Raw genomic sequence first — 144,179 nt, forward strand, 5'->3', positions numbered from 1 at the left:
ATGTTCGACTTGGCCTATGTACGGATGGATTTGCTCCACATGGTCAGTTTGGGGGACAGTATTCATGTTGGCCTGTCATTTTGACCCCTTATAACTTGCCTCCGTCAATGTGTATGAAAAGACAGTTCATGTTTCTTTCATTACTCGTTCCTGGTCCTAAAAACCCTAAGGGCAACTTGGATGTTTACATGCAGCCGCTCATACACGAGTTGAAACAGTTGTGGGAAGTTGGGGAAAATACTTACGATATTTCGAGAAAACAAAATTTCAATCTTCGAGCAGCCATCCTATGGACCGTTAGTGACTTCCTGGCTTATGGTATGTTATCTGGTTGGACCACAGCCGGTAAGAAGGCTTGTCCATATTGCATGGAGAAAAGCAAAGCATTTTGGCTCGAAAATGGTGGTAAGGTTTCTTGGTTTGATTGTCATCGTCAATTCCTTCCGACAAATCATCCTTTTCGAAATAGTAAAAATGCATTTTGTAAAAACAAAGTCGAAAAAGGTTCACCACCTTACATCATGTCAGGAGAGGAACTTTGGAATGTGTGAAAAACCTCCCGAAAGCAACAGATGGCCCCGAGGCACTGAAACGTCTCAAGTAGTGGCGGAGGGAGAGGGGTACAAGGGGGACAGCTGTCCCCCCCACTTTGGAAAAAAAAAATCAGTTTTTTATTATTAAAAAAAAAAAAAAAAGCCTTGCAAATCACGCACAAGGTACAAGTTGTACTGATCCACAAACAAAAAGAGAGCAAAAGTAAGGAAGTTAAGTCACATCACATATAAGACAAAAAAAATAAAGAATAAAAAATACTAAAAGACAAACATAAAAAGTTAAAAAAAAAAATATTAAGACTTTTACAATTCCTCTAGACCAAAATTGTACTCCACGGACCAGTGGACCACGAGGCTCGAGGCACGAGACACGAGTGACGTCACTGACTGACGAAGTGACGAGACCACGTCTGAGTGTCTGACGCCGACGACGCTGATTGCGACGGCACACCAACAATTAATTTGTCTTTGATTTTTCCCCAAATTCAAAGTAAGTAACTTCTAATTATAAATTAACCCTCTAAACCCTAAATCTTATTATTTTTTTAATTGTTTAAGTGCCAATTTTTTTAAAGTGTTAATTGTTTAAATCCTAATTTTCTAATAGTTAATTGTTTGAATTCCAATGTTTAGTTAGGGTTGTCAAATAGTTCACTTTATAACTTGTTATTTGTGTTTAATTGTTTGGTTATTTGGATTGTATGATATGAAATTATGAATATACGATGGTAATTGAATTATTATTGATTCATTGTTTACATTCTTATTGATTAAATTAGGCCATGTCAAAACAACCCGATCTTTGACAATTTATGTTTAAAAGAATGAAATCTCAAGGAAATGAACCCACTTCATTTACTTCCCCCGAAACTCAAGAAAATGTTGTAGAAAATGGTGGTGGTACAAGTACTAGTAATGTACCACTGGAGGAGGAAGAATTGATATATGATGCTGAACTACTTCCCCATGATTCGGGAAAAAGAATGAATATAATGGATTATCCCCCAAATCAAAGAAATGCGGTAAGGAGAGCTTATATTCTAAAAAAACCTTGTCAACCAAAAAATCACAACTTCCCTCAAAGACAAGTAGGAGGTTTGCGTCGTTTTAGTGTGAATTGGTTCAACAAATGGGATTGGCTTGAGTATAGCATTGAAAAAGATGCCGCATTTTGTTTTGTATGTTATTTGTTCAAAGGTGAAGTTGAAAATAATATGGGAGGTGATGCATTTGTTGATGGAGGGTTTAGGAAATGGAATAAACCGGAATGATTTGAGAAGCATGTTGGTGGAATTAAGAGTGCTCATAATCTTGCGTATGAGAAGTATGTGAATTTAAAAGATGGGAAAAATAAATCAATTGTGAATATTTTTGTAAAGGCAAGTGAGGTAATTAAAAATGAATATTATATTCGTTTGAATGCATCTTTAACTTGTTTAAGGTTTCTTTTGGGACAAGGTTTGGCATTTCGTGGCCATGATGAAAGTGATGAGTCTCATAATAGGGGTAATTTCATTGAGCTATTGAAATGGTTAGGAGAAAAGGTTAAGGAAGTAGGTGATCATACTCTTGAAAATGCACCCGGAAATTGTCAAATGACTTCTCCCCCCGATCCAAAAAGACATTATTAATTGTTGTGCAAAAGAAACGACTAAGTGCATAATTGAAGAGCTTGGTGATGATTACTTTGCTATATTGGCCGATGAGTCAAGTGACGTGTCCCAAAAAGAGAAAATAGCTCTTGTTTTGCGCTTTGTTGATAGAAATAGTGGAAAGGTAATGGAGAGATTTTTAGGCATTGTTCATGTTGGTGATACTACCGCTTTATCTCTTAAAGATGCAATTATGTCACTACTTGTGGAATATTCATTGAGCCCATCTATGATTAGAGGGCAAGGGTATGATGGGGCTAGTAATATGAAGGGTGAAATAAATGGCCTTAAGACTTTGATTATGAATGATACTCCAAGAGCCTACTATATACATTGTTTTGCTCATCAACTTCAACTAACACTAGTTGCCGTTACTAAAAGAAATGATAGTTGTGGTTGGCTTTTTGAAATACTTGCAAACTTGTTGAATGTTGTTGGAGTTTCTTGCAAAAGAAGAGAAATGATTCGTAATAGTCAAGCTCAAGAAGTTGCTCAAGCATTGGAAGTGGGGGAAATTTTGAGTGGATCGGGTTTGAATCAAGAGCTTGGTTTGAAGAGGCCCGGAGATACTCGTTGGGGATCCCATAACAAGTGTCTTGTAAATGTCATCCGCTTGTTTTCTACAATTGTTAAGGTACTTGTTCACATTGGGAAACATGGTGCATCGGAAGATAAGTTTAAAGCTCAAATTGTTTTAGGACAATTAGAGTCATTTGATTTTATTTTTGTTGCTTACTTGATGTTGACTATTTTTAGTTACACTAATGATTTGTGTATTGCTTTGCAAAGAAAGGAGCAAGATATTGTAAATGCCATGTGTAGGGAATAATTTCAAGCGTTAATCCCACTAGCTTGAACCCCACTGTGATCATACACTAAAGTACGGTGGCGTCCAAAAGGGAAGAAGATAGAGCAAAAGAGTCGCCAACAAGTTTTTTAGGAACTTGTAAACCGTTCACGAGGTGAAGGTTACACCCCTTAACGATCCAAGAGATCGTCAACTCCATAAGGTCTAGAACCAAATAAGGGTTCGGGGATGATGGTACAAATTCAACCTAAAAGAGATTGAACCTGCCCTAATAATAGGCCTCTACTTTGTTCTGCTCGTATTCATGTGCGCTTCTTAATTAACATGCAATCATTAGGATTAACCCTAAACCTGTTTATCTATGTTGGTTGAATATAATGCACAAATAAATCTATTATTGGTGATCACTTGAATTATAATCATATTAACCCTAACAAGATTATTAATTATCTTATTAAGCGTGATTACAAGTATAGATTCCCTTTAAACATGCATAAAGGATGTGATCAAGCAATAAATAATAAATATCAAGCAACAATAATAAATAATCATCATAATAATAATTATAAATAAAATAATCATCATCAAAATAATAATAATAATATTCATAATCATCATAATCATAAATTATAATAATTATAATAATAATCATGTTCATGTTAATATTAAAGCATAATAAACATAGCAAGATCCTAGGCTTGATACTAACAAGATTAATAACAAACCCTAGCATGTCACTAAGTAATAAAAATCAAATCTTTAACCCTAACATGATACTAACAATCATAAATATTAGGAAGAGAATAGGAAGCATCATAACAATCATATTTAATATTAAAATCACCCTAGACATGATACTAGGAACATCATAACAACAATATAAACATGATTTCTACATCATAACATCAATTAAAACCATAAAGTACTTACTTTGATGCCTCGTACCTCTTTCTAATAACAAAATACACGCGTTAATAACTTCAAGGAAAATAATAAACAAACAATTAAATTATATAATTGAAAGAGAGATTTGGGACCAAACCCTCAGAAATTAAACCTTTCACGTCTAGGGCGAAGGCAACTTCGAATATGGCTAGGTGTTTCTAGATCTTGTGAATGCGGAATTTTGTATGTAAAAAGCAAAGTAAGAAAGAATTGAATGTTTAAGAGAGATGAATGAAATCAATTGGTGAATGAATGTAGATGATGATAATTGGTGAATGTTGGTGAAGAAAACGGAGTTTTTAATACGATATTTATAGAGAAAATCAGCCAAAAACATAAATTAAACAAAACAGAGTCTGACGCTCAGAAAACAGGGCTGGCGCCAACCCTGGCTAGCTGGCGCCAAGCACCACCACTAGCGCCAGGCCTGGTTCCAGGCGCCAAGGCCTGGGGTTAGGCGCCAAGCCTGATTCCAACGCGTTTTCGAAAATCCGATAAGTTTACCGTACTGGAGGATAAAATAATATAATTTCCTCAAAAATGCTATTTGATTTTGATTAAAACTCTGAAAAGTCAACAAAAGTCAATTTATCAATGCTAATTGAATTAGGAATGAAAAGAACCTTCTAGAAGAATCTAGAAGACTAAAATCATTCCTAATTGCATTAGGAATGATAAATCATATTAGGCCCTCCCCTAGATCATTGGGCCGTACATAAAGCTCAAATCGGGCTCAGTTTGGTAAATTGGCCATAACTTCCTCAATATTTATCGGAATTGGGCCTATAATATATCGTTGGAAAGGTCTTTGCAAGCCCCATCCAACTACACTACTATTGGACCCATATCATGGACCAACCAAACTGGATTGGCTGTTTTCTTAAAATAAGTTTTCAAAAACAGAGAGAAGAGAAAAGAAATAAAAACTATCCGCAACACTAGACCTTTCCACACTTTCGTTTCATTCGATTATGATTCGACGTGAAAGGTACTCATCACTAGGTTTGGTTTTGGGGAGACACAAATGGGTGTCTACACCATGGAACTAGTTACTTTCACAAAAAGTGTGTTGCAAAAAATGAGGGAACAAGGGTGGGAGACTCTCTTAGACAAGGTTACTTTATTTTGCACTAAACATGGCATTGATGTTCCCACTATGGATGCTCTTTATGTTCCTCAAGGAAGATCACGACGCTTTGTCGAAAAAGCAACAAATCTACATCATTTTCGAGTTGAAATATTTTTGGGGGTAATCGATTTGCATCTTCAAGAGCTTGATAATCGATTCAGTGAGAGAAGCATGGAGTTACTTACTTGTATGGCTTGCTTAAGTCCTAAAGATAACTTCTCATCGTTTGACAAAGAAAAGGTACTCAAACTTGCCTCTTTTTATCCCGAAGAATTTTCAAGTTTTGATTTGATAACACTTGAAGGTCAACTTGATATATTCATGGAAAATATGCACAATGATGAGAGATTTCAAAATTTGCGTGATCTTAACTCTCTTTCCATGATGCTTGTTAATACCAAGAAGGATAAGACATATCCTCTTGTATATTTGCTTATCAAGTTGATGTTGATTTTCCCCGTTGCTACGGCAAGTGTTGAAAGAGTATTCTCCGCAATGACATATGTCAAAAGTAAGTTGCGAAATAGCATGGGTGACCAATTTATGAATGATTGTTTGGTCACTTTTATTGAGAAGCAAGTGTTCTTACAAGTTCCTGATGAATAAATCATTGATCGTTTTCAAAATATGAAGACTCGAAGGATGCAATTATAATTTAATAATAAACTTTATGTACTTTTTTCATCTTTTTTTTTTGAATTGTAGGACTAATTATAAGTTGTCGTTTTTTTATTTGTAAAATTTTAACTATAAACCTATCGTTGTGTTTAATTTTTTTTTTTAATATATTTTTGTCAAATGATGCGACGTTTAGTTGTCGTCCCCCTGGTTGTATATTCCTGGCTCCGCCACTGGTCTCAAGAATGCAAAAAAAGGGTGGTTCAAGCAAAGCACTCTATGGGACCTTCCATATTGGATACATCTTCTTGTTCGTCACAACTTAGATGTCATGCACGTTGAAAAAAACTTTTTTGATCAGTTGATTCACACTATAATGGACGTGAAAAAGCTATCTTGTGACACGCCATCAGCTCGGAATGACATTGCTAAATACTGTAAACGGCCCCAGCTACATCTTCAAGAGGATGATAGAGGAAAAGAATTCATGCCAAAGGCTCCATTTGCTCTTGACAAAGCTCAGAGAAAGGTTTTGTGTGAGTGGGTCAAACAGCTGCGGTTTCCTGATGGTTACGCTTCCAATTTGAGCCGATGCGTTGATTTGCAATCAGGTAAGTTACATGGAATGAAAAGTCATGATTGTCACGTGTTCATGGAGAGGTTGTTGCCCACTGCTTTGAGAGAATTGCTCCCTACCCATATATGGAATGCAATTACAGAGATAAGCCAATTCTTTCGCGATTTATGTTGCTACACAATTACAGTTAGCGACATGGAGCGATTGGAAAAAAACATAGCTGAGATCCTGTGCAAGCTTGAGAAGGTTTTCCCCCCATCTTTCTTCAACTCCATGGAGCATTTACCAATTCATTTGCCATATGAGGGCAAGTTATGTGGACCTGTTCAATATTGGTGGATGTATCCTTTCGAAAGGTAAATCAAAGGTCCTTTCTCAACTCTTACTTTCATCTCTTTCATTGCTTTTCGTTACTTATACTTCTACGGCTACATAAACATAATTACAGGTTCCTCAATCACCTGAAACGAAAAATTGGTAATAAGGCTCGTGTTGAAGGTTCCATATGCAACGCTTGTCTCACTGAAGAGATATCAAACTTCTGCTCCAATTACTTTCAGCCCTCAGTTGACACAAAAACACGAGATCTAGGTCGAAATGTGAATGTTGATGTGGAATCCCCGGCTGACAACGATGAAATCCCAGAGCTGTTCACGGTGGATAAGGGTCGTGTGTCAAATTTGGGTAAAACTCGGTATTTAGATGACAAGGAACTCGAACGTGCTCATTTGTTCGTTTTAAGAAATACCGGCATTCTTGGTGAATACGAAAGGTATATATGTTTAGGATAAACTTTTGAAAATCCCTTAAATTTAATATAATTGCTGCAATGATTAACCATGTGTCATTAATCTATTAGGCAGTTTGAGGACTACATTCTTAGTACTCGAACTTATTTACGTCGAGAAGATGTCATGGAAAAATGTGAAACTGAATTCCCTGATTGGTTTCATCACAAGGTGATAATACTTTTCGAACATTGCATATCGATTAATTTGTGATAATATAATATAATATATTTCATTTCAATTAGTGTGACATTTTTATTCGTAACGGTTATAGGTGAGAGAACAAAAACCAAGTTCCGATGTGTTGCGAGCATTGTCTATGAGGCCTTTCAAGCGTGTTCGAACTTGGAACCAGATATTTATCGGTGGCTTTAATTTCCACACACAGTCCTATGGCAAACACAAATCTACGATGAATTACGGGGTGTGTGTCTCAAGTGAGGACGGTGGAGAGTACTTTGGCATTTTAAACGACATAATTGAACTTGTCTACACCGGTCCCGAAAAAGAGTACAAGACTATTTTGTTTAGTTGTAGTTGGATGGATTGTGGTAAAGGAATGAACATTCATGAACAATACAAGCTTGTCGAAGTAAATCATACTAAGAAGTATCCCAAGTATGATCCATTTGTCTTATCTTACCAAGTGTCTCAAGTGTATTATGCATCTTACCCTAGCCTTAAACGTGATCGGGTTCAATGGTGGGCTGTATTTAGTTTCAAGCACGGTCGGTGATTGATGCTCCGGTGGATTTAGAGTTTTTGCAGGGTCCTTCACCACAAGTACATGCAACGCTTTGTCCACCAAATGACATTCCAGACTATGAACTTGATAGTGATGATGATGATGACGATGGCTTTATTATCTCAAGCGATGAAGAAGAAGAAGAAAGCATTGGCTCCAGTGATAGTGACGAAGAAGAGGGCATCGATGTATTTTTAGATGACACTAGTGATAGTAATAATGATAGTGATAATGATAGTGGTAGTAGTGATAAGAGTAATGAAGAGGAGAATATGTAGTTACTCCTTTAACTATTGTCTTCGAATGTTTAGTTTTTAATGACTACTCGGACTTGTAATATTGCATTACATTTTTGGTCTCATTTTATTATTTTAATGTCTTATGGATCTAATTTATGAATTTACAATGTGCGATCATGGTACTAACAACTTTTTCAGGTGGTCATCATGGGAGGAGGAAATAAAGGAGAAACGTCCAAGAGGAGAAAGACTAAGGGGAAATCTCAGGTTGTACGTGTTGACGAGGATGAGTCAATGGAGGAAGAGGAGGCACATGATTTGGGGGCCTCTCAAGAAATCGTCAATCAGAGACAGATTCCTAGGCATGTACAAGGGCAACAGGAGCAACAGGAACAGGAGCTACAGGACCCGCATCCTAATGACTTGCTAGAGTTGGACCCTTCCACACTTTAGTGCGTATGTATTTGTATAATGAAATATCCTTAAATTCGTATTTACTTTGATAAAGTGAATTTGTATTACTTTAACCATGTTTTGTTCACTTTTTGTTGATTATCTACTTACATGAATGTCTATCTTTTATTATAGGTTTGATGATATCCCGGTGAAGAATGTGCTCTCCGACTCGCTAACCGGCTACTATGTTGAGCCTTGGAGGAATTATGGAGAGGTTGATGAAGATTCGAGAGAGCACTTTTGGAACTTGTTCAGCGTATGATAACTTTAACCTAACATAATACATGTTTTATAAAGTATATTGATGGAGTTGAATTTTGTAATAAAGACATTTTCTTGATTTGCAGAAAAAATTCAAGTGGGCACCTGAGTTAAACAACCAAGTGAAGGACACTTTCGAAGAAAAGTTTGCAAATCGCCTACGTGACACGTTCTACAACATCACACAGGCTGAATGGTCGCAAACCAAGATGGCTTAATAAGGATGTCCACGAACGCATGATGCGAATTGTTGCCACCGATCCAGATTATAAGAAGCGGTCGGAACAAAACAAGAAGAACCGAAGAGGCGGATCCATGGAAAATGTCGTTGAACCGACCCACTTTCAAGGTTCAATGTCATCTTTACAACATGATAAAAGGATGGTAAGGTTCCTACAATATGTCCAGTAACAATTAAGTCATTTGTCTATTAATGAATTTTGGTGGGCTAACATGTTTTCATTGATTTTCTGCATGTATATATAAAGGCTGCAAAAAAACTAAGGCCAATTACCAAATGCCCATGATCTTTTCTTGAAGACACACTTCAAGGAAGTGCCTGGAAAAGGCCAAGTGGCTGCCAACAACAAAGCAAAAAGGATTGCGGTAAACACTTATTATATGAGTTGATATATGGCAAATTAGCAAAGTAGAACTCATTATATGCTTATTTGGATGATTTTGGATGAGTTAGGGTCGAAAATTGACATATGTGCTTATTTCTCTTAATTTCTATCCTTATGCACCTAAAAGTATGTGATATTGGAATGTTAGAAGAAAGAACGAGACCATTTGCTTGAAAACTTAGAAAATAGGCATGGTTTTAGCCATATAGCCCAAATTTGGATGATTTTGGATGAGTTAGGGTCGATATTTGACATATGTGCTTATTTCTCTTAATTTATATCCTTACGCACATACAAGTATGTGATATTGGAATGTTAGAAGAAAGAACGAGTCCATTTGATTGAAAACATAGAAAATAGGCATGGTTTTAGCCATATAGCCCAAATTTGGATGATTTTGGATGAGTTAGGGTCGATATTTGACATACGTGCTTATTTCTCTTAATTTCTATCCTTAGGCACTTAAAAGCAATTGATATTGGAATGTCAGAAGAAATAACGAGTCCATTTGCTTGAAAACTTAGAAAATAGGCATGGTTTTAGCCATATAGCCCAAATTTGGATGATTTTGGATGAGTTAGGGTCGATATTTGACATATGTGCTTATTTTTCTTTATTTCTATCCTTATGCACCTAAAAGTATGTGATATTGGAATGTTAGAAGAAAGAAACCTTACCTTATATTGTTGGTTGTTTTTTTAACAATATTTTTTATTATCTTTAATATTTTGTAGGAGACCTACCATAAGAAGCTCGAAGAAACAAGGAGTCAGGGGATTCAGAAGAGTCCCAATGAGTTGTACTGGGAGACGGTGGGTGGGCGCAATAAGAAGGGGCGTGTGAAGGGACTTGGCCAAGGTGCAGAGCTCTACTATGGCAAACAGATGGGTCGAGGTTCCCGTTCTTCACAGCAATACACGTCGTCTGTCATTTCTCAAATGCAAGACCAGATGGAACACAGGGTGCAAGCTCTCCAAACTCAAATGGAAGCCGAGATGGAAAGACGAATTGACTCCCGAATGGCTGAAATGGAGAGGAGATACTAGGAGAGTATGGATGAGATGATGAGTCGTTTGACCAACAACGACTCATGTTCCACCATTCATCCTCAGCATCGAGACACAAGGAACGACCCGGGTAGTGGTGGAGCAGGCCAGGGTTTCCAGGCGATTGCGTAGCTTAGCTTTAGTCTAACATAGAATCACTTTAACCTAGCTTTTGTTTGGTATAGATACCAAAATGTGGACTATCTTTTGTACTAGGACATAATTATTATATATATATATATGTACATAAATATAATTTCGTAGGTCAATAATTAATTTTTTTAAAACAACAATTTCAGGACTCAATATTTAGTTTTTTTTTTTTGTCGATTTATCATAAAAAAAATTCAGGTTTGAAATTGCAGAAAATTACAGAAATTTGTTTTGGGCTGGAACTATAATTTACGACGGAAAAAGCGTCGCAACCTATAATTTACGACGGAATTTTCTGTCGCAATTTATAATTTGCGACGGAAAATTCTGTCGGAAATATATAGGTTGCGACGGAATTTTCTGTCGCAAACTCTAATTTACGACGGAAAATTCCATCGCAACTTATAAATTTCCGACAGAATTTTCCGTCGCAAATTATAGGTTGCGGCGCTATTTTCCGTCGTAATATATAGTTTACGACGCTTTTTTCCATCGCAAATTATAGTTTGCGAGGCTTTTTTCCGTCGTAAATTATAACTTACGACAGAAAATTCCGTCGTAAATTATAAATTACGACAAAAAATTCCGTCGTAAATTATAGGTTGCGACGGATCTGTTTCTGTCGGAAGTTTGCGACGGATCTTCAATAAAGGCCAAATTCAAGTCCGACGATATTATTTCCGTCGTAAATTCTGTCGTAAAGTAGGTTTACGACGGAAATTCCGTCGGAATATGGCCATTTTCCTACAAAGGGTTTTTCGACGACCAGTTACGACGGAATTCCGTCGTAACCCTACTTTACGACGGAATTGACATATTTTACGACGAACTTTTTCCGTCGCAATTTCGCTGTTTTCTTGTAGTGAATATGCAATTAAGTTTGCTATCATGGGAGATCAATCCAATCTAAAACAAACAACATGTCATCATCAATTCAATCAATTTAATCACATAATTATCATCAAATTTATCTCAAATAACTCAATTAACCATTACAAAGCTTCACTCAACACCTAGTAGAAGGAAACCTACTCAAACATGATTAACAAAGCAATTAAAGAAAGCATAAAGAGAAAAGAGAGTAAGAATGCTCATTGATATAAGATGGCCTGGAGATCTTCAAATCATCAAATTCCTCCTTTGATTATCCAAAATCCATGAAAACCATTGTGTTTCTCACTTTCTCTCTCTTAAATTTGAGAGTTTCTCTCTCTAAAAACCTAAAACTAATCTAAAAACTACTGAAGAAATGAATTCCTCCCTCTAAAATGAGCAAAAAATCTATTTATACCCCTTACTAAATTGCCTAGGAAGCTCCGCAAAAAGTCGAGCAACGCGCAGAGGAGCGGGCGCTCCAATTTCGTGCACGGGCGCTCCTAGCTGCAGAAAAATATGGCAGAATCGTTCCAGAAAGTTTGGAGCAGGCGCTCCTCATAGGGTGCGCGCCCGCTCCTATCGGACTGGGCAAACCGCTCAGCTTCAAATGAGTATATCTCCCACGTTTTACAACGAAATTAGGCATATGACCTGTCGTTGGAAATCTCTCGAGATAAGCTTTCATCTCCAATTAGAATCGCCCCAAAATGTTTTGTAGATCAAAAGATACAGGCGTTTGAAGTTTGATCATTGCAAATCAAGTGCACATTTCTTCATTACTTGTTCTTTTATGTTTTATATTTCTTCAATCTTGAGCAATGAACTTATCCAAGTGTTCCTAAACCTAATAATAAACCAATAAAGTTTAATCTAATGCCATAAGCAACCAAAATAGGCAAGAAAAGCCAAAATTGAGCAATAACGACATTTCACACGCAATCGTGACAAATGTAGTAAAACGTTATTAAAACCAAGTAAAAAGATATAAAAACTATGAAAAACTAACTAGAAAACTCTTAAAAATAGCGACATAAATGACACTTATCACCTGCGGATAATATTATTAAACGAGGTCAATTTCCGCCAAAGTTAGAAGCCTTTGGGGGAAAGGACCTAAGCAAACAAGTTCATTACAACCTTTCGAGTCCCATCTAGCAACATGGTGTGCTAGAGTATTACCCGCACGTTTAACATGAGAAATAGAGAAGCTACTAAAAGATCAAGATAGGTTACAAATATCATCAATCAATAAGGAAAAGGGCGTAAAGCTGGCAGCAGAATTTTTCACTCCTTGCACCACGTTAGACGCATCACTCTCAAGCACAAGCAAGGAGAAGCCAAGCATGTTGGCTACCTGAAGCCCGTAGCGACAAGCAGTAGCTTCAGCCGTATCTGCAGCTAATCCAGCCTTCTCCTGCTACTAAAAAAACTGGAAAAAAGGGACAGTTCGAAACAAGTTTCTCACTCTCACAGCAGCAGCTAATACCCTCCCTGCAGCATCCCTAAACACGACCCCAAGCCCATTCACCCCTCCCACATGAGCATCACAGTTTACTTTCACCATTCCCTCGGCAAGCCGCATCCAATAAGTACCATATTGCAACCTTAGCACCCCCTGCCCCATGAACACTCTCTTAGCATACTCTTCATGGTCAACAACAAATTTTGACAGATTTGCAGCAATACTAACAGGGCAGAAGCTTGCATTTTCAAAGATAGACAGGTTCCTACACCACCAAGCAGCCCATGATAGCGTTGCAAATGATTTCAGCTCATTAGTATTAATCTGGGAAGCCACCCAGACCAATCTGTCAGCAAAGCTAGAGGATGGCGCTTGTGCTATAAGATGGGAAAAACTACTAGCAGCCCAAATTTCCCTTGCAGCCTTACAATCAAAGGTAGCATGGATCACTGATTCATCTCCATTCCCACAGATCAAATAAGACATATCATCAATCAAATGGCGATAGTGCAATCTTTCCCTCACGGCAAGGAAGCCCTTACAAGCTTTCCATAAAAAATGAGAGAGTTTTGGTGGCCCCTTGAGCCCCCACACAAGCCTCCAGACATTTGTATTTGGCTGTAATCGCCTCGAAGCAAGGCTCTGCTTCCCGAACCAGTACCCGGATCGCACAGAGTACATCCCATTCTTATTCGGCCACCAATACATAATGTCGTTTGTTGTTCGACAAGACAATGGAATTGACATAATTAATGCTCGATCAGAGGCATTAAAATTGTCATTAATTATCACTACTAAAATTCGGTCGAATTGCGACCGTTTTTCTAAGACCGTCATGAAAACGGTCGCAAAAATTGATATTTGTGACCGTTTTCTAAGCGGTCGCAAATTTACGACCGTTTTTGGGCTATAAAACGGTCACAAAGGTACTTAAATATATTTTTAAAATAAAATTCATGTGAAAATTTATTCAAAATTAAATTAATTCTGTTACGACTGTTAGTAGCGGTCGCAATATGTGTTAATTACGACCGTTTGAGAAATGGTCGCAAAATTACGACCGGCATACCGGTCGCAAAATGCGTAAATTACGACTGTTTGAGAAACGGTCGCAAAAGTGTTTTTTAAAATTTTTAAAAAAAAGGTATATAAAGAGATCACCCAAACCCTAGTATTAGAACAACTGTCTCACGCATCCTCTATCCTCTCTCTCTCTCCTCACGCATCCTCTTCTCCTCTCTCTTTTCTCTCATCCTTCTTCTTTCTCTCTCTTCTCTTTCCTCTTTCCACCTCCTTGTGAACGGCACTCATCTCATGCATCCTCTTCTCCTCATCTTTTTCTCCTTCTCTCGCATCTCTTCTCTTCACCAACCCGAAATAGAGCGGCCACCGTCACAAGCAAAGCCCACCGTTAAAAGCAACATGCGAAGTTTGGTGTTTATGGTCAAATTCGGCCTAAAGAGTTTCCAAATCTGGAGTTTTTGGTCAAATTTGACCATATTAACCTAAAGAGGAAGATAGATTATGAAAGGTATGTTTATTTTTTTAAAAATTTGTTTATTTTCAAATTTTGTGGTTGAATTTCGTTTTCCGTTCGAATTTCCATGTTTATTTGATTTTGTTATCGATTTTTGTTTGCGTTTCTGTTCCAATTCCTTTGATTTTGGTTTTATTTTGAGTTTTTGTTAATTCTGTTCGAATTTGTTCTTTATTTGTTCGAATTTCATAGATTTTTGGTTTGATTTTGAGCTCGAACTTTTCGAATTAAGGTTCGAATTTGTGGGTTTAATTGTCAAATTTTGGTTCGATTTATGAGGGTTTTATTTCGTTTTTTGTTTGATTTTTTGTCGAATTTTTTATTTCCTATCTTATGAGCTTAGATTTTGTATAAATACTCAACCTATTGATGAATAATAATCAAGCAAAACAAGCCATTCTATTCTCGTCTTCTATAATTTATCATGCTCGGCTACCTTTCCCTTAAAAATATATATTACTACTTCGTGGTCGGGTGAGATCAAACCTGGATCATCCGAATGACAGGCCCGAATACTTACTACTATACTACAACGACCATGATGAAGCTGTTAAAGACTTCAAAACAACTGTTGATGTATGGAAGTTCAATATTTCTCCAAGTGAAATTGAGAAATTAGTGTATAGTTGACTTTATTTTTTGTGGTAATTAGTTTTCTTACCAAACCATTTTTTATTTTTTATTTATTTAATTTTTTTTTTTTTGGTGCTAATAGTTTTCTTACCAAACCAATTTTTACGAAACTCATGCAAGAAATAAGTAACACCATGTCACCATTAGCAAAACTGAGGTTAAGAATGTCTTCTTTATTTTAAAAAGATTATGCTAAAGTCTGTACAAGCTACACTACGTACTTAAAAATCATTAAGCAAATTTATATGTCACGAGGGCTCATGCAACAATAGTATTTCGTATGTACAAATTAAATTAAAATTAAACTTTCAATAAATAGTTTATAAGTTTGTTAAAGAGTATTTTTATATAATGAAAATTGTTTTAAAAGGTTTTATCCTAGAAATATCAATCAATAATTACATGAAATAGGTGCAACCACTAGTAGAAAATATCAAAAAGGCACCCCCTAATTGGCACCGGTTCAGTCCAAACCGGTGCCAAAAATGGCCTACAAAATTGGTGGGAAGCTGAACCAGAGTAAAAGGCACCGGTTCACTTCAAACCGGTGCCAAAATCATAAAGGCCACCGGTTTGAACCGGTGCCTTAGTGAACCGGGCCTTTAATTATTAAAAAAAAAAAAAAACCGGCCACTTATATAACGCCTAACCCTAAAAGGCTAAAATCAGTCAACCTCTTCTCTCTCCTCTCACTCCGCCTCTCCCTTCTCCTCTGCTCTCCCTTCTCTCTCCTCTAGCTCTCCTTCATTCCCACCAACAACAACATCTCCGCAACAACAACACCAACACCAACACCAACAACAACAACATCTCCGCAACAACAACAACAACACCACCGCAAAGCCGCCGCCACCATCTCTTCTCTTTAATTTTTGTGGGTTTCATCGAAAAAATTTTGGTTTAATCCACCACAAACACATGCATGAGCAAGGTTAGGGTATAATTTCTTGATTTTAATTCGATTTTTTTGTTTTCGATTTCTGGGTTATTTTGTTTCCGAATTCAATTTTGATTTTTTTTTTTTTTCTGATTTTTGTTTCTTGTTTATTCGATTTTAATACATTTTGTTTTCGATTTTGATTTTTTGTTTTTCGATTTTTTGGTTATTTTTTTTCCGATTTCAATTTTGATTTTTTTTTTCGATTTTTGTTAATTCGATTTTAATATATTTTGTTTTCGTTTTTGATTTTTTTATTTTTCGATTTATGGATTATATTTTTTCTTATTTTTTACTTTGAATTTTTTTTCGATTTTTGTTTTTGTTTATTCGGTTTTAATATATTTTGTTTTTGATTTTGATTTTTTGTTTTTCGATTTCTGGGTTTTTTTAATTTATATTTTTTATCTGGGTTTTTTCGATTTCAATTTTTTTTCGAGTTCAATTTTTTTTCGATTTCTAGGTTTTTTTAATTTATATTTTTTATCTGGGTTTTTTTCGATTTCAATTTATTTCGATTTCAATTTATTTCCATTTCAATTTTGATTTTTTTTTCGATTTCAATTTATTTCCATTTCTGGGTATTTTTTATCTGGGTTTTTTTATTTCTGGGTATTTTTCGGTTTAATTTTTTGGCGATTTCAAATTTTTTCTGTGTTTAATTTTTTTGGAAGCTTAATTATATTAATCGTTTTTTTTTTTTTGCTTTAATTGGTGCAGGTATCTTGAGTTAGATCTTAAATGGAAGAATCAAGATGCAAGAATATTGAGTTTATTTTTTTATTTATATTGTAATATTTTTTTTATATGTTGTAATTGAACTACTACTGTATTGATCTATATTGTAAAATTGTTTTGATTATATATTGTAAATTTTTTATTATGTTGATTGAAATTCGATCTGTATTTTGATGTTCTAAATAATTTAAGTCGATTTTTAATTGTTTGATGTTCTTAAAAAAAAAACAAAAAAAAAATTAAAATATTTGGCACTTTTGGCACCGGTTAACCGGTGCCAAAAACAATTCCACATTTTTTTAAATCCATTTTTGGCACCGGTTAACCGGTGCCAATTTTAAGTTTTGGCACCGGTTTGAACCGGTGCCTTTTTAAACCCCTTTTTGGCACCCCCCACATTGGCACCGGTTCAAACCGGTGCCTTAGGCCGGGTTTGAACCGGTGCCAAATTCATTTTTTCACGTAGTGAACTCCAAATTTATTTTTTTGAATTGATTTGACTATGTTGTTGTTTGCGTCTTTTTCAAGAACTACTAAATAAAAATTTTAATCTTAAAATTGATTAAACTACTTATATTTATATTTGGACATAGTAATTAGTAAGTGGACTTCCTTTTTTTTTTCTTTTTTTAAAAGAATTAAGTGGACTTCCTTCAAAACCCCTAAAAGTCATATACAATTACCTCTAAATTTTTTTTCCACCTCTAATAATTTGCTAAACCTTGAAAAATCATAAAAACCACATATAATTACCCTACCGTAAACAAATTACTCGCCCCTAAATAATTTGCCCGCCTTTATAAAACATATACAATTACCTCACTTCAAAAAAAATTGTTCACCGCCCCTTTATGGTTTGCTCTCCCATAAATAATTTGACCACCCCTAAAAATCAGATACAATTACCTCACTAATAAATAATTTGCTCAATCCTAAAAATACTATAGTTTTCGAAATTAACATGATTAGTGACTTTGAATACTTTTCTAATCATATATTTTAAAATCAAAAACTGAAAATTCAAAATGATACCAAATAAGACATAAAATTTAGGACTAAATTGAAAAAAATATTATTGTAGACTTGTAGTCGAATTGAAAATGTGGGATTGTGGGTAATGTGACAAATTAGGGGTGAAAAGAGAATGAATAGCTTGATTATTATTCATCGATAGGCAGAGTATTTATACAAAACCTACGCTCATAAGATATGAAATAATATTCATAAAAGATATACCATATATCCTAATGATATATATTCTCTAAATAATATCTTAACATAAGATAATACTAAATATATTATTCTCATAACAATATCTATACGGAAAATATATCACACATATATTTTCCGATATCTCAAATCTCTAACACCTTCCCGCAATCGTAACGGCAGTAACACAAACGTTGCGATTGGAAATTCTTCAATTTGTTGAAGTCGAGATTCACACTCTTGTGATGTCTCCTTCAATTTTTTTGTTTCTTCTTTTTCAACGATGAGAACGCTCATCTTTTCGAACTCATCAGTCATCAATCAAACAGGAACGTCATTCTTTTCGAACCTGCAAATAACAATTTGGTTTTTCCAGAGCAAAACTGAGCTCCAATCAAAAATTGGTTTTTCCAGAGTAAACCACACTCAAATCTTTTATTGGTCTTTCAGAGTAAACCACACTCATATCCAAATCAGCAAAATCATGCTCGAATCAACTCACAAACCTTGCCTCACGGCACAAGGAGAACCAAATATATCTTGTCTCACGACACAAGAGAGCCGATTTTATTTTTTTTTTTAATATTGCGTCAAGCATAACGCTATTTAATTTCTTCCTCTCCAAAGATGTGTTATAGGAGAGGAAGTCCACTCACATACTCCCAAAAAAAATTCTCCCAAAAAAATTCACATACACATTTATAGAGTATTAATATTGCATAGTGGAAGCAAAATTTTAAACCCACTGATAGGGGGGAAATTTTTGTGAGCGGTCCCAAGAGTTAACGTGCTCTGATACCATGACAAATTAGGGGTGAAAAGAGAATGAATAGCTTGAATATTATTCATCGATAGACAGAGTATTTATACAAAACCTACGCTCATAAGATAGGAAACAATATTCCTAAAAGATATACCATATATCCTAATGATATATATTCTCTAAATAATATCTTAACATAAGATAATACTAAATATATTATTCTCATAACAATATCTATACGAAAAATATATCACACATATATTTTCCGATATCTCAAATCTCTAACATAATGAAACCAAGTATGAATTGCCTAAAGGTAGAAGCCTGCTTGGCATGCAGTTGGCACAATTGGCTTCTTTTAGGGTCGCGCACTCTTTGTCCCCTTGTTCATTTTTATGATTTTGTTGCTGAATTGCTGCATTTTGGTGGGTTTAATTTTATAGATTTTATTGAGTTGATTTGATAGCGATCCTACTGTTAATGCTTTATTAAAGCATTTCGTACTTCGTATATGCAAATTTGCAGTAGTCAAGCTTCAAGACGTTGCTTAGATTCTTGATTTACGAGTAATCTTCTACAAGTATATATACTAAAACAAAGGACGCCTAGATGCAAATTTGAATGCAATAGTAAAGCTTCAAGACGTCGCTTAGATTCTTGATTTACGGAGTAATTTTCATCATAAGAATAGATAAGTTTACAAGTTGTTTGACCAAATTAGGGTCTGTTCTCTTACGTTGAAATTCAGCTCAGTTCGGCTCAGTTCAGTTCGGCTCCTAATTTCTTTCTCTTATAAAATATTCATTTCAGTTCAGTTCAGCTGAGTTTAGTCAATGAGAACAGGCCCTTAGAGGTTAACCATTACCTGATTATCCGAAAGAAATAAAGAGGTATTATACTACAAATACAAATAATTCGGTATATGAACACAAGTTTGATTTTTTTTTTTTTTTTTTTCCTAAGGTAAGAAAAAATTATTGATTTATTTACAATTTTAATGATAAATGGGAACTTCCTTCCTAAATTGACAGTGTAAGCTAAGATACTTTTCCACATACCCATTCAAAATACCAATTGCACAACTAGCTTGACTACTTATGAAGACTTACTGACTTTGCTTAAAAATCACTTCAAAAATAAACATAAAAATATACGTACGTAGAAATTATGTAAATCGTCCAGATTCAATGAACCTGAGCTAGATATGGTAGTTGACCCAGTGGTCTCATGCAAGAGTTGCAACAGGTAATTATGTCAAAGATATTGTGGTACAAAAGCGATTAATTACGCAGATAACGATAGATGCTCCATGTTACCCGAACTAATATAGACACAATCCATGTCTTGGTTCATTCATTCACTAATTATGTACTCCCTCATTCCCCGAAAAAAAATCCATTTGGGTTGATTTTACGGGTATTAAGAAACTTAATTGGTTACTCTTTCCGTCCCTAAATTGCATTATCTAATTATTATTATTTGTCTTATTCTTTCCTCCTTAATTCTCGTGTAAATTTCCAAAGAGGAATGTAATTTAGGGACGGAGGGAGTAGTACAAATGTATGGAAAATATAAATTAGCAATCATTTGCAATTAATATCTAGAGAGAGAAAGTCTTAGATGTAAGACAAAACCCTTGGGTTTTTTTTCTTTATCCTATGCACTAATCCATGTGATACTTTATTAGCTAATAAGATTAAAGTATTGTTTTACAACAACCAATAAAATTAAAATACACAAGATTGTCAAGGTGGCACTTCTAAATGGAAGGTAAATGAAATTAGATTTCCCTCCTTTAATAGATGTTGGGAAAAACAAATAGGTCATTCTTTTTGGGACTAAAATTAGGCCAAATGGGTCGTTCTTTCGGGGATGGAGGGAGTACTTTTTCTAATGATAATGAACAAGTCAAGGTAGTAGAAATACTCCCTAGCATTGTCCTCAATCTGCTCCTTCACTTTTTTCGTCTCTTATTTTATTGTGTCGTTTGTGTACCTAGACTGTAACACACTAATATAGGAAATTACCAAGTTAAATTTGATTTAGTGGTATAGATTGCACGTTTTACTTCTAAGTTTTAACCTTGAGGTTTGAGGATTTAATTCCTACTTAAGATTGATTTTTAATTAAAATTTTACTCCGTATTTAAGATAAAGAGAACTAATTCTAAGTGATTTTCTAATGAAAATTTCTTACATTTGGTGAATAAAAAATATCTCCCTACTTTTAATCATTTGTAAACTAAAGTACTTTGTGGATTGTATATTTACATTCCCCATTTCATTTGGGGATATTTAATAAACTCACACTATCACAATATACTGTATTACAATAATGGCTCGTTTTTATCAAAATTTAATCACAAGTTTCCATTAACATTACATTATTTATTTTGTTGGTATGTGGTGGGAAGAATTTTACGAAATGGATTACCTTGATAAGCAAGAAATGATACACGAAACACCGTAACAATTTTAACGCATAAATTACAAAAATGATCTTGGCGTGATATTCAACAACAAAAATTCACAAGTTGCATGATGATTTTCAAGATGAAGTGAGGCCAATTTAACAAGCTTATGATATGGCACAAAAAGCCAGTCTTAGGGTATGTTCTTATTGACTGAACTCAGTTGAACTGAATTGAACTTATTAATTAGTGATTTTTAACTACGGATTAGTGATCTTTGGTTATTTATTGATTATTTATTATTATACATATGTGTATATACAAATATACATATTAAAAATATTTAAGAAAAATATACTATTATTATTATTATTATTATTATTATTATTATTATTATTATTATTATTATTATTATTATCATTATTATTTATTGATTATTATTGTTATTATTATTATTTATTGATTATTATTATTATTATTATTATTATTATTATTATTATTATTTATTGATTATTATTATTATTATTATTATTATTATTATTATTATTGTTATTATGATTGTTATTATTATTTATTGATTATTATTGTTATTATTATTATTATTTATTGTTATTATTATTATCATTATTATTTATTGATCATTATTATTATTATTATTATTATTATTATTTATTGATTATTATTATTATTATTATTATTATTATTATTATTTATTGATTATTATTATTATTATTATTATTATAAAAATTGCAAAAAACCTACAAAGTCAATCAATTTACAAGAAATTGGTGGGGAGCCGAGATACAATCTGGGCCCCCACCCCTCTAGCTATAGCGAACCTGATCCTGCTGAAGATGTGAGCAACTGCACGAGCACCAATATCTTGAGCCTTAGCGAACGCCTGAACCCACTTCAGCAACGTAATAGCATCCTTCTCTAATTCCCCCAACGAAGAAAATGAGAAAGGGAGAAATTAGAACCATAGCCAATAGCCCTGCAACGCGCCCCATACTTGTCCCGCTTCCGCTGAGCCGCTGCCGACACACACGACCAGGAACGAAGTCAGACAACCCCGATTGCGTTAAAGGTGAAGACCCCGTCAAGTCAACACATACATCAAGGCCTCTATCCCGGGAATAAAACAACACATCTGCTGGTCGAAGAGCCCCGTCGTTCTCTCCAATCAACCCAACGTAATCTCCTTTCGAGCAGAAATCCCAGACCGAAAACATATATCAACCAGGGTGTCACGAACAATGTTGCGCCGATGCTTAATACCCACAATCCCAGCACAAGACATTGCATGATCCCCATAAATATCCCTATCAAAAACCCTTGAGCAAGCAGAGCACGGTCTTGAAACGGAGAACAATGGAACACCCAACCGGTAGCAAAGAACACTGCGGTAAATCTTACCATTCATAGAGCTTAAAATAATGAAATTTGGCTTTATATCATTAGCAATATCATTACACATGAGCTGAACTGAACTGAACTGAACTGAATTTCAACGTATGAGAACATGCCCTTAGTGTTGCTTGGGTTGTTCCCTTGTCACACATCTTTTATATACACGGTTACCCGGGTGTATATAAAAATAAGTGCATCTAAAGGTGGCTTTTTATTTATTTGAATGTATTTTTTATATTAAATGAGCTAAAAAAAAATAGGTACATCTTGTATACAGATGTATATACTGTAATTTTATTTATTTATTTATTTATTTTAATGTCACTCATGTCATCCGTAACCTCTCGTTAATATCCAAGATTCTTGTGTCTTTGAGTTCCTCATTCGTTGGATTCCAAGATATATTCATGTGCCTTTGAGTTCCTCTTTCGTTGGATTGTCTTGGAATATTTCACGTGACAAGCTGCCTAAGAGAAGGTTAGCTTCAAAAACATTGATCCATTTTGGCACTATTTGAACACCCTCCTTTATTAGGGGAAAAAAAAAAAAGTGTCAATGAAGATAAAAAAAATTGTCAATGAAGATAAGATTAAGCCTTTCAATGTATTCTAATCCACGTAGTGTTTTTCGTTTCATACAATAAAATTATTAGTATAATTTGTATTTGGCTTAACGATGCACTAATTGTTGTTTTTGTTGTTAACTTGCAACAAAGTCTATTGCGTTACATACAAGTATATTATAAGAATTGAATAAAAAAGAATGCAAGGACATAATGTTACTTTCAAGAAATAATCAAGTACCAGTACTTTTAGACGTTTTATTAATATTTAGAGGCCGTTTGGTTGGGGTTAATCATCAAAGAGAATGGGAATCAACTGCCTCCATTCCCTTTGTTATTGTTTGTTAGCCCATTTTTCCCATTCTCTTTACCCCCTTCATTCCCCCAAATCCCTCTAACTTCATTCCCCACCCCCACTGGGTATTTCCATTCCATTCCCTACCCACCTTCACATCACCACCTTCACATCACCACCTTCACACCACCACATCACCACCGGAAAACTAGCCCAAACCACCACCACCCTTACCACCGCCGCCCCTCCTCCGACCACCGCCGCCCCTCCTCCGACCCTCCCTGGAGCCTCGCCGCCCTCCCCTCCCCCAAAAAAACCTCCCCAAGCCCCGAAAAACCCTAACCCCGATCTCCCTTGACCCCGAAATCCGCCGCCCAGCCCTCCCACCACCCTCGAAACCCTAGCCGCTAGGGGTTTGAGGGTGGTGGGAGGGCTGGGCGACGGATTTCGGGGTCAAGGGAGATCGGGGTTAGGGTATTTCGGGGCTTGGGGAGGTTTTTTCGGGGAAGGAGAGGTCAAGGTAGTGCGGCGAGGGGTGGTGGTGGTGCGGCGAAGGGGGGGGAGTTGTGGAGGAGGTGCGGCGGTGAGTGGGTGGAGTGGCTGGGTGGTGGCTAAAAATGGTTGAAAGCACTAGTAGAATAAACGTAATGGCAAGCGGTTCAAACCCCCTATTGGCAAGCGGTTTTGAACAGCATGGGCTTAGGGAGCTTGCCATTAGCCATTTAAATGGCAAGCGGTTCAGAACCGCTTGCCATTACTAGAGAAAGGGCAGCGGTTTTGGCGCCAAACCGCTGCCCATTACGGGTATAAAAAATAAAAAAAAATTAAATTTTTTTTTGGTTTTTTTCACATAAATTGATACACAAACCAAACATATGTAAAAACATTAATATTTTTATTAATTATTTGTTGTAATATAACATTTACATCATAAAAAATTAATACAAGTAATAAAATTAATACACCTAATACAAAAAAAATAAAATCAGCTCTATTAAAAAAAAAAAAACATGTTCCATAGTCCACCAGCCACGACCACCAACACCACCGGCCCACCACTACCCCTACGAGCAGCCACCACAACCACACACCACGAGCAACCACCACTACCACACACTGCACCACCACATAATTTATTTTCAAAAAAAAATAAAGAAAATTAACCAACCCGCCACCACCACCACACACACCACACACCACCACATAATTTATTTTTAAAAAAAAATAAAGAAAATTAACCCAACCCTCCACCACCAGCCACCACCACCACACACAACGAGCACCCAGCCAACCCACCCCACCCTTCACTTTCCTCTTCCCTAATTTTCCACGCCGGAAACAGGCCCATCCACCAGAACCGTACCCCTACCCACTGTACCCGAACCCACCCACCACCCCACACCTCCAGCCTCCCTAACCCGAACCCACCTTTTAAAAAAAGGAAAATACCTTGAAATAATCCACCAAAACCTCAATTTGGCTAGAAATTATGGTTTAAAAGGTCAAAATCGACCATGAAAATTGTAGATCTAGAGTTTTCATGGTCGATTTTGACCTAAAAAACCTGAAAACCCAAACACATGCTTGATTTTGGGATTTTTGGTTCCTTTTTTTTGCTCGGTGGTGGTCTAATGTCGCGCGACTAGTGGTCGGTGATAAGAGGAGAGAGGAAAGAAGGGGGGGCTTGAGATGAAAGAGAAGAATACGGTGGGTGGGTAGGAGAATTAATGGAGGGGAGAGGGGAGAGAGGCGAGAGGAGAGATGACAGAGGAGAGAGGCGCGAGAGAGCTAGAGGAGAGAGAGCGTGAAAATGTGAAATAAAAGGATGAAGGAGAGAGGAGTTTTAGGGTTTTTTAAGTAATGACAAACGGTTTGGGGTTGAACCGCCTGCCAATATAACTAATGGCAAGCGGTTCAACCCCAAACCGCTTGTCATTATATATATTGGCAAGCGGTTCGCTCCAAAAATTGCTTGCCAATTAATGGCAAGCGGATTTTTAAAACCGCTTGCCATTTGGGGCTTCCTTTTACGTTTATTCTACTAGTGAAGTGAAGGCGAGTAGTGGTGGTGGTTGGATTGGTGGCCTTCCATTCATTCCATTCCTTTGTTATTCAAAACAAACAACACTCCAAAATTGGGGGATTTATTCCATTCATTGTCTTTCCCTTTGTTCATTCCATTCCATTTCTCTCGTGCGAACCAAACGACCCCTATAATTTGGCCATTTCATTAAAATGTAAGTAGTTCAGAAACTAAAAAGAAAAAGAAAAAGTTAAGGTGGTATTTGAATTGGTAAAAATATTTCACAAAAAAAAAAAAAAAAAAAAATTGGTAAATGCTTATTTGTCTACCTTATAGCTAGGTTGGTGTTTAATACTCCTATATATTTTCATATGAAAATCAAACTTTGATATAAAAAAAGTATTAAAAGTGTTAATTAATATTTATTGAAAAAAGGTTGTCAACATTTTGATGATACGTTAATGAACATGTAACAATGTAATAAACGATAATGTTATAACATTGTACTTTGTTTATAATATTTATAACCACATTATTACATTAGCCGACACACTATTCTACGTTTCTACGTAGTAATATTCTACCCCTTACTTTTTTTTTTTTTTTTTTTTTACAATGGTAAGAAAAAAAAGAAAACATTAGGAAACCCTCCTCACGAGGGGAATTCCTAGTGCGTTGGAAGAAAGGATGGGAAATAAAGAAGAATTATTACAAGGGACTATATCCATACTATCACTAACTAAATGACCAACATTTGCTATCCAGTCCGCTGCTTGATTTGCCTCTCGAAAGATGTGATGAATGTTATAGTTATCGAAATTGCTAAGAAGTGAACAAATGTCTTGAATAATATGATCAATTTGCCATGGTGCTGACCAGATGCCATTAACGGAGTTGACTACTAAAAGATTATCACCTTCAATTATGATGTTTTTGATCCCACGCTCAAGAGCAAGAAGAATGCCTTTATGAAGAGCCATGGCCTCTGTTATGAAAACCTTGGTGGTGCCGAGGTTGAAAGCGCGAGCTCCTGAAACTGCCCCACTACTGTCTCTGATGAGAATCCCTGCTGCTGCTGATTTGTTGAGCACCGAACCATCAAAGTTGAGTTTGTAGAAATTTGTTGGTGGCGCCTCCCAGGAAACCATGATAGTGTTTGTTGGAGAATGAGAAGGAGAAGATGAGGATCTCCGAATAGGAGATCCCGATGAAGAAAAGGTATCGGTGAGAATTCTGTAGTGCCACTCATTGAACGCAAATTGCGCTCGGTGGAAAATTCTAGGAATATCAAAGGATTCTTGGCGGAAAATTATAGAATTTCGTTCTTTCCAAATACTCCAAATAAGGAAGATAAATTTCCTAATAGATAGTTTGTGTTTTTTTAAACCTAAAAGTGCTTCAACTAAATCAGTGTAGGGAACTCTACAATCCAACCAATTCTTAACTAAGGTATGGTTCCAAACATCTTTAGAATGAATGCAAGTGAGAAAAAGATGGTTCACTGTTTCGCTATAAATATTACATAGACCACAATCACTAAAAGGAATTACGTTTCTTTTGTAAAGGGTATCACGAACGCTTAGACTATTATGAAGAATTTGCCACAAGAAGATTTGGATCTTAGGAGGGATATCTAATTTCCATATCCAATGATGTTCCCATTTATCATCAAGGTCAAGATTATGGGCAAGCCATGTGGCGGATTTTACTGTAAATGTGCCAGACGAAGTAAGACCCCACACCGGCATATCTAGCATCGCGCTGCTAGGTAATGGAATTCCTAATATTTGAGAAACGATATTGTCTGGGAGAAAGTAGCATAGCTTCTGTCTATCCCATTGTTTGTTGGGGAGAATGAAGTCTGAAACTTTTGTGTCTAACTCAACTTGATTAGGATCCATACGAAGTAGTTCAATTAAGCTTTGGTTGGTTACCCAATTATCAATCCAAAAGTATATATCCATTCCATTTCCAATCTTCCATCGAATTCCTTTTCTTAAAATTTCCCGTTGGGCAAGGATTTTCCTCCAAATATGAGAATCTTTAACATTTGGAGTGCATTCAAAGAAGGATTTATTACATAGATATTTATCTCTAATGATTTTAACCCATAGACTATTAGGTTCGGAGATAATTTTCCACCCTAACTTTGCAATGAATGCCTTGTTAAGAGGCAGTGTTCGCCGGAGACCTAGCCCACCTGCATCCTTTGGTCTACAAATCTTATCCCAAGCAATAAGGGAGATGCTGTTTTTATCTTTCTCTTGTCTCCAAAAGAACTTTCGGTGGAGGGAGTCTAATTCTTTAGCTACATCATTAGGAAGGAGGGAAGATGAGCATAGGTAACTAGGTAAAGCTTCTAAATTGCTTTGGATAAGCGTATGTCTTCCTGCCTTTGATAAGAAATCGGCTTCCCAATGTTGGATACGTTGTTCAGTTTTTTCCATGACATGTTTATAATCTTTCTTCAGCGGATAATAAGAACTAAAGAGAACGCCTAAATATCTACCAAGTGAGGCTTTAGGGGTCATGTTAAAATGTGCAGCTAAGAATTTTTTTTGGCCATTAGGGATGTTTCTTGAGAAAATAATTGAAGATTTGTGAAAATTTACTAGCTGGCCAGAGATGTCACAAAAAGAATCTAGGATCTTCTTAAGATTAGTACAAGCTGAAGCAGTAGCTTTACAGAAAAGTAAGCTATCATCTGCAAATAGCAAACAAGGAATAGAAAAGGACCTAGGACAAATTTTGAAGCCTATCCCAGATTTGCGGTTAGAACTTTCTAAACAAAGTTTCCTAATTAGAACTTCCATGCAAAGGATGAATAAGTAGGGGGATAATGGGTCCCCTTGTCTAAGACCTCTAGAGGGTTTAAACCATTTGGTTGTTTCCCCATTAATTTTTAAAGAGTATGAAACTTTAGTAACACATTCTTGGATCCAAGAAATCCATTGGGAAGGGAAGCCAAAAGCTTTTAGGCAGTTCCACAAGAAATCCCATTCTATTCTATCATATGCCTTTTCCATGTCAAGTTTAAAGGCGCACCAACCTGTTTTGTTTTTAGATTTCTGGAACGTGTTTAAAATTTCTTGGACAACGAGGATATTATCGTGGATAGAACGGTCCGGAGTAAAAGCGTTTTGTAGCGGACTCACTGTTTTTTGAAGAATAGGGCATAAACGATTGACCAATATCTTGGAAATTGCTTTGTACACCGTGTTCACTAGGCTGATCGGACGAAAGTGGTTAGGATTCTCGGGCATTTTTGTCTTAGGAATAAGAGTAATGATGGTGTGGTTTAATGCTGGTGGAAGACATCCATGTGAAAAGAAACTTTGAATGGGGGCTTTGTCTGGGTTCATGTTAAAAAAAATGTCTTTAATTTCTTCTTTAGAGACCGGAGCAAGAAGAGAGTTGCAATCTTCAGTTGACGTTATAGGGTCTATAAAGGATAAGTCTAATTGTCTTGTAGTATTACGAGTTGACTTAAATCTTGAGCGAAAAGAGTCTAAAAGGAGGGTTTTAATCTCATCACAAGTATCAACCCAATCATTATTTTCATTTTTTAGCCTATGAATAGTCGTTGAAACTATTTTTTTCCTCATTTTGTTATGGAAAAAACGAGTGTTCCTATCTCCTTGAAATAACCATTTCTTTCGATTTAGAGAGCCATAATGTCGCTGTCCAAAAAGGAGGAGTTTTTCACGCTGACGAATCATTCTATTAATATGACTTACTAAAATAGGATTAAAAGGTTGTGATCGAAGGGCATGATGAAGTTCTTTTATTTTTTCTTCATTTGACAATAATTTATTATTATTGTTTCCATACCTTTTACGTGCCCATGTCTTAAGCTCGGTCTTTATTCTAGACATTTTTTGTTGGATACGATAAAATCGCGAACCTTTAATAGGGTGTGGCCATATTTTTTTTACTATAGAATGAGATTCCTCCTCTAGAGTCCAATAATTTTGGAACCGAAACAATCGTGGCACAAAATTAGCATTGTTGAAGCGAGAATCAAAGAAAAGAGGTGCATGGTCCGACACCGTGAAGGTACCATAAGATATCAAGTTATTAGGAAACATATGGTTGAAAGATTGATTGCTTATAGCCCTATCTAATCTTTCATAAATTACTCTATTATTAATACATTGTTTCCAAGAGAAAGTATTTTGAACACAAGGAACATCTACCGCATGAGTGTCTGTAAGGAATTTTGGAAGCCGGCGAAGTTGGTTACTAGCAATTGGCCTTCCTCCAATTTTATCAGAATAAGTCAACATTTCGTTAAAATCACCTAAAACAAGCCAAGGCAAGTGAATATTGTTGCTAAATGAAGTTAAGTAATCCCAAAAAGGGTCTTTATCTACCTCTTGTGCTGGGCAATACACCCCAGTTATAGCCATATCTTTATTTAAAGGTTTGAAATTTACAAAGAGATGGGCACATCTATCTTTAAGGTCCATGCTTTTCACAATAACATTATCACTATTCCAACAGATCCATAACTCACCCGAATGATTTACAAGATCAATTACAAGTTTATTCTCAAAGTGTAAGGCCTTTAAGATTTTTTTGCTATTAATAGTATTAGTCATAGTTTCTAAGACAAAAATTATATCAGGGTTATGCTTATACTTTAAGTGAATCAATTCAGCAAGAGCCTCGGGCTTTTTCCCCCCTTGAATATTCCAACATAGAATTCTCATCTTAATATGGCGTAACCATTTTGATTTGACAATGTCACATAGTAGTCATAGCGAGTGTCAAGCACTCGGTTCCAGGAGGGTTCGAGGACCCTTTTTACTTTTGAATAAATGATATGCAAACTACAAAAAAAAAACCCTTGAAAAAAAGAATCACTGAAAACAGAGGGACTACAAGAAACCCAAAAAGAGTAACCAATGACCCCCTTGTTTCCCTTCTCAACATCAAGTAATGTTCCCGGAATAAGCTAACCACAGAAGGAAAAGAAAAACGAGTTTTCCTGCAGAAATAACGGACAATAATTAAAAAATAGCAACAAACCAAATAAAGGGACCAGGAGCAATTGATACAAGATCGTAAAAACCATCCATATAACTACCGGAAGTATAACACAACCAGACCATAACAAAGGGAAATAAAGGCTGCATGCATTCAATATGGAAGCTAACCTGAGTACATAAGGTACAATTCAAAGAAAAAAGAAAAATGGAGGGTGAGGAATAGTAGGTTAAAACAGCAAGCCGCCAACAGAAGCACAAAGAAAACAACATATTAATTAGTTCATTAGCATGGTAGTGATTACAAAAGTAAGGAGTATTACAAAATAAGCCCGTTGACAAAAGATTACTCCTTAAAAGGTGCCATATTAAAATCAAAAGTAATAAGAAAGCATAAGCAAAATAAAAACAACTGAATCTCAGACAAAAAATATGGCACACTAGATAGGGAAAACTAATCATGGATAGTGAGCAGAGTTAGGGGAGCTTGAGTCTCCCTCTTCCCTTCTCCTGCGCTTGAGACCATCAGAAATACCAGAGCTAGACATCTCAGCATCCAAATTAATGTTAGGATCATGATGAATCACACCCAATGCACTTAGAAAAGCATCATCCAGATCATCTGTATCCATGTTTAAACCATAAGGATCTCCTAGCTCATTACTGCCAGGAGGGTTAAGAGTGATAGTATCACCCGACATTACTTGATAATCACTAAGGGTAGCAAAAGCATTAGACACAGGAACAACAGCAAAGTCATGGATCTCATTGATGGTGGGAGAATGAACAACAGTATGGATAGGAGAAAAATACTCAGTAGCACCAGCATTAGGCACTGCAAGAGTAGAAACAGTAGTTGAACGAGGGGCAGGTCTGTAGAAAGAACCCCTTCTCCCTCTAAACCCTCTTCCCATGACCCTAGGTCTACCCCTACGCTCAGGTTTAACTCTAACCCAATCCAAACCGGCAGAAGAAAGTTCAGCACAGTTGGTTTATAAGTTACTAGCCTCAAGTTGAGCAACCACAAGATCAATGCATGGTTTAGGTTTGCTAGGACAGGAACTTAGGGTATGATCTTTTTTTCCACACAAAGGACACACCTCATGCACACCCTCATAGGATAAATAAAAAACAATAGAATCCTCCTCATTTCTCATAGTAATGGTACAAGGCACAGGTTTTGAGATATTAATATTGATGCAAGCTCTAGCAAACTGAGCCTTATCCTTATTTTGCAAGGTGTAGTTATCTAGCTTAATCAGGGTCCCAATGCAAGAAGTGAGAGAGGCAATATGATCCCAAGACCAGTATTCGTTAGGAAGGAAAGGGATTTTAACCCATTGATCAACATGGGTAATTTCATTAGAAAAAGGTCTAAAATTAGGTTTCCAAGGAGTGAGAACAAGATTAAGGCCTTGGACAAACCAGGGTCTACGGTTCCAAATATCTTCTCTATCCATAGGATTGGAAAACTTAATAATGAACCACCCATTTGCTAGATATCTAATAGACACCTCACCATGGATAAACTCCCAGTCCCTTCTAAGCCTAGATATGACAGCAGATGAAGGAACAAACTCACCCCAAATTTTAGCAAATAATATAATAAGACAATACCCCTTAGTTCAGACTTAATGGTTTCAGAGAGAGGAGGGGCTTGAACATATTGGCGTGAATTGGATCTGGAATTGATGAAGAAGAAGGACATGCACTGACTGAATGGGAGGGAGGGGCAGGATGAGTATCACCGTCACTTCCCAAAGGGAGTTCGGGTTCAGCAATTGGGTTTGAACTGGTTCCACTCGAATGATTATCCATAGGGGTAATTCCACACTTAGAAGGTCTAGATTGGGTAGGAGGAAGGGAAGACGAAGCATGCATGCTTGTAAGAGCAGATGCATAACTAGGAGGAGGGGGAATATAAGACATTACTTGATATTTGATTATAGCAAAGTGTATTGTCTTGTTACTCTCTTGTAGTCTTCTAGATAGTTTAAGATGGTTTATTGGACCTTTTTTTTTTTTTATTTTTTTTTTTTATTTTTTTTTCAGACCATCAATCATCTAGACTAAATATAAGTGCTCAATATTATTTGCATGCTTTAATTAAAATTACATAATCGTTCTATATTATAATGTAATTTGGTAGTATGGTGACTATTTTTATCTATTATTATTATTATTACTAATTTGATTTGGTATGAAAGATTGTTTTTTTTTTTTGGTACATAAACTTAGGGTCTGTTCTCTCTTCAGCTTAATTTCAGTCCAACAATTCATTTAAGCTCAGTTCATTTCAATTCAGTGAATCAGAACAGGCCCTTAGTTGATTAATTCACACGATCACAATGGCATGGCCAAAAAATTCTAACTTTTACATGAATATGTGTTCGATATATATTTTATTGAGTGTATATTTTTTTTTTTATTGATTGTATATTATACATGAGAGTGTATAAAATTCTAATACACATCAAACACTAACAAAAACGATTAACATTACATTAATATTTTTTTTTTAAAAATTTCCCAATTCACAAATTTGTACTCCGTAATACAAACTAATTAATTACAATAATGCAGTTGAATAAAATAAATTTGACATGTAGAGAATTGATTTTCATATAAATGCCAAGCTATATATATTTTTCCATTCAACTAATTGAAGAAAAAAAACTTTATTTTACAATTTTTTCCTCTAACAATACGCACATTACAATGTATCTGGATTGATTTAACATCTAAGTACATCATAGTTCACACCTATTAACCCTAGATCAATCAAGATCTTTTTCCTATTTTATCATAACAACCCAAGATTCAATGCAAGAACAACATTAAGAAAATACAAAGAAAATGAACCTAGACATCTACAATAAAAAAATCTCATATCATCCAAATCAAAATCGATAATTTTCCCATTTACCCCCATAACTACACCCATGCCATGACTACTTCTTTATTTATTCCTAATTTCCTATAGACAAACTTCATTAAAATTATATAATCAAACCTTATATTATACTCCGTACATAAATAAATACTGGTATATTCGATTTATTCAATATTAATTAACTAATTAAGTAACGTAATTTGACATATTAGACCTGCCTTACCAAATACGTGTGCACGTGGCACAAACAATTAAAACCTCCTTTATTTTTTTTTTTGTATGTTTTCTAGTAATATAAATACTTGACCACCCCTGCAATATTTCCTCCCTCACAAAAAAAAACCATTGCAGCGTAGAGAGAGAAAGAGGGTGAAAATCACCATTTTTAGAGAGAGAAACTTCAAGGGAAACCTATTTATTCGCTGAAATACGAACAAATTAGGGTTTTCCGTTTCTCTCACTCACAAATCCACTCTCTTTCTTTCTCTCTCTTCATCTCTTAATCTGTTGCCCTAATTTACCGCTGATCAGATTTCAACTTTGTTCGAATTTGATCGCATTGTGTTTCTCTGCTCATTTTCAGGTAATTTTTTTGAATTAATTTGAAATTTCGATCCGTTTTGTTTTTGATTTACATCTTATTTCCTTTTTCGATTGCTTTGATTTAGGCATTTAGCTAGGTTTCTTCAGAAATTGGTTTTGTTAGTGTGATTATGATCGAATCTTTGTAGTTTTGTAATTGCACCAACTATTGTTTAGTGTTATGATCATCATCGTGTTTAATAGATACCAAATCACGTCGATCAGTGTTATTAATGTTTTCGCTATTAGCGACGAAATCTCACTCAAACAACCGTTATAAACTTATAATACCGGTGATTTGGTGGTGGTTAAAGGTATTGTATTGTGTGTGCTTGTAAGTTTTGAACCTTGGATTTCATGTGTATACTATATGTTATTGGTTTTGGATTTTCTGGAATTTTCCCCTTTTCTTTGTACTATTGTCTTATTATTAATATTGCTCCGTATAATTTAATGCTAGACAAACGGTGTTGGGAGGTGAAATTTGTAATTAGGTGAATTGTTTTTCTATTTGGAGTCACGTGACAAGCTGTTGCTGGTTTTTAATTTTACATTAATTAAAGAATTTTGTGTGGATATGCTAGTTGCAATTCTTGCAAAACCAAATTTATGTGAGTTGTTGTGGGGTTGATAGTTTTAGGGATAAGATTGCTTAGGTTGTGTTTGACTCAGATTTACTCCACCTTTTGTGCGAAGTTCATGTGCACCAACTTCATAATTAGACGTTTCTATCAAAAAGTAAATTTTCACATTTTTGTTTGGTGAAATTTACTAGTGTAAACGCTAGTGGTTTCAAATTTAAGGAATGTGATAGTGAAGTAGTACTTCCTCGACGCGTTTGATTTAGGCATATATATTAAGGAAAGGAGAGAAAGTGAGAGAGGATGAAAAAGTAAGTGGGGTACCTTGTAAAGGTAAAAAATTTACACCAAAAGGAAACGTGTCAACTAAAAAAAACTTCCAAAAAGGGGAATTCGTGTCTTTTTGGAATTCGTGTCAACTAAAAAGAAACAGGGGTTGTATATTATAAGAGTTTCACTCTTTGGTTTGGTGAAATTGATGAGTGTAAATGTTAGTGGGTTCAAATGTAGCAAATGTGATGGTAAAGTGTGGACTATTATGAAGTTGTGATCGATTATTGTATGAGAAAAATTCATATGGTTTACTCAAATAGTATGAGTATCCTAGGGCCAATTGGTAGGAGATGTGTGGAGAATTGTTCACCAAAATATAATGACAGAATATGGTCTTAAAAGTATTGGTTCATGGCTATTTATAAGTGCTAGATATTTGTTTAGATAGTGTAATTAGATTGTTGTAAGGTAATATGATGACATTCTACATATTGAGATAAAGGGTTTACAATCTTTAGATTAGATATAGATTGTTTTGTTTCAATGAATAGATTAGAGTTGTAGTCATTGTAAAACTTTGTGATACTGAAAAGTCTACTTGTCTTCCCAATTATGGAGGCAAATTTTGTACAACTCTAATTGTGAACAATTAATTCAACGTGTGTGTTTGCACCTGTGAAAAATTATTAAGAAGTTGAAAGGATAGAGTAAAAATTTCTTTTGAGTATAAGAAAAACATGGGGATTTTATTTTTGTTTTGAGCATATTCTATTATTTTGAGGATGATACATGGAAAGATTCCTCTCTTTTTGTCCTTTTTAAGGACTGTTATAAATCAAAAATGGGGTAACCACTCTTTAGTCTTTAATGTAGAAATTTTCATTTGAGTGTATGACAGAATTATAGACCTAAGGAATGTATCTTCATTTGAGTGTATGACAGAATTATAGGCATAAGGAATGTATCAAGTTAACAACTTAACAAGCCATAGAATTTGACATGTTATAGAATATTGATACAGTTCTTGCAAATACTATTAAAAATGGTCACCAAGCATGTGGAAAATGAGATGTCCAATGGGCCACATTAGTGGTCCACTTGACTCTTGAAAACTGTGTTGGTCATATTTGAACTATTCTTGTTGACACGCAAGGCCGGCCATTTTGACACCTTTATACAACTGTTTGCTTATAAAATGTTTTCAATTTTTCTTTTTTTAAAAGTTGGATTTGAAATTGTTTGCAATTCCTCTATCCTTCATTGCACCTTCTCTTTGCCACCCTTCCCTGTTAACCTCAAAAGGAATTGAAATTTAATATCCCACAATCATTTTGATTGACTTCTGTTTGTTATTAAGTTACATTTACCTTTTGTCAGATTATCAGCCATGGTGTTCTGGATTTTTGGCTATGGTTCATTGGTGTGGAACCCAGGTTTTCAATACGATGAGAAAGTGATTGGTTATGTAAAGGACTACAAGCGGGTATTTGATCTTGGTAAGTTATCTGTTGCACTCTAGTATTTTTGAGGTATAGACTATGATTCTGATTTTGCTTACATGGTTGCTAATATCTTGCAGCATGCATTGATCACCGGGGTACACCTGAACACCCAGCCAGAACTTGTACATTGGAATACAGTGAAGGAACTTTATGTGTAAGTGATAGCCGAAATTATCATCTTAATCAATTTTAATGTTTCTATATTCTCTAGGGCGCTATTAGTATGTATCTAGGACATTGTCTAAAATTTTGCTGCCCGTCTCAACTGCTGTAATGAGTCAAAATACTTGCTTTCGTCTGAATCATTGAACCACTATGTTCCTTTTGATGTAGTCAAGTTTTGGGTTCATAGCTGTATTAAACTGTAGTGTGAAATGTAGTGCTATTTTATTTGTATTTTGATGTGCAGCATCATTGATTTTAAATTTTATTCTGTGTTCCAGTGGGGGGCTGCTTATTGTGTAAGAGGTGGTCCTGAAATAGAAGCTGCTGCAATGCAGGTACTGTTTCCTCCTTATGGCTACAATATCTCTGTAGCTTAATGATTTCTTTTATCAATTTTGATTATGATATATTTTTGTCCTGATCAATGTGCTGTTGCTATATGCAGTATTTGGAGCGTAGGGAGTGTGAATATGATCACAAGATAACTGTGGATTTTTACAAGGTAAGAGAATGTTTTGGTGGATTTCTTCTATAATCTACATACATTTGTGGATTTATTCTGATGTGGAATTTTTCGGAGTTCAGGAAGGAGAGGATCTCGAGCCTCTAGTTACTGGAGTGATTGTGTAAGTTGCTTATTTATTCAAGTGAATTGAGCATGTCTTCTTGAATCCATACTGCAGAGTAATTATTTTGTATTTTTGAATCCTCATTCTTTTCTTATGTAATGCAGTTTCATGTCCACTCCTGATCCAATATCTAATAAATACTATCTGGGGCCAGCTCCACTGGATAAGATGGCTTGGTAAGGAACCTTTAATTTTTCTTTATTTCCCATTTACAATACAGTATCTATTTTTGGGTACTTTGGACTTGGAATGATGATGAAGAGGTTAATGTGGTTCACCAATTTAGCGTGTGCTGATCAGCTTGTTTTTATAATATAGGCAAATTGCAACTGCTATTGGGCCATGTGGTAACAACAGAGAGTATCTTTTCTTGCTTGAAAAGGCCATGCGTGAGATTGGTAAGCTCCTTGAGTCTTTTTTGTCTAACTGCTATTTACAATAGGATACTGATTACTTTAGTTGGTTTGGAAATATTTTTCATTTGATTGAATAACTGATGTCTATAAAAGAAAGGGATGACCGGACAAACTTTGGAATTGATATATGTCAACCAACATTTGTAAGAGCAAAATAATGGAGTGGGGTAATTTCTTGTCCAAGGAAAATGGTTTTTTTTGCAAGTAATGCAGCTTCTGCTGAAGTGAAGTTTTTGCTGCAATGGAATTACCTTTTAGGAGATTTTTGATTCATTCCACACTTTGGTGATAGATGAAGAGTACTTGTATGAAATACCAACCCTAATCCTTGAAGAATTTGACTACCAATACTGTTAGTTAAGTCTACTTAAAGTCACCTGGGAAAACAGTAGTAAGATCTTGCATTTAGAGTGATAATATGTGCATATATGAATACTTTTCTTACACGTGCGATTTTATAGTAGACACATGTTTGCATGTCAAACTGCATACAGCATACTTCGGACTCCTTCTCCGACGTCTGCTTATTAGTTTACAGACAGATGGGTGGGTGAATAACATGTGTGACTAAACTTACTTTCGTTCTCTTCATATTGTTTGTTTTTGAAGGAGTTGGACACCATTTTATTCTTTCCTCACATGCAATTCTTATTCTTTTTGTCTGAGATGTCCTGTCCATTTCGTATGTTTGGATGTTGCCAATTGTTTTGTCATGAACCGTAGCTTTCTTATCCATGTAAATATGTAATATGCTCTTTTACTCCAATGTCTAATATCAACTTTTGATTTCCTGGACAGATCATGAGGATGACTATGTAATTGAGCTAGCCAACGAGGTGAGGAAGGTACTTGACATTGTAAAAGGAGCAACCAAAGATACAAAACTCATTGCAGCACCACACGTCACTGTCAAGGATCATATACCATCCCTTCAACTTCTTCCACGCCAAGAAGCTGTAGCAATGGACTCATAATAACGGAAATAAATTGATTGTAGGAACTAAAAGGTGCTCTTAGTCTTCTTCTCTTACTATAGGCAAAGAGTTACTTGAAATCAAACCCTAACATGGAAGAGAGATATATTAGCGGCTCTGTTGTCAGTCTGTTAGAAGTGTTAGTCTTTTGCTTTGACCACAATGAGGCGATTATGTACTACTGTTAGACAATCGACATGGAAGTAATGTTTACCCAGAATTTGGGCTTATGAATTTTACTTGAGTTTAATACAACATCATAGTTTAGTAATATTGCTAACATTCTTTTATCTTCAGAGAAAATTGTGCTAACTTCCAAGTGAGTAAATTTTTATCTTATGATTTCAAAGAACATCCTTGGATTCTTGATTGCCTTTGAAGCTAACTTGTTGAGGGATTTAAATATTTTTATTTAGTTTTTATTCTAATTACAGAAATTATAGCACAATTTGAATCTCCGTAGAACAATATAGCAATTAGTATATGGAAGAAACCTTCATAGAATGCAACTTTTCTCTATAGCCGGAAGTCCCATCTACATAGACCATCATTTTGCCCCTACCACTGATTTAAACTATGCAAGTTTAACGTTATCAACTAACACCATAGCGCCAAAGGAGGGAGAAGAGGAATCAAGGAAGGAGCAAATAGGGATTTAAACAAGTCGAATTGAACAACTTTTTCCTTTATCTTTTCAACCTTGGTTTGTTTAGAAAGTTATGAAAGTTTGCCAGGTTATAATTTTTTTTCTTTCCATAAACGAGGTTTTCTTATAAGTAGATATGCGTTTTTGACATTTGATTATTTGAAAATGTCAAGTTTAAGCATAATACTCAAATCCTAATGTATCCTTATATGAAACCAAAGTAGTTTATGTAATTGTGAATAAATGGAGCTTTGAGCATTTCTTATAAGCGAGCTTGTTCATGAACCCACGTAAACAAGTTATTAATGAACTTATTATATGAATAAATCTATCTATTTTCATTATTCAGTCCATTTATTAAATTAGATTAATTAATTGTTCGATCTCAATTCATTTTTGTAATAACGAACGTATATGGGAACCAACATGTTTGGAGTATTTGGAAAGATCATACACATCGCAATTAGTGAATCAATACACATTCAAACTCGGAACTACCAAGTTCTTCATATATAGCAAAAGTTAAAACTCTCCATAACGATATTCATTGTGCTCTCAAGCATGGAATTAGAAACATTCATATGAGGGTGATAATCTCTTAGCAACCACCTTTGCTAAAGGAATTTGGTCAATCCCATGACAAGTTAAGCATATTATCATCAACATTTACTCTCTTCTCAACGAGTATTTTGAGAGGCAAATTGAACCGCAGACTGAATTGCTAACGTTAGTCACGTAGTTAGTGATAACAAGAAAATTATACCTTGTAATGTAACTCTTTTTTTATTCTCATTTTATTATCGGATGCATTAGAGTTTCCGATCCCCCTCACGAGAATATTTTAAGTATCTAACCTAATTTTTTTTTACTTTAATAAAACAAATTTACCTGGTTTTAAAAAAAAAATATTACCTTTCCTTACCTTTATAAAAAAAAAAAGAAAGAAAAGAAAAAGAAAATTCCATAGGACCTCTTAGAGTATTAAGCAAAGGGGTTACACAAATTCTTGTATATGGCTAGCTAGACCTGACAATCCTGACTCGACCTGATTGACCCGACCCGTAACTCGAAAGCTGACCCGAACTAACCCGACCCGACCCGACCCGAAATAGAGTTGACCCGAAATGACCCGACCCGAAACCCGAACTTGACCCGACCCGAAATGACCCGAAACCCGAAGTGACCCGTCCGGATTTTAACCTAAATTGATTGGCCCGAATTGACCCGACCCGAATTGACCCGAATCCTAAGTGAATAAGGTGAAATAGTGAATTACTTAGTTTAGGGCTTCTTTATTTCCTACGTAATAGGTACTCATGGTTTTTAAAATTTTTTTTTTTTAACGATTTTACTTTATTTTTCCAACTATTTTTTTAAAGTGAATTTATTTTGGTGACCCGACACAAACTTGACCCGAATAGACCCGAACTGAATTGACTCGATCCGAATTTGACCCAACCCAAAATTGACCCGAAAATTAATTTTAAAAATTGACCTGACCCGAATAGACTCGACCTGAATTGACACGACCCAAACTTGACTTGTTCTGAACTAGACCCTACCCGAACTTGACCCAAAGTGCTGACCCGATTTTGACCCAAAACCCGAATCGACCCGAACCCGACCCAAACATTCGTTGACCCGAACTTGACTCGACCTGAATCCGACATGAATGACCTGTTTGGCAGGTCTATGGCTAGCCATATAATGTTACTTCCTCAACAGTATAACGATTACTCGGTTAATGTTAAAGAATTACTCGGTCAATATTATACGGATTACTTTATTATTTTACGATCGGTCATGATGAGGCCAGCCGTACACAAGAGTATCAAACGGGCTGAATTGGACCAATTGGTTATTATGGACTATGGAGTATGTAAAATCAAATTAATTTAGGAAATAAAAAAGTAAAGTTAAAAAGTACTCACATTTGCTTTTTCATACGTCTGTGCCTTGCTCAATAAGTCAGTGTTCTCTGCAATCTCCATCTATACTCTCCTCCTTCCTCACTTCCCCCTTCACAATTCGCAAATTTCACTGCAAATCTTTGTTTTTCTCTCCTCTTCAACCTCAAACAAAAATGGAGGATCTCGGTCTCAACTCCCCTCATTCCATGGGAACCACCATTATTGGTGTCACTTACAAGGACGGTGTTATTCTCGGCGCCGATTCTCGTACTAGCACTGGTAATTACTACGTTTCCGGCGATTATTTTCACAATTTCTCACTTGCCCAAATCTTTATTTTGCATCAATTTAATTGGGTTTATATTTGATTTTGAATTTGGGGTTGTTACAAAATTTGGGGTTATTGATTCTAGGGTTTTAGCTAAATCAATTATGAGCTTGATTTTTTCTGCTGTATTTTGCAGGTGTTTATGTTGCGAATCGTGCATCGGACAAGATCACTCAACTTACTGATAATGTTTATGTTTGTCGTTCTGGATCGGTAATGCCATTTTAATTAAACTTTTTGTTTAAATTTTGATTCTTGTATATAATATTAGCTTGTTTATATTTTCTGTTTGATGTATCATATGCTTTTTTCCTACATCGGAGTTGTTTATTCTTTGCAATTCTTACATTTGGAAGACATTTCTGGGGTTCTAGCGGATAAATGTTTGTCAATTGACCTGATTTTACTGGGGAAGTTTTGTGGCACTGTCGTTTATCCGATGCGGTTTTTGTTAAGACTTATAAGCTCTTGGGTATGCTGCTGATGGTTCTGTACATGGTAACAGGAATATTGGATGTGCTGTTTACTTGTGGGATGATTTTAGATTACATCATACGATAACATTTAAATGGAAATGGTTTGACATTTGAGTATGTATGGTAGGCTTGTTTAATCTGTGTGAGTTTCTAGTATTGGCTTTTGCGGATACTGGACTATTGCTTCAGTTTTATGACTGTAGAGTAATTGGCCTTGCCGTTTAAATTTCCTGTATATTATATTGCTGGTAGAAGGGGGAATCAGGCCAAATTTTGAGATTGTAACTCTTTTTTCCCTCCCACTTCTTCATACCAAACGCGTAGTTATGGTCTCCAAAATCGTCTTGTGAATGTTGAAATGTTGTTGACTATTAGTAAGATGAGTATTAACTTTGTGGATGTTTAGTCAGTTTATTTTTTATTATGCTAGCTAGCTGTGATATTTCCTATGGTAATGTAAACATGTTTGACCATGTGCTGCTGGAAGAGCCTGGAACATGGTGGAGGGTGTATTTTTTTGTCAGAAAGACTTTTGTGTCTTAATCAAGATGTTCAATTTTTCTTATTTTGTTTAGACTGGGGGTGGGGAGGAAGATTTTTGTGGATGACTATATAGAATAATCACTTTTGGTTCATGTAGCCAACTCCACTTATGGGATTAAGGCTTTGATTGATTTATTGATTGTTTAGACTGGGGTGGGTAAGTGACTGCAGGGTAAAAGAAGTGTTCTTGGGGCTACTGTGAACATTTTCTCAGATGTCATTTCTTGGAGTATATCATTTGTGAAATGGTGTTGCTTTCAAACTGGTGGGTGCTGGTTCAAAATGAGTTTTGGATATCCAATACAGTTTAGTTTTAAAAATATAGGGTTAATTAATGTGTAAGGGTGTGGGGGCCTCTCTTTCCATGTTTTGGATGTCCAATACAGTTTATTTTTGTATATCATGTGAGTAAAAGGAATGTGGATGTTCCAAAAGTATGTGTTCGAAACCTGTTTTGGAGTATAAGCTTAGTTTTAAGCCCTTCAAAGAATGAGTGAATATATGTTATAATAGTTTGTGGTGTAGATTTTTATATGGTGTCATCTTTCTGCTTTAGCATTGCACTACTGCAGTAGTTCTCTTTTCTGTTTCCGCTTAGAAGGTATTTTATTAAACTATGACAGAGCCAAGGAGTAAGAATGTTTTAGTACTCACTGTTTAATCAGTCACAGATAAGCAGCGATACCAGAGAATTGTTTTCCTTCTGTGTAGTCTCTTGGAGTTTTAGCTTTAGACTGTTAATGGAGAGTGTGTTGGCTATTCAGTTATAGCTGAATGAACTTTTAAATGCTTTTGTACTCCTGATGTGTAGAGAACTTGAATTGTGTTATTTTCTCTATTCCGTAATAAATTATAAAAAAATATGAAAAGACAATAAGGGGATTTCATTCACTATATGCTAATATATGAGTTTAATTCCAAACTTAGCTATTCCTTGGTTTGTATGAATTGTATCTAGTGTCTAGTATTACTATTATGTATCCTAAAGCAATGAGTGTAGATGGAAGATGCATTGATGTTGCTGACGTGTTAATTCACTGATGTAAGTATGGGCAATTTGCAGGCTGCAGACTCCCAGATTGTATCTGATTATGTACGATATTTTCTTCATCAGCACACGTAAGGCTACTAATACAACTTTTAGCTTTATGCTATTGTTTGTGGTAATTGAGGTCTTGGTAAATAGGAATTTTTGAACTTCATCAATGGTTTCCTTTTCTATTAGCCAGCATATTATGCCAATAATATAATTTTTAAGATTTGTGGATGGTGTTAATATACTATACTTGTGGGATGCTTTTAGAAGTGGAGTATTTGCATTCCCTATTATCATAGTGAAAGTGCTATTATCTCTCTTGCTTGTGACGAGTGATCTTTCAGTTTCCTTTTTCTGCCTATGCCCAAGGCTCCTGACACTTCTGTAAAGGGAGATATCATTTTCTGCAAATATATCATGTTTATGCAAAGGCTCTTGCTCGTGTCCCATTTCTAATTGAGTATCTGCAATTCTGAATTTTAGAATTGCCGTGACTCCAACTGTTGTCAATCATTGCAAGCAATGCTTTAAAATTTTTAAACAAAGTTTTTTAGCTTAGGAAAGGATCTATTTTATGAATCAAATTAAATTCCTATGGTGCTCTGCTGTTAATCATTCTAGTGCACTTGCTATAAGGGTACCTTTAATTTGTGATGACTGGTTTCATATAAGTGATATTGGTGAGATATTGAAGAGTTGAGCTAAATAAGCTCATCTTATTGAGGAAAGTTTTAGACCCCCCCCCTCCCCCCCCAATGATTACGTGGTTTTGACTTTTGAGTCTTTCGACACATGGACCTAAACATGAAGGCCAAATTATGCACTGCAGAAGAGTGAGCCACATATTTGATACTCTCTGTAATGTGCAAATAAAATAATCCCCCCGTGGGATTAAGGCTTCAATTTTTCTGTTGTATAGTAAAATAATCCCTAGTTTTTCAAGTGAGGCTCCCACTTTTGTGGGGTGGGGGTGATGGAAATCTGATGTATGCACCCTTACCTTTAATCTATAGAGGCGTTTTTCTTGATCTTCTTATAATCCATTGCTTAAATATTGTTAATTTTGGCTTTGTTAGCTCTCCTGGAATACGAAAGGAAATAACATGGACAATAATTATAGTATCCTAAAGCCCTTAAGAGTAGTATCTTTGGTTCACCAAATTCCAACTCACGCAACAATTAATCCGCCAATAAAGAGCGTCTGCTTCTTTCCTGTTATATCTCCTAATCTTCCTAAATTCCTATATAATTTTTCTCATTTTGTTTGATGGGGATCAAGGGTAATTAAAACTCTTGTTGAATGATGTAGATTAGAACTTCCATTAGAGTAATAACGAAATTGTTTATCTTAATGGATAAGTAATAATGAAATTAAGGGGGTGTCACGCTGTCACAGATTTAACATAATATTAATATTTAATGTGAGTCCTTTCACCCATCTTTTCCTTTCTTTCTTTTTATCTTATGTTTCTTAAAATTCTGTATTTACAGGATACAGTTGGGACAGCCTGCTACTGTCAAAGTTGCTGCTAATCTTGTCAGACTATTATCATATGGAAATAAGGTTTGTTTTATTTTATAGTTTGTATGATTTGCATGTGTCCTATTCGCATTGTCATACTTTGTATTGAGTATACTCTGACTGGTCATTTCAACTCTTAGTCTACCTTTTTTGAATTTTATTTGAGTCATCAAATCGAGCTTCTCTGCCAATCTTGTCTATGTAGTGACAAGACTGATAACCTTGTGTAAACTGTACACTTTGAGTTCCCTTGAGCATGATATTGGAATGCATTTTCCTTTCCCGCCTTTTCTATTTCACCTGATAAATAATTTATTTTTTCTATTACTTGTACTTTCAGCTGGTGATGTATAAATTATAATGTTAACCAACTAAAATTGGATATCGGTATACATGAGAAATTCATGAAGATATTACCAAATGCTGGATAGGTGGTTCTAATTCGGATGAAAGTAGGTTTTTATTCCTGAGCTGCTGGCTACAATAACCAGAAAGTACACCTTGTTTTAATTTTTTATTTTCTATCTAGTTTTATTCTTGTGTAAATCTCTTAAATCCCCTATGAAAGGAAAAGGATAAAGTGCATAACTGAAAAGGAAACTTCTTCTCTAATAGGTTTATCGTACTATGTATCTAGGCTCTTTGCTTTATCTTCAGTACTTAAGTATGAAAGAGCATATATTGAAATTATAGGGGATATTTTCATATCATCCTCTTCTCTCTCTTTTTTTTTTTAACTTAGATTATATGCAAATTTCATAGTATTCTATATCATTTCTGATTGTTTCTATTTAAAGTTTTAAACCCAGGCAATGGATGTTACTATGCCTTTAATCTGCTTGTGACTTTTTTTGTTTCCTGTCCATAATATTTATCATTTGTCTTATCATGCATCAAAACTTTTAGATTGCTCTTGCTCTGTTGCTCCATGATAAACAAATGTTTTTTGAACTTCTACAGGACATGCTACAAACAGGCATGATTGTTGGAGGATGGGACAAATATGAAGGAGGTAAAATATTTGGAATTCCACTTGGTGGAACAATCATTGAACAACCTTTTTCCATTGGAGGTATGTCTTTTTTGAGTCAACTCTTCCATGCTTGACATTGAGCTTATACTTTTCCAGTTTTTATACTTAATTATTACTTTTGTTGGTGTATCACTTGTCATAATGATTGATTTGCTGCTGCCTGAGACTAGTAATTTATGTTCATGAATTTCTTTTTTATTAATGTTTAAACTGTTTTTTGCATTGACAAATTTTGTGTGTTAAGAATTTGTGGGTGTATAATTGTGGCCATGATCATTATGATATAATTCAAAATTTTGGTCACATGAATCTGGTCTCTCATCCCCATTTTAGTAAGATGATTACAATAAGATTTTGATTTCTGTGTATAAGAGTCAAGTGTTTCGTCATGAATACTGGAACAGTGATAGATCTATTTAGCAGAAGTTGCTATGCTGAAGGATTTGTCATTGTGATTTGTTGGAAGTCTTGGATATTCAAATTGTGTTTGTTGGATGGCTTTAGTATAGTTGAATTACTAAGGGATGGATGATGATGTGATTAATGTAGGTTAATCCTTACTGTAACTTCAGTTTATCGCCCTTAATTAGGTGGCGAGTTTCCCAAGGAAGGTTCTGAGAAAGTTCATCTTATTTTTCTGGCCAAGTATATCAGTCTTCCGACTTTCTATTATTGGTTATAGCTTCTTATGCTCTATAACTAGTGATATTTTTTTTTTTTTTTTTTTTTTTTTTGAGGAAACTAGTGATCTTCAGGTTTTAAAACATGTCAAATATGTCCATGTTCTTATAAGTTTTATGCTGCCTTTAGTCATGCATATGCTTAATTTGCTAAAGCATTCTTTTACAGGGTCTGGCTCCTCGTATTTGTATGGATTCCTTGATCAAGCGTGGAAAGATGGAATGACCAAGGAGGAAGCTGAGGTATTTTTAATAGTTGTATTCTACGTTCATATCTGTGTTACCTGCATTGAGGAAAGTCTTTATCTGTCATCATGAATAAGTTAAAATTTGGCTTTTTACTGATCTGGATATACTTTTGTAGTGCTAATGTTCTTTGAATAATACTTGGATGATAATGTTCTTCGAATAATACTTAGATGATAATTTAGGCTCTGTTTGTTTCAGCTTTTTTTCAAAAGTTATCTTATGTGAACTTGTCTGAAATTATTATGTGTGATAAAAATTTGTTTGTGATTTTGTCAGAATCACTTATTTTATCAGAACTTAATTTTTTTTTTTTTTTTGAAACCTTATCAGAACTTAATTTGTACGTTATGATATTAGTTAAACTTATTTAAACTTATTTTGCCTGGGATAAGTCAATGTAAGTTTTTATAAGATGGAACAAACACACCCTTAGTTGAGTGTCTGGAATAAGTCAATGTAAGTTTAAATAAGAAGGGTTAAGAGAGTAAGAGTACTTTGCCTTCTTCATTCCAAATCCATTTTACATCTCATTGCTTTGGTTGTATATGTACGTACTTCATTTATTCCTTGGAAATTGTCAATGTTTTCATTCCTATTAGTCTAAAAACTGAACGAAACATTTGTGTAAGACTAATTTTGTGAATCATGGTAAGCACTTGACCCTATCCTAATTTCTTTCTCCCCTTGGATAACACACCTACAAGGTTGCTATGACGATTAAACGGTCTTATTTAATAGTTTGTTAAGAACTGATCAATTGCATCATACTAAATGATTTCCCCTTTCTTTATTCTTTAAATCTGAGATGTAGCTAGCAAATGCTGTACTATGAAAAGCCAACTATTTTGTTATTCTTAATATATTCTATCCATCGTTTCAGGATCTAGTGAAGAAAGCAGTCTCCCTTGCCATTGCCCGAGATGGTGCCAGTGGTGGTGTCGTTCGAACTGTCATTGTAAGACCTATTTCCTATTTTCCCCTCTCTTACATTCATTTTCTGCTGGTTGAGTACAGTGTCCCATGTAATCTCATCACAAATTCACAATGCTAATGAAGTTGAACTCTGATTGTATTGTTTCAGATCAATGAAGAGGGAGTGACCAGAAATTTCTACCCAGGCGACCAACTTCCTCTGTGGCACGAAGAATTGGCGCCACAAGATTCCTTGTTGGATATTTGGGGAACTGCTGCAAGCCCTGAGCCAATGACCACCGAATAGGCCTAGCTTTAAACATTCATGCAAACTTAAAATTTCGAATGCCTAAATGTATGGGTTGACAGTTTGAAGTCGTAAAACAACAGTGTTTGTAGTATTCAGCCCTAACAGCTTTAGATTTGTTCAAAGGGTTTGGAAGCAAACATTCATCCTATTTGGTGGCCTTAGCTTTTGGGTATAACCCTTTGTTTTGGAAATGGGAAGCTCTTATATGCATGGATGTCTCTCCCTCTTTAAAGAATTACGTTAACTTTTTACGTCCACTAGGCATGGGGTTAGGCTATGCATACCAAACAATAGACTCTCCTTTTTCTTCCTTTACTAATATCAAACCAGAGTAACAAACATGAAACAATATAGTTTCTTTTCTTTCCTTTTTCTTTAAGGTATTCATACTAGAAATATAATAGGTTTTTTTTTGAAGAAAGATCATATCAAATTAAAGCTTTAAAATGTACTCCCTAAAATTTTATAAATCATCATGTCCAAGTTAATAATATCTTAGGTTTTTTTTTTTTTTTTTTTTTTTTTGAAGAAAGATAATATTAAATCTTCAACATATATGCGGTATTATTCTATAAACCATGTCCAAGATAATATGGATAATAATGGGTGTTGTTATTTGTCGCTCCCATTTTACCGGGTAACGCTCCCTTTTTGTCTTGAAATTCCAATTTTACCCCTAATATATAAATACGGTTTTTTCCTTCCCGACCAACATTTCTCACTTTCTTACTTCTCTCTCTAACTCTCTTACTCTCTAAAACACTCTATTTAAAAAAAAAAAATTCAAAAATTTTTCTTCATTTTTTAAAAAAACAAAAATCATCATAAACACAAAAAAAAAAGGTGATTCGAGGCGGATAAGGCTGAGATTCGGAGGGAGGAGCTTCGGCGGCGCTGGTGGCGGCGGAGGCGGCGGCGGCGAAGAGGTATTTTTTTTTTTTTTTAATTTCGGATTCCAGGAACTTCCGCCCAAAAATTCCGGATGTTCCATGGAGGATCCGAAAATTCCAGGCGGATCCTCCATGGAACTTCCGGAATTTTTGGGCGGAAGTTCCAATTTTTTTTTTTTTTTTTTTTTTTTGCCTGTTAATAAAATTGTTAATTTAAATTTTTTTTTTTTTCGGATTTTGTTTTTTTTTTTTTTTGTTATTTAGAAGTGTTATGGTGATTATTGTTATTATTATTGTTGATATTATTATTATTGTTGTTGTTATTATTATGGTTAGTATATTTTGTAATGTAATTATTTTTAAAATATGATAATTTTTAAAATATAAAATATCAAACCCAATCAACTCCCTTAATCTCTGCAACACTCGCCGATAGCTAGCCGTGCACTCGTCGCGCATGAAAACATATCCAACTAGAAAATTCTGGTTTGTCGGTGTCACGCCTACTATCTCAAAGAAAGACATGTTATATCGATTGGTCTTGTAAGTGGAATCCATACCAATGACATGTGGGTATGTGCGGAGTATGTTGACCATGATCGGGTGCACCATAAATGCATGTTGCAAAACGTTGTGATCATCGTTCGTGACCCAGTAAATGTATTTACTCTCTCTCGCCAGATGAAGAAATTGCTGAACAACTCCCCTTCCTTCGGACATCTCCATCCTGAAGTCATTTCGGCAATTGTAAATGTGTCGGATGTTTGGATGATCATCAGGAAATTGCTCGGCAATGGTGGACATGATGTTACGGGGAGCAACCTTGGACTTTGTCATGTCCCGCACAACCTGTTTTGCACCCGGACTCAATCCGCTCACTTTCCGGTGACCCTTTGGGTACACAATAATTGGGTGGTTATGTGTCCCGGTGTGATCATTTTTCGCAATGATCTTCCAACTTTCGGTGCTCACATCATAATATATCTTGATGTAGAATGGACAACCATTAGCTTTGGTTTTGGTGTCCTTCCGTATCGCGTTCTCCAAATCTCTTGGCTTGCTCCTTCGTGACCGATCACATCGCAAATACCGATACGGCCGACCATCTCTGGTTTTGTTATAAGACGATTTCACCAATATAAATCCCAATTTTATGGAAACACCATCAGCCCATGTAACTGCATCGTCAAATGTAGGAAAAAATGTATCGGTGACAAAATTTCCACTATAATTCACACCGTCACCGCCTTCCTCAGATTCCATATCCTATACAAATTAAACAAAACATGCTTTATGTCAAAATAATAATAATAAAAACAACAATAATAATAATAATAATAATAAAAAAAAACAATACTAATAATAATAATAATAATAATAATAATAATAATAATAATAATAATAATAATAACAAAACTAATAACAATACTAATAATAATAACAACAAATACAAAACAATAACAATATTAATGATAATAAAAAAATATAATAACAACTACAAAACAATTTATAAGACCATAACATTAATTAATTAATAAATAATAATAATAATAATATTAAAATTATATTTCTACTAATTAATAATAACAATATCAACAACAACAACAATAAAAATAACAGCAACAACATCAATAATAATATCAACTACAACAACAACAATAATAATATCAACTACAACAACAACAATAATAATATCAACTACAACAACAACAATAATAATATCAACTACAACAACAACAACAATAATATCAACAACAACAACAACAACTACGATGATAATAATAATAATAATAATAATAATAATAATAATAATAATAATAATAATAATAATAATAATAATAATAATAATAATAATAATAATAATAATAATAATAATAATAATAATAATAATAATAATAATAATAATAATAATAATAATAATAATAATAATAATATTTTCAATAATAATAATAATAATATAAATAATAATAATAATAATGAAACAAAAAATAAACATATTACTAATAATCATATTAATACAACAAAATTACATTAATTATCAAATACTAAATCACAACAATAATCACAAGACCACGAAAAAAAAAATACATAAAAAAAAACTTAATAAACATAAAAAAAAATTAAATAAACGTACTTAACATTTAAAAAAAAAAAAAAAAAAAAAAATTGAATAGGGACATCCGCCTAAAATTGAATAACACCCCATTTTTACCATTACTTTTACTATCACTCTTCTCTTCTCCTCTCTCACACAAATTTCTGCAACTCAATTCAAAAATGGATGTTGGGACAATCCTTTCTGTTGCTCAAACTTTGTTAGCAGCATTGGATTGTGATCAGCTTAATAAGATTTGCTCCACTGCTGACTACAAATCCAAACTCAATGAACTCCGTCTCACTGTCAAAAGAATCGAAGCCGTGCTCAAGGATGCTGAGTCCAAGCAAGAGCTGTCCGAACAAGAACGGCTCTTTATTGAAGAACTCAAGGATGCTGTTTATGAAGCCGATGATCTCTTCGATGAGTTTGTCACTCTTGCTGAGCGCAAGCAGCTCTCCCAGGGTATCAAGGATCGTGTGCTTTCCCTTTTCCCCAAGTTTGATACTGCTTCCAAAATGAGTCAAAGGGTTATGGAGATCAAGAGTAAGCTGGATGCTATTGCTAATGATAAACGCTTCAGCTTGAGCATTGATCCTAAGCCTATTAAGAATCGAAGGCCTGAGACATGTTCTTATGTGTATGAAACTGATGGTATCATTGGAAGAGGGCTTGATTTAGAGAAGATTGTTAATGTGTTGCTTGATTCTAATGTTCAAAAAAATGTTTCCTTTCTTCCTATTGTGGGGATTGGTGGGTTGGGAAAAACAGCGCTTGCCCAACTTGTGTATAACGATGCGAGAGTCACAACTGCATTTCCATTAAAGTTGTGGACTTGTGTTGCTGATGAAAATCAGGAGCTGTTGGATGTAAAAGGGCTTCTTGGTAAGATACTAGCTTCACCTACGGGGCATATCATGGATGAGGGTTATACCATGGAAGGGTTGCAAAACCAACTTCGACAAAAACTTGCTGGAAAAAAATTCTTGCTTGTTCTGGATGATGTATGGACCGAAAATTATGAGCAATGGCAAAATTTGAAGCAATACTTGATGGGAGGTCAGAAAGGAACTTGGATTGTGGTTACAACACGCTCACATCGAACTGCAGAAATCATAGGAGACGGTTTAAAGCATGAATTAGAAGGCTTGTCAAAAGAAGATTCATTGTGTTTGCTTAAAAAAGTAGCATTCGGATCAGAACACTCAAACCCTCCCGAAGACTTGGTCAAAATTGGTGAAGATATTGTAAAGGAATGTGCTTTTGTCCCTCTTGCAATTAGAGTGGTGGGAAGTCTTCTCTTTGGCCAAGAAAAAAATATGTGGATGAAAATTCAAAAGTTGGGATTAGCGCAAATTAATAGAAGCGAAAATAGCATCATATCTACATTGAAGCTGAGTTACTATCAACTTGAATCCCCATTGAGAAGTTGTTTCTGTTATTGTGCAGTGTTTCCTAAAGATTATGTGATGCAGAAGAATACATTGATAAGGCTTTGGATGGCACATGGCTACATCGTCTCATTAAATGATGATCCTCAGAGTCCGGAAGATCTTGGTGAGGATTATTTCTCAATCCTATTGCGGAGATGTTTCTTGCAAGACGTGATGAAAGACGAAGAGGGTAATATTAGATCATGTAAAATACATGATTTAATGCATGATCTTGCTCAACAAGTTGTGGGAAAAGAGATTTGTAGAGTGGAAACCATGAATGGGGATGTAGACAATAAAGTTCGTCATCTCGCTCTTATTAGACATACAAAAAATTTCTCTTTTACTAAAAATAAGAGCCACTTACGTTCATTTTATCATACTGATATTAATTCTCCTATATCAGAAGAATTCAAGATGGATCAGGTTTGTGTGGCTGCATTAGTAGGTAATTGGAAGTATTTAAGGGCATTGGACTTGCGTCAGTCAAGAATCAAGAGTTTGCCGGGCTCAATAGGTGATCTAATACACTTGAGGTATCTAGACCTCTCATCAACTGGTCTAGAAGTTCTTCCGAGTTCTATTACAAAACTATACAATCTCCAGTTTTTAAACTTAAGATATTGTGGAGAATTGAAAGAATTGCCAAAAGATTTGAGCAGACTGGTTAAGTTGAGGGTCTTGGATTTAGGTGGTTGTTTTGATCTGAGGTATATGCCAAGGGGCATGCGTAAGTTGAGCTGCCTCCACACTATTAATAAGTTTGTGTTGGGAGACATGAGTTCAAGTAAGAACAGCTTACTTGAAGGGCTGGAAGATCTAAAAGCTCTAAGTAACCTGAAAGGTTCTCTTTATATCACAGTTCGATATATGAAGACAGTTTATAAAATAAATGGTGGAAAGGAAGGTGGGTGCCTGGTGAACAAGGAACATCTAAAAGAAGTGATCATTGATTTCTGCGAGAATGGAAGAGAGGAGTATGAAGAAGCAGTGATGGAAGAGTTGCAGCCACATCCTTATCTCAAGAAATTTTGTATGAAGGGATATAAAGGTGTGAGAATGCCAAGTTGGGCAAGGGACAATTATAACTTGGCTAATCTTGTTAAAATAAGATTTTATAATTGTGAGAAATTGCAGCATTTGGGACAATTAGGACTTCCTCAATTGAAAATATTAGAGTTGTATAATTGTCCAAACCTAACAGCTAGTTTTGAGTGTCCTGCATTGAAAAAGCTAGAATTAATTTCATTCAATGAAAGATTGAAAATAATAGCTAAATCAGGAGGAGAGGCCTCATCTTATGAAAATGGTCTCAATTTAAGGGAGGTTTTGATAGACAATGTGGCATGGCTTAATTCGCTGCCCATGAATTCTTTTCATGAAGTTGCCAGACTTGTCATAAGTGGGGACAACAAGGTAGAAAGTTTGGGAGAAGCTATGGAGGTGTTTCGTAGCTGCTCGGCTTCCCTGAAAAACTTGGAAATTAGATATTGCGAGAAATTGAAGAGTGTAGTACGTGGAGGTTTAGAGCATCTCTCTGCCTTGGAGGAGTTGGTAATTATCAGTTGCAAAAATTTGAGTGAATCAGAAGAAGTAGAGAGAGTATCCTTTTGTCAATCCCTTCGCACATTGGCATTGAATTATCTTAGAGAGATGGTAGAAGTGCCGAATTGGATACAGTACTTGTCTGCCCTCCAAACCCTTCATATTTGTGGTTGCAAAAAAGTGGAATCAATGCCGAATTGGATGTCCAAACTCACCTCTCTTAGATATCTTGAAATCAGTAATTGTTCAGCACGACTGCGAGAAAGATGCCAAAGATCAACCGGAGAGGACTGGCCCCACATTCAACACATTAGTTGCATTTTATTATGGTGATTGTTAGCTCCTCTGGTTTGATAATGATCAGGTGAACTTTTTCATCTCTGTTGTGAAATTTGTGTAACCAATCAAATAATTAGTGTATTTCTAGACTTAAGGATTGCATTGCTGTTGTAAATGAAGAAGAATTACTAATTCTTGTTTTCTATTATTTTCACAATCCTTTTTGCACACCACCTATTTGATGAAATCACTTATTATACGGAGTACTACAAAACCTCAGCTATTATAGTATTAATTTTTCTAACTCCTACAAAATCACGAATCTATGATGAAATGGGTTCTTGAGATGGATTAATTATATAGCCTTGTGACATACTACTAATTAAACTAACAACATTGTCACCATTTTAAGTGATGTTCTTATTATAATATTTGGGAGTGAATTGAGAATCTTGTTTTTAATTTTTATGTATTGATGCTCTGGTTTTTCTCATGAAGGAAATGGTGTCCAGGAATCTTGTACTTATATCTCAATCAAGGACCCTGACTCGCTATTTTTGAAGACGGAAATGTTGGTGCAATCTTTTCATTTTTCTTCTTTTCCTTGTAGATTGTAATATTGTATGAGATTATGTCATAAAGTTTTTCTCATGCACTCTTGTGTGATTATGAAACAGTTGAGATGCTGATGAATTTACTTTATAATTCTTCACACTAATGAATTCAATCATTGTAGTAATTTGCTTCAATGGGTAAGACTAACCCAACTCATTATTTGCTTGCTGTTATCATTCTTACAACCTGAAGGCTCATGGGGTTCGTTTCGTTTCTGAACCAGTAGACCTCACACTGTTTCTGAAAAAAACCTCATATTGGATATGCAGTTGTGTTGTGTAATGTTTACATTATTAGATATGCTACTAACCAACCAACCTCACTTATCATTCAAGATGTTTTCTTATTCCATTGATGAAACGACTTCTTCTGACGGGTTGATTTTACTGTCTGGTGACTTGAATAAGCTGCTGCTAATAAACCCTTAAGAAGTGATCTTCTATTGTTTTATATCTATATGTTTATAAATTATAATGGTACTTTGAAGAGAGTTGCAAATTACCAATTCATGTAATCATTTCTTGTTCTTTTCGGTCACAAATTTCATTTCCAGGAGCGTTTGGGCTTATATCTCAGTCAAAGGACTCTGCCTCAGCAGTTTTGACCTACTCGTACATGTTTCTTCAAGGCGCAGTTGCTGCTTTTCTCCCACCAAAAACTTATACTATTGTTTTATGACACTATTCAAAGTTCATTGCATTTCTTTTATGATTAAATTGAAATTATAAAACTACGTTAGCTAAGTTTCTCTCATGTACTTTTATGTCATTCTGAAACTATTTGAGATGCCGATGTATTTGCTTTGTTACTCTTCATAGTAATGTTGCTATTCTAGTAATTTGCTTCAAGGGTACGACTAACTCAACTGTTTTTTTACTTCTTGTTGCTTACCTGACCACCAGGTTGGCTGGTTCTGTATCACTTGTTGAATATTGCATATAAATCAACATTGTTAGTGATGCTCTTATGTTTTTTGTTCTTTTAATTTTGTTCTTTTATTATTATTGTTATTGTTATCGTTATTGTTAATGTTATCGTTATTTTTGTACTTGGGAGTGAGTTGAAAATAATCTTCGTTTTTAATTTTTATAGATTGATGCTCTGGTTTTTCTCAAGAAGGAAATGGTGTCCAGAAATCTTGTACCCATATCTAAATCAAGGACCCTGACTCACTATATATTTTGAAGACAGAGTTGCTACTAGCCAGCCATTATTCTCCCATCAGACAATTATAATGTTTTACTTTTGTATTACTAGTAATTAATTAATACACTACTTGACTACTATCCAAATGTTCTTGCAATCTTTTCTTTTTTCTTCTTTTCCGGGTAGATTGTATGAGTATGTCACAATGTTTGCTAAGTTTTCAACATGCACTCTTGTGTGATTATGAAACAGTTGAGATGCTGATGAATTCGCTTTGTTATTATTCATACTAATGCTGTCATTCTAGTACTTTGATTCGATGGGTAGGACTAATTAACCCAACTAGTTAGTTGCATGCTGTTATCATTCTTATGACTACAAGGTCCATGGGTTTCGTTTCGTTTCTGAACCACTAGGCTTCGTACTGTTTCTGAAAAAAAAAAATCATATACTACCTCTGTTAATTTTTATGTGCAACTTTGGATTATTTTATATTCTCACAAATAATATACCAAAGTTGAACATAAAAATTAACAGAGGTAGTATTTGATATGCAGCTGTGTGGTGTAATGTGTACTGTGTACATTATTAGATCCACCAGTGAAATCGAGTCAAATAACACAAACTTTAATCCTAACAATACCTACATGGTATGAGCAGCTTAATACTCAAAGAAACAGAACAAGATCCTGATGTTAAGCAATTTACAAGATTGTATGCGGTAAAAAAAAGATTATGATAGTGATTTCTGATCAAGTTGCATTCTGATCAGGTTAGCTATTTAATTTTTAATTCCCCATATTATATAGTGTAGATAGAATAATTAATGTATTTATGTATTGTATTCTTAATTGTGTTGCTCACTTGCTCTGCTAGTTTGTGATGGCAAAGAATCCCTAAATCTTTGATTCCTGTGATTCTCACTTATTTGACTAATATATGAAATATTTTGCTACTAACCAACCTCACTTTTCATTCAAAATTAGTGTGTGGCCCCGGACTTTGCTCTGGATGACACTTTGAATAATTTCATTTTTATTTTAGATGCATTAAATGACATGTTAATGTTTTTAATTATGGGCATATTAGAATATAATGACAAGACTATTTTCCAAAAAAAAAAAAAAAATGACAAGACTAACTTAATTATTTTGGTTTATTTTTTTATTTTTTATTTTTTTATTTTTTTGTTTATTCTGCAGTATAATACCTATATGTATTTATATATAAATGTGGATAAAAAAATCAAGATTTAAATCTAGCTAAGATGGTAATATGTGTGACTATGTTAGCTAAGTTTCTCTCGTATACTTTTATGTGATTCTGAAACTATTGAGCTGCTGATGAATTTGCTTTGTTACTCTTCATATAAATACGGAGTACTGTTATTTTAGTAATTTGTTTCAAGGGGTACGACTAACTCAACTGTTTATTTGGTTGTTCACTTCTTGTTACTAACCTTACGACCTGAAGGCCATGAGGTTTGTTTGTTTCTGTATTGGCCTACATCAAATCTTAAAGCTAAATGGTCTTATTACTTAATTACTCAAGCCCAAGTGTCTTTGGCTTATGACAAATTATGCCCACTTATAAGAGGATGGACATTTAATCACCATCACTTAACTCTCATTGATAACCTTAGCCGAAAAACAAGACAAGTCAGGCTCTCGGCTAGGCGTAAGGCTTACCTCTCATAATACTATTATCTCAGCCACCTGCAAATCTTCATCTGTCATCATGTTTACCTCTCAGACTATTTCACGATAACTTAGCTTAAGTAGATAGAATATCCTTAACGACATTGCTTGGGACTAGTACCTTGCAAGTCGCTTGGGGCTCCTTTTAGCTCTCGGGTATGCTTGGAGCTCGATTTAGCCCTCAGGTACGCCTAAAAGTCATTTCGGCTCACATGACAACCTCTCAGCTTTTATTACGCTTATACCGCGTGATATCCGAACTTTGTGTGATCTCGTTCACACATCACGCGTGGGGCTAAATGTTTGGGCCCAGTACATGTCCTAAGCCCAATGCATCCAAAATGACGAAAATACCCCTCCATGGTCCAACCCATTATTAATCATGACAAAGTACGGGCTTACCCCTAATCTGTCTACTCAAGTACAAGACTGCCACCTGAAAAGTACATCTATAAATATCTCATCATTCATTAGAGCATGAATATTGGAGAGGATGGTTTTATCCTCTCATTCATTCTCTCTCCTTACCCTATTTTGACACCTCACACTCTCTTTCATCCACCTCATTTTCCACTATCTCTTTCCTCTCTTCCATCCTCTTCCATTTATTTTTCCCACATCAAAGGGTATCCTCTTGGTATATTTTATACTATAAATATGGCCCCACCATATTATTATTCATTTTTTGTTATTGATAAGATCTAATAATAATAATAACATCAACATTATTATTATTATTAATAATAATAATAATAATAATTAGTATTCCGTAATTAGCATACATAACAAAAATTACCATACTTTACCAATATTTTGATACAATAACACATGGAATTAGGAATAAAAACACTAATTGATACACTAAAGTACAACAAATACAAGAAATTAAAGACAAATAAGTAAATATCCTCCTTTTTCCTTACCGATTATAAAAAGAGAGGAAAAAGAGGAAGGAGTGAAAAAAGGTAAAAAAATTAAAGTGCATAAAAAATGGCCAAAATTAGGTTCATTTTATAGAGAAAAAAATAATAAAGCCGTTGGTGAAATCAGTTTTTTTAAAATAAGTTACCGTTTTTCACTAATTACCATTATACATATTTTGAGGTACTAAAATTTTGTTAAAAATAAACAAATAAAATGTTGACACTTGTCAAGCAATTGGAGGCCAAATTGAAATTCTAGCCGTTGCCCTTGTTTTTGCTACTTTGAAGTTTCTCTCATATGTCAGTAAATTTTCAATTTCTTTTTTTTTATCAGCTAAACGTCGTCGTTTGTCCTTTAAAATTGCTCAAATGGTGGGTTTTGGCTGATTTGCTCCATCCTCTTTGGCACAAAGGACGAGGTGAATAATCCTTCACCAGATGAGGATGAATGAGAATCCTCTTCCCCTTGAGGATCCTCTATACTACCTAACATCAAAGAGGATTACTCCAAATCAGCAAAAGTACCATACAAGAGGACATATATCCTCTTTGATATTCATGCTCTTAATGAAGGGAACTTTTTCATAATTCTCTCTCCTTCTCTCTCTACTTTCTCTTTTTAAGTATTCTCTCTCTACTTTCTCTTTTTAAGTATTCTCTCTCTACTTTCTTTTTCTATAAAGTACATTCGTTGACTTAAGCATTTTGGAAGGGCTTTCCCGGGTTACACCCTCGGGGCAGCTAACCTTCCTTGTTTTGGACACCGAGCTCTCGGACCTCAAGACGGAGCCCTCATACTTACTCTAGCCAAGCGGAGCTCAAAAGATACTCAAGCATCCGAACAATAACATTATGACATGTTGATATACCTTGTAATACCCTAACACGCTTATGAGATAGTTAAGATAATTTAAAAAATTAAGATAATTTAAAAAATTAAGATAATTTATAGTAATTTATTTATTCATTTATTTTACACAATTTAAAGTAAATTGCTCAAAACCAAATTTTCCTATATTTTTGTGCCATTATTTTTTCTATTTTTCCCATAATATTTCAATTTACTATCTTTGTTGCAGAGAGTGAAAATTAGAACAATGGAATATGATGCAGGTACTTCTTCATCAACAAAAACAACTTCCAGACGATCTAATTCGCCACCATATTCTTCCAAAACTCCCCATCAAATCCCTGATACAATTCAAACTTGTTTCCAAACAATGGTATTCTACTCTCTCTTCTCATCAATTTGCTCTGTTTTACTCTCAATTATCTCCCCCTTTTCACCCTTCTTCCCCAATTCAATTCCTGTTCATTGAGGAGTGTTGTAACTGATGGAGTTTCTGGATCGTTACCCTATTCATTCCACTCGATGCAAGGAGTTCTGGTTAATGAGACTCTATATTGGATTGTGTCTAAGGTTAATGAATGGGGTATACAAGTAGTTTCATTTGATTTAGTTTGTGAGGAGTTTCGCGTTGTTTTGAACATTAGTGTTGATTCCAATTCTATGTGTGAAGATAGATTTTTATGTGTGATGGGAGGGTGTTTGTCTAAATATGGGGTTAATTTGCGGAATGATGTTTCTGTAATACGTATGCTGAAGTATCCTGGGATGATCGAAACTATTTGTCTCTCCAGCAACTTTAATTTAAAGTTCTGTGAAAACATTGTTGGATTCACAAGGACTGGCAAGTTTTTCTTTGTGCTGAGAAATTCAACATTTGGACTTGTAGACCCAAACTCAAAACCAGTTAAGTACACGCGACTTGCAAGATTTGATAGGCTTGGAGGTTCTCGTATTGCTAGCTATGTTCCAAGCCTAGCATTACCTTACACCACGAATGAGTTGTAAGGTACGTGTCGTTGCTTTGTTTGCTACTTGATATGCTGTGTGTTTGTTTGCTATAAAGCTAATTGCTGTTGTTTTGGACCCTTTTGGTGACTATATGCAATTCTAATGCTGTAGCATTTCTTCAAGCTCTAAGAATGGCTTTCAAAAGAATTTTTGTAAAGGCAATGCATTATGATAAGAAAAAAGTGGAAACTTTCAGCTTCTGTTGATTGTGTACTCAATTCTACTTGTATGAGTTATTAGGTTTAGTGGTTCTTTATATAAGATGCACCTGAACTCCATGTAGAGCGGAACGTTTGTGCCCGAGTTTTGAGTTAAACTCTATTGCTTTTTTTAACTATGATGCTTGTAGCTCAATTATGATGCATCTGTACTGTCATACAATTGGAATTTTTTCGTATAGTATGATATTGATATGAAGTAGGGTGACTGTAAAATTATACAGAGTACTTTGTACTTAAATGGGATAATTGTAGAAATAGGAAGAGGGGAAGGAAGGAGGGTCAGCGAGTTGCTGAGTGAGCGATTCATTTTCTGTTGGTGAAAGAACAATGAAATAGTTCGGCTAAGAGATGATAGGGATTGGATTGGGTTGATCCATTCTTTTGCTCTCTAATAAACTAATTAATTACTCCCTCCGTCCCTAAATTTAAAGCCTCTTTCTTTTTATTGTGTGAGTATTGAATGCTCGAAAGAGGTTTTGTATTAAGGGACCGAGGGAGTAATGTTTATTGCACTCCTGTTTCTTTCCCTCGTCTTTTCCACCCTTCATATATGAGATAAATTTTCTTCTTCATCTCCTCCCTTTCACTCCTTTTCCACTCCCTTCCCCCTTACATTAATATTTATTTAAGCTAACACTGATAATGAGCCAGGATTTGAACCTGTTTGTATCCGGCTTTACCTATTCTCCTTGCCATTAATAGAAGAATAGCGAAATAAACTCTTGTGAATCTAAGTCTAAATCTTAAGAAACTGTAGTTGAAAGACTAAATTTCTACATTATATCATAAAAAGAAAGGAGATGTTTTAGATAAATTCATTGATTTTTTTTTGGTTAACTGTAAATACAAATAACGATTACATATTTTTACAGGAAATCATCTCACATCTCAAGGTGAATCATCTTGAATCAATCTATTACCGACACTGGACATCCTGAAAACGATTAAGTTTGTAATTATATACTGTTAATAATATATCATGGGATGGCATGGACTAAAGCAGGTTATTGTACTCCAAAGGCATTATTCATGGAATACATTGAGAAATGAGAATGAGGTCCAGCAGTGATAATAACGACTACGCGATCATCATTCAGTATTCACTAAAGGTTCGAACATGGAACGACATTTTGCTGCAACAGACTTTCCATGGAGGAGGCCGGACTGAAAATAATGTAGTCTCACTGGAAGATGAAGACTAGACTTAGGCATACAGATTGATCTTTATAATTTCGTAACTAGCATGAGTTTTTTGCAGTTGATGTTAAACTTGTAACATTTCAGAGAAATCTATCTATATCTATATATATATATTAAAACCCAAGACAAGAATTATAAACATGCCACGTGTCATTATTTTTGTCACGTGTTATTATTTTTGCCACGTGTCGTCATGAATTGATAAATGATGTGGGGTCATGTGATTCATGTCATATTAAAACTAATCATCAATTTTCCCTCACAAAAAAAATTAATGTTCATAAACGCTAATTTTTTAATTTTCATTCTTTCGTTTGCTCATCTATACTTTGAAGAAATTTATAATGGTAGATAAAAATTCATTTAACAGATAAATTAAACTAATATGAAGTATAAAGTTAGGTTATTGCATATTTCATAATGAATTTTATTAATGTTCAATAAAATTTATATAAAAAATTAATTTTTTTTTTTTTAAATTATAAAACTATCAATAGATTTCCCTTTAATTTATTAAAGTTATTTTTTAAAACAATTTACTATAGTTTCTTACTCCCTCCATGTTTTTTTAAGTGATACATTTTTCATTTTCGGCCGTGTTTTTTTAAATGATACATTTCCTTTTTTGGCAAAACAATACATTAAAATATTATATTTCTCTCCTCTCATGGCCCCCACCCAAACCCACTACTACTTTTTTATTATATATTTCCTCCCACATTCATTACTTTTCAATAAACTATTAACTCCACTATCTTTCTTTAACAATTTTTTAATACTCCACTACCCCACTTACCTCTTATTTTATTTAAGTCAATTAAATTGCCTAAAACTATGTGCCGGTCAATATGTATCACTTAAAAAAACACGGAGGGAGTATATAAAAAAAAAAAGGGTTTTTCTACATGGTACCCTCTAATTATCGCATTTTCTATGTTGTGCCCTTCTTAATCCAAACTTCTACACGGTGCCCACAAATTTTATGTATTGTTTAATATTTGCCCTTTATAAGCGGTTTTGTTGATGGTAATTAACTAGTAATTAAGTTAACCACCCACCTTAGTTAATTGCTACTTAATTTAAAGGACATAATACAAAATAAAACCTCATTCTGATCAAACCCCTCAAATTCCCTCTCTCGCGCACCCTATTTGATTGAAAACGGCTATATCATTGAATTCCCAATTGTTACAAACCCTAAGATTTTTACTCGGAAATTCGAAGCTAATAAGGATCGATTAATATATACACATATCACTTCATCAAAAATGAGAGGCAAATAATACAAACATAACTACTGTGTTTTTGGATTGCTACTTTCATGTTTTACAAATTTTTTTGGATTACATTTGAGTCGACATGAGAGAATGACGATACGGTGAATATGGGCTTGAATTTGAGGGGTTTACGGGGGAAAATTTTCTGGGTTTTAACGGGGAAGGTTGCGGGTTAGAAATTGGTTGAGGTTGTTTGCTAATTCATTGTTACAGAATTCAGATATTAATTAGTGATGAGTTGATTGAGAAAGTTCAGAGAAAAAGAGTTCTTTTTATCAATGTTCATTTTGGAGAAGAAGAAGAAAGAAGCTCACAATGATGGAAGATCGTGAGTTTGGGGGAAATATAACTAAATTATCTTAAAATAGTTCAAAGTAATTAAGTTAATTAAACTTGTGGGCACCGTGTAGAAATTTGGATTTAGAAGGGCACAACTTAGAAAACGCGATAACTTGAGGGTACCATGTAGAAAAACCCAAAAAAAAAAAAAAAACCTGGGGCATTGCCCGGGCCTCAAACTAGTTTGATAGTATTTGCTCTCAACAAAGGCATACATGTTTACAGATTGATCTTTATTCTTTTTGTGCTTTGGCTTGTACGGTTTCTTTCGCACATTTTTTTTCAAGAAACGTTAGGTAGACATTTTCGGAGCAACTTCCGCACAAGTATTACTTCGAGGAACTCTCCGGACTCAGGAACGAACATTATAATAAATCAGAATCTGCTAAAATTACAAGACTTTGCATGAACGGACCCATACAGACAAACTTTGAACAACCACGAGTATCCCATCTTGCCACAAAATTGGGCTATCATGTTACCCTCCGTTCATGTGAAAAAAATAAAAGCATCAAAAGACTAATAAAAAGTCCCTACCCTATATCCATAAACTATTCCCCAAAAAATAAATAAATAAATAAATAAATAAATAAATAAAAGAAAAAAAAGTCCATAAACTATCTATTTTATTTTATTCTATGAAACCAAAGCAATTTTATTTATTTACTCGTTATTGCTATGTAACTAGAGCAAGGTCAATTGGAATTGCTATTTGAGTTCAATAAGGTGGACTTTTATTAAACTTATTGAAATACCCTTAATTTGAGGGTAATTGTACTCAGTAATAAATTTTACCAGAGTGTACCCGTGCAATGCACGGGATATATATTTATAGAATCATTTTACAAAAAATCTAATAACAAAAATTATATTTCAAATACCGGAAGTTCAGTGTTATAGAGGTAACCCCGTTTGTGTTATAAGGGTTATTTCGTCAGAACATTTTTTAGAAATATTAGTCAATGTGCATACCCGTGCTAATAATGCACGGATTATATTATACGCAAAAGGAAACAACACAAAGTGAAATGTTGGCAATTATTGGAATTCCTTGAAAAAAATAAAAAATAAATAAAATAAAATAAAATTAAAGAATCGAAATTATTGGGAAGGGTAAAAACATGAAGTGTACATTTTTTGTTTCACAAAGTTTCATATGTGCCCGGGTTATTTGTTTAGGTTACTCAAGTGGTCAAGGGTTACTTGGTAAGGGGTCACTCGGTCGAGGGTTACTGATCAATTAGGGGTTACTCTGTAGGGGTTATTCGGTCAATTAGGGGTTAAGTCAATCAAGGGTTAATCAGTCAGGGAATATTCAATCAGTCAGGGGTTGTTACTCAATCAAGAATTACTTTGTCAAGGGTTACTTAGTCAAGAGTTACTTAGTCAAGGATTACTCAGTGGGGCAGAGGTTATTCAGTCAAAAATTACTCCAATTGGGGTTACCTGGTTAGTGTTTAGTGTGTGTCTGTCGATTACACGGTGTGGCCAACCAAATTGAAATCATGCTATTTTGTTTTTGATAATTATTAAAAAAGGTGATTATTTAGTGGTTTATAAAAATATAAAAGAGAAACAATTGTTATTTTTTAAATGACAATAGTGGATCTTATGGTGGTTGGTGTTGTTATTTTATTTTTATTTTTTTTAAATGAAGCACATATAGTTTTAAGATTGATTTTCAAGTGTTAAGTGGAAAAATTAGGAAAAAAATTTGCAATAATAATATAGATTTTTTTTTGTAATATTGATGTTTCAAAAACCAAATTATTGGTTGATATATTAAACTGCATTTTTTATTAGTAAAGTGGAAGTTATTTGGAGATTTATTTGAATTTTTTTTTTTTTTTTTTAAAAAAAGAGTAGTAGTGGAAGTTATTTGGATATTTTTGGAAAAAAAAAAGTGTGCATGAGAATTGAGGAATGAGGTTTTCAAGGCTCCTCATTCATCGACTCTGTAATTATATATTAGATGTTAAGTTTAACCCATTTAAAGATAGCTTTTACGAAGTAATTTGTTATGAGTTTGATTTATCTTCTAATAAATACTTTTTAATTGTATTTCAATGTGTATTTTCTAATGGATACAACTCATACGGGGTCATAATTTCCCTTAATGGTAAATTGGTAAGATACTAATCGAGGATGAGGAGTCTAACTCATGTCACGGACGTTAAAGTACTGCATATGTCATTTACTCAATTGATTAACACTTTGTACACCCCCCAAAAAGGGATACAATCGCAAAAATTTCCTTGAGTGAGAGCTGTTCCACCACCACTTGTTCCGACTTCACCACCACTGCAACTGAGGTTTACAGAAATGGAAGATGAAGATTCTGCCATGGCTGAGCAATTTCTCAAGCTCCCACCCGATATTATTTTCTACCACATTCTCACTAAGCTGCCCATCAAAACCCTAATGCAGTTCAAACTAGTTTCCAAATTATGGTATTCTACTCTCTCTTCTCCCCAATTTGCGCTTGCTTTCGTTCAATCATCTCCCTCTTTTCACCCTTCTTCCCCAATTCAATACTTGTTCATGAAAAATGGGGATAATTATTATCTTTATTCTCATGATGATGCTGTTGAAGATGAAATTAGTACTAACATCAACAAGAATATAGCGAAATTAGGGTTTGATTTTGGTGTTGATTCTGATGAAAACCTGGTTTTGATTGGCACATGTAATGGACTAGTATGTTTAGCTTCTGAATCTGGTAGTTTCTTCATTTTGTGGAATCCTATTATTGGCAAATTTAGAAAATATATAGACTATGATTTTGTAATTGATTGGTCTAACCCTAATCGGGTTTCGTGGGGATTTGGGTATGTTTCTAATGTTGATGATTATAAGGTTATTAGGGTTACTGAATTGGGTGCTACTCTAGAGATTAGGGTGCATGTTTTCTCATTGAAATCCAATAAATGGACAAGAATTGCTGATCAACTTTATCAAGATATCTTTTCATTGCAAAGTATGTCAGATGAAAGATTTGAATTCTGTAGTAATGGAATTTCTCGTTGGTTTCCTTATTCATTCCACTTGACGCGAGGAGTTTTGGTCAATGAAACTCTGTATTGGATCGCGGCTAAGATTAATAGTCACAATGTACAAATTGTTTCCTTTGATTTAGGTCATGAGGTATTTCACAACTATATGGACTTGAATTTGGATCCCGGTCATATTTCCGAAGATTATTGTTTGTGTGTCATGGGAGGGTGTTTGTCTAAGTATGTGGATTATATGGGTGGTAATGGCGCTGCAATACATATATTTAAGTGGCCCGGGATGGTAGAAACTATTCTACTCGACAGAGACAGATCACAAGACATCGACATTGTTGCATTGAGTGGATTCACTAGGACTGGCAAGTTTTTCATTTTGGTGGGAAGTGCAACACTTGGACTTGTTGACCCAAGCTCAAATCCAGTCAAGTACATCCAACTTGCAACACTTGATAGACTGGGGAACTCTTGGATTGCTAGTTATGTTCCAAGCCTAACTTTACCTTACACCACCGACTAGTCGTCAGGTACGTGTTCATACTTTGTTTGCTCTGTACAATTTCTATAAATCTGAATGCTGCTGTTTTGGTAATTATATGCAATGCTAATGCTGTTGCGGTTGAAGATTTTTATTTTTTAAATCACTGGATTGTAGAACAAAAAAGTGGCAAACTTTCGGCTTCTGTTGATGGTGTATACATTTCAATAAGTTTATTGGGTTATAGTGGTTATTATAATATGCCTGTGTTTGAGAACTGTGGTACAATTCAAACTTATTTGCATAGGTAGAAGGGTGACTGTTAAATTATACGAAGTATTGTACTATGTATTTGTATGACAGAATTTCACAAAGAAGAAGAGAGAGTCATTGAATTCCGATTTGCCTCTTCTAATAATTGTTTGTCTTCGGATTTATCTATATTTCTTGCCATCAAGGAGAAGGAAAAAAAAAATATCGTATGTCAATGTAAGCTCCATTCGTAAGACAACTGAAGTTGTAAATTCAAATTAACAGTGATTTTGGCCTAGTTCATATTGAAAATTTGATTTTTGTTCTGAAAAAAGGACTGGAAATGTTTTTATTTTTCAACTTCAAATTTCTTGTAAAACTTCTTTTTTACTATTTCTATGCCTGCATACTAATAAATTACAATGAGTCATGTTTTAACCGGATATCATCTAACCTCTAGGTGAACTATCATGAATAAATTTTCAATCAAAAGTGATTATTTACTAATTGTTGTATCAAGCGACTCCCTATGTCAATTATTGCAGGGATCAGCTGCAGCAGCAACCTAACATAAGCCTGATTTATGAATATTGAAGGAGAAACATTGTAGCAGACATTTTGGCCAAGGAGGCAAGATGCAATCTGGATACCATGTATCAATCATGTAATTTGAGTACCCCTCCTCCGGTCTGTAGTAAAGCTTTTGCTAGTGACTGAAAACTCTTGCCAATTTCTGAGAGTGCACCTGGATTATCTATACCAGGAAACTCTACTACTTCTCTGTACTAATACTAAACTAAGTTAATGTGCTCCTTCGGCTTTTGTAAAAAAAAATTGGTTGTATCAAGCAACGGCATCTTGCTGCAACATACTTTCCTACGGAAGGTCAGAAGGGGAAATAATCTTATTTACTCCGATATATGAGAATTGTTTTGATGCACTCTCACCAATGGTATACAGTTTGATCCCTCTGTGTGCTGTAGCTTGTACTGATTCTTCTGCAATTTATCATCCCTTTGAGCAGATTATTTTTATTTTTATTTTTTATTCTTATGCTTCAACTCCTCCAGTTCTGTCTGTCATACAATATTTGTTTTAGTTTAGCTATCTTCATTCTTCAGCAAAATCAATGTTCGACATTAGAGGCTGATCCTCCATGGATTACTGTGAAATCATTGATGTACTAACAGTAGCCACGAAGAGCTTCCATTCGCCAGAATTTCTAGAGTTAAAATTATCTGCATGGGAGTTACAGAAGTAGAAGTTGTCACTAGCAGTAGCAGCTCTCTATATGCCGGAGTGAGCTATAGAGCAACTTGATCAGAGGCTAAACAGAAAATGTTGGTTTATTTTGAGTGATAACTTTACCGGATGTATTAAAAATTAGGAGGAGAATGACATGTTTGAAGAACTCTTGGCTCTCTATAACCTAGCTTTGTTGGGCTCGTGACAATCTAAAGCAAAGTTCGAATAGTTCGCAAGTTGGCTAAACTACTTGTATCTGGTATCTCCCAAGATACGAGGTTTAAAAATTCTCAAAGAGAGACATTATTGATATCACATATTTCATCCGTTTCTATTTACTAGACTCAGCCTTTTGGCACAATATTTTAGGAGAGAAGAGAGAAATTGTAGTTTGTAGCTCTTTTTCACATGACTCACCTTTTAACCCCTAAAAGTTGTCCCCATGTGCACTTTATGAGGGTAATAATATAGAAAATTTATCTACCAAAGCTTACCAAATATAGTATGGGCCGAGTAATAGAATGATTTATCAAAGTATGGTTACTTGAAAACTTATTTACACTTTTGCATCGGAATTGTCCATGTAAGCTCGGATAAGGTTTTTTTTTTTTTTTCCAGAGTAAAGCCGCTACCTCAAGTAGCAGTTAATGCGGTTTTACCCTTTATAAATTGTTACTTCGTATCCTTACTTGTAATACTAAAGAAAAACCGCTACTTAAAGAAAAAATTGCCTTAAATGTATTCCCGAGGCTACGTGGACTGTATTTTCGTAAATAAGTTTCATTCCAACGCAAAATCGTGAATAAGTTTTTAAAAAGCTATACTTTTGTAAATCATCCAAGTATTATGACATTTCCATTTTAGGAATGTTAGTCAAGTAATTAGAAACGGAGGAAATAGTCTATTCGTTTCATAATGTTAGTCTCATTTGTTATTTTAGGCGTTTCAAAAAAATCTACCCATATTGAATATATTTCATTTATAACTTGATTTTTTTGGAATTAATTGATTGTGGATTGATGACATGACTCTAAGTCTCTAAGTAAGGAAATTTTTACCTTAAATTATTAATAAAAAAAAAAGTTAAATAAGATAAACTAACTATGAATTATGTTGTACTTTAATGTTAAATTCCAAATATATTTGTTTTCTATCCCATATTCCCATTCCAATATTTACTTTAGTGTATCACATTTGATTTTAAATGCATTCCAACTTATCAAACTAACGCACCCTAAGAAGCTGAACAAGTGAGAGGGCATGATGTATTGATAATTTGATATACTCCATTTGTTCGGAAGTACTGGTAAGGTTTTGATTTGAGCTCTTTTAGTATATTTTAAATTTTTATTACAATATTTAATTACTCTGTGATTTATATAATTTCGTTTTTTATACTTACAACAGTTTGACTTTTACATTATTTATTTTGAAAAGAATTATAGTTAGGGATGACAATTTAATCCGAGTTCGATTCGAATCCGATCCGAAGGAAAAAATTCGATTCGAATCCGAATCCGATAAATTAGATCCGAATCCAAATAGGAGGTGGATCGGACTTGGACCCTACGCAAAGTCCGACGGAGTCCGATCCGAGTCCAAACCCGAGAGTATAAGCATATGCTCTATAACTTGGGACAATTATTTGCTTGTTTTGTAGCAAAATTTTGTTATGTAACTTAGGGCAAATTCGTTTCAGTTCAGTTCCGCTCATTTCAGCTCCTAATTTCCTTCTCTAATAAAATATTCAGTTCAGTTCAGTTCAGCTCAATTCAATTCAGTTCAGCTCAGTTCAGCTCAGCTCAGTTCAGTTCAGCTCAGCTCCTAATTTCCTTCTCTAATAAAATATTCAGTTCAGCTCAGTTCAGTTCAGTTCAGCTTAGCTCAATTCAGTTCAGCTGAGTTCAGTCAATGAGAACAAGCCCTTAGTTTATAATTAAAATATGTCATGTTTATCTTTTAATTGGTATGATAATACAAGCAATTATAGGTATATGACATTACAAAAAATAAAAACAAAAAAATTTTCGGATCATTTCGGAGGCCCGTATTAATGGACCGGATTCGGAACCGAAAATTACGAGTCGGATCGGATCCGGACTCGGATTTTTCGTCCTAATCCGATCCGTTGCCATTCCTAATTATAGTCTTGTAAAAATTTTATTAGATCCGGAATGCATAACAAATAGTGACTCAAGTAAGTGGAATATCGCGTGAAAAGAGAAGTGTAACAACAAAAACCTAAGAGCATTCACATTGGTGGAGTAGCTCACTGTTTCTCTCTCCAATTTTAATTCTTCCATATCATATCTCACTTACTTGAGTTACTATTTTTTTTTTTTTAGAATGGTGAGCTAGCTCACTACAATTTTAAAAAAATTGTTTGATACGAAGTCAAATTATTAATTATGGGTAAAAAAATTAAATGAAAAATGCAAAATTTTTTCACATGTCATCTTATTGTATATTACTTGGCTCGGGTGCCGAGCCAGTCAGTGACTTGAAAGAGGGAGGAGCCTCACCCCATGACTCACCTTTTACAAAAGTGAGCTAGCTCAAAATAGTAGAGAGAGTATTGTGGGGAGGGTCTTGAGTCACCCATTGTAATCTGTTCACTTTACTTTGGTCATCCTAGAATCTTTAAAGCACCCGACATTTGACATTTGACATTTGGCATTTGGCAACAACAAATACGCAGTACAACACAGAAGAACATCCTCCATTTCCTCCCAATTTGTTGTTGTGCTCAAAACTGAACCTCCCAATTTGAGGGAGAAGATGGCGATGAGCATGACTACAGGAGGGACTTCTCAAGGATACCACAATGTTTTCGTTTATGGTAGTCTTTTGGCTGATGAAGTCGTTCAAGTCTTACTCAATCGTGTCCCTTCCTCTACTCCTGCTACCCTCCCTGATTTGTCAGTTTCTCTCTCTTCCCCTTTAATTATTCCATTGCTTATTCTTAATTGCATGTTTTATGCTTTCAATTGTATTCTTATTTATGGTTTAATTGCATGTTTTGATGATTTGAACAAATGGGTTTACTTGTTTTTACATTTTGTGATATGGGTATTTGCTTAATTTTATTTTTGTGGACTGTAATTGAATGTCTCTTGATGGATTTGTGATTAAAGATTGGAAATTGACTCCTAATTTTTTACATGTATGTAAGATTGCTGAATTGGATGTAAAGGATTTGATCAAATCATATTTATTGATATTGTTTATAGTTAGCAATTCCTTGATTTACTCTTTCGATTGATAGTCAAAGATATCCCTTATTCTTAGCTAATGTTCCTAGACAAGTACTCCAATGTATCTAGTCGTATTATATTGCTTACTCATTTACTATATATACTCATGGAATCACATCAATATAATTAAGCTTTCCAACATTCTCTTTCCCATAACTCTATCATTGGATAGGTTTAATTTGTGATTAAATGGAAATTGGATGAAAAGAAATGTTATTTCATGTGTAATCTTGTCTGTTATTATACTTTGTTGATTGTATCTTGTTTTCTGGGGTTTTTTTGGTAAATGCTGACATGCCCTTTGTGCAGCCAGCGGTTTAGTATCAAAGGTCGAGTTTATCCAGCAATTTTGCCTGTTGAGAACAAGAAATTGCTTGGCAGGGTATGCTTTTGTTTTTTTTCAAGGTGTCTATCCTATATTCGGGTGTAATTTGCATTTCTTATGTACTTATTCCTGGTAATGATGTTGCTACAGGTTTTGAAGGGCGTCACAAACCTTGAGTTGGATATTCTGGATATATTTGAGGATATTGAGTATGTTAGAGATACAGTAGAAGTCACTCTTGTGGTAAGTTCTTATTCTTCTTCTTTCATATGGATCTTGAGTTTTGAAATGCTTATGATGCTACATTGTTACGTCTAGATTGTTTGATGGGTGTATGATGGAAACTAGGATTTTGTATCTGTTGATACATCTTCTAAGAAATTAATTCATCCTTTGATCTTACATGAAAAGACTTTATATGAGAATTTTTAAAGAGAAGTTCCGATCACAATTCTCCAATTCTCCTGATTGTTTACTGCCCTTAGTGCCCTAAAAACTTAAATATCTTCTTGTTATCAGCTGAGCTGCACCGATTTCCAAATGATAAATTGCTAGATACTTTGATTGCTGATATGTAAAAGTTAGTTCATTTTTGTTAGTTCAACTGTTTAACTTGGACATATGCGTAATGTTTCAAAACTTGTAATATCATCTGAAATATTGAATATATTATAACTGTGTTGCTATGTGTGTATAATTTGACAATCTTACATGTGTGACTGAATGTTTGTTTGTAGGACAACTTGGGGAAGTTGCAGACATATGCATATGTATGGAATAATAAAAACGATCCAGACCTGTATGGAGATTGGGATTTTGAGGTATTCCCCCCCCCCCCCCTTTTTTTTTTCACGTCTGTTATTCATTTATCTATTACTCTGTAGTTATAATTCACCCTTGTTATTCATGAGGTACAGTTCTACATTTTCAATTTTTTCTTTCCGTCAGTGTAGATGTATGCATGTTTGTATATGTGTGTGTGGGTGGGGGGTGGGGAGCTGTGTTATACCTGTATACCTGTTTTTGTTGGTGAAATGTATTCTTGTGGGTTAAGCTCAGGACTCTGGAATTTATAGCTTATCTGTATTGTGTTATCTGATACATCGTATAATTTTGTAGAACTCTTAAAAAGTGATCCTTAAAGGAATCTAAGCAATTTGATCTACTTCAAAGCAACACAATCTTACTAACTTCACTTATCGCATATGCAGATGCATATTTAAATGTAGTACAATCTGGTCTACAATATTGTTCTCTGGTATGGTAAAACATACCGAGGTCTAGCATTGTTTTGTTCTACTTGATGTCTTCCTGGCTTCAGTATAAGCATATGCAAATGAGTTATTTTAATGTAAGTGGGTATTGTAAGTTTACAAGAGAACAAACTTATGCCTCGCTTTCTGGCCTGGAGAGTTGCTTTCCATAATATGACTAAAAGTTGATTACAAGTAGTTTGATCTTAGAATATCCACTGGTTGTAGTATCCAATGAACTTGTTGGCAAATCGTGGAGATCCATGCTCTATTGCCCATATCTGCTGCTGCAGTAAGTTTAGATGTATACTATGTATAACATGGATTGTGTCATCCATCTTACATGAAATTGAACCATGCTGTTGTGCTGGTAATTATTTATTAACATCATTGCTTCTGCCTTACCAAGGATTTGAGTGTTTGATGTATTATGCTAATCCCTATGTTCCTGTAGTTGGAGCCTAATTGGTGGTCCTTTCTTGCTTAACTGTTTTATCAAGAGTTCCTTTCACTCTTTCTTGTTCCTTCTGGTAAAGGTTGTTGGGGGTGGGGGTCATGCAAGGGAAAAATCCTGACCATTTTGCTCTCAGAAAATGATTCCAGGCCCAAAATTATTATCCTAGTCCTTCCATATTCAGCGTTGAACCACAATTACTGTAGTTCTGTAAATTAATCCTAACACTATAACAATGTTTACACCTTAGCAGGACACTTTTCAATGATCAGTAATATACTACCAATAAGGCTTGTTTGGGTTACCTTGGTTGATTCACCAATTGGATTGGATGATTAGAATCATTGGTCAGTGAATTACATCTTGAAACATATATGAGCAAAATCCATGTTACAACTGGTTGTATAATAATTATTAACCCTATCCATATATACTCGAAATCCATAACTATTAAGCCTCTCTTTATAGGATAACTTCCAAATGTCTCATGGTGTTCGCAGAAAGTAGTGTGTATTCAATTAAATGTGTCATTTTTGAAATCTATGATGGTGAACTACTTCTTGTGTTCATTCTTCTCTTTTCTCAAAAATATTGAGCTCTTTTCGATGGTTCGACACCTTGACTTGTGCAATGTCATGGGTACTTGCATAGTGATGTTAGAAATTTAGATAACCTGTAAGGAATATTCTTGCGAAAAGGGGAGAGAGAGAAAGTTCAAGAGCCTCATGCTTCTATTCTGATTTATTTGATCAACATAGCCTACCTTACTCTTTGGATTATATCAGAATATTACGTGTATTAATGGGGTGAGACTACTGTGAGAGGGCAATTTACAAGGTACAATCTGGTATGTGCTTGTACCATAGTGTGTGCTTGTACCTTGTGAACACACAGGCAAATAAAAGTATCCATGGTTGTACCTTGGTACAATTGGTTGTATGGTGTAAATCTTTGGGTTGGGAGGTCTTGGGAGCTGATTAGAAAGGATAATTATTGACAACTTGATCCGCTTTAGAAATAAAAAATGAAATAAAGACAACATTCACCATTAGCCCTGATGTAGGATGTCCAAAATCATCTTGTTTGGTCTAACATCAGACATCTAGAACTTTCAGATGTCATCTTAGCTTGTCTAATTCTCTTCTAGGCTTATGGTCTAATCAGCACAATATGCTTCATAAGTGAAGTTTCCCTGTGAACTCTGCAGAATTTCCAATGCATGTATTCTTATCTTGGCATGTTGTTAATGGAATAATTTTATTAGTGTGCACTTTTGCTCAAAGATGGAGTTATTTACTGTATGATTTTCTTAAACTTTCAATTCTTAGACGATGGTATGTTCTTTTAAAAGGTTTAGGATGTCTCTAATTTTCGTTCCCCTTGCACATTTTCAGAAATGGAAATCTGCTCATATGAAGGATTTTATCGAGATGACTAAGGAATTCGTGGAAGAACTTGAGCTTCCTGAATCAAAATCAAGAGTGGAGACATATAATTCCTTTTACCAATCCGTTGATGGCGGGAAATCATCCATGCCCTGATCTGCCATTGGTTCAAGCCTGTGTTCTGCTTCACAGCTTCGCCATCTTCTCTTAGTATTGCTACTCTGTACAGTAATTATCTTCATGATCCTCTTGTACTGCCATCAGCTCTCCAGTTCTTGTCATTTATCGTCAGAATTCCATCACAGAATGGTAGAGCTATGGTTTCTAATTGAACATGAAACTGCTGGAACTTATTCAATGGTGTAACATTTACTTGGCATTGATGGAATTTGGTTAATTGTAGCAAATGAGCTCATGATCATATATATTATAGCAATGCCAATCAGACTGCAGATATTCCTTATTAGACAGGTCATTCTATCTAATAGAGCTTCTAAGCTGGCTATATTTTGTAGTTGCTATTTTACCATGCTTCCTTTATTCTGTCTTGACTTATGTCAGACAATACAATATAGGCAATTTTAACAGTATCTTCTACATAAGATCATTAGGAAGGCTGACCATGTTTACATCCTAGTTGCTATTCAAATGTTAACAAAAGCAAAGGGTGGAACACCAAAAAAAAAAAAAAAGTTAACAAAAGCGATTTCTACTCTGTAGTAGCAATTTCTGTACATTATCAACAATTTGCTTTTACCTATTAGGCCCCGTTTAGTTTAATGTAAAACATTTTCAATGAAAAATTAGTTTTCATGGAAAACATATTTTCAAGGAAAAACACAATTGCAAATTAGTTTTCCTTTGTTTGGTTGCATACAAGAAAAGTCCAAGAAAAATAAAAAATAAGAGTGGAAATGTAAGGATGAATGAGAGGGAAGTAAAAAAAAAAGGAGGTAAGGAAGAGAGAGGAAAATGTGGCTTCCCTTGTTTTGGGATGAAAATTTTAAGGTGCAGGCGGCTATACCTTGCTTGGTACAACCAAAAAATGCAAAAAGAACATGTAACTATTTTGTAAAGAGCATACAGTTATTTTGTAAAGAACATATAGTTATTTTGTAACGAACATCCAATTTTATATATTATTTTCATATCTAAAGAACATCTGCAGTGTTAATAAAGAACATGATAATATTATGTAATAAATTTTATCTATATATAACCACCCTAATTTGAAGACAAAATTTAATAAACATTTCACATTAAGCAATGATCATTATGTTGCAAATAAAGTACATTACACTGACTGATCAATGAACATAAACATATGTTGTTTTTATTTATTTTTTTGGTGCAAGTATGTTCTTTTCACTCTAGATATATGTTCATTACATTTTAATAGTATGTTATTTTTATTTTAGTTATATGTTCATTACATTTTAATAGTATGTTCTTTTCACTATAACTATATGTTCATTACTTTTATATATCATGTTCTTTCCTACAAAACGACTGTACGTTGCACCGTACAGGCGCCTGTAGGAACCAACTATTGGTTTTGGGAAGGAAAATGTTTCCCATCATAAAGGATGGAATTTTCCACCCTTGGAAAAATTGTTTTCCACCCCTTAACAAACCAAACAAAGGAAAATGGGAAAAAAAAAATGAAAACTCATTTTCCATGAAAACCTTTTACATCAAACCAAACACTGCCTTAATGTCTACCTTCTCCTACCTTTATATGTTTCGTTTATATGCGTTTCGATCAGTTGCTTCCAGAGGTATACAAGAGGAAAAAAGGGTTTAAGTAAATGGAGAAAAAATCAGGAATTGAGTTTTTAAAATTTGAGAGAAAAAGGGACAATGTAATTGCTAGCTTGGTCCAAATTTGTAATTATTAATTTATTAATTTTTTGAGATGCAACCTGACAAATGAGCTACAAGGACAATACAAAACAAAAGAAACGGGATGTAGAAATTAAGACTCTTGATATAAACCATGATATGTTTCAATTCGTGAATACATATCCTTGTACGCGTCCAGATATAGAGACAATGTCTTGTATCTAAAGCTATAATAATAATTTGAGCTATGATGTGTGTGACACCAAGTCACCAATTGTATTAGACACTAGTTCTTCAAACAACCAAATCAGGGAATAAAGCTAAAAGGGTGAGTCCATTGCTAAATTGATGCACTTTTCATGGAAAATTACTTGGAATTTGTTATGCATGCATCTTTTCCATGAAAAATGCATCAATTTAGTATTCGACTCACCCTTTTAGTTTTATTCCTGATTTGGCCGTTTGAAGAATTAGTCTCTAATAATACAGCTGGTCATGCATTCATAACAAATTCCAAGTAATTTTCTCTTTTTAATTATTTTATAGAATTTTTTTCAATATATATATTTTGAAACCTTTTTTCAATATATTATAGATCTATTTAACTTTATTATTTTTGACAGTCTAACCTTTTTTTTTTTTTTTTTTTTTTTTGATAAATATGAAATAATCTGGCTTAAATTTATTTAAACTCATACACACAAATTAAATAAAACAATGGCGTTAAAATATGGTCAACTAAACGTAGCCTTATCTATTCTTTGATAGGAAATTGAGTAGTGCGGGTTTTCCTTACCTTATTAGCTTATAAAACCGTAGAAAACATACATGCATGATTTCCATGACACCACCAACTATATATATGTTAGATATATGTGGTATGTTCTCTCAAGAAATAAAAAAAAAAAGGTTGATATAAAATTATAGAAATGAGGGTTTGTTACAAAAGAAGTTGTTTTTCTGGTGTTATCACATTAATTATGCTGTGTTTTACGGCTAAGGCATGGAACTCATCAATACAAGTAGACATGGAAGTGGATGTACCTTGTATCTTCGTATTTGGGGATTCTTTGGTTGATAATGGTAACAACAATAATATTTTCACTATTGTGAAATCTAATTTTTGGCCTTACGGTATCGATTTCCCTCTAGGGCCTACCGGTCGATTTACCAATGGTCGAACTTTTGTTGATGTTTTGGGTAAGCGGAATGGACTCTCTCAATTTGCATGTACTATGTTATCTATTTTAAAACAGCGAGTTGGATTCTCTCTAATTTTATGCTGAATTTTGTTTTTAGAAGTTTTGTGGTTTAGACGATGTTTAGTACGTTTTATGAGCACCAAATTAGATGTGTATGATGCATTGATGCATAGAAAATGGTCTAAAAAGAATGTTGTTTTCATGACAAATAAGTACTTTTTTTATCATATGTTTATTTGATATTTTTTTTATTAATAATATTTTGTAACTAACTATGTATTTATTAATCGGGTGGTGTTACAGCTGAAATTCTAGGATTTGTGGATTACATTCCTCCATTTTCAGGATCATCAAGTTATGTTGGTGACTTCCTTAAGGGAGCTAATTTTGCATCAGGAGCAGCTGGGATTAGAGATGAGACTGGCAATTATCTGGTACAAAATTTTCAAATTTTGTTTGCAAATTACATCTTTGATCATTTTTTTTTTTGCATGTTATTTTCTCTAAAATTAGGCTCATACTTTTAACTTTTTTTTTTTTTTAAAAAGAAAATACATAGTTTCACTAAAATTCTCAGTTTATAGTTTCACTAAAATTCACAGTTTTATTTATTTATTTATTTTTTGAAAGAAAATTTCAGTTTTAATAAGTTAAAAGTGTTTGTAATCTGTAGAATTCAATATTCATAAATTATTTCTTAGAGTATAATTTTATTTCAGTAACCTCATTTAATAATTTAACTATTAAAAAGATCAAACATTATTAAAAGTTAATTATAGGTCATGTTTAATTCACATGATCTTTACAAAAGTTTAATTTTATTAAATAAACTAATTTTTATTGATTAAAACTTTAATAAAAACTTATACTTACTAAAACTAATTCTTACTAATCCAATTTAGTAAATACTAATAATAATTATTACACTTTACTTAATTTTTGCTGAAGTGAAATTATTTTTACTGAATTTCTGTAATAATTCTTCTTTAAAGTTACTTATTTTTATTGAACTGAAATTATTTTTACTGAACTGAGCTTATTTTTAATGAACTGAACTTATTTTTGCTGAACTGAAATTATTTTTATTGAATGTTATTTTTTAAAGGTGAAATGAACATGGCTAAGGCTCCATTCACTTCACCTTATTATTACTGAACTGAAATTATTTTTGCTGAACTTAAATACATGTAGGCATGTAGCTAGTCTCTATTGGATTTGATTAACATTCGACTAATCATTAGAAATCGATTCTAGCTAGATTAGCGTAAACATAATGCATGTTAATTATATAAATTTAATTACAAATTAGAAAGGTTTATTCTTTTTTTTTTTTTTTTTTGAAGCCTAGAAAGGTTTATTCAATTCTTATATATGCAGGGAATAAATGTACCAATGAATGGACAAATAAGGAACTTCGAAAAGGTGATTGAACAAATAAGGGAGCATTTTAGAAGAGATGAGAAAGCCGTACAAGATTATCTAAGCAAATGTATCATTTATTCTGGAATGGGAAACAATGACTACCTCAACAATTACTTATTGCCTTGGCAATATCCTACTTCTGCTCTTTTCACACCACCTCAGTTTGCTAGATCCCTCCTTCAAGATTACGAGCGTCAGCTTACGGTTTGTTTAATTTCTATTATCGATAACTTTATATTGGTCCGACTTATTTTTGACAAGAATATATATATGACCGATACTAGGTTGAATTTTTAGATCTAAGCTGAACTCTAAATTCAACCATGATCATCTAGTAAAATATGATATAAGTAAGACCTGATGTGTTTTAACGTTTAATACTCTATCTTTCTCAATTTACTTACTTCATGACTATTTGCACAAAAAGTTATGCAAATGGAATAATAGTGGGCCACCGCATATAGGAAAGTAGTGCAAGTAATTAAATTGGGAGCTAGTAAGAATAAGCAACAAGTTTCCAAAATAAGGCGAAAACAACGTAGATTGATCTTATTCCATCAACATATATAGTTAGCATAAGTACTAACCTAGTTTTGCATTAACTATGCATATAACTTGTTTTGCTCAACATATATATTAATCAATTGATATCAAAACATGCAGGCTTTGTACAATCTTGGAGTTAGGAAGATGGTATTACCAGGAATTGGGAAAATGGGGTGCATTCCTATTAATAGATTGAAGGATAACGTGACAGGAGAAAGACCTTGTAATGAAGATCAAAACAATCTTGTCAACTTCTTCAATATCGGTCTTCGAAACCTGGTTGATACTTTTAACAATGGTCGTTTGCCTGGAGCCAAATCTGTCTACTTGGATTATTTTGGAGAATGCACCGAGTTCGAATCTAACAGGCAATTTTACGGTATATATTCTTTTTCTTACGTAATTTGACCTCAACCCTCACAGTTTTTTTGGTCTAGAATTTGCGAGTTAGGTACTTGAAAGTGAGGGGAAAAGGTAAAGGACCTCACTGCCAAGTACTGCAGTTGGGAGGATTTAACCTAATAACCTCAAGATTACTAATATAGTATAAAACATATTCCTATGCCTCAACCATTAGCTTAAGCTTTTGTGTAGTTGAGGTGGTTCACTAATATGATATCAGAGCCAGCGTGACACAAGGTTATGGGTTCGGATCTCATCCACCCTTCCTTGGCCTATGTTACATCCACACTTCAAGCCCAACGAGCTCTCATGTGAGGGAGAGTGATAGAGTGTAAAACACACTCTTAGACCTTAACTATCATCTTAAATTTAGCTTGTTTCATATTTCACTGATAGGGTATAAAACATATTTCTGAGACTCAACCATCAGCTTAAGCTTTTAGTTGAGTTGGTCTATAAACATGGTATCAGAGCTAGTGATAGAGTATAAAACATATTAATATGTTGTGTATGTTTTTATTTTCAGGGTTTGATGTGATAGATGTAGGATGTTGTGGAGCAGGGAATTACTCGAATGGCGGCGAGATTACATGTCTTCCATTCCAGACTCCTTGTGCAGATCGCAAGAAGTACTTGTATTGGGATGCCTTTCATCCATCTGAATTGGTTCACATCATACTTGCTAAGAAGGCTTACAACGACGACTCGCATTCGTATGCATACCCTATTGACATTAAGCAGCTAGCAATGCTCTAATTATATATTAAGGTTTTGTATATGTAGGATACATTATTTTGTACACCTAATTAAGATAACAATTCAAGGATAGTAGATAATTTATGCTTAACATCTTAAATTATACTTTGCTATCATGGTAATTATTATAAGGCTAGGATACAATATTACCCTTGATAATAGGGGCAATAGCTAGTTGCAACTAACAAATACTCACAAATTTTTATTACTAAACTTTTTGAGGCCAAAGTTTTCTGATGGGGAAAAAAAACAAAATTTATTATATGAGAATTTGTTTAATTCGTCTCAATGATTTTCTTAATATTAAAATTAGCTAATATGTAATTAAAGATAAAAAAATTCATGGTTCATATTTTGCTTGTAAACAATATTGTCTCTTACAATATGCTATTATAAGATGACAAATATTGTATTGTATTTTATCATTGGACAAGCAATATAATGCAATTAAATTATACATGCAACAAAATTATAAATAAAAAAGGTGCAACCATTTATAGTAAAGAGAAAACATAAATAATTATATTATATTCTTTTGCAATCTATTTTAGTAAAACAATCAAATTAAAACTAAACATATAATTGATTACTACCTCTGTTTCTGTAAGCACCAAAGTCGGATAACATAAAGAACTTTAAGAAACAGAGGGAGTACATTTAAACGTACGTAATAGTAGACTTAAATTAAAACTCCATGTGATGAACGAGGTTAACAGCATTAGTAGCAAGTTCGTTAAGTGGTTGCAAAATCTCTTCAACTCTTCTAACCACAATCATCCCACCTTTCGATTTTTGAAGATGATTCGCGCAATCATCAATAGCATTAACCACAGATTTGACGTTGTTCACCATGTTTAGCCTCCTCGACTCCTTATCATCCTTCGAGCCACCACTCAAGTGATTAGTTTCCTCCAATGCAGTGTACAACCCAACGACTGAATCAGCAATATCAGTGTGACAGTTTTCGAGGGACTCGACTTCGTGAGTCCATCTTCGGGGTAGTAGATCAGCGTAGTGTTGAATGTCGTTTGAGGCGGATTGAACCTCAGTTACGGTGGCCATGATGGCGAGGCGTGTGGCCTTTTTGGTGTTGCCGTTGATGCGGTCTGCGTTGGGGAGGAGGGTGTTTAAGCAACGGGTTGTGTAAGTTGTTTCGTTGCAGGTTTTTTGGATGAAGGATGTAGCAGGAGTGTCTGTTGCAACGCAAAAGTATGAAGAAATTGAGAGAATGAAAGTTGTTGCTAAGAGAACAAGAAGAAAACGAGCCATTGTTTTTTTTTGGTTGTGTTTGTTCTAGTTTGGTTGATGGAAAAATAGTTTGTATGAACCCATATATATATTGTGTTTGTTGGGTGTTTGACTTCAGGTGGAATTCATATCGAGGTAGAAAAAAGTTTTTTTTTTTCGATATGATAAGATAAAAGGAATATTAGTAGATTTTGTTTACGAGGGGATCATCTAATATGGATAAAATTTTGAGTTAATTAGAAGATTGTTGCGACGAGAGTAGGATGTAGTATAGTAGAAGGATTTGAAACTTGCTAAAATTTGTACTAAGTACAGAATAGAATTCTATTTACTTTAGACTAAGGGAAGAGGTTAAGAGGGCTTAAACCTCTCAATTCTACGGACAATTCCTAATTGTTAATTTTCAGTTGTTATTATTAGCTGATTAGGGTAGATTAGGACTTTAAGCTTGTATTTTAATGAAAACTAGGTTAAATCCCGTGCCATGCACGATCATAATTAAACTTTACAACAAAATTTATAAAGGATGATGTTAATTCAACAAATTTATCCAAAAAAAAGTATATGTAACAAAACAATAGTCTCTAATTAAAAATATTGATGGTCAAAGTTGTGTCTCAATAAATGTGCAAATCCAACCATAACTTATAAAAAAACAGAGGAGTATAATATAATAAAATGATTTTGTTAACTTGTTCTTATAAACGTTATGTATATTTGTAAGATTTATACAAATTATCCTACCAATATTATTATTCCTATTTTTAATTAAAATAAATTTTAAGTCGGAGGAAAAAAAATTATAATAATATTATGATAATCTTGGATGATGATATATGTCAATACCTTAATTTTAAACTATGTTAATATATTTGTAACTAAAAGATTTATAGTATATAAAATATATGTTGGAAAATAAAAATAAAAAATAAAAAATAAATTAATTGAGTATGATTGGATTAAATGTGTTGTCAAAATGGAAATAAGTATTATGGTAGGTTATAAAATGGAAGTCATTAAAAAAAAGGCGGGAAATTTTTTTATAACATCGTGACAAGTGTCACTTTAAGTTCGCTTTTAGTATAAGTTAATTGATTAGTTGGTTGAGGGTGGTCTGGTAATATGTTAATGAATATTAGGTCTACATATTCTAATTTCCTCATTGCAAGCTTTAAAAAAAAAAACCTTTGTACCACAACAAAAAAAAATATGTTTCCTAAAGCTTCACTGGGACCGGGAGGGGGGCTCTAACCATTTGAGTTATCTCTCACTCTCACATTTCACAAAGATATTGACACTTTGCAATTCATACTAATGTTAACACTTTCTATTTCATAATATTGTTCACTTTCTATTGTTGCCAAATGATATTTTAAAGATCGACTATCATTTGGCCCACCACAACTTATACATTTGTTACGTTATCCTTATCCTTGCACTCTTTCTTGTTGGCTTAATTGTTATGCAAATAGTAAATGTTACCTTACATGTTACATCCTAACATTCATGATGCCTACTCTCGTGCTTAAAATAGGTATATGAAACAAAATGAAGAGTTGAAGAAGTAATATAGATTCCAGTGAAGTGGTGCAATGTGCAAATAATGTTTAATCAGACAATGTTTTCTAATCGAAGAACAATAAGGTTTTTGTTTGAATCTAAATTTAGAATCCTACAACTTATTAAGTATCCCTTTTATGCAATTCCACATATGAGAGATAACAACCAAATAATCAAGAAAGGAAATACTATGTAAGAAGTTGTTGCTAATATCATTTCAAAGATCGACGACGGCGGACTTTTAAATAGCCAAACATCCCTGCACCTGGTGATGAACCTTCAAATAAAAATGGCATATATCCAGTTGCTTTTTTGTATCTCTGCTGAATCTGCAACAGAAACGAGTTGATGTTCAATTAGAACAGCTACAGAAAGTCGAAATATAAAGAACTTGTTTCTAAGATGCCTGGTTTGTACAGGGGGTTATAAGGCTTGTCCCTTCTCTGAATCTGTCACAAGCTAATTCTTATAAATTTGTGTGGGACAAAAGAGATTAAGTTCAAAGCAAAGATATCGAGTACATAAAAATGGATAACAAAAGAGGTAAGGGATTATTGGGATATGGCTTGGGGCGGGGGAGATGGAGCGGTTGCATTCTAGTCAATTTTTCAAATTGAGTTTACCTCGAGTATTTCTTGGCTACTCCTCATGGAGTTCCTTCCAATTACACATACGGTTCCTCCAGAGCCACCACCGGTTATCTTTGCCCCATAGAGTGCTGGATCCTCTGATCCAGATGATCTGCTATGCTGCATTTGCTGCACCAATTCTACAATCCTATCTGTACCATCCGAGCCCAAACCACAGGCATTGTAGCTGTAGTGACACTGCAAATGAGTTTGCGGTCAGACAAGGCAGAGGTAAAGTGTAATTAAGTAAAGCTTTGTTTTTACCTAATCTTAATAGTGTGTGTTTCTTAAACAAAGTTCTAGCAAAATTGTTTCCTAATACTAGTAGAATTAATTTGGATGTTAATTAATCATTATAAAGGGGGATAGTATACACTTGAGAAAGAGCTCCTTGCAAAAATGTCGTGAGAGTACTCATAATTATCAGACAGTCAGAGCAGATTTGAGGATTCAGAAACAAGTTCTGAAAAAAGTGTTATTTGTTCTTATTGTTGCTTATATGATGATAGTATAAGTCAGGATATTACTCTAAGAATGCATTTTTACGTTGCCAAATTTGTGTTTCCTAACAATTACTTGCTACAAAAGAAGGTTATGATAACTACTAGTGAGCAGTTGACTATTACCTGATAAATCAGCTCCCCCAAAGCAGTCAACTGGTCATCAGAGGGCGCGGATGTCAGGAGTGCCTTGAAGGCCTAATGTCAATGAGTGAGAGAAGAGTTTAGCGTCAGCATGAAACAAGAAGATGACATAACAGTACTAGGCAAATATAATATACATGATACAGCTTATTTAAGCAATTTAAGAAAAACTTTAATAGCATCTTTAAGATAATTGAGGCAACATTGCCTCTTGGGGACAAGTGCAGTGGCAGATTCAATAAGGGTTAGAAAAATCTGTAGTCTTAAAAAACAAATAACAACAAATTGCTCGCATAGTTTAGTCTTAATAATGGCAATGGTTCAGTGGTTTCAGACTCACGTGCAATACTTGCATATCACAATTGGGCGCAGGATCAAACCCTCGCCCGAACTTTTTAGTTCCATTTAATTTTATATTTCTCCATAGTACAAAAGTTTACTATTATTTTATTTAAACTTGATTGACTAATTTTGACGAACCTTTTAAATTTTTTTCCCAAGGAAAAACCAATTATGTACATGTTTGTACCTCATTTTTAAAAATCCCGAATTTGTCACTATCTAAATCCGTTCTTATGGTTTTTTTTAAATGAGACTATTCATTGTAATCTTTTACTTAACAATTGTAGTTAATCAAATAACTGTAGTTTCAAATTTGCATGAATGACACCACCAAATTATGGTTGTAATTGGGAATTAAGTACGTATTGGGAATAAGACAAATCACGAATGAATTTGATATCAATTAACAATATTATCAAATGTTAAACTCTAAACCCATAAGCACAAATTCCTAGGTCCAACACTAGATTGGAGATGAATAAATCAACATCTTGACAACAATTCTAGAGCTATTTCTCTATGTACAAACTTTAACAGTGACAGTTAAAAACATATTTTTTCCACCTACACATCAAGGCTTTTAAGCTAAGGCTATATTCAATTATCCTTATTACAGGAAATTATTACTTATTCCTATATAAATCAAACCAGATCTTATTTTGTTTGAATATTGCCTAACATTTTAAATTTTGTATTGATAAAAATAATGAAAATTAGACTCTTGAATAATACACGTTTAGGCGAATGTAACAATAACTCCCTTGATAAATATACATTAGTGTACAAATACAGTAAAAACTCAGTCAAGTCAGGAGAACAGATCAAACTTAGACCACACTAGCCTTTAAAAAAACTCAAACAAAAAACACCTCACTTTACACGAAGAGAGCATAGCCTATGGGTAATTATTTGCGGTTGCAAAGAACAAACATAAGGAGGAAAATCATTGATCACTTCATCCAAGGACTGTTCAAAGGAAAGAAAAGGCCTCACCGAGCAAAGAGAAAAGGCAATATCAATGTTAAATACAAACCTTCACTCGGAAATTTTCATAAATAGGGTGCCTTGCAGCTGCTCTGACAGCGTAAGAGCTCTTTGAATCAATTACAGTAACAGGATCATTGTGGTTTCCATATCTTTCAAGAAAGGTTTCCCCATCTACACTCTCAGGGAGGACATTAGCATAAGCAGCTTCATATCTGTTAAAAATAAAGATGATCAATTAAGCAGGATTTTCAATCAACACAGTGGTATAATTTTGGTCTTATGGGAAGCAATAAGAGACCTGCTAGAGGTGACCAGTACAGAAAAAAATACAATAAAGCTCTCCAACTCGTGCATATCGTTATTTAAAAAGACATCAAATGACTCTGAGCATAGAACACACTAGAATTGGGAACTAGAGGTAGAATGAGTGAACAAATATGATGAAAAGAAGCTAATGCTTGTGTTTATGACTTGATAGTTTAATCCCACTCTTAATATCTTCTTTTAATAAGTCGAGAAAGTGTGGCGCTACAAAAGCATATATCACCCAAGATGTTCCAAGAGCTGAGGGAGGCGCATTAATGAATGCATACACGTGCGTATGTGCATAATTTGAAATTTGTAGGTCAAGTGAAAGCAAGCATGCATATGGAGAAAAGGTTGGTGCATATCAAAGAACCTACAATTGTCATAATATATTCCATTTCTAACAAACACGTGACAGGAACACAAGAAGACCTACCTATGAGGCGTTAGATTGCATAGATACTCCAAATTAGCTTCAGTTCCAATTAATTCAGAGCCATTGGCATCATCACTTGAGTTTGCCACATCATTGATTGATTGTGAATTAGATAATGTATCAGATGCTGAAGACTTTATCATCTCCCGCCCCATGAATGCACCTACTCTCACTGATCCATAGTCCGCACCTCCAACACTGTAAGGCAGATAGGTGTTTAAATAATGATCTTTATTATGCTTCAGAGTAATATGGAATACAAATCATATACTGGAGTGTTCATTTTAAGAAGGTTTAGTATTTTTTGCAAGGTGTTAAGGCATTTCACACAAACTGTCAGCCTTAAAGATTCTTCCAACTGTAGTTCTAAAATAAAAGATTTACAAATTTCAATTATTCTTGATACCAAAGAAAAAGATATAGGTAGTGGATCTTTCATTATAGAGAGAACAACAAAAGAATGTGAAAACATAATTAGTCGCCAACTTTTCTCAAGCTTCATCAACAGATATGATATTATAATAAGAGGAATGGGTCATCCATCCACCTGAATGCACTTCTGCACATGCTTCACACAATCATAACAATGCAATACAAAACATGTTTCCTAATTACTTTTCATTTGATAAGGTAAGACATGGGATAGAGATGTTCATGTGATACTTGAGATTTGAAGGACCCATTGCCCAAACACAATAAAAACAGCAGGTACATTCCAATGTAAAATTGACCTTTATAGTGCTTGCCAAATATTAAGAATATCCAAAATTTTATCACTCAGAAAAGTATACTTTACACCTTCCTATATCTGAATCTCAATTAGTTCATAAATCAAAAGCAAAAAATTAAGATATCAAGGACCAAAAGAAACAAAAATGAACCCGAACAGTGTGTATTCAATTCAGCTAGGAATCAGGACAGCCTATTAAAACATTAGTCAGTTGTATCCATTTCATTCCTCTTTCAAGGTTAGCTTCACCATCTCATAAACATTCAAAGTGGCATCTTTGTTTAGCTCTAGTATGTCAATTCAACTTAAAAAGCACAAGAGTGTATCCAAGGCTTATAAGGAGTCCTTACCTGTGTCGTATTCCTGAATCAATACCCCAGAAACGTATATGGTTTGGGATTTCCACCAATCCTAAGACCTCAGCAGGCTGCACAGTTGAAAGTAGCAGTCATACCAACATGTCGGAAGAATGTAGACTGAACTATTTAAGCCGTAACTTGAGCATAAGTTACCTGGCAAACCATTGCTAAAAGTTTATTTGCTTCACCACATGCCGAAGCCATCTGATCCATCACACCACATGGGGCTCCAACAACACAATTCTCAACCTAAAATAGATCAGAAGCGGCTATCAGAATAAGGTGGCATTAGGAATCCAAGATATATTTACTACAGGATCTCAAGGCATTCACAGCTTAAATGTAGCAGAACCTTTTGGCAGAGCAATGCAAGGTCTCTTGGAGATATATCTAACCCTGCAATTTTCACAAGTAAACAGAATTAATCTTCAGTATTTCTAAAACACAAAAACCAAAGAAAACAGATAATAACAAATACTCTGTATTTGGCAATATTACACAAATACAACAAAACCAAAGCCTTGATCCCAAAAGGATGGTTGACATTTGGAGTTCAGCCGTGTATGATAAGGATTATTTATGATTATGAGCAAGAAATATTGACAGTTATATATATTATAAAGCTAAGAAAAGGTGAAATGGTGAAACCTACCAAATCCATATACAGGTTTAAATCCTAATACAGATTGAGAGAGCATCAATGGAGCATACCATTGTTCCAAAATCCATATCAAACACATTAATAAGTGCTTTGTCTATCCCATAGCAATGTTATGAATTTCATCAAGTATAAGAAATGGTAATATCAGCATAAAACGTACTTTCAAATACTAATTTACAGCTGAAGCTTGTGAAAAGCTAAAAAGTTATAGACTTGCAAATGAAACAAAGCAAACATATTGGGAAACCCAAGAAGGAATTTTTTTCAAGCACCTTGGGTAATATGGAAAACACAAACATGCCACAAAAGCATCACATAGTTCCATATGGTAAGGAACAATTCAAACCAACATGAGTTCAGCGTAAAATGGAATCTATTTTAAATACCAATGTTTAAGTAAAAGTACAAATACTAGTAAGCAAGTAATTCATTACCATGAGCAGCTGCAACAGCTGACATGCTAGCAACCTCCACAGAGGCAGATGATGAAACACCTTTACCTTCGGGAACAGCAGAAGAAACCTGTAAGTTCACTCCAAATATAAGTCCAATTAGATTTTTCGCACATGAAAAAAATTCAAACCAAGCAAGAGTAATAAAAGCAACAACGCCCTAAACTCATGATACAAATATATGGGGGAGCCCATCCCAAAAGCTAGCTCAAATATAAGGAAAGGAGAGTTCATAAACCTATATAGGCTCCACACAAATCCCCACATATGACAGCTTAATATGGATTGTTAACACAATAATATGATAGGCTTTGTGTTGGGATTTTCCTAGCCCATGTTCCCATGAAAATGTGGGGGATTATGGATGACTAAGTCCGGGTTTATGTGATTACACAACCTAAAGCTAATTTTAAGGGGAAGGAGAGCCCATAAACCAATAAAAGCCCTACATTATCCCCCCATAAACAATGTGCAACTCAAGTACAATACCCTGTAATAAATCATAGTAATCCATGTAACCCCTCCCTAAGCAAGGTCTCCTAGGGTCAGAAGGACTCGAGTCCTATACTCGGTCATTCATACTTTTCAAAATAAAAAGGAGGAAAAGGTAAAAAAATTACTCATTTGTTCAAAATTATAAATTATAGAACTCGGAAAGTTGTTAAATTAATTTATAGAAGATTTTGTACACCAATTAGGATCTAAATATAAGACACATGCTTGTGGGCTTGAAGATTCTGCATCCCTATCTTCATGGATTTAACTTCTAATGGTCCTAATACGCATTTGTTGGCCTATGTCAATTTGTAAATTGTAATGAATTCCGAAAAGAGACAGTGTGATTGTTCATGGTAAAAAAAAAAGCCCTAGTTGAAATAAAAAAAATTCCCTACGACCAAAGCAATATGAAGTACCCAATTGATTTTGGTCAAAAGAATATCATTCTACAATATCAATGCAACGTTTATTATCAATTATAATATCTATATAAGATTATAGGGAATGGTACACTGAAGCTATTAGTATATTGGTCAAAACAAGCCCCACTTGAAAAGAAATCTCAGGACCAGTGACCATCAAGCAACCAATTTCTTGTTGCTATTTAGAAAGTGAGTTACACAGTCAGTATAGGCATTTCTGACTTCCCAATCTGCTCTCAATGAAAATGCATATGATTTTCACATTCTATGTGATGGTGAACTTTTTATATTGTATATCCTCCAAAGTAAACAGTATTCTCAACTATTTATGATCATAATTTCACATGATACACACAACCTATTCCAGCAAATCAAGTATACAGCAACAAAGTTCAATATGATCACTTAAAGAAGAAAGCTGTACCAGCATACTGATACTATTCTCAAATCGTACGCCCAACTCAGTCATCAAAACCAGAATTGTTCCTGCCACATAAGCTGCCCACCTACATTAAATCACAAATTTTAGCTATTGAATTTAATAAGAGGGGACATAAATTTGGCAAGTGGACAATTTTAACTGACTTCTGTGAAGGGTCTCGGGAGAAGTACTGCTGTGCCTTCTCATATGAGATTGGCTTGTCTCCTTCCATAAAGTCAGACAAATCCATGTCAAAAGTTGGACCACGATTGCTCAGCTCTGCTCCAAAAGATACCTGTGGTGAGAAAAAAAAAAAGAGGATATTTAGAATGTCGTCCATCTTTAGGATAACGGTAAATATTCAGCCTACTGAATTATTTTAATACAATATCTGAATAAATGAAATCAAATAACCAATCAAGAGTAATAGAACCAGAATTAATGAAGTCAAGTTACCAATCAAGAGCTACAGAGATTATTAACATTTACTTTGATAAACTTTACAATGTGACATGGTATTAAATCTCAGCTCCACACAGCATCATGGCCGCATGAAAAAAGATTTTGATCTTACCGTGACCGAGATAACAGTCAAAATCATCCGTATTTCCCGCAAAAGTTGCAACCGTTTGAGACAACATCCGAGATTTAAAACCATGCCACATGAGTACATGAATATCTAGGAAACAAACTTACATCAAATAAAAATGCTTGCTACTTACAATTTGAAGGACAGGTGTTGGTCCCTGTCCTTTATCTTGCTGCCGAGCCTGCGCATGCTTCCATAGCTTGTGTTTATTAGGGTGGTTTTTTTGCAATGCAACATGGCATGCTTCTTTTATAGGCATCTGCAAGTAAATATAGAAAAAGAGATGACAAAAAATCAGCTAAAGCATCAGTAAGGCTTCATAAAATAAGACACCATCTGCCAGCGTCTAATTCCAAAAACATATCCAGCATACTTCCAAGAAAATGATTTCACAGCCATACCCAAAATACTAACAAGAGAACAATAACATTTTCAACATAGAGAACTTTAGTAGTAAATATATAATTAATAATTCTGTACATTATATAGCCCCCACAACCGTAGAGCGGCCAAGAAAAATTAGAATGCTGTGACATTCAGCATTTCTGCAACTTCGAAACATAAATTAGAAGTTAACAACTCCATCAGTAGACACCCAATCACAAAAGATCCCAACATTTCTCAGGTTCAAGGATTTCTTCCAAAATCCCAAATTTGTTTTCAGATGCACACAGAGGATTGAATGTTCCATGTGTTTAGTATCAAAAGGAATTTAATCCCCAATTGCTTAGGGCAAAAAAAGTCATTCTGCAATATCGATGCAACATTTACTATCTTAAAATAATACGAATATAAGAATATAGGTGATGGTACACAGTGAAAGACGTTTTAACTAAATTTTTTTCTAACTGGATTTTTACTTGCAGGAATTGTGAAAGTAGCTAAATGAGCTGGTTGGATCAAAGTGAGTAGATCTGTGGTAATTAGTTATATGTAAAATATATAAAAACACACAGAATCCTTTTCGTGGCATATTAGAAGGATAAATGTTCAAACAGATAGAACAAGTGGGAAGAGAATTTGGCATCCTGGTGCTAATCAAAAGCTAAAAAGAATAAATGACAGATTTCAAAACACATTGTCTAATAAACTTACAATAAGATAGAAACTGCTATCAAAGACTGAAATGAATTACCTGCAAAACAAGGCTTCCTGAATAGTCAGCAATACCTCCCATTACATCCAGCCTTCCAGGTGCTCTAGCCACGAATATTTCTTCCTGTAAGCCAGACAAACAAATTCCCACAAAATAAAAAATAAAAAATAAAAAATAAAAAACTGTTAACTTTTCCTAAATAAGGGAGGAAGAACTTATATCAACAGTTATCTATAAAGCAAAATTCAAAAATTCAGCTTATCTACCAAATAGCAAAATATTAAATAATTGTAAATTGCCTAGAACACAGCAATAATAAAACTTAATAGGGCAACTGATTGTTTAATTTGCATACTAGAATGAGAATCAATAATTTGCATTCAAAATGAGCAATTATTAGAGACATTCATGCCCAAAAACAATTAGGATTTGCATACAAATACTTGGCATTCCATAGCTAAACAATGCAACAATATGATTGCAGAAGTGGCTCTTAAGCTAAAAGAAACCAACCTCCCAATTAAAGAATGCTGTTGCAGCTTTGTACTCCCGGGCATGATGCTTCACATCCTTCTCAAAATCTTTAGCAAGATCTGCTAAACTATTCAAGAAACTCTTCGTATCATGAAGATCACGAAGATCACCGTGAAGAATTTCAAAGCTTTCTGTGTATCTAAAAAACAAAACACAGAAAACATAAGTGTAACACATCAATGAAGTCTATATGAATAAACATGTAGTCGTAAATTTTAAAAAAAAGAAAAAAAAAAATAGTAGAAGCTCACAAGCTATCAAAATTCTCCAACGCTCCATCAGCACCAAGTTTTGGAGAACCAGAACGACGACCCATTTCATTTTGAGCATTGGCATACCATTCAGGAACACAGAGATCAGGATCTCTACCTGGCATTCTTTGAAGCTGGTAACCAAGAACAATTGCATCGCGTAATCTTCTAGCACCACTCAGCTATATTCACATCCAAAAGTGACACAAAAATCAGAATAAAAGAAGATGACACAGAGTTTTCTGGAAAACTGATTAGCAATTGGAGAGCAGGGCAAGCCCTATCGTAGACCCTGCCACCTTAGTGTGTATTGTCTGGTGACAGAGTCACACAAATTAGTGGCTTCAAGGTACTTCCACTCACTTTATCTGAGACATAGTACTTTCCAACAGCAGCATCTTGCAAAATCCGGGCAGCTACCTGCAATCCAGTAGTTGTGATGTCATGCCTTAAATCAATTTCATAGTGACACAAAAGACACAAGTATTTGTAATTAAGATCATCACAAATAAAGGACCCTTTATTAAACACAAAACAGTTTCCTATTACCCGTCAGTAAATTTTCCATCTATTTAGGAAACCTTGAGAAATGGGCACTTAAATAAAATGGATGACGGGATGACCAATACAGATACTCCCTCTGTGCAGATTTAGTTGGACCAGCGTAAGATTTTATGCAGAACAATTGGCTTCTTATTTTATAATGAGCTAGTTGGTATATAATTAGTATGAAGTGGGCCATTGCTTTTTGAGGAATGCGAAAGAGAGTTTTAACGTTCTTTAAGTGGATCCTTTTGAATTATACAAATGTTGCAAGTAATGTAAGAAGACTTTATAAGGAAAGCAGTGCAACTAAATCCAAGACAGAGGGAGTACATGAATTTCCTTGGTGATACCTGTTCCAAAATGTCAGTAGAACCGTACTAATAGATAGGAAATTGCATTCAAGGAACTACATCAATATTGACTAAATGAATTCATAAGGTTTGAAATATATATAAACAAAGCAAGACAGGAAGATTTTTCATAAGGATGCAATAAACCAGCAAAGCAGGTTTTTAAGGTTGATTCTTGGTTATAACAATGTTGAAGAGGCTTTGCAGAAGTGTTCTCGTTAGTATATTGGAAGAAGAATTTAGTGTTGGTGTCTTAGAGACTCCGCTGTCTTGAGATGATAAACATGGTAAATGTTGGTGGGTTTTCATCAATGAAAGTTTTACTATTAACGATTGAAATAAAATGTAAAGTTTAGTAGAAAAAATCTTCATATTTTCCTCACTGATTTTATGAAATCCATGCCCGGTGCAGAGGAATTGTATTCTCAATTCTAATAATTTTTTCTCGCATGTGTTAGGAGCTTCCCCATTTTCTGTTTGGTGTAATTCCAATTATTCCGCTGCAGAGGAGGTGTTAGCAATTAAATAAGTTCTGACACCAAGGCTTAAATATTATGGATAACCCATATTCAACAAGATTAGGTGCTTATTTAGTCAATAAGACAGGCAATGAGATAAGTTTAGGGCCTGCATGCTTCTTGTAGTATAGTTAGCTATCCATAGGGTGTTATTCCCATGGCTTGTTATATTGAAGGCCCATATAGCCCAGTTATCTTTCAATAATAGACTTGAGTACCTCAAATTAGGAAACAAGCAGATATGGCAGGAAAAACAGCTAACCACTCAAGGTACCTACTTGAACAGGAGATATGTAGATCACAAAGCTTTAACAACCACAGGCGGATCTAGTAAGGGTCTAAGGTGGCACATTCCCCAATATTTTTTAAAAAAAAAAACTAATAAAAAAGATAAAATGTGACTATTGAATTGACAATTAGCTGTGTCCCCACCAACTTATAAATCCTAAATCATTCACAACCACTGCATACACCCACACGCAAGCAAACGAAAAAATATATAATGGTTATGGTTATACCTCTCCACCATTTACACCACCAGCATAACATGGCTTCAAGCTCATAGCACGATCAATGTAGGGCTTCCAGTGTCCAGTCAGTAAATCTCTTCGTATCATCTCAACTCCACATTGATAGAACTGCATCCCACAATTGGTACAATATAACAGTGTAGAGGAGAATAATTGAAAGGAACTGTACCCTAAGAATGAGTAGGAATTATAAAAACAAGCACCTCTAACAGATGTCTCAAGAAGGGTTCCTCATTAAAATAATCTCTGCGTACAAAGACAAAGGGTAATTTGTATGCCAAGGCTTCACTTGCTGTCCCATATCCAATTTTTCCTGAAATACAAAAAGATGAAAATTATACTTGAATTCCAAAATAAAGTACGAAGTAGTTTTTCATATGCTATCAAATTTTGTGCCCACCAAGCATGCAGTCAGAAGCTGCTATTAAATCAGGTGTGTATGCATCTCTTGCTAGCTTTATGAAGCCTGGTGGAAGTTCATCCTTATCAGAGGCTCCACAGACCTATAGTGGAGTACAAATGACATTGATACAATAGATAAATAGATAAAATAGTGATAGAAAGACAAAGATCAAAACAAATAACTAAAGAAGTTCCAAAAAAGAAAATTTCAGTTTAACTTGAGAAAGAAAAATGCAACATAACATATTTCATACCAGGCATTTCCATCCAGGAGGTAAATGATCTTCCGTCAGTTTCAAGCCTGATGGCTGCCATAAGCAAATAAATGACAATGATAAAGGTAATACTCAAATAAAAAACTGAAGAGGTAGATATAACATTATAACCTATCTTACTCAAATAAGTTATGCCACAAGAACCCTTTCCAAAATTATCTTATCTGAAATATACATAAAGATAGCAACTTTTCTTTCATAAAATATACTCTCCGCTCTCTTTTAATCGCAATTTTTTCACTATTCACACACATTCCTTTGACCATCTTTTGTGATATAGTCATGTAGGATCTAAATAAATTGGTCATGAAATATTGTTTCAAAACATTAGCTTTTGATTACTTTTACTAAAATATAATAACAGATATTAATGGTATAAGATATGAACTAGTGAGCGTGAAATGCCCAATGTTGCAACTAAAAGAGAACAAAGGAAGTATATAGCTGTCTTTTTTGATCCATTTAAACATATTCGAAAAGATTAAGTCAATCAGAAGCTACTATCAAAAATATATTAATGGATAAATCTAGCAGAGATAACAGAATATAACTCTTCTATTCACATGCACAGAACATAGAAAAGTTTTATAGAATTTGGAAGGGTAAATTAGTATCTCATTAGACAAAAATTAGATGAAATAGAATTAAGAGAATAAAAAGAAGAATGTCTATAGGTGACTCTGTGTTTCAATTATACCTAGCAAATTCCAACTCGTGAAGGCCCTTCTCACCTTTAACCTATGTAAATCATTTTATCCTATAGGCAAACTCCAACCAGTCACTTAGTTGAGAAGAAGTAGACAAATGCAGTAAAAATGAATAGTGTGTTTTCTGAACAACTTTCGCCACGAAGGTCAGACAAAGTGGTTGTTAGGAGGATGCTTCTTAAGATAAGATGTCTATGTTTTATTTTGAACAAGACAGAGTCACAGAGAGCCCTAAAAAGGGGATTGAACTGCACAGCTCTGACCTTGAGTACACCAAAGACTAACAAGACAGGAAAGCACTGTGAGCATGGGCACATCCCACAACAAAAAGTAAAACAACTACAATCAGTTGCCATATAGATTGTATCGTCCTCTTGCAACTAATTGACCCACTATCCACATAACAGCAAAAAAGGTAGACTGACTCAAATTTAGCAACCTTAATGCCTTGTAAATTATTATAACAGAAAAGATCTATATGCTTCAGCAAGTACTGGACTGCGAAACCTATAAATTTTTCTCTAAAAATTAATAGGGGCCTTAATTAGAATCGTCATTGCTAGACTTTGTAAGTCCACGTAAATTTTGTCACACATTATTTCTTGAAAAATAAATTTTATTGAACTGATATAATCATGGGGATAGAGAAAACAAATAGCCCCAAACAGCCATATGAAGCTAACCATCATAGGAATGTGGCTTAAAGAAGGTCACATAATGTTAGTTTGCTCTCTAATAAACTCCTGATAAAGACCAAGAAAGTAATCACTAAGACATCCAGAAAAGGGACACATAATTATAGTCTCTGGTAGCTGCGATGGAATTGCAAGCTTACTTAATCATGTTTTCTTTTGTTATCAGATGATATCCTGTCTGCATCATTATTGTATATTCACTTCTAATAAACTAATCTGAAAGATATAGGTAACTCATTAAAAGTCACATGAGCCTCAATAATTTTCTTACTCACCTGCCCACCAAAATTAAGGATCAGCAACTTCACATCATCCTCAATTCCAAGCTCTTTTCTCACCTACACAAAAGAGAACGCAGCTGCATTAAAAAAAATAAATAGCATTTGAAATTAGAGAGATATGATAGAATCAGAAACAGACCTCCTTGCGAGATCTGTGTAACCTCCTAACAACCAGAGGTACATCAATAACATCACGAAAAGCAGGCACTGCCAAAACAGAAATAATGTTACAATTTCAATATTTAAGAGAACAATTTGAATCATATATATGATTGTACATGAGTCGTGACATACTTGGACAATATCCTGGAAGACGAATCAGGAACTCTGAATGAGAATAGTCCTCTGCGATCTGCATGATTTTAGGATCTTAAGTTAGGCTGACTCAGTGAGAAAGCCAGGTTATTAGCAACATTCAACAAGAAACTCAAGTCTCCAACTTCTCTAGGGAGCCATTGTACCTTTTGCCAGTCAGGGTTTCATTAGATAAAAAAAATGACAAGCTAGCTAGATTCTAGGAACTTTTCAGCTAGCTTATAAATGTTTAAAGCTGCATACCAAACATAGCCAATAGTTTCTCCATGTATTATAGCAATAAGGTAATGAGATGTAAGCATGTACTACTCAGCCATATTTAAAAATTACAACCTAGGCATCAGCTTCACCTCAAGCAACAAGTCATTGAGAATACAGAGCACAAGCATCATTTTGGCATAATTTTATCACATAGGAACTTATCTAATCAATTTTGGTTTCAAGCATGAAGATTAAATGTAGAATAAATGAATAATCGACAAAGGGGTTGAATGAATTTTCTATTCTTCCCACTGACGGACTTCATACAGGGACATAATATACTGTAGAAGATCATGTGAAATAGCCAAATACACAACTGTTTAATCGGTAGTGAATTAAAGTAATATAATTCCTTGTCTTGCTATCATTTCCATAAAATTACAAGTGTATGGAGAATCTATTATATTTTCCAACTGGATTCTGATCTCGTGTTATTCCTTATACTTGTGAGTTGTGACAATGTTCACACAGAGGAATTTTGTTAGATTAAGAGACGTTAATTCCAAGAAAGATTGAATGTCGTGAAAAGAACAATAATTACATCTAATTAGAACAGGAGGTCCTCTCAAAAAACTAATGGAACATTTATGTATGTCAATGATGGCAAAGAATAATTAGAGCAAAACCAAGCTATAAGATAATAGCAATTGTGCAAAGGGTGATAATCAAGAATTTCAATATACCTGCCAAACTATGGAACGGTGATGATGTCCAGCAGCCAAAACATAATCTGCATATATAAAATCCCAACTGCAAAAAGAAACATGTTAGAAATTTTTTTAAAAAAAATAGATAAAATATTTTATTTTTTTTTAATAATAATTATTCAGCAAAATTTGGCATCAAATTATGTGCTTCAAAGAAATACTTTTTGAATAAAAAAGGTCTCCAAAACATTTCAAATACCATGCCTATGGAAGTTTACAGTTGTATAAGGCAACTGACAACTACAGCATTTAAAAAAAATAAAAAATAAAAATTAATCAAGCAAATAGTAAGAGAGCAACATGACATCTACAAAAAGTAGAATTGCTAATTAGAAGATATCCAAGCACCAGTTTACTCACTCAAACAACTTAAATCGCAAGTAATTTGATCATCTCAGCTAAAACAGGTCCACGAATGTAAGCAATGATATATTAACACTGAAAAGAAACCCAACCAACATTATAGTAGAGCACTATAAGGACCTCTGTACCTAAAATTGGTGACACAGACACAACGAATTCCAGCATCTGCAGCAGCACGACATGCGACTGGAACAACATCTGAAACCTGATCAACGACAAAGTAGTTATATGCCATTATATATTACAATTGTGACAGAAAATTATGCAAAGGAAAACCTTTCCCTTCATTAAAATAGCAATTAGAAAAGAGCAGGTAATAAAGGTCTTTGGAGACCCAATAGATCAAAGAGGAGCAAAGAATTTTTACCACTAAATCTGCCTTGATTGAATTCAGCCACTCAACTTCAGTCTTTAATATGGAATTCCGGGGAACAACAGCTGTCTCATGATACTAAAAAGTAAACCAAACAGAAACATGATTAGTAATCCATTATTCATGTCCATTAGCAAAGAAAAATAAAATACACTAGTAAAATAAAGTGTTAATAATATCCTATGAACAATATAACTTCAACATCCCATGTAGACATTAATAGATGGAGGTAATTACTATGAGTTTAAAAGTGATTGTGCAAGGAAAGTCTTACGACAATGTTCGTAATGATGTTTCTTGGTAACTATAAATGTTTTTCTATGAAAAATATTCAACCACCAATCAATTTCACCTCTAGATGTGGTATTGACTGGTAAGATAAAGAGCAAGAACATGCACTTCGGGCCAGGGGATTCCTTAGGATAGATTTGCAATAACATAGACATAGGCATGAGCCTTTTTTTACAAAGATACATAAGATTCTATTATAACCAACGTTATTTATTAAACCATATCACCTACCAAATGAAACATAATAGCAGAAAAAACTCCATACAAACTAATTATACTCCCCCCTGAAGAGTACACAATACAGTTTCCTAGCTGGCACTATATTCTATTAGGAGTTTATTCTACTTTTCTGTTAGTCAAACAATTACTGCCAAGTCTCAGATGTTCTCTAAGCAATCACATAATTCACAAGTTTGCATGCTACCTTTTCCAGAGAGGCTAGACGATCAACTGTCAAGGCATCTGCCTGAACAGCTCCACAGTCCAAGAGCACCTGTAAATCAAAATAGATCTCTATAAATAAAAAATGAAAATCTAGAGTGTAAAAGTTAAACAGCTAAAATTAACAAAGGTATATCTCTTAAGAGTATTACAGATTGTCCTCTTGTCTAGTGTATACTGATGTTATACATAGAAAACAAGTTAGATCCAGCAGCAAACAGGAGAGTAGGTGTTTCTGGAATGCTCCAAAAATGTACCATGCTCCCCTGCTCCTTGTATTCTGCAGAACTTTAAACACGCCCTTGTAGGAAAACACATCAGCTTAGTCTCAGTCAAGCCTGATAATGCTCCCTCCGTTCCTAAATACTCGCAACAGTTTGACTTTGATACTATTCATATATTAACTTGAATAGTATACTAAATTTTTACTTATATATAAAAATCAATTGTTATCGATCCTTAGGGTGTAATATGTTGTTGAATTAGCCTCGGTATATATTTTCAAATAATATATTACTATAACTTTTATTCATATATAATTGTATGTATTTAAAGCCAAACTTGTGCATTAACCCGTGTGGCCATGTGCTAGTCAAACTATTGCGAGTATTTAAGAACAGAGGGAGTATATCAATGCTTTGACTCACTTCTACACTTACACTCTGTTTGGATATTAGGAAATGAAAAGGTGGAGGACAATTTCTCTTGTTTGGGTAAAGAATTGGGAGAAAGAAGGGGAAGGACAGGAAGGAAGGAATTCATCTTTCCTCACTTTAATAAGTATAATTCCTCCAAAATTGGAGAAAGAATTGGAGGGAAAATAGAGCTCCCCTTTCCCCTTCCTCCTCTTTCCCTCCCCCTTCCTTTCTTTTCTTCTTGCTATCAAACAAAGTGTAAACTCTAGTAATACGGCTACATACACATTCTATGTGCTTGCTTTAATTTAAAAAAAAAAAAAAAAATTAAAAATTGTCCTTTTGACAAGCATAAAATATGTATACGAATTCTAATACTCCCTCCCTTCTAAAGTAATTGTTAAATTACCATACAGTTAATTTAAATCTTGTTTTGCAAAGAGGTGATTGATGAGATTATACCCTTTTAGGAGAACTAGATGGATTGACCACAAAATCATCTATTTTTAGTGTTTAGAAAATGGATGATTTTAAAAAACTTATTGGAGTTCTATTAGTTGATTTAAAAAGGCTACTCATTGTGCCTACACAACATACTTGAAATGATTTCTAGTAAACTATACAACCACTACTTTAACCAGGAAAAGGTAAAGATATATACTTTACGAATGTGAAGACGAGGTGACTGGATTTCTGTAGTGTAAACGAAGTCTGGTGCTGCCGAAACCAAGTGCACGTCATGCCCGGCAAGAATCAAATGTCTAGCAACCTGCAGAACAAAGAAAAGATTCAGAAAGTATAATATACAAGTAACAATTTTAAGTAACAGATAATTAGAAAAATTGACCAAAGTCGTGTCTTAGTATGCGTGTTTGGTCAAAATGCAGCACTTCAAAGTGAGAGAGTACAATACTCCTACTACAATACATCCTATCAACACATCACTTTATCCCAAAAAAAAACAAACCACTTTATAGGAAAACATCACACAAAATTAACAAGAAATTCCAAATTCAAAATTCACCCAAATTTTTGAAATTCTTCTAAACTTAATAGATCACGTAATGACAAAAATTCGGACGAAGTATATTCTCTATCACATCCTTTTACCCATCATAGCGGGAGAAGGCCGTACGCTAACATGATCGTGATGAATAATGAACAAAAACAAATCAAACCCAGAACAATGCAGCACAAAATCAACCAATAAAAAAGTTAGAATTACCTCAACAACACGAGTGGCATGCCCAAATCCATGACCAGTAACATAATAAGCAAACACAAGATGCTTTGGCGGAGCGGATACATCTTCTCCTTCATTCTCAATCCTCATTTTTCTCTCTCGTATTCAATCAATTCTTCAATTTCGCACAATTTTTTTTTGCAGCTTCGACAAATTTTTCAAATGATTCAATAGAATTTTGAATTCAATTAAGTAATCGGAATATCATCAATCAATTTGATAAATAAAAAAAAAATAGGGATTTTTAAAATAAATAATTGAAATCAATTGAAAATCATTTTCTGAAACGGAATTGGAAAATTTTGTTGGAGTTATAAAAAGAGATACCACGTGATTTTTTGCATTTATAGGTGAATTTTTTTGGAATTTTGTTGAAAAAAAGATTAACACTGAAATTTTTTTTGTTACTCTCTATTTTATCACTCTAATTTTTGGGTTTATCCGAAACAAACCGTAAATTAAATATTACTCGTACGAGTCGTACCGGTAAAATGTTTTGAAGAAGAACTAACACAATATTTTTTATGTGTCAATTACAAGTTAAATTCGATATGGGTAAATAAAGGATTATTTCATTTTGAAAAGTTGGATAGAAAAAAATTAAAAAAATAAAATTATTGTTGCATGTTAATTATCATGAATGTGAATGTGACATAAGATATACAAATTCTTAAATGGACCTGGTTCACACTAATTTATTGTGGACCACTAACATTAGAGAAAGTATGGTTGTTTTATTAACAAAAAAAAAGGGTCACTATAATTTAAAAAAAGGTCACTATGTTGAAATAAAAATCATTTTGGTAATATATAGGCCTAAGTGGTTATTTTTGTAATGAAATATTTTATATACTGATCAATATGAATAATAAAGGCCACTATGCTAAAATTAGGGTAATAGCGTCGTATTTCAAGTTTGCAATATTATTAAACGTTGTAGTAGTTTTAATAAAGGTTACTATGTTAAAAATAAGGTTACTATGTTAAAAATAATGGTCACTATATTCAAAATAATGTCAGTTGCGTATGTATAATCCTCGGGTCCACAATAATATTATTGTGGACCAGGTCCACGCAAGTGTTTTTGCATAAGATATGATTTATTATGTATATCCAATTATCCGTATTAGCTTAGCTTTAAGTGATGTAACAATAATACTCTATCTTAATTTGTACTACGTAGATGATAAGGATAGACAATTAGTCTTACTACTACTCTTAATTATTGCTTTTGCTTTGTGATACACTTGCTTATTGGATAAAGTACACAAGTCACTTACTCAATTGTCCATTTTTTTCATTTTAAGTTGATTATAAATGTTGCCTATTGTAGAAATGTTTAAGTCGTGTTCTCTGGTTATAGGCTAAGTCGTGTTCTCTAGTTATAAGCTAATAAGTTTAGATAAGATTATATTATTCAAATAAGTTTCAATTAGTTTCAATAAAATCCAATAAGTTTTAAGCTGATTCAATAAGTTCAAATCAGATTGATAAATATAAATATAAATAAGAATTATGTACCTTGTACAAAAATAATTTATAATTTTAATTATGTAATCAGATTGAAAAGTTTTAGACATGTTCATATAATTTTTCTAGTTGATTATAACTTATAATATGAAATTTTAAAAATTAAAATTTAAAAAAAAAATTAAAAAAAAAAAAAAAAAAACGTAGTCTATCATCCTTAAATAAAAGTAGCACTATAGTATATATCATTACGTTTATTATTTACTCTTATAAAGTAGAACCAATTAGAAAGATTGACTTTCATTTTTTTTTTTTATCATTATATGGTTTGCTCACAAGTGTCTCTTTAGTGTTTCGGCATAATGTAGTTTAGCGTCTTTGTTTGTTTTGTTACTTTTGTATTTCAGTACTCTTTGACTTTCATTATTATTGTTATAGCCTATAGGTGCATCTACTAAATAGGAGGGAGTCTTAGATAGTCAATCACTTTGGATAATCATTTCTTTTTTTTTTTATTCACACTTATCATCACAATTAAAAGAGAGAATTCTACGAAGTAATAATCCTGTCTATAGTCAATCTATATCTATACTTAGTATTTAAAAATGCAAACCAAAAAAGACATATGTCACCATTCTATTGCACTTCCCTATCTTCTTCTTCAACTCAATGTGCCACATGTCGTTTTACATTTTTTATTTTTAATTATACAGTTTTTTTCTTTACTCTTTCATTAAACACTTCATCTTCATCTCCCCTCTTAAATTCAATCTTTTTTATTTTCTCTCTTTGATTTTAGTCTCTCCATCTTCTTTCTATTAAGTCTCATTTCAAATTAAAGTCTCAAAATTTTTATTTCTTTAATTTAATTATGGTTTTAGTTACATATTAAACTTATAATTATTTATTGGTATTTCCTCGCTCATCTCTCAATGCAATTTTCTATGAACAAGCCGTGCATTGCACGGGCCAGAAGGCTAGTTCATTTTTAATAATTCAACCTTTTGATTATTGTACAATAATTTAAGCTTTATACCCCATTCTTTTTTATTATGCCAAGTCACCAAGATGACCACTTATCTGATGAACCGAAAAAAAAAATTTGATATCTCCTCCTTAGGCTTCTTTCGGCCTTCCCCCAGCGCTGCCCACCTCCCCATGGCCACCTACTCCACCACAACCAACGGTAGCTGCAACTTGTCACAAGAAGCCACCTCTAAACCATCGCAAGCAGCCACCAATTACAACAACAACACTAATATCAATACATTCTTTAATGAGCTCCAATCCGATTTAAGTTAAAGATTTCAGGCGTGGGTTCGATAGCGGCCGCGCAACGATTGTATTGTGGGTGAGAATTTTCATGGGTTTTTGCGAGTTTGGGGTTTTTGTTGCCGGAATTAATGGGTGAACTCACTTCTACCAAACAAAACCAAAATTAGTTTAGTTATCAATCTATAGAAGGGAAATAATAGAAAAAGAAAAGGAGAGGAGAGGAGAGGAGAAAGGGAAAATAAAGGAAAGAGAATAGGGAAGATGTCGCTGGAGAGGAAGGGTCGACTGGATTCATGGAAAGGGGGGGGGGAGAAAGGGAAAAGAGAAAAAATTAAAAATCAAAAAATTAAAAGTTTTATAAAAATTTAAAAAAAACAAAAAAAAAACCAATCCCAACACAACACATGGCAAGGTAACTTGCTATTGTAGGTTGGTGATCGATTTGTCCTAATAAAAAAGAATGGGGCATAATGGTTGGATTATTCAAATCAATTTTTTTTTTTATGAATAATGTTATACATAGCCCTTAGGGCTATATATAAGCATTAAAAACACTCTTGAAAATTGTATAAAATTAGAAATTCATGACAAAAACACGCGTAAATTAGTGTAACCACTAGTAGAATAAACGTAATGGCAAGCGGTTCAAACCCCCTAATGGGAAGCGGTTTTGAACCGCATGCCAATTGGGGGGCTTGCCATTAGCCTTTTAAATGGCAAGCGGTTCAAAACCGCTTGCCATTTGTAATGAAAGGGCAGCGGTTTTGGCGCCAAACCGCTGCCCATTATGGGTATAAAAAATAAAAATAATTTTTTTTTTTTTTTAAAAAATTTCAATTAAATTGAAACACAAACATAATATATGCAAAAACATTAATATTTTTATTAATTAATTGTTGTAATATTACATTTTCATTAAAAAAAAATACAAGTATTAAAATGGATGCTGCTCTTGTTCACCAGTCGTGCACACCACCAGCCGCCACCACCAACCACCTTAACCCGTATCACCACCACCACCCTATCCCGATTCATCGTATCTTCCAAACAATAAATTGAAAAAATAAACAATAATAATTAACTTAATTTCAGATCTTTTGTGTAAAAAAAAAAAATTCAGATCTTAAATTATAAACAACAAAATTTTAAAGCTAAAAACTCGAAAATTATACACAAACATACCGGGTTCAGATCTTAAATTATAAACAACAAAATTTTAAAGCTAAAAACTCGAAAATTATACACAAACATGCCGGGTTCAGATCTTAAATTATACACAAACATAATATATGCAAAAACTCGAAAATTAGCTAAAAATTTAATGAAATACCGGAAAATCAAGTGAGATATGACTTGAGAAGCAGCGATATGAACCCTAACGCCGAGCCGGAAAACTGAACCCAAACGTTTTCTTCATTCTCGTCGCTGGGTACTCGGTGTTCGTCGCTCTTTGTTGTGGTGAGGCGTGAGAGAGGAAAGAAAGGAGGCTGAGAAAGGAGATAAGAGAAGAAAGAGAAGGAGATGGAGGAGAGAGATCTGAGGCGTGATGGAGGGGAGATAGAGGAGAGAGAGCGTGAAAATGAGAGGAGAGAGAAAAAATGAGGGGATAGAGAGGAGAGAGAGCGTGAAAATGAGGGGAAAGGGGACGGAGGAGAGAGAAGATGAGGCCGCGTGAGTGGGTTGTACTTTTCTAGGGTTTTTTTTACCAAATGGCAAGCGGTTCAATGCTCAAACCGCTTGTCATTTACATTTTGGTAAGCAGTTCATCCAAAACCGCTTGCCATTAGCATTTTGACAAGCGGTTCATCCAAAACCGCTTGCCATTTACATTTTGGCAAGCGGAATTCAATAACCGCTTGCCATTTGTGGCTGCCCATTAAGTTTATTCTACTAGTGAACTAGTGTGTTTTTGTCATGATTTTCTAAATTTATACAATTTTCAAGAGTATTTTTAATGCTTACATAAGGGCTATATATAACATTTTCCTTTTTTATTTACACTTATAATTACAACATGAATACAATTTATAAAGAAGTTACGTACGAATAACATGGATGTTTGTTATTAAAAAATGAACTAATTTTTAAGTATGCATATAGTTTGATTACATCAGATTGACTTTCATTTTTATATTTTGTTACTTAGTAATTTATGATGAAAGATATGTTATTATGATCTAACTTAGAAGGACTTGTTCTCTTCAAGTTAATTTAATTTCACTTCAGTTCAATTCCTAATATCCTAATTCAGTTCAGTTCAATAATTCAGAACAGGCCCTATGTATGTACGGGAAAATAAGAATAGAAATAATTTATTTAATTTTAATAATTTTTTAAATTTGTACATTGCACGTGCCTAATTTAATTAGTTGAGGCTAAAAGAAAATCAATTTTGGATTTCAAAATAAAAAGTCCTGATAGTTTCCGTATTCATAGGTTATAGCTTATTTTTAGAATGGATCGATATTAGTTATCTTATGCACTTTGATAGTTTCCGTATTTATAGACCAACAATGGTAGTAAACTAGTAGTATGCATTATTATATAGTTTATAGTGTATAGTGTATAAATAATTTTATAATCAATATACAGTAATATTATATGAATTAAAAGATTTTGCATTATCTTGTTTAGCATATAGTATAGGATACTAGGTTAGCTCCCGTGTCCTGCACGGTAATTTTCAATTAATATTTTTAAAATTAATACTATGTTGTAATTTCCAATAACTATTTTTAAAATTAACACTATATTAAAAAAAAATACTTTCGTATGTTATATTCATATCAATTGAATGGAGCAACAAAATTTGGCAAAAAAAAAAAAATCACACTAATAATAATCAACATGTGTCGGTCTTATAATAATCAACATGTGCCGGTCTTGGAAAGTTTTATTGAAGTATCCATAGTTAATTATAGTATAGTATTAATTGATTAATATTCTAGTCATAAATAATTCAAAGAAATATCAAAAGTTTCATTAGTTGATTTGATATGAGCATTTCATTGTTGAAGCTTGTAGCTTAGCTTCTATTAAGAAAATATATAATCTTATTGTAATAAATGTAGTGTGTACTATGTACGACATACATAATACATACATATATAATACGTACATATATAATGTATGTCTTTCCTAAAACAAATACTCCATCCGTCACAAATATGATAAGAATATTATTTTTTATTTTATTTTTTGCTTAATTTAAGTCATAGATGTAGGGAATTATAGGTACTACGCAACGGAAATAAACATGAATCATATTCATACAGTACCTAATCCCAAGATCTAATGCATAACACATAAAGAACATATAATCGTACCTTTGAAGCGTGATTCCACGTGCGATCGAGCAAGAACAATGGGAGATAAAGAACCTCAAGCGTGATTCCTCTACTTGGTCCACGGGCACAGATTAAGACCTCCACTAATGCTAGTTAGTTGCAATTGAACCCTTCAATTGACCTTCTATGGAGAAGTGCGAGCAACGAACCACCATGAACCACCACGAACCACCACACGCGCCACCAAGGTGGCCGGCCGTACGGACGAGGGGAGGAGAGAGAAAGCCGTGAGTTAAAGAGAGGAATTAGGGTCTTTGGGATTGGTTGCCTTGATGTCAAAATACACTGTGTGTGAATTATGACTGCTTACAAGCAACCCTAGGCATGGATCTTATTTATAGATCTCATCTCTAAATAAGAGCCCATGTCAAAAGCCCAAAACCTAATTCTCATCTAACTATGCTAGCCCAATCCATTTCATGATTAGTTAGTTGCTCATGAGGCCCATTAATGGGCCTCTTACTTGCTTAACCCAATACCCTTGTTGTGTGACCTCATAGGATCCATTCTAGTAGGCTTTGGACTATTTGACTAGCCCAAAGATCATTGATCATAGTCTAGCAACAGATAATGACGACCCAAAATAACGAACTTATTATCTCCATAATAGTGATCCTTGATATATCTAGTAATTGCACTTATCGAAGACACAATTCCTTCAATCTCCCACTTGTCTGAGACAAGTGCGCAATATTCAAATTCCTTAAGTCAATGTGTGTCGATTTGATAATATGATTGCATCTCATGTCGTGATCATATTAATCTACAAATCTTTTCTTGAAAACTGAGTTAGAATTACAAAACAAATGATTACTATGTAATCCATTTGAGCACGGCCATGCATTTTCTGAATTCTCCCTCTTTAAGGGGCCAAGACACATTCCTATTTAATAGGCAGACTCAATCCAATCTTGTGGCAACCAAGGCTCCCACTCAAATCATGAGGTAACCAGGAAACACCCTTTATAATCTCCAGTTACGGGAAGACGTTTGAATGTACACAGTTACATCAATCATTGAATGAAATCAATGTTCCACTCATGTCAAAGGAATCCACTAATATATCCGGAAGTTCTATACTTGAACTTCAAAGTAGGTCTATAGTTCGATCATGCATCATTCATGCATACCCATGTGATTGACCGAGCTTCACTACGCTCCTATAGCCCATGAAGCTGCGCTATCCAATCAATCTTACATGCTAGTCCAATTTATGAAATCATTTATGTCCACTTTAATGATTCCGAACTAGGAACTTAAATAATGTATGAATTTAGTTCACCTGTGGGGTTTCATTCACCAGGTTATTTAAATAAATTAACCTGATGAGTCCATCAATCCATAATTATTTTGGACATTTTATTTAATCTTGAAACCACGATTAAATAAGATTGAAACTTTGTTTCAATTGATAAACATAATTCTGCAAATGAATGTATTACACATGTAATTTGTTTTTCTCCAAAAACAAATACAATTTCTAATTACATCATTTGCCTCAATCCAGTTTCATTAGCATGTTTCTCATGCTTTGGAAATGGAAGGGGTTTAGTAAGTAGAGTTCATGAGACATTCTCATAAACATGAATTTTGCAATTTCTAAATTTTATAATCATATTCATCTCCATACATTAAGAATTTTCCTTCGCCCTTTTGCAAGGAACTTTGGAATTTCTAATTTGTATTCCAACGTTATATTGGATTTTGATTGAAATATATCATCACTTGTTCTTAAAACATGTGAATCAAATAGACGAGTATAGTCCATGACATGCATGATGCATCCTTTGCAAACTGCAGAAGGATCATCACTCAAGACCTTAATTTCATCAACCTTTCTCAAAGTATTGAATCATAAGCATTGTGCCATGTTACATGGGATTGAAACTCCTTTCAATATAATGTTGAACCTTATAAGAATCTTATCAATATAAGTTTCTTAACCAAACTCAAACATCCTTTGAGACCTATCTCTATAGAACCTGAATCCCAAATGTACTCATCTTCTTCTTCAAGGTTTTTCATACAAAATGCATTAGCCATCACTTGACCCTTCTCTATATTAGACCAAGAAGACTTCATAGCTCCCACTAAACATCTTGTACACACAAGACCTTTTCTTCATTTTACGAGAACATCAAACAATTTGATTAACTCAAAATTAAGAACACTAACTCCATGATGCTATGCATCCCTAGGATAATTGGATCTTCAAACTTTTGATTGTATCATATACAAATCTTCTTTCATGAAGAATTTCAATAAAGTGTTTTGAAGTCCATCTACCAAATCTTATAAGGTAGTAATCACTAAAATATCTTTAATAGATCTTTGCAACATGACTAATGTAAAGTTTTCGTCGTAGTCATAGTCATACTATGAATTAGTTGAATCCTTTAACAAGTCTTTGCTTACTTAGAAAACATTTTTCTTTCTTGTCTGTTTTGCTTATAATGAGTCTCACCCAATTAGGCAAATTATTCAAGTGTCATACACTTGCTTACAGACTTATAATCTATTTCAGATTTCCTGGTTTTTAAACCACTTGGAGTTATAACTTGTCAAATCATCTTTGTTACTTGCATAATCATCATGTTCCAAAATGAATGTTTTTAGAACTCTTAATCAATATGAAATCATATTTCTTTGATTAAGTTTTACATATGCTAGTCATCGTTGTGGGTTTGATGCAACAATTGAAACTCATACAACAACTTTTGTTTAGTTTTCAATGAGAAACGACAATAGAGGATGTGCACTTGGAATGTACTACCTTCGACACATGGTTATTATTCCCATTACACTTAATGAGACCACGCGTTGTCATTTGTAACATGAGGTGAATCATGCTCATATTGTTGCTTTGATTCAATTACTTCTCAAATTTCTTCAAGATTTTCGAATTCATTTTTCTTGAACTTTTCAAGGCTCTCGAACTTTTCGAGATTCTTACACTCCCACTTGCCTTTTTGAGGAGGCACATTTAGCATAGGGTGAACCAACCATGGTTTAAGCCATGTTTGTTTGTTGCTTTTTCTCAAACTCTTTCGAGATTTATACTACTCCCACTTGACCTTTTGGAACAATTTCCATAAGGGAACCTACTTGAGCAACAAACATTTTGTGCTGAGTATGATTTGTGTAGTAGTACCCTGTGCTCTGTATAGGAATTGATCGTGCATTAAACGATTTAATACAACTTTTATTCCTTGCTTCACATATGAAGCCTTTGCTACATTTGATTTGACTTATGTAGTTTGTTTAGTTTTGTAGCTTATCTTAAAAGTATATCCCTTGAACAATGGTTGGAAGATGGGTAATTTACATCCATTATCAAAATATATCTTATATAGATTGATAGCTCCCTTCATAAACACTTCACAAGGTTTTCTTTCGGAGTTTGTCGTAAAACGATTTCACAACTCTTGGATGTTCATTAAGGTCTTGGCTTAAATTCTCATTATTACGATCATATCACAATACTTTGAATGTGTTGCCAAGTATATGTCTTGACTTAAATTTTCACAATTACAATCATATTGTAATGTAATCATTATCTTGTCAAGTTGATACTAAACTTCATACTGAACATTTTGAACTTTTTAAAATTTTCACTCTTATGCTTCAACTAAGCACATGTGATCATATCACAAATGAAGTTTCATTGTCCGTCTCTAGCCTTTGAACCTTTGGTTTTCTTACATCGATATGTCACTAGGAAAAAAAACCACTTAGCCACCGGTTCAAAACCCCCCTAAGCCACCGGTTTTGAACCGGTGGTCATTTGGGGGGTGGCAATAACCCCAAGAAAGGCCACCGGTTCAAAACCGGTGGCAAAAATGATTATTGCCACCGGTTAACCGATGGTAATATTTATTATGGCCACCGGTTAACCGGTGGCAAAAACCCATTCCCGCTTTTTTTAAAGGGGTTTTTGGCACCGGTTCTGTTCATAACCGGTGGCAAAAATGGCCCAAAAAAATAAAAATAATTTTTTTTTTTTTTTTTTGCTTTTTTTCACATAAAATGATATATAAACACTAACATATATATATACTTACATATTTTCATTAAATAAAGGCTATAATATTACAATTTTGGTCCAAAAAACTTAAAAAAAAATACTAGTCACTGTTAAATACAAGCAAAGTCACACCAATGAAACAGCCTTGACGAGGCAGCAGCTGCAGCAGCCTTACGAGGCAGCAGCAACCTTGCGTATAGATAAAATCTTCCAATAGTCTTCGTATATTTTCTCTTTTGTCACCTCCTCTGACATTGATCTAGAATGCTCCACCATTCCAATCAAGCGATAAATGCAATTGTCCCTCTTTGTGGACCTGCAAGCTTGTTCAAGCAACAGATCTTAATATATACTTCGTATACAGTCCTTACTACACCACACTCACAATAAAGGTAGCATGATACAGAATGCATGCATATTGCAATAAACACAGCTAAGTAGAATTTACACACACAAACTGAAATTTCACTCTCTACATTCATATGGTTCACCCCACCCTCCTTTTCTTGTCCTAGATTGGGAAACTCCATTATTATGAACTTACATGACTGTCTAGTCAACACAAAAACCAAAAAAAAAAAAAGGAAAGGGAATAAAAAGTTGGCACCTCAAATTCAAACATGCTCATGAGGGAGTGTTCTATCTCTTTTAAAGTGCCAAGTATTTGTAGCACATAATTAAACATATATATATATCATAATATCAAAACCAGGCAGCAAGGGCAGTAAAAGCAAGTAGCTTAAATTAGCAATTAACACAAGTGCACCAAGAGAAATGCATATCATACTTAAGGATCCCTTCTTTCACCAAAACTCAAAATTAAGAAACATAAGACACATCGGCACCACATAGGCACATCACATCAGCATTGTATTTAGAAATAATCAAATCTCACAATCACACCACATAGGCATATCGCAGCAGCATCAATAATAATGCATAATAACAAAGAATCAATCACAACAGCAGAATACAAAAATATCATCATCAAATGTCAAAATTATCAGAAAACTAATTTGATTTTGACCCCTTACAATTAGCACCACAGAATATTTCCAATAAAAAGCAAATTCAACCATATATAACCAATCAAATACTCGAAGTAAGGCAAAATAAACATGATCCAGATCATATTAAAAAGCAACAATCTTTAAGCCTAAAATAAAACAAAACCAGGTAAATTCGACAGAATATGTAACACCCAAATCCTTTCATCCACAAATTTTATAATCAAAACACCAAAAACTTGCATCAAGATATAGAATACGAAAAAAAAAGCAGGATTAATTGTGAAATTTCAATTAATAGAACCTACAAAAATCAAAGATACAAATTTAATAGCAACTATAACAATCAAAGATACAAATTTAATAACATGCTACAACGACACATGCTAATAAAATCTACTTTTTTGTAGAATGATTGAAAAGCTACAATCATGAAGCACCGCGCACCAAAACCACTGATCAAACAAGCAATCGCAAACACCTAAATATTCAGAACTATAAACCTGACACATTGAATGGCAGGAGTACATGAATGGGAAGAGAAGAAAATATCTATATCCTCAAGACCAAACACACAAAAAAACACCACAACCCGAATGAACTCAAGTCGGTTGCAGGGGACCAAGTCGATCAACAGCATAATTTCAGTCCCAAACAGCAGCTATGCTTGCAAACTCAAACAAAAAGTTATAAAATCCCATATTTCTAAAACATAGAATATAAATGAGAATTCATCAAATCGTGAATTATGGAGAAAAATAACAAGAAAATACTTTCCATATTAAGCATTTCATTACCTAACACTCCAACTTTATCGTCTCCTAAAATCGACTCCTAATTCATCCAAATATCAATTAATAGCAACTAAAACAATCAAAGATACAAAATTTAATAATAAACTCTGGACAAATTTTCCCACATAAATTATATCAACAAATTGACAAAACAACATCAAATATCGAGATTTTTTCGAGATCTTTTTCAAATCCAAGTAGCAAAATCATCATCATTATTTCAAACAAAACAACCCCCTTAGACCTTGCATCAGATTTAGGATTTCAAACAAAACAAAGCCTGATTCAGAGACAACAGAGGAACATTAACAACAGATTTAAAATTCAGAACAGAATCCTTAGCTTGGTAACATCTGAGTGAATTCAACATATCTTCATACAACCCCCTTAGACATTACTATTTATTCCTTGAGACGTTTACCCATTTTTCAGCATAAGGGTTGGCACTAATGTTGACATCAACACCACCTTTAACAGTCCACTGCAAGTAGATAAACACATAATACCACATCAATTAGTTGCAAGCCCAGAAAACCATAATTCACAAACTTGCAAGAAATGAAAAGATTTGTACAGATTCATACCTTTCCATCTACGTCCCAAAGGCATCCATTGAAGAGTTCCTTGTAGGGGTATGAGTCAGACAAAAGCTCAACACCTAATAATTTCGAGTTTCGGATGAATCCATTAGATAACAATCAAACGAATACTATACACACAAACTATTGACAGATCTCACGAGCAAAAAACAGTACTTCAAAATTAAATTGTTCGACCAAAATTGAGTTCCTACGTATCTATTTCTTAAGAATTCAGTGATTTATAGACAAACCAAAATTCAACATTGATCACAAATATAAATCAAATCTCACGATAACAAACCTATATAAATATACATGATCAAAGACAAAATCGATAAGCCCCATATCAAGTTCAATTTTTTCTGTAATTAGGGACAGATTATCACGAAAATGCAGAAAAATTATTAAGAAACATCCGTTACCTCATCGTCATCAAACTCATTACCATACCCAACCTTCACATGGCCTCAATACCCGAGTTAAATCCCGTACCCAGGTTCGCTCCACTGCACATCAGTAATTTGAAAGCACAAAAACACAGATCTATATGGTGTTAAGAAATCTGACAATGAAATGTTGTCAAAATTCAGTAATTGCGAAGCTGCATGTAATTGAGAAAGGAATTGAACAATTTCTATGGAGTAATATTGAATTAAATCGAAATCCATAAAACCCTTGGTTTCCGAAAACATGAAATTGTAAATTTGACAAAAATGAAAACTCAAAAAACACGAAATAATGAAATTATTTACAGAGAAAAGAAGAAAAACGCACGAACCTTCAGGGAAAATCATTTCGCGAGGGGGAAACGACGAGAGGTGGGTTTGTATCAGCTCCTAGCGCCACTGCCGCCGTTGCTAGGACATGAATAGAGGGAAGCGGGAGGAATGGACGACAGCACGGTGGAGAGAGGAAAGAGAGAGAGAATAGGGAGATCTAGTTGAGGAGAGAGGAGGAAGAAGAGAGATAGAGAACGCGAGATAGAGGAAAGAGAAAGAGCTGAGAACGCGGAAAGAGAGAGAAAATAGAGGGGCGAATTTGTTTTTTATTATTGCCACGGGTTTTGAACCGGTGGCCTTAAAAACATATGCCACCGGTTCAGTTTGAACCGGTGGCAATTATAAAAAGCCTAGTCCCGCCCATTTTTTTCCCACCGGTTTTTAAAAACCGGTGGCCATGGCTCGGTGCCTTTTTGTATTTTTCTACTAGTGTGTATTCGACCTCGAGTTCACATCATCATTTCTCTAAATGGTGACTTAGTCAAAATTTCAAATTAGAATGATAATTACATATATCAATGGATTCATAATCCAATGATATTGAAAGTCCATCCCTTTGGATCTTTCGCATGCAATGTTCATTTTCATTCGAATTTTTGACATTTTAGAGACAATTTATATATAGAAATGATTTAATTTTTCTATCCATATAGAACTTTGAACCTACTTAGCAACTCAAAACACATTATGACTCTATGAAGCATAGAATAACATTTATTCCACGTTTTTGAATCTTCGATGCGTAGTCATTACTAACATTGAATGGTGTTTTGATAATGGCAAGAATGAATAACATTTATTTAATTCTAGCCAATAACAAGGTAAGGTGAAATATAGGTTCTACTTGTAAAGTTGCAACTTTTGCTTCTAGGCTCGTAGATTCTACTTGTGAAGTAGCAACATTTGCTTCTAAACTTGTAGATTTATTTCTCCTTTAGCCATACTTATTCATTTAGTTCAACCTCATTCTCAATGAGAGAGAACTAAACAAGACATCATATGTCCAAGAAGTAGCAATGTGCTAAATCAATTTCTATAATATACTTCTTAAATCGGAACATTTCCATTCTTTTACCTTCCAACTATATGAGGTAGTTTCTAATCAATTGGAATTGGTCCATTTAATTTGAAACATTTGTTGTTCATAACAACTTTTAGCATGTAAGTAGTTCTAGGTTTGAGAAGTAGCAACTTGTTTGCATTTCTTGGCCTATAACTTCTTAATGCAATCCTCATATATTCCTAAACCTTTTTCATTTGAGCCACTTAGAACACTTCTCTTAGGTTCAAAATGATGCTTTGCTTAACTACTTTAAGCACTTTTCATGATTTTGCTAAGTCTATTAAATCATTATTTATAATAGAGTTTAATCAACTTAACTCTTATATAAAGTGGATGAAGAATAGTGTCATTTGATCAACTTTTGATCATAAAGATTTCCAATCACTTTCTTATATTCAATCATATTGAAGATAAGAGATTTTATTGGACTTTTATACTTGTCTTTTAGGGGGTTTGTACCTCCCATCTCATTATATCCCTTGAAACACTTTTCAAAATGAAGATGTGTTGGCATTTTACTCAAACATTTTGAATTAAACCAACCTTAGACATGTGACATGGATTTCTAAAACTTGCCTTTTAGAACCTTCTTAGCAAAATTGGAATATAGTTTTATGGATTATCTTTTAACCTTTGAGAACATTTCTCAACTTTATTTTCAATCGGGGAGATTATATAAAATAATAAAATTAGAAGACATGTTACTTATAAGTAAACGCAAAATTCAATTATGTTTCATAAATTTTAAAGTACCATAAGCGAATTAAATATTGGTAACTTTAAAGCATTTATTCAATTTTAATTTGATCCCTATTGAATAAAATGATTCCAAGATCCTTTATTTGTGCAATAATTGACCGGACTTTAGCCCTACCATCAACCATTACATTTTCAAGGTGAGTAAACTCTTTACTGATTACAACTCTTTGTAACTCTTGGTTGAATAATTAATCATCACATGTTTAATTATTACCCTTAGCTTCAAGGTTCTAAACTCTTTAGGTAACCTTGTTGAGTATAACCAATCAAAATTGTAAAATTTGTTTTACCCCCACTCCCCTAAGATATAATATGACACCCAGCTTTAGCATGACCCATCATAAATATCGAAGGTTTCATCGGGTTTTTGATTGGAAAAGCTACCTCAATATTACTGGGACCTAGATTCATTATGTTGTGATTAATAGTGAACTCTAGCGCATCATCACAAAACATCAATAAAATCTAACATGCATAATAAACTGAATGCATAAACAAGACATAGCATGGCCCACTAATCCTAAGAAAACCAATAAAGTAAATGCTCCCACTTGAATCATCATGGATCTCATCCACCTTTCTCCTTTGGGCCTTCACTTCATGGGTTTCTTGGATTAACTGCAACCTGTAATTTTACTCTATTCTATCTACTACTTAAATAAAATGAAATAAAATTACAAAAATACTTCATCGGTACGTAGACCGTACTTAGATTACAAAAATACATCACGATGCGCAGATCGTATTTGGCAATCTACTGGGCCATACTAGTCATTATATAGCAGTATATAATATCATATATTATAAAGTGCCACATAATAAATCACTCATCATGCTTTCCTAAACTACAACATCGAATGATCATAATTAAGGAAACCTGGCTCTGATACCACTGTAGGGAATTATAGGTACTACGCAGCGGCAATAAACATGAATCATATTCATACAGTACCTAATCCCAAGATCTAATGCATAACACATAAAGAACATATAATCGTACCTTTGAAGCGTGATTCCACGTGCGATCGAGCAAGAACAATGGGAGATAAAGAACCTCAAGTGTGATTCCTCTACTTGGTCCACGGGCACAGATTAAGACCTCCACTAATGCTAGTTAGTTGCAATTGAACCCTTCAATTGACCTTCTATGGAGAAGTGCGAGCAACGAACCACCATGAACCACCACGAACCACCACACGCGCCACCAAGGTGGCCGACCGTACGGACGAGGGGAGGAGAGAGAAAGTCGTAGTTAGAGAGAGGAATTAGGGTCTTTGGGATTGGTTGCCTTGATGTCAAAATACACTGTGTGTGAATTATGACTGCTTGCAAGCAACCCTAGGCATGGATCTTTTTTATAGATCTCATCTCTAAATAAGAGCCCATGTCAAAAGCCCAAAACCTAATTCTCATCTAACTATGCTAGCCCAATCCATTTCATGATTAGTTAGTTGCTCATGAGGCCCATTAATGGGCCTCTTACTTGCTTAACCCAATACTCTTGTTGTGTGACCTCATAGGATCCATTCTAGTAGGCTTTGGACTATTTGACTAGCCCAAAGATCATTGATCATAGTCTAGCAACAGATAATGACGACCCAAAAGAACGAACTTATTATCTCCATAATAGTGATCCTTGATATATCTAGTAATTGCACTTATCGAAGACACAATTCCTTCAATAGATGTCAATATTTTTTTTGGAAAGACGCATCAAATCTTCTATTATACTTTATATATGTAAAGGATTTGATTCTTAAATAAATTTGTTCAAAAAAAAAAATAAAAAACTAAGGATATACCAGGAGATGACACGTGTCATTGCTGGTGTGTCTTTTAGTATATAGTTATTGGTTGATTGATTTTTAAAAGACAATTTATTATCAATTAAGTAAAATATTTATGTTGATCACAACATCATTTGATTCATATAAGTGTTACTTGTATTTATTTTGGAAATTGATTGCTACACATAATTAGTAAGCATAATAATTATAATTAAAAATATAGAAAATTTCTAAGTTATATAGAAAAATTGAAATCAAAATAAACATAACCCACGAATAAACGCAAATGATAAAAACAAAAATCATAAAACAGAGTACTAATTGTTTAAATGATTTTATTACCACTCCTAATCCTTTTCTATCTTAACTTCAAACTTCTTCTTTTTGGTAGCAGACATTTCTTCTCGTGGGATAATTGAATCAACTTCCAACAAATGTTTTTTGGAAGAACATAAGGGTGACAACTCGAAAAGTTGATCGTTGTCTCCCATGCATGAAATTGCTTCCTACAAAAACGTAAAAAAAAAAATTCAACATAAAGAGTATCATTATTATATTTTAAAATAACAATTTTAACCACGTAGTTGAATAAGTGAAAAACCTTTTCAGCTTCATTGGTTGTCTTTAATTTGTCATTGTAAATGGAGGTCAGGTAATATCTGAATTGAGATCCTGTTTAACAATTGTAAGTAATGTTGTTAGACAATAAATAAATGCATTGTGACTGTTTAACACTTTAACTTACGTTGTATACCTTGTTTGAACCAAAAGATCTACTTAAATAATTTTGTATTAAATCTTCATTATCGATCATTTTAGTAATAGTGTACACGGGCCAATTTTGCTTGATATTATAATCTGACACCTCGACCTTAAAAAAAAAATCTCTTTCCCCACAAGATTATCAAGCTCTTTTGAAAATCGTCGGTCTAAAATGTATTTAAGTATTTAATTAGCAATAGACAATAAAGCATCAAACAAATATGTACGTAGTTTCCCTCTTTTACCTTTGTCATTTACAACTTTAAAGTGTAAGCTGGTTTGTGCACAATCGACACAACTTCTCGATCAAACATGAGAAACGATGCACTCCTACTTTCACCAATTACTAGAACTTGAAACTTTAACTTATATAATATCAAATATAAAAAAGTTACAGTGAAATCAATTGGATTAAAATTATATAATGGGAACTTATGCTATATCCACCTTGGTATGACTTTATCACCATCGATCAATTTATCACATTTCTTGCACAAGAACTTAGTGCCTTGGTTTTAGTATCTTGGTCACCTTGGTTAGTACTTAGTAGCATCATCTTCTTTGACCTTTTTATTGCATTTCTTGCACGCTAAATAATACCATCCATGTTCCAACTCAATGCAATTAATGGTTGCTAGAATTATGCAATAAGTTGCCTTGTCAATCTCACGTAAATCATCCACAGATTTTCGTTCATGTCGCTGGAGAAACTCTTGTGTTATAGAAACTGAACTTGTTATTGACAGGTCGGATCACATGACAGCAAAAGCATTTGACACTAACCTGATACAATAGGTCCCATAATAATTTGGTATGAGTAGCAAAAGTAGGAAAAATTGCCCGCAATAATCCGACCTTTTAGCTATCCGCTGAAAATAATCCCACCTATGGATTATTTTTAATTAATCCCACTTTTATACCCACTCCGCTATAAATGGTCCCAACCGGTCATGTAACCTGTTATAACAAGTTACTTGACACGTGTCGCCATGTTATTTGTCAAAAAAAATAAAATTAAAATAAATTAAATTTTAAAAAAAGTTAAATGTTTTTTAAGAAAAACTACAAAAAAAAAAAAAAAAAAAAAAACCACCACCAGCCCAAGCCTTCCCCGCCACCCCTGACACCTCATCCCGTAGCACCGGTCACCCAGACCCCCGACCCTGGCACCGGCGGTGCCTTGAACCCCCTCCCCTGAACACCCCGCCTCCCTCCATCACATAACCACCATATCCTTCCCTCACGACAGCAGTCACAGCACCAACCTCCGTCGCGAAATCACCAGCCCACAACTCCAGCGTCAGCGCCGTCGGCCACCAACAACTCGATCTGTCCACCCTCTCCGATCCCTCCCCCTAAACCGCCGACTCGTGGTCCCCTTACCCTGAAACCACCAACCACCCTCGAAAACCTGTTCCCCCGTCCCGATCCCAGTCCCTCTCCCCATCCCCGTCCAAATTCCGGTCGTTCCTCCCTTTGTCCATCCCGATTCCAGCCTCTCTCCCCTAGTCTCCTTCACGCGATTCCAGCCTCTCTCTCTCTCCTACCTCCGTCGCGATTACGACCTCTCTCTCCTTCCTCCGTCGCGGTGGTTTCATATGTGGGTGCGGTTCTAGGGTTTAGGTTGGGTGGTGGTGGGTATGGTGTTGGCTGAATTGGTGTTGCTTAGGGGTTGGTGGTAATTTTTTACTTTTTTTTTATTTATTTTTTAGACTAATCAATAAGTGACACGTGTAAATTCTACTTAAAAAAAAAATTTACCTGCTTAACCGGTTCCAAGTAAAATGGGATCATTTATAGCGGGGTGGGTATAAAGGTGGGATTATTTAAAAATAATCCATATGTGGGATTATTTTCAGCGGACGACCAAAAGGTCGGATTATTGCGGACAATTTTTCCTAATAATTTGGTATGAGTAGCAAAAAAATAAAATTAATTGCAATAGTTACATAAACGAAAATTATGAACTTTGAATTGATGACAACCTGTTCTCGAATGATACAACCTCACCAATGTCTTCATCAAGGAATAGTCTTGTGGAAAATAGTAAGTTTGACAAAGTAACTTGTCCTACAATGTATAAAATTAGAGTATGTTAGATAATCAAAAATGAAATTAAAATCATTATTTTATATATTTGCCACGATTTGACATAAAGTAAAGAGGAAAAATGTCTAACCGTTGCAAATAATATGAAACAGAGGTAGTATATATATTCTTTGATTTTTGCCTATTGTATGATTAAAATAATGGGTTCTTAGTTCCTTTCCGTAAGATGGTTTGAGACTTCAATAGCATACATATCCCAAAATGTGCACATGAGTTTTATCCCCTAGACGGAAAAAAAAATAGTGTTAAAACTAACTTTTATTTTACCACCAAAAAAATTTCTAAAAATTGTTTTTTACCACCAAACGTCAAGAAAATCGTTAAATCTAACAGTTTAAAAAAAATTCCTTCGAATTTTGTGCGCAAAAGATGTTTTTCATAGGTTTAGGGGGGCACTTTGGTCCTACGGATCCAATTTGAGGTCAAAATTGACAAAAAAAATGATCGAAAATGTCTCGTTTTGTGTGTTCACTCAAATCGAGGTTTTTTAAACATGCAAAACGAGGCAATTTCGATCATTTTTTGTTAATTCTGACCTCAAATTGGGCCCATAGGGCTAAAGTGCCCCCTAAAACCCCTAAAGAGCCTGTGTTTGACACGAAAATTGAAGAATATAGAAAATTCCGTTAGGTTTTTGACGACAGGTGGTAAAAAACAACTTTTAATTTTTTATTTGGTGGTAAAATAAAAGTTTTAGAAGTTTTGGTGGTAAAAAAAAATTTTTTGATTTTTTTTGGTGGTAAAAGTAAAAAAATCCTATTTATTACACAATTTTGTAATACGATCACTGAGGTATGTTTATACTATGTAAAAATACTAATCTAACATCATTTAATTCCACCATAAGCTTTTAACCCTGCTTTTTTCTATTGTAGTGTCTTCAAGAGCCTCATAAGCATCGATTTTTCCAATAATATATGTTATATGAATTCCTTTTGTAGTCAATTACAAAAATCTTGGAGGATGAATGAAAAGAGTAACTTTTAGAAATGAAACATACCTATTAAGAAGGAAGCATCTAAATTTCTTGATAGTATGTCATTCAAATGATGTAAAATTAAATGCATGTAGGGATATATGCAAGTTGTACTCACAATAATTGACCATAGTTGAGTAGAAGAAATTGATTTTGTAAGGATGTTGCGTTGGCTTGAAGTTTCTTATATTCTGCACAACACCCACTTTGAAATGATATACAATTTGTAATATATAATTGTAAAGTTTTTTTTTGTTTTTTTTGCTTTTTTCGATTATTTATTTGTTTTGATTTATGATTTGTTTCGATTTTGGATTTCGTTTTTACTTAGTATTATTATTTTGGTTTTATAGGTGGTGGAAGGATGAAGTAAGGGGATTTTGCAGGTGGTGGAAGGATAGAGTAAGGATGCCACTGCCGCATGAAAGTTCGCAACCAGTAGTTTGTGAAATAAAAATTATAAAAGTTCAGTATATGAATCTAGTAATTTATTAATTATTACTAAAACAAAACATACTCATGTCATCAATTTCTAAAATGTTTTATGTGTCAAGCTCTCAATTAAATTTTTCCCTCTAAATTTACCTATAATGTCATCAATTTTTTATTCTTAATTTATTTTTAGGCCTTTTTATTTTACTTGCTAGAAACTAAGACCAAATATATAAGTATGAAACTAAAAATCCAAAACTTGACTTTACATCAATATTGTTGCGCGTCCACTCTAAACGTAATGCGTGCGTGTGTAATATAAGTAATCAATCAAGCTCGATTCTCTCTTCTTTTTTTTCCACATATTATCTTCTTATATATAAATAATTATTAGCACTTTTAAAAATTGTTGATAAAAAAAATATGTTATTGTAAAGAATGTTGATGATTTCATGTAGGCTAAATATAAAATTTGAATTCCCTCAAAGAAAAAATTTTAAAAGAAAAGCTGGATTATTATTATTTTTTTAACAAATATGGTAGTTATTTTTTTTTCAAAAAAAAAAATGGTAGTTTTCTTTTTAAAAAAATAAAATAAATGAGAGGGATACACTTTGGGAAAGTAAAATTTATCACCCTAAATCCCCTTTCACTTTATGTCTTTATTATACAAATAAGCTCATTTGATAATGCGATTTTAAATAATTTGTTTTATCATCATTTTAATATATTTTCAATAACATAGTAAATATATCTTATGACGTAGAATTAAATAATAACTATTTTAATAAAAAAAAGAAAGAATAATGTACATGTTATATATATATATATATATATATATATATATATATATATATATATATATATATATATATATATATATATATATATATATATGTATATATATAAATAAAGCGAGACAAGTCATGTTAAAAAGTTATCAACAACAAAAGATATACAAGAAATATGTAAAAAGTGTCCCTATGATGGCTTTCTTCTAGTTTTGTTTGTGTTTTTTGAGTATAGTATGGTACAAGTTGTTTCATGGTTAAAGATTTGTGCGGCATTGAAAAATAAGTTAATCCTTCGATTACAATTAGATAAATCAGACGAAAATTTTCGTTACAAATACAACAGATCGATAGACCCTCTTGTCGAAAAAGGTTGTAAATCACAGCGATATAAAAGAGGGTATGAAGAAGGTACGATTTGCAACAATGATCGTAGTTCTGTTGAATGGAAGCTTTTATTTGATTCAATTGTCATGTATTTATTAAGGGTCTGTTCACATTTACTTAATTTCAATTTAGTTCAGTTCATTTCAGTTCAGTTCAGCTCAGCTCAGGTCAGCTGTAATCAGTTCAGTTCAATTCAGTTCGATTCAGTTCAACTCCTAATTTCCCTATCTCATAAAATATTCAGTTCAGTTCACTTCAGCTCTAATCAGTTCAATTCAGTTAAGCTCCAATTATTTCAGTTTAGTTAAGTTCAGTTCAGCTCAGTTCAATAAATGTGAACAGACCCTACATTTAAATCTCTTTGTAGATGACCTATGACTTTTTAATTTTCTATGAATCAAACTTTATTAAAAAAAAAAGAATATGAAAAAAATAACTTATCACCTTCGTACAACACACATGTACTAATTTAGTTAAATAAATATTTTATATATTAGGGTTTTTTAAAACCATTATTTTAAATATTATTTTTTGATTGTAAATCTAACATTATTGACACGTCACAATTTAATTTTCTAAAAATACTAATTTTAATCCCGTGCAATGCACCGATTCATAAAACTGATTTAGTATTAATGATAGTCAATTAAAACAAATGACCTATATAACACCTTTTTTTTATTTGATTTCATTTAATGTCTAGTATTAAAATTCTTATGCTAAATGTATATAATAAAAATTAACTAAAAGTATTTTTGTTCTTTTTTTAAAAAAAATATAAATAGCAATTTGGAGATGAAGTTTTTCACAAAATTATGCCAAGTGTCCTATTTGGGATTATTTTAGTATAGCATAGATTGCAAAATATCTTGAATATCAACCCCTATAGCAAACATTTTAACTTCTATAAATGTTACCAAACAATGATTTAACTAGTGATCAACCATTCAGTTATGAAGTTTGTTCTTGACATGTTCCGTGGAAGGAAAAACTCTTTCAATAATGTTTTTGTTGCAACTGGTAGCTTTAGTGCTAATTTCAATAGCAAAAACACCAATAGATATATAACATGCTTCCCAACCTCTATTAGATTAGTAGAAAGGGACACCAATTCCGCTCTAATCACACAATTCTTTCATAAAGCGCATATCAATAATGTAATGACCAAGAAACGTCACTTCTAAAAAAAAATTCTTGATCTAATAATCGTGCAAATTTAAGTAATTTTTGTTTATCGAAACCCTGAAATGAATTAATGGAACTCATTAAATAAGCAACACACAAAAGACTGTCAATTGTTTCCCGATTGAGATTTGTGATCTTTAAGTATCTTACATTTTAACTTTCTATTTGGTTGTATTTATTCAATTTCTAGCGTTAATTCCAATTAACACAACCATAAATCCCGATAATCAAAATAGATTGTGTGCTTGTGGAGTAAGGTTCATATCAATATATCATTACCATACAAAAAGTCATCCATATTATGGACAAAAATTTAATGTATTTTACAAAATGATGATATATAATTCATTAATAATTCACTTTTCAACCTTCACCTCTCATTATTTGTATGGTATTCTTTGAAAGAAATTTATTGGATTTAAAAAAATAGATTGTATTTTGGGTATATCCAAAGAAAAACCGTAATTTAAAATAAAATGGGTTTTTCTTTATTATAACCCTTCACCTTTTCGTTTTCTATGATATGCCCCCTCTTTTTGAGAAATCTACACTGTAACCTTTAAATACATTTAGTTTCTATACGGTAACCTTGTCGTTATCTTGCCGTTAACAATTCCGTTAGTTATATTTTTTTTATCGATTTGCGTGTTAGAAATGGTTCCGTTATAGATTTTGGGGGGTATTTTGGCCCTAAAGGGTCCAAATTGAGGTCAGATTTCACAAAAAAATGACACAAATGTCTTGTTATGCATATTAAATACGTAAACACGCAAATCGAGACATTTTTTAATATGCAAAACGACGCATTTGTGTTATTATTTTGCTAAATCTGAGCTCAATTTGGTCCCTTTAGAACCAAAATACCCCCAAAACCTTCAACGGAAGCATTTTCAACACGCAAATTGATAAAAAATATTATAAAATGGTGAGTAGGCCCCACTAACCGAATTTGTTAACGGCAAGGTTACGGTATAGAAACTAAATGTATTTTAAGGTTACAGTGTAGATTTCTCAAAAAGGGAGGGCACATCGTAGAAAACGGAAAATTGGAGGATTATAATGTAGAAAAACCCAAATAAAATTGTTGCAGATTAATTCGATGAATGTGACCTGAGATATGATTTGTATATGAAGTAATGGATATCTAGTTATCTACATTCCTTTAATGTTATAACAATAATGATCTATCTTAATTTGATATAAACGACAAGGATAGTCAATTAGTCATACTTAAATTATACTCTTAATTATTGTATTTTCTTTGTGATACACTTGCTTAGTGGATTAAAGTACACAACACACATATCCCTTAATCAATTGCCCATTTTTTCATTTTAGGTTAGATTATAAATGTTACTCGATCTTACAAATGTTTAAGTCGTGTTCTCTTCACTTTAAAAACTAAATAATTTGTAGGCAAATAATTTTAGATAAGATTAGAAAATTCAAATAAGAAAAAGGTTTCAAGCTAATTCAATAAGTTCAATTCAGATTTTAAAAGTTTCAATACGTTTTAATCAAGTCTAATATATGTCAAAAACTTTTGTATGCCCTCGGTTTACAATAATTTTATTATATATCGAACATTTTGCGAAAAGTTACCTTTTTCATACAAAAGTGACCTTTTTTCTTTTACAAAAGTGACCCATATTTCACAAAAGTGACCACCTTTTTTTTCAAGATAAACAACAACGAAGAAACAAGATAAACAACTAATTTTAAAACAATAGCAAAAAAGAATAGTACTAAAAACCTTGAAGAAAGTGAATGACTCGATTAGAGAGAGAATGATCATCATCTTCAGTTCCATGGCAGTCATCTTTTATACAGTCATCTTCCTCAGATTCATCATCTTCAATCTCGTAATCATCGTCATCGTCAATCAACTCACATTCATCTCCACTTAATCAAATTCAAACTTTTCATTCTTCCAAATTTTCAGCAAAAATCAATCAAATTCAATAAATTTCACAAATATCTTCAAATTCAGCAAATAATTTATCATTAAAAAAAACAAATGAGAATTGCTATACCTAGAAGATGGAGCAGAATCGGAATCATCGGCATTATCGTCAGAAGAAGAAGATGATGAAAGATTAATCAAGACGTTCTTTCCTTTGTTGGTTGCCATTGCAGATATTATAGCATTATAGAGAGAGTAAGAGAGGGAAATAGAGCAGCACGTGGAGTCCAAACAAGCCGATTTACAATAATGATATTGTAAATCGGATTTTAATGATATATATATATATATATATATATATATATATATATATATATATATATATATATATATATATATATATATGTCTCCCTCCTTTTCTCTTCCCTCTATTTCCTTTTATCCAAACAAGGTATAATGTATAAAATTACACGTAACCCCCAAAAAAATTTAAACTAAGTTATATATAAGTCGAAATTGGAGTCAGATTACGGAACAAATTATCTTGAAATCGGATTTTTGTTCTTGGATTTTTTGTAAAATCCAACTTCGACCCTCCTCCAACTCGGAGTCAGATTATTTTAACGGATTTAGACTCGAATTACTTTTTTCTCGAACTCAGAGCTGATTTTTTCCTCGGATTGGGGCTGAGTAGGGTTGGATCCGAACTGGATTGCTAATAGGTTTGGGCCGTTTGGCATGGGCTTTGGGTTCACATTAATAGTTAATGTAGACCAGTCCACATAAGAATTTTCAGAAAATAAAAATCCAATAAAATGGGCTGAGCATATAAAATCCTAATCCTGTAACTCTGTAAGTGTTGGAATTAAGAAATCCAATAAAATGGGCTGAGCATTTCCCGGCTAAAGTTCTTGATGTAGCTAACAATGACTTATTAATTTAAGTCCCCGTTTGAGGGTTGTTTCAAAAAAAAAAAAAAAAAAAAAAAAAAAAAAAAAAGAAATCCACTATCTTTATCTGTCCTCCCTAAATAAATTATATTCAGCAAAACTTTCAGAAGCAGTGAACAAATAATACCTGAACAAACGTTCAAAGGTAAAGTTGAGCAAAATTTCTTTTATTTTGGATTCCAAAGTATGTATGCATGTTTTAATTTTTATTGCTGAGTTGAATTAATTGTTTAGAATTGATTATTATTTCTCGCTTAAAATGAAATTTTCTAAATCTCAACTTATATTTGTGTTTAGAATTGATTATAATTGCTTAAGATGAATGCTAAATCTCAACTATTTGCATCTTACATTAATTGATTAAATCATCCGTTGGATTAATTTGTAATCGTGAATTGCAAATAATGTTATTCTCTTTTGATTGGTAGCAGATTTTTTTTTGAATAAACCAAAAACAAAAAAACTGCGCTAATGCCTGCTAAGCGTAAGAGATCAGAATTAAGTCAATTAGCCGCGGAATTAGCTAAGCGTAAGACTAATAATAAGACAGCTCCAGGAACATGGCAACCAGTACCATTGCGAAAGGTGAACTTGTTTTATAAACACGTGTCATTGCTGGTGACCTGGTGTGTCTGTTAGTATATAGTTATTGATTGATTGATTGATTTCATGTGTAGTGTTCGAGTGTAGTCGACAATTTCAGCCGGTTGAGCAATGATATTATTGTGTGTCATATATTGTCTCGATTGTCTTTGAGAGAAGCCGTCTCAACAAGTGCCCTTTCCCGTAGATGGCGCAACTTGTGGACTGAAAGCATTGGCTCCAAATTGATCTTTTCATATCCTGCTACTCATGATTATGATTCTAGACTAAGTTCAAGACAACCCATCCTAGCAAAGGGAATAAGTCGTTTTTTGGAAGTTGTTAAGCCAACATTCGATGAGCTAACTATTCGTTTCAGTTTCAATTCCGATACTGGTAGTAGTTATCAAGCCATCAATAAGTGGGTTCAAATTGCGCTTACAAACAAGGTTACTCGCCTTCATCTGGACTTTTCATCACGGACTAGTTGCAAAAATTACACTTTTCCAGCTATACACAAGTATTCTGGAATACATAACCTTAGAGATGTTTGCTTTAAGTGTATAAATGTTTCCAGGGAGGTTATTCACTGTATGATGTCAAATTGTCCATCTCTTGAGCGATTAGCTGTGTGGGGATCACGTTTTATGCATAAGATTAGAGTCAACACACAAACACAATCCTCTAAGTTGAAGAGCCTGGAGTTAGTGAATTGTTACTATCAAAGGATTCAGATCTCATCACCAAATCTGATACATTTGCGATACAGTAGTGGTTTTGAGGGATGCCTTGAACTAGATTATGTTCCCCTTTTATCTCAACTTTCCATAGGCTCTTCATACTCCCGAAGCTTCATAAGAAACGGTGGGGGGCTTTTTATCAATTACATCTCTCAACTCAAGAGGCTTAAGCTGGATATCAATTCTTGCACAGCAAAAAACTCCATAGATTACCTGCTGGAATTTCCTAAACTCGTAATGCTTGAGCAGTTAATAGTTGAAGTGGTACCAGATCGGTGGAGTTCTCACCCTTACGTTTGGCTAATCATGCTGATAAATGCTGCTCCATCCCTGCAGAAATTTTCAATTAAGGTAAATTAAAGCATTCCTTGTGATTCTTAGTTAAGATTATCTATCTCATGTTCAGAAAAGTGATCTGAGTAGGGTTCACACCTACACTTCCTTGATCACTCTTTCGAATTTCATGTACTACTTCCATTTCATATTAGTTGCAACTTCGGAATATTTTATATCTCACAATTAGTGCTCCAAAGTTATAACTAATATGAAACGGAGGTAGTATAAGTCGCCTTGTCATGTCGTGTTGAATAATTGAAGGTTGGGGCTTGAAATGTCGATGCAGTTTGCTGAACTTGAACTGTGGTTGTAATGTTGGTTTCCGTACTTATTTTCTAAGCAAGATTTGGTGTAGTGCTTCATCTGTATAACTCCTTTTATTATAGTTGTATACTAATTTATAGTTGTATATATTCATACTAATTCTGTTATGTAATTTTGGTAGCTGAACAGGGTGGAGGTGTATCTTGATAAGGTGATCTATCAATATTCTTGGTGGTAAATATACATTTGTGTTTGAATTACTATTGTGTGCTAAACTGAATTTGTATTTGTGTAGGATGATCGTCACAAAAACTTACTTAACATTATTGGGAAAGAACGTCATCCAAGCCTCAAGTTGATTGAGATGCTGAAATTTAGTGGAGGTTACTTGGAAATGGAACTTGGTCAGCATTTGCTCAGTATTTCTCCATTGCTTGAGCAGCTTGTTGTTAAGAAACCTTGTGCTCTTTATGACAGTGTTGAAGAATATAGAATGAAAGCTCAAAAGTTTAATAAGTGGCTACCTCCGACTGCTAAATTAGTTATACTCTAACTATGTAATTCTTTATCAAAGAGTTGACGCTTGATTTTTAGTTGAGTCTGGATCTTTCACGATAGCTACTTGTATTTATGTAGTCACCTACGTAAGGGGGGTGAACTGCTAAACGTCGCTCCCATTTAACATACTAATGCTCCCTTTTTGACATGGAAGGACGATATTGCCCTTTGTTTAAGTTGTAGTGTATAATGATATAATATCATTCCCGACCCCTCTACTTACTACCACGTGCTAAAAGAAATCCCGAGTTCCCGACACTACCACATTCGACCTCAACCCACCACATTTGATCTACCACCAAAAATCCGAGTTTTTTTTTAAAAAAAAAAATTATTAAGCATTAGCGACGGGTTTAGGACGATGGATGACAACAACGTTCGGACACCGGAAGTTTCATCAGAGGATTCTGTAAGTTGTCGTACTTTTTTTTAAAAAAAAATTGAAATAAAACATCCGCCTAAAAAATTAGGATCCCCTAGGTGGATCCACTTAAAAATTAGGAATCACCTAGGTGGATCCAAATATTTTGGGCGGATGTATCATGTATGTAGTTTTTTTTTTCTGATTGATTAATTAATCATATTTATTATTGTAATCTTAACTATTTAGTGTTTATATTTTCATGATTTCTTAACTATTTACAATTTTCAAGTGTAAATTTAATGCTTATATGTAGCCCTAAGGCTATGTATAGCATTTTCCTTTATTATTATTATTATTATTATTATTATTATTATTATTATTATTATTAATTTTGTGATTAATTGAGTAATTAGTATAAGTACTTTTTATTGTTGTTGTGATCAATGTTGTGGTTTTTTTTCATGATTTTATTTAATTTTTTTTAGAGAGATAAAATGAGAGTATAAGAGTGAAGTATGAGAGTTGTGAGTGTCGTGGAGTGAGTCGTGGGCCTCGTGGCTATTTATTTGATAGGGGTAAAAATGGAAAATTCAAAAAAAATGTGAGTAATGCCTAGTAAAAGGGAAGCGACGTTTAACAACCCTCATATAGCTAACTAGCTACCGTGCCATTCACTATGATCTATTGTTATAGGTAGAATATTGACAAGGGATCCATATTTTTTGTCAAAAGAGACTCAAAATTGAGTATCTAAACTTAGCAACTTTATTTTGGAGTTGTTAAATTTATACTACTATATGATGTAAAAATTACTCTGTTTCTCCTAAAAATACTCACTTTAGACTCACTATTGGAAATGGTCTAACACCATTAAAGTATATGTTTTCTGAAACTCTTAGAGCAAGTTTAGCCCCAAGTCTTAAGACTTGGGGTGACATCATCATTTTGAGTCTTAAGATTTACACTTAAAACTTTTCCTATTTTTCTTCAAAAATCTCAAGCAAGTCTCAAGTTGAGTCTTGAAGTTTCAAGACTCAACTTAAGACTTGAGATTGGGACCCACTTCACCCACCTCACTTTTATTTTTATTATCCCTTTTTTTATTTTTATACTTTTCTACATATAATATGTCAAATATTCAAGTCTTAGGGCTAAAGTGATAAATTTGTGTAAGTCTAAGTTAGTCTTAATAAGAATTTGATGACATCATTTTCAATGGGGACCACCAAAAATGATGTCACATCCAAGTCTTAAGACTTAGGGCTAAACTTGCTCTTAATGGTGCTATTATATCTTTATTATATGGTATAATATTTAATGCACCTTTTACATTTCTTTAGAAAACTATGTATATCTCGTCAAAAAAAAAAAAAAAAAAAAAAAAAAAAAAAAAAAAAAAAAAAAAAAAAAACTATACTATGTGGGATTCGATGCTATATATTTTGCGCCAATGAAATTATACAGGGTTTGACCAATTGAGCTAATGGGCTAGAATAAGTTTAAGAAATTCAACTATATGATTCTCCAAATCCCACATGACTTTGAGAACAATGCGTGTTTATGTTCCCTGCTTGTCATCAAACATATATACATACTACGTATATAAAAGCATACATATCTAACCATTTTTAAGCACATACAAAATATCACCTTTTCTTTTATAGATGGTTACTCTTGAACGAGATCGGATATTATTGAGCACATATATAAAATAGGTATTTATATTTGTAATAATCCCAACTATGGGCGATTTACCTACAATAATCCCAACTATCGATTATTCTACAATAATTCCAACTATTAGGTTAGTTTTCCTCCAACAGTCCCAAACCGGTCAACAAAAGTCAATAACCTATTATTGTAGGTTGTTTGACACGTGTCAGCGTGTGAGTGGTTCTAAAAAAAATTAAATAAAAAAAAAATTCTAGCAGCCACCATTCCAGCCCTTAACCACCACCTCCACCTCCTGCCGCAACCCTAAAATACCCCCTTCTCTAGCCACCCAAGCCGGAAACGACTCCCGCGACCAGCCGCACCCCTTAAACCGGCCAAAACACCTAACCCTTGCCCATGAAACCACCAGTAGCGGCCCCAAATCGCACCAAAATACCCTTGTGCCACCGCAAATCACTAGGGCCAACACCCAGCCCCTCGGAAAATGGCCGGCTATCTCCCCTAACCCTCGAAAATGGCCGAACGGCCCTTCCCAACCATAAAATCCACCTTCGCCAACCCATAATCACCCCTAAACCACCGAATTCGACCTTTAAAAACTTCCACTCCCAAACCACTGAAACCCTCGAAAACAACCTTACCACCATTAAAAACGACCCTCCTTCTTTCCCCAACCCTCGAATTCGCCCCCATGGGAAGTTTCGAGGGTGTAGGAAGGGAGGAGTGGTTGATTTTTTTTTGTTTGAATCGATTTTTCGGCGAAGGGGTTGGAAGGGAGGAGAGTGGTTTTAGGGGGTTGGGGTCGATCGGGAGTGTGTGTTTCGAGGGTAGGGAGGGCCGACCGGCCATTTTCGGGAGGTTATGGAGGTGGTCGGCCGGTTCCGATTGGCGGTGGGTGGCTGGGAACGGCGGCGGTTGGCTGATTCGATTTTTGCTTTTTTTTTTGTTTTGTTTTTTTTAATTTTTTTTTAAAATAAGCCAATCATGTGATGACATGTGGCATTTAAAAAATAAAAAAAAAATTTTACCCTCTTAGCAGGTAACCGGTTTTTGGGACTGCTGGAGAAAAACTAACCTAATAGTTAGGATTATTGTAGAATAATCGATAGTTGGGATTATTGTAGGTAAATCGCCCATAGTTGGAATTATTAAAGTGTATTTTTCCTATAAAATATCACCTTTTCTTTTATATATGGTAACTCTTGAACGAGATCAGATATTATTGAGTTAAATGTGCTAAACATCAGAGCATAATCATGGGGTAATTAATGCATCCCTTTAAACCCTCTTCATGCAAATGAAAATTTTAAGTATCTTAGTTTCTTAGAAGGAAAGCAGGGAAGGAACCACAAGTCCACAACTGCCTCCAAGAAAACCAGTTTCCATCCTCAATATAAGAAACTCAAAATAGGCAACAACATTAAAGCAAAACATGCATAAAATCATACTCAATGTGACATATACTGACCATATTGGTAAAGTTGCAACTAGAGGTGTCAAAACCGAACCGGCCCGAAAAAAATTATCCGTTTCGAACTGTAACCGATCCGATTTGATCCGAGAAATTCAAGACCTAAACCCGATCTGTAACCAAACTGAACTCAACCCGAATCCGAACTTGACCCGATCTGAACTTAACCCGGCACCGATTTGATCCGACCTGAACTTAACCCGAATCCGATTTGACCTGACCTGAACTCAAACCGAACCGATTTGACCCGACCCGAGCTCAACTCGATCCAAAATTGACCCAAAAAATAACCGATCTAATCCGATCTGTTTTGACCCGAACTGATATTAACCCGATCCGATTTTAACTCGATTTTATTTTTACCCGATCCGAATTTAACCCGATCATAATTAATTATTTACTTTTTTATTCAAGTTCTTATACTATATACTTACTAATTATTAATAAGTTAACTTTTTGACTACAAAGAAATAATCCGGAGTCTTAAGTTTACTTCATGTACATATCAATTATATTAATTTACTTTCTAAGCTTTAATAAATGCCACAAGATCTGATAAACCTAAACATTAAGCGGGAGTTAATTGATTTGCTTGTAAAGCTCTAGTTAAATGCTGCCTAAAGCCTATTGGCATTTTTAATGAATTTCCTCCCATTCAATGAATTTCCTCCCATTCTGTTATATTATATGAACTAATAATTCTTTTATATTGGTTAAAAGTGCGGAGTACAATTTCCTCCCATTATGTTATATTATTGGTTAAAAGTGCGGAGTACAATTGTGCATTATTGTAGAATTATAGGCGTTATACATCGCACGGTTATATACTCACTACACACATATGCAATAATTTATGCTTAAATAAAAAGAATTTACATAGTAACAATTAACTATCAATATATATAATGTCAAGGTTTTAATATACAAATTGAATTAGTAATAAAGTAATTCTAACAACTCTAACAAATATCTTTAAAAAATTGAATCAGTAATAAACTAAACTAATAGTACAGAACTCATAGCCTCATATGATTGTACAATTGATGAAGAGTTATAAACTTGTAATAACCTAAAAAAAATGACATACTTTTTTGTATATATCACCATATGTAACTATTATTCGTCAATATATCACTAGCTCGGTCTCACTTCTCACTTATATAGGTATGATAAGTCATTGATAATTATTCAATCTTAATTTTCCTCAAAGATAAAAATTACACATAACTTGATCAAATGAGAAAACTAAAACTTCGTGCTTCGTAATTAATAATCATATTGACCCAATAATAAGGTAAAAACTAAACAATATCTCTAGTTTAAAAATAACCTTATTGGGATATGAATTTGGTCAACTCGACCAAAATCCAGCCAAACACAAAAAGGAATTGAACCGAAATTGACCGAACCAAAATCATCCGAACCGAAATCAACCCGACCCAAATTCATCCGACCCGATCGAAGTTACCCGGCTAAACCCGTTTTAAACCCGATCCAAATATATCCGAACCGAAAGTGAATCAATCTGAAGTTGACCTGATCCGTATCCGACCCGGACTCGATAGACCATGACCCGAATTTGACCCGATCCGAGTTAAAAGGATAATTTTGATCCGAACATATCCGACCCGAACAGACCCGATCCGAATAGACCCGACCCAAACTCCATCCGGTTATCCGAATTGACACCTCTAGTTGCAACTACCAATTCATATAGTGTCAAAAGGGAGCCAATTAAACGTACTTGACTCGTAGTTTTAATGCCTACTAGCTATTACATTCAAACAATGCAGCAACTCTCCATGAATCCATAGTAAAATTTACACAACCAATAACAGTGGCTAAATGTTATTGTTGCAGTTTGAAAATCATACCTATGGTCCTATGGAAGAAGGTACGCATTTCACTTAATTCGCAAATACCATGAACTATTAGGTATATTTTTGCAATTTCCGTCGTGATTATGCTCCAATTGTTATGTATCGTTGGAATTGTTGATATGATTTATGAATTGAGCTCCAATTTCAGATTTAAAAATTAGGGTTCATGTTAGTAAAAATTTTGGGATTTTTTAAAATTGTAATTGGTTAATAGAATTAGGCTTAGGGAGTGAATGATAATTGTGTTCAATTAGAATTAACATTGATGTTGTTGGTTGTGAATTCCAGAAGGAAATGTCTTCCATAAATGTACATGTCACCTCCTCTTCAACTACCTATATGCAAAAGAAAGTAAAGGATGAAGGTGCACTAGTAGAAAATAGCAATTTGGCACCGAGTAAAGGCCATTGGTTTTTAAACACCATTGGGAAAAAAGGGGCATGATTTACACTAATAGAAATGGCACCGGTTTAAACCAAACTGTGCCAAATTAGGGAAATCCCACTGGTTTGAACCGGTGGGAATTCTTATAAAAAAAAAATCAACATTTTCTTCTTCATATATAAACCACCTTTTATCTCCAAAACCCTAGCCTTTTCCTCTTCTATGTCCTCTCTCCTCCTATGATCTCGTCGTTTCTCCCCCGTCCATCATCTTCCTCTCTTCTCTTTCTCCCCTCTCGTTTCTGATCTCTTCTCATTTTCTTCTTCATTCACAAATGTTCTTCTTCTCCTTCTCTCCTCTTCTTTCCCCTCTTTCGACCATTAACCATCGTCGCCACTAACCATCGCCGCAACAAACACCACCACCAAGACTGACATCAACAACAACACCTCTTTCGCACTTTCTCTTTCCTTGTGATGAAACCAGGTCAAATTCGACCATGAAAACTCTAGATCTAGAGTTTTCTTTCATGGCCGAATTTGACCTTTAAAACCCTAATTCAAGCAAATTTCGAGGGGGGGGGGGTGGTGGAATTCGAGGTAAGTTCTCTTTTTTCTTTCTTTTATTTTGTTTTTTGAGATTTTTAGTGGAATTCGGAGGTTTGTGGTGGTTTTAGTTGTGGGGGTGGTTTTGGTGGAATTCGGAGGTTTGTGGTTTTTGGTGGAATTCGGGGGTTCGTGGTTTTTGGTGGAATTTAGGGGGTTTTGGTGGAATTCGAGGGTTTGTGGTTTTGGATGGTGGTTGTGGTTTTGGGCGGTTGTGGTGGATAGTTTTTGGTGGGTAGTTGGTCGGAATATGTAGGGTTAGGGTGGTAGTTCTGGATTTTATTTGAGTGGGTTTAGGTGATAGATCTGTGTTAGTTGGGTGGTTTAAGGTGGGTGGGTTCGGATTAGGTGGGTTTAGATGATTGGTATGAGGTAGTTGGGTGGGTTAGGGTTAGGCTGATTAAGGTGGTGGTGTGTTATGGTTAGGTGGGTTTAGGTGGTGGGTTTGGTAGGTGGGTTCGGTGTAGGTGGGTTTGGTGGATTAAGGTGGTGGGTCTGGTAGGTGGGTTTGGTGCAATTGGGTCTGGTGGGTGGGTTCGGTGGTGGGTCTGTGGAGAAAAATTCAAGTGAAAAAAAAAATGGGACATTATGGGCACCGGTTAACAGGTACTAATAATCAAATATGGGCATCGGTTAACCGGTGCTATTTTGCACTATTTCCACCAGTGGAAAAAATAACCAGTTTTGGCATCCCTCAAATGATTAATGGTTCAAAACCGGTGTCTTAAGGGAGATTAGAACCGGTGCCAAAATGCATTTTTCTACTAGACGTGGGAATTAGGGTTTCACTTTTATAGAGAAAAAGAAGAAAAATGAGAGGAGAGAGATGAAAATTTCAGAAAATTTAATGGGAGGAAGGTGAGAAATTGAAAGCAATTGAATAGGGAAGGTGAGAAAAGGGAGAAAGAGAGGGGGGGCAATTAGTATTATGTGCACCATGGTGCACCTAGAAATAGGTGCACCAGGCCCAATTTATGCCCAATAGAGAAAGCCCAGATGAAAAAAGGCCACATGGAGTTCAATTTTTTTAAAAAAAACTAACTGTTCTCCTTTCTATCTGCCATATTTATCTTTATTTCATTTTAAAAAATTTCTCTCTCCTCTCATAAATTAAAAAACTTCAATTATTTCTTTTTGTATTTTCTGTCTCCTCTCACCAATTTTCTCTCTCCTCTCATAAATTAACAATCTTCTTCAATTATTTCTTTTTGTATTTTATGTCTTCTCTCACCAATTTTCTCTTTCTAAAACTGCAATCCACCATGGCGAAAGGCGAAAAACACACGAAAACATCACTCAAAAAATGAACAAATTATAAAATTGAAACAATATTCTACTGTATAATTGTCTTATTGATTTTTTTCTTAAATTTTTTTTTATTTTTTTTGTGGAAAATCAAAATTAAATTATCTACTCCTACTGAAGAGGATGAAGATCAAAATCAAAATTAAATTAGCAACCTGAAAGGCTGAAACTTCAGATCAAACACAAGAAGCAAAAGAAAAGCCCCTAAAAATTCTTATAAAACACTAGAAGCAACAAAAAAGCCCCAAAAAACCTTCTGATAACATAAAAACCTCAAAAACCTCTGAACCCCTTATATAAACTTTTGAACCCCAATTACAAACCACTGAACACCGTACAAAAACCTCTGAACCTAAAAAAACCTCTGAACCCTTTACAAAAACTTCTGAACCCCAACTACAAATCATTGAACCCCCTACAAAAACTTTTGAAACCCCTACAAAAACTTTTGAATCCCAACCACAAACCACTAAACACCATACAAAAACCTCTGAACCCCCTACAAAACTTCTAATTCCTAATCACAAACCAATGAACTCCCTACAAAAACCTCTGAATCCCCTACAAAAACTTCTGAACACCAACCACAAACCACTAATAAACACCCTACAAAAACCTCTGACCACCCTATAAAAACTTCTGAACCCCAACCACAAATCACTGAACACCCTACAAAAACCTCTGAACCCCCTACAAAAATTTCTGAACCCCAATCACAAATCACTGAACACCCTACAAAAACCTTTGAACACCCTACAAAAACCTTTGAACCCCCCTACATAAACTTCTTAACCCCAACCACAAATCACCGAACACCCTACAAAAACCTCTGAACCCCCTACAAAAACTTCTAAACCCCAACCACAAACCACTGAACACCCTACAAAAACCTCAGCTCTGAACCCCAACCAAAAACCCACTGAACACTCTACAAAAACCTCTGAACCCCCTACAAAAAGTTCTGAACCCAACCACAAACCACTAAACACCCTTAAAAAGCATCTGCACCTAAAGATACTGCTGGACTTTCCTTATAAAGTACAGAATGCCAATTTTTTTTTAAAAAAAAATGATTACAAAATACATAAATCTCATAAAAAGTTCATAAATAATGTATCACTTGTTCAAAATTATAATTAAGATGTTCATAAATCCAAAAATAAATGTTTGTAAAAATATATATTTATAGGAAACGTGTAATCCCCCGTATTTTTAAATATTTTATAAATGAAAATTTATTTTATTTATAATATTTATTTGTTATTTTTCATAATTTAATTTCAAAAGTTTCAAATTATTAATCTGGGTCGAAAATTATTTGAACAAATTATTTTATGCACCTTTATTCTACAATTTATGTCCAATCAAACAAGCCTAACCCATTTGTTTATTTAATTGACCCATTATTTTTATGAGGCCCAATCTTCCTATTTACCCTACAATTCTCTCCTATAAATACCCCATTAATCCCCAAAATTTTCCCACACAAAAAGGTTAGTCTTATTTTCTCCTTTGTTTTTATTAATTTGTGTAATTATAATTGTTGATTTATGGATTTTGATTTTATTGTTTGAAAGTAATTTAATTAGTATCAAGTTGTATTTTGATGATTAAACTTTATAATTTCAGATTTTATAATGTCATAATTTTCAGATTTTGTAAATTTTATAACCTAGGGTTTTTAATTATTGAAAATCATGATTTTAGGGTTTTTATGAACAATTGATATAGGGCTTTTATAGTAATGATGTTTTGAAGAATTGTTTGCAATAACCAAGCCGCTCCTAAGAGTATTTTCATTACTTGGTTAGCTCTACTTGATAAACTTGCCACTAAGGACAAAATTGTTAAGTGGAATACAAGTTGTGATCCTATTTTCTTTTTCTGCCAGAACTCTTGTGAAACTGTCTCTCATTTGCTCTTTTGCTGTCCTTACTCTAAGGCTATTTGGGAACAGATTTTGAAGCTTCTTGATGTGAAAAAATCAGTTCAACCTTTTCACATTGAACAACAATGGATAGTTAAGAATTGCAGGAAGTCTAGCAGCAAGGGTAGAGTATACTCTATGTGTTTTGCTGAGGCTATCTACAATATATGGCTGCAAAGGAATAGTTTGATGTTTACGGGTGACTTTAAACCTGCAGAAACTGTTTTTAAAGACATTATATTTCATGTTGCTATTAGATGTAATGGAGCAGACAGGAAGCTGCTTTTGCTTCACTGATTTTCTGGTTGTAGCAGCTTGGTTTCTAGTCTGCTAGTTACTGGTGTTGTTCTGTTTTGGGTGGCAGCTGGTTTCTGGTCAGATTTCTGTTTGCTGTGTTGTCTGCAGTCTTCAGCAGCCTGGTTTTCTTAGGTGGCAGCTGGTGGTTTGTCTTCTGGCAGCTGGTCTGCTGTTTTGGGTTGTTGTTGCTGTTTTGTTGCTGTTGCTGTTCTGTTGCTGTTGCAGTTCTGTTCTGCTGTTTCAGGTCTGCTGCAGGCTGTCTGGGTGGCAGTTGGTGGCTTGGAGCTGCTCTGGGTCTGCAGCTAGTTCTGGCAGCCTGGTCTGGTGCTGCAAGCTGTCAGTTGCTGGTGCTGCTGTTATGATCTGATGTTGCTGTTTTCTGGTCTCTTGCTGCTGTTTTTTGTCTGCTGCTACTGCTGGTTTTAGTCAGCTTTTGAAATTTGTGTTGTTTTCTGGTGCTTTGCTTTGTTGTATTCCTTGAGTTGCTGTATTCCCTCTTTTGTCTAGTCCTGTTGCTTTTGCAGCTGAGTCTAGGTGGGGGTTTTCTTTTTACAGTTGCTGGGTTGATGTTTCTTGTTTGCAGGTGTGTTTGTTTTGTGTTCTTGGGCGTGGTTTCCAGAACCCTTCCTAGAAGGTGGCTGGAAGCTTGAGCTCAGGCTGTTCTTGTCTCTTTCTCTTGAACCCTTCCTAGAAGGTGGCAGGAGATTGGGCTTGAACTGTTGGTGGTTGGTTGGCCTGTTTTTTTTTCAGGTCTTGTGGGGTTTGGTGTTTGTTACTTCTTAGCTTCTGTAAGTTGTAACTTCTCTTTTTGGTAATAAAATTCTTCATATTTACCAAAAAAAAAAATGTTTTGAAATTTTGGTGATTATAACTACTAATTAGTTTAACTTAATTCCAGATTATTTTAAACACTTAAATTCGTGTTTTAATTTTTAGATTTACATTCGTTAATATTAATCCCGTTTTAATCCCGGTCAGGTTTTGAAGTCATCCGATTTTGATAAAAAAAAGTAGTGTTTTCCATGTGGAAACAACGTTTTAAGAAAGAATCACTGCCTTTGGTAGTGTGCACCACTCTTTCGTGGCCAAATTCAGCCTCTAAATATGATTTTCGGGCAGTTTTTTTATTTTAACAAAGTTTTTTATACTTCAAATATTATCCTTGAGTTTGATTAATAAAATTAATTATGTTTAAAGTTAATTAAGCATAAATATATGTTTTTATTGAAGTTTTAAGTGCTGGAAATAGTTTCTAAGTACTACTTTTGATGTTTTATAAAGAGGGTTTAATCACCCATTAAAAAGGGAGATTATTAGGGATTTTTAAAAAATTTTAAGATTTTTACTAAACTTTAAACTTGCTGTAATTTCATGTATAAGAGTGTATTTTAAGGTTTTTATGAATAAAATTTAAAGAACTATATATAAGCCTTTAATTTTAACTAAAGGGAAGGTTTTAAAGTGTTGTTTGATTTGGATTTTGAAGGTTTTAAAGTAAGTTAGTATTGCTGTAAATTTGATAGATTGGGTATTGATTGAGATGTTATTATTTGGTTTAGGAGAGGAGTTTATTGAAGGTGATTTCTAATTAGTAAAGTGGCATACCAATTCGTTTGCTCAAGGTACGTACAAGTTACGAAACCTTGCTTGTAGGTGCATGTTTAAGGACGGATCGAGAACTTAGTATCATGTATAGGGATGACTAAGTTAGATTGTTTGGTTATACATTGTGAATTTCATATGATGTGCACTATTTTATATTGCAAGTATTATTTGTGCTCTAATTATGCAAGGTGCGCTTAGAGGCAAAGGTATATGATTGGTGTAATGATTAATTTATTACTCATTCATGATTATGCAAGCAGGATGAGTAAAGGAAGAATTTAAGTCTTATAAGACGAGGTTAAGGTTTTTGGGGTGCCTTATGCACTCAAGGTGTTTATACACCGAGGTAGTAAAGGAATAAATTGTAAATGTTGTTTGTCACTAATTAATCAAGAATTGAAATTGGAAACTTGCCTTGTTTGATCGAATTGTGTTTGGAATGTTTGTATTGTTATGCATATGAGTCATCACTAAGTCTAAACTTGTAAATCACGTAAAGTGCAAGATGAATGAGCAATAAAACTCTGGATTGGTGCACTTCTGGAGTAATGACAATCAGGGGTTGGGGTACACGGGGTATTAGCCGTGTACTTTTATCGAGGTCGTCTGATCTACGAGTCTCCTATTTCAAATATTATTTTTTTTAAAACTAGGAGTTAGGTGAGATCTCATGCTAACTACGTTCACGGAGTCGCGCCCGTGGTTGTTGGATGTTTATTGATGTTTCCGAAAGGAGGCATGGGGTTTTTCTTTTATTGATGTTCCAAATGGAGCGTGGGTTGGACAACCTTGTCTATTGCGTAATCCAATGAAATAAATAAATGAGTTAGTTAGTATCAACTAGTGAAGTCTTAATAAATTTGATAGTTGAGTTATGTGTTGAGTCTATAATTTAATGATGCTTATGCTTGTTTATTATTAGTAGCAAGATAAGTATTTCTTAATTTATTTCGCAGCTTGTATGTACTCAGCTTTGCTGATTGCGTGCTTTTGTGTGTGCTTTTCTTTGGTCATGGCCTTCGCCTTTTAATGATCCTGTAATGATCCAATTTTTGCATTTGTAATATTGGGGAGCAGATTAACCACAGGTTCTTACATACGCAGCATTTGCATCAGGGTTATGGGATTTTGAGTAGAGAGTTGGTTATTATTCGCAGTTTATTTCTTTTCATAAGTTTGAATTTATTTAAACTATGGTTTTATTTATTTATTACTTTTGTAGGGTTTTGAATAAGGGCCTTAATGGTTCCAAGTTGTATGATTTAA

General features: G+C 34.1%; 11 protein-coding genes, 1 long non-coding RNA gene and 1 pseudogene across 15 annotated transcripts; 9 read left to right on the forward strand and 4 right to left on the reverse strand.

Moving 5' to 3' along the window:
• The first annotated feature begins 2,165 nt into the window (after nucleotides 1-2,165).
• LOC145643207 (uncharacterized) lies at nucleotides 2,166-6,071 on the forward strand (annotated as a pseudogene).
• A 9,710-nt stretch (nucleotides 6,072-15,781) lies between these two features.
• On the forward strand, nucleotides 15,782-16,925 carry LOC145556273 (uncharacterized). Its single transcript, XR_014091822.1, has 2 exons — nucleotides 15,782-16,036; nucleotides 16,763-16,925. It is a non-coding gene; the product is annotated as an uncharacterized LOC145556273 (long non-coding RNA).
• A 9,165-nt stretch (nucleotides 16,926-26,090) lies between these two features.
• LOC145643208 (uncharacterized) lies at nucleotides 26,091-30,164 on the reverse strand. Its single transcript, XM_081694364.1, has 2 exons — nucleotides 29,284-30,164; nucleotides 26,091-29,172 (listed from the first exon to the last, which is right to left on the reverse strand). Exons 1-2 carry the CDS (start codon nucleotides 30,162-30,164, stop codon nucleotides 26,091-26,093), a joined length of 3,963 nt encoding a protein of 1,320 aa, XP_081550490.1.
• A 3,501-nt stretch (nucleotides 30,165-33,665) lies between these two features.
• LOC145641999 (gamma-glutamylcyclotransferase 2-1-like) lies at nucleotides 33,666-38,726 on the forward strand. The gene is made up of 9 exons (XM_081693044.1): nucleotides 33,666-33,916; nucleotides 36,147-36,265; nucleotides 36,349-36,425; nucleotides 36,715-36,771; nucleotides 36,882-36,938; nucleotides 37,022-37,062; nucleotides 37,170-37,241; nucleotides 37,384-37,463; nucleotides 38,280-38,726. Exons 2-9 carry the CDS (start codon nucleotides 36,157-36,159, stop codon nucleotides 38,453-38,455), a joined length of 669 nt encoding a protein of 222 aa, XP_081549170.1. The 5' UTR covers nucleotides 33,666-33,916; nucleotides 36,147-36,156; the 3' UTR covers nucleotides 38,456-38,726.
• A 2,330-nt stretch (nucleotides 38,727-41,056) lies between these two features.
• LOC145642000 (proteasome subunit beta type-6) lies at nucleotides 41,057-48,312 on the forward strand. The gene is made up of 8 exons (XM_081693046.1): nucleotides 41,057-41,290; nucleotides 41,476-41,552; nucleotides 43,422-43,477; nucleotides 44,886-44,958; nucleotides 45,877-45,988; nucleotides 46,799-46,872; nucleotides 47,759-47,833; nucleotides 47,960-48,312. Exons 1-8 carry the CDS (start codon nucleotides 41,185-41,187, stop codon nucleotides 48,095-48,097), a joined length of 711 nt encoding a protein of 236 aa, XP_081549172.1. The 5' UTR covers nucleotides 41,057-41,184; the 3' UTR covers nucleotides 48,098-48,312.
• Nucleotides 48,313-51,267: 2,955 nt separating this feature from the next.
• On the forward strand, nucleotides 51,268-57,003 carry LOC145643209 (disease resistance protein RGA2-like). Its single transcript, XM_081694365.1, has 4 exons — nucleotides 51,268-54,301; nucleotides 54,841-54,913; nucleotides 56,764-56,824; nucleotides 56,980-57,003. Exons 1-4 carry the CDS (start codon nucleotides 51,268-51,270, stop codon nucleotides 57,001-57,003), a joined length of 3,192 nt encoding a protein of 1,063 aa, XP_081550491.1.
• Nucleotides 57,004-65,836: 8,833 nt separating this feature from the next.
• On the forward strand, nucleotides 65,837-68,588 carry LOC145556274 (F-box/kelch-repeat protein At3g23880-like). Of its 2 annotated transcripts, none has more exons than XM_081617925.1 (2): nucleotides 65,837-67,153; nucleotides 67,902-68,588. In XM_081617925.1, the coding sequence occupies exon 1, from the start codon at nucleotides 65,941-65,943 to the stop codon at nucleotides 67,144-67,146; it is 1,206 nt and encodes a 401-aa protein (XP_081474051.1). In that variant the 5' UTR covers nucleotides 65,837-65,940; the 3' UTR covers nucleotides 67,147-67,153; nucleotides 67,902-68,588. The 2 variants fall into 2 exon arrangements, with proteins under 2 accessions (XP_081474051.1, XP_081474053.1); XM_081617927.1 differs by having other exon boundaries at nucleotides 67,953-68,588.
• A 2,609-nt stretch (nucleotides 68,589-71,197) lies between these two features.
• LOC145556277 (AIG2-like protein D) lies at nucleotides 71,198-75,738 on the forward strand. The gene is made up of 5 exons (XM_081617929.1): nucleotides 71,198-71,519; nucleotides 72,165-72,237; nucleotides 72,331-72,423; nucleotides 72,918-73,001; nucleotides 75,282-75,738. The coding sequence occupies exons 1-5, from the start codon at nucleotides 71,380-71,382 to the stop codon at nucleotides 75,426-75,428; spliced, it is 537 nt and encodes a 178-aa protein (XP_081474055.1). The 5' UTR covers nucleotides 71,198-71,379; the 3' UTR covers nucleotides 75,429-75,738.
• A 1,822-nt stretch (nucleotides 75,739-77,560) lies between these two features.
• LOC145556276 (GDSL esterase/lipase At1g33811-like) lies at nucleotides 77,561-81,503 on the forward strand. The gene is made up of 5 exons (XM_081617928.1): nucleotides 77,561-78,314; nucleotides 78,620-78,750; nucleotides 79,694-79,942; nucleotides 80,402-80,663; nucleotides 81,213-81,503. The coding sequence occupies exons 1-5, from the start codon at nucleotides 78,044-78,046 to the stop codon at nucleotides 81,440-81,442; spliced, it is 1,143 nt and encodes a 380-aa protein (XP_081474054.1). The 5' UTR covers nucleotides 77,561-78,043; the 3' UTR covers nucleotides 81,443-81,503.
• A 623-nt stretch (nucleotides 81,504-82,126) lies between these two features.
• Nucleotides 82,127-82,711, reverse strand: LOC145643210 (pectinesterase inhibitor 10-like). Its single transcript, XM_081694366.1, has one exon. It carries the CDS (start codon nucleotides 82,709-82,711, stop codon nucleotides 82,127-82,129), a length of 585 nt encoding a protein of 194 aa, XP_081550492.1.
• A 1,535-nt stretch (nucleotides 82,712-84,246) lies between these two features.
• On the reverse strand, nucleotides 84,247-102,878 carry LOC145642001 (L-arabinokinase-like). The gene is made up of 29 exons (XM_081693047.1): nucleotides 102,523-102,878; nucleotides 101,959-102,066; nucleotides 100,646-100,714; nucleotides 99,925-100,008; nucleotides 99,686-99,762; nucleotides 99,171-99,237; nucleotides 98,206-98,263; nucleotides 98,051-98,118; nucleotides 97,906-97,968; nucleotides 96,208-96,261; nucleotides 95,952-96,054; nucleotides 95,755-95,864; nucleotides 95,540-95,659; nucleotides 93,971-94,027; nucleotides 93,608-93,789; nucleotides 93,336-93,495; nucleotides 92,862-92,945; nucleotides 91,860-91,985; nucleotides 91,302-91,432; nucleotides 91,141-91,222; nucleotides 89,779-89,866; nucleotides 89,036-89,079; nucleotides 88,837-88,932; nucleotides 88,675-88,751; nucleotides 87,595-87,792; nucleotides 86,899-87,064; nucleotides 85,506-85,577; nucleotides 84,874-85,077; nucleotides 84,247-84,579 (listed from the first exon to the last, which is right to left on the reverse strand). The coding sequence occupies exons 1-29, from the start codon at nucleotides 102,628-102,630 to the stop codon at nucleotides 84,463-84,465; spliced, it is 2,973 nt and encodes a 990-aa protein (XP_081549173.1). The 5' UTR covers nucleotides 102,631-102,878; the 3' UTR covers nucleotides 84,247-84,462.
• Nucleotides 102,879-114,649: 11,771 nt separating this feature from the next.
• On the reverse strand, nucleotides 114,650-116,036 carry LOC145556278 (translationally-controlled tumor protein homolog). 3 transcript variants are annotated; one of them, XR_014091823.1, is made up of 4 exons: nucleotides 115,817-116,036; nucleotides 115,461-115,544; nucleotides 115,042-115,115; nucleotides 114,650-114,938 (listed from the first exon to the last, which is right to left on the reverse strand). XR_014091823.1 is itself a non-coding variant. In XM_081617930.1 (4 exons), exons 1-4 carry the CDS (start codon nucleotides 115,830-115,832, stop codon nucleotides 114,855-114,857), a joined length of 225 nt encoding a protein of 74 aa, XP_081474056.1. In that variant the 5' UTR covers nucleotides 115,833-116,036; the 3' UTR covers nucleotides 114,650-114,854. The 3 variants fall into 3 exon arrangements, 1 of the variants encoding a protein (XP_081474056.1); XR_014091824.1 differs by having other exon boundaries at nucleotides 115,461-115,600; XM_081617930.1 differs by having other exon boundaries at nucleotides 115,494-115,544.
• Nucleotides 116,037-128,968: 12,932 nt separating this feature from the next.
• LOC145556279 (F-box protein At4g22280-like) lies at nucleotides 128,969-131,604 on the forward strand. Its single transcript, XM_081617931.1, has 5 exons — nucleotides 128,969-129,066; nucleotides 129,353-129,506; nucleotides 129,599-130,594; nucleotides 131,025-131,054; nucleotides 131,139-131,604. The coding sequence occupies exons 2-5, from the start codon at nucleotides 129,393-129,395 to the stop codon at nucleotides 131,394-131,396; spliced, it is 1,398 nt and encodes a 465-aa protein (XP_081474057.1). The 5' UTR covers nucleotides 128,969-129,066; nucleotides 129,353-129,392; the 3' UTR covers nucleotides 131,397-131,604.
• The last annotated feature ends 12,575 nt before the right edge of the window (nucleotides 131,605-144,179 follow it).

Source organism: Chenopodium album, chromosome 8 (genome assembly GCF_948465745.1).
Source record: "Chenopodium album chromosome 8, dcCheAlbu1.1, whole genome shotgun sequence".
NCBI classification, from domain to species: Eukaryota; Viridiplantae; Streptophyta; class Magnoliopsida; order Caryophyllales; family Amaranthaceae; genus Chenopodium; species Chenopodium album.

Excerpts from the sequence above, each read along its gene's own strand:
- LOC145643208 (XM_081694364.1), bottom strand. The coding sequence starts at position 30,164 with ATGAGAATTCTATGTTGGAATATTCAAGGGGGGAAAAAGCCCGAGGCT. Across the intron at positions 29,173-29,283 it reads AAGACATGGGCACGTAAAAG|AATGATTCGTCAGCGTGAAA; the intron begins GTATGGAAACAA and ends TCATATTAATAG.
- LOC145643209 (XM_081694365.1), top strand. The coding sequence starts at position 51,268 with ATGGATGTTGGGACAATCCTTTCTGTTGCTCAAACTTTGTTAGCAGCA. Across the intron at positions 54,302-54,840 it reads TCTTAGATATCTTGAAATCA|GAAATGGTGTCCAGGAATCT; the intron begins GTAATTGTTCAG and ends TTTCTCATGAAG. Across the intron at positions 56,825-56,979 it reads AATTTACAAGATTGTATGCG|TTTGTGATGGCAAAGAATCC; the intron begins GTAAAAAAAAGA and ends TTGCTCTGCTAG.
- LOC145556276 (XM_081617928.1), top strand. The coding sequence starts at position 78,044 with ATGAGGGTTTGTTACAAAAGAAGTTGTTTTTCTGGTGTTATCACATTA. Across the intron at positions 78,315-78,619 it reads AACTTTTGTTGATGTTTTGG|CTGAAATTCTAGGATTTGTG; the intron begins GTAAGCGGAATG and ends GTGGTGTTACAG. Across the intron at positions 78,751-79,693 it reads ATGAGACTGGCAATTATCTG|GGAATAAATGTACCAATGAA; the intron begins GTACAAAATTTT and ends TTATATATGCAG.
- LOC145556278 (XM_081617930.1), bottom strand. Across the intron at positions 115,116-115,493 it reads GGTATTGAGGCCATGTGAAG|GTGTTGAGCTTTTGTCTGAC; the intron begins GTTGGGTATGGT and ends CGAAATTATTAG. Across the intron at positions 114,939-115,041 it reads TTTGGGACGTAGATGGAAAG|TGGACTGTTAAAGGTGGTGT; the intron begins GTATGAATCTGT and ends ATCTACTTGCAG.
- LOC145556279 (XM_081617931.1), top strand. The coding sequence starts at position 129,393 with ATGCCTGCTAAGCGTAAGAGATCAGAATTAAGTCAATTAGCCGCGGAA. Across the intron at positions 129,507-129,598 it reads AACCAGTACCATTGCGAAAG|TGTTCGAGTGTAGTCGACAA; the intron begins GTGAACTTGTTT and ends TTTCATGTGTAG. Across the intron at positions 130,595-131,024 it reads TGCAGAAATTTTCAATTAAG|CTGAACAGGGTGGAGGTGTA; the intron begins GTAAATTAAAGC and ends TAATTTTGGTAG.
- LOC145643210 (XM_081694366.1), bottom strand. The coding sequence starts at position 82,711 with ATGGCTCGTTTTCTTCTTGTTCTCTTAGCAACAACTTTCATTCTCTCA.
- LOC145641999 (XM_081693044.1), top strand. The coding sequence starts at position 36,157 with ATGGTGTTCTGGATTTTTGGCTATGGTTCATTGGTGTGGAACCCAGGT. Across the intron at positions 36,266-36,348 it reads CAAGCGGGTATTTGATCTTG|CATGCATTGATCACCGGGGT; the intron begins GTAAGTTATCTG and ends AATATCTTGCAG. Across the intron at positions 37,464-38,279 it reads AAAGGCCATGCGTGAGATTG|ATCATGAGGATGACTATGTA; the intron begins GTAAGCTCCTTG and ends TTTCCTGGACAG.
- LOC145642000 (XM_081693046.1), top strand. The coding sequence starts at position 41,185 with ATGGAGGATCTCGGTCTCAACTCCCCTCATTCCATGGGAACCACCATT. Across the intron at positions 41,291-41,475 it reads CGATTCTCGTACTAGCACTG|GTGTTTATGTTGCGAATCGT; the intron begins GTAATTACTACG and ends TGTATTTTGCAG. Across the intron at positions 45,989-46,798 it reads ACAACCTTTTTCCATTGGAG|GGTCTGGCTCCTCGTATTTG; the intron begins GTATGTCTTTTT and ends ATTCTTTTACAG.
- LOC145556274 (XM_081617925.1), top strand. The coding sequence starts at position 65,941 with ATGGAAGATGAAGATTCTGCCATGGCTGAGCAATTTCTCAAGCTCCCA.
- LOC145642001 (XM_081693047.1), bottom strand. The coding sequence starts at position 102,630 with ATGAGGATTGAGAATGAAGGAGAAGATGTATCCGCTCCGCCAAAGCAT. Across the intron at positions 95,660-95,754 it reads TCTTGAGACATCTGTTAGAG|TTCTATCAATGTGGAGTTGA; the intron begins GTGCTTGTTTTT and ends TGTGGGATGCAG. Across the intron at positions 87,793-88,674 it reads GATTCAGGAATACGACACAG|TGTTGGAGGTGCGGACTATG; the intron begins GTAAGGACTCCT and ends TCTGCCTTACAG.
- LOC145556277 (XM_081617929.1), top strand. The coding sequence starts at position 71,380 with ATGGCGATGAGCATGACTACAGGAGGGACTTCTCAAGGATACCACAAT. Across the intron at positions 72,238-72,330 it reads ACAAGAAATTGCTTGGCAGG|GTTTTGAAGGGCGTCACAAA; the intron begins GTATGCTTTTGT and ends ATGTTGCTACAG. Across the intron at positions 72,424-72,917 it reads CAGTAGAAGTCACTCTTGTG|GACAACTTGGGGAAGTTGCA; the intron begins GTAAGTTCTTAT and ends GTTTGTTTGTAG.